The sequence below is a fragment of the Myotis nattereri genome (genome assembly GCF_964212035.1).
Source record: "Myotis nattereri genome assembly, chromosome: X".
In the NCBI taxonomy this organism is placed as follows: Eukaryota; Metazoa; Chordata; class Mammalia; order Chiroptera; family Vespertilionidae; genus Myotis; species Myotis nattereri.
Window position 1 is genome coordinate 128,193,963 of NC_138078.1, and position 144,179 is coordinate 128,338,141.

The window sequence follows — 144,179 nt, forward strand, 5'->3', positions numbered from 1 at the left end:
GCAGACTACCTCAAATACAGGCTACCAGGTGTGAATGACACCTAAGAAAATACTCAAAAATAATACTGAGAGATGACAACAAAGAAAATAATGAAATGTAATGATGGAATGGTTCTGATAAGTGAAATATGTCCTTCTAGAAGTTAAGAAAAATTACACCTAAATATTAATACAAAATATACATAGAAGAATCAAATGTGCCATATGGACTATATAAATAGATTGGTACAGATTGAATCAAATACTTTTCCAGAAAGGTACAATATAACACTAATAATAGTACAGGCATGTCAGAAAAGACATCCAAAAATGGAAACTGGTATGAAAACACTTTTTAAAAGACCATTTTAATCGAGTTGTCAAATGAAGTCATTTATATCCCCCCAAATATGTTTAATTTTACCATGTAATAAAGATATTTCAATTTTACGTTTTAAGTGGATTCATTAGCAGGATAAAATCTCCTTCTAGCCCAGTAAGTTGAGGACTTTACCAATGTGATTTAGTGTTAGACCATTACCCATTCGAGTTTGCTAAGAGAGACAGCATATATGTTCAGTTATGGCTTTGCCAGCTGAAACACCATCCTGGGATGGATCCTTCCCTCCCAAATTGGCAAGTTAAAAAGAAAGTGCTGTATATATGCATATGTGTAGCCTCTTTCAAATAAAAACCATTAAGTTTGAAAGAAGCTATTTTTATTTCCTCTCTACATAGTCATAAAAGACTGATGTTCAGAATGCCCTTTACTTTTATATAACTGTGGTTTGGCCCACCTTACCTCAGATCCTAATAAAATATGAGAAAAATATGTTATATCTGAACTATTTTGAGGGGCTACTAAGTGATTGGAAATGTTTTATTTTCAAATCTAGTAGCCAAACACCCAATACTTGGGGTTTATTCAGAAGAACAAAAATAAAATTAAATAAAAAAATTTTTATTCTCAGGAAAACACCCAGGACTAACACTATTTGCACGTAAGTGTTCATTTCTTGACAAGGATATTCTATCAAGACAAAATTAGCATGTGGGTAAACAGAAAAGATTAACTATTCTATCTGATGCATTGATATCATTTAGTCTTCTTATACTTTCAAGTATTCTTTTCATGTGTTGAAAAAATAATTTAAGGTAGATCATCATCCAGCAGGAACAAGAAGTGTGATCCAAAGAGCTGATTTCTTCCACCAGGCAGAAAAAGAAATATTAGCAAAATCTATTCATTCCCATTGCATGACTTCTATTTTATACTATTCTATTTAAATCCATTCACAAAATTCATGGGTTAAAAGAACACCCACTTGGTAATTATATTATTCTATCTAAAGCCAGTAATTGTAAATATTCTTGCTTTCAACTTTCGTATAATTTGTAACATAGAGCTTTGGCCATAATGGCTACTTACAATAACTGTAAATGCTTACAATAGTCATTTGGTATTTTAATGGACATTTATTCTGAACCCTAGACATAAGAGAGTTGTTTAGTTTGTTGCATATCGAGTATCCTGAGATGATTAACTTTTTGTAGTTGTTTCTTCATGCTTTCTTTTCTAGCTGTAACCACTGTCAATATGCTTGTAGGACAATAACATAGGCAGTTCAAGATTCTGATTCTGAAAGATTTAAAATATACACAGTTAAAAGGTTTATTTTAATAATAACAATGTAAAACCATCTGTATAGTATTTTCAAAAATAAATCAAGTAGTAAATTTTATGAGAGTAAAGCGACTGTCTTAACAAAGTGCCAAGTTTTATTCACATGCAGGGAAAAAGAGTGACACAATAACCAGTTTTCAATGATCATTTGTTAGCTGAGTAAGATTCAGACTTGCTTTTTGCTTTTGGATTTCTCCAGGGTTCTCCTAACAGTTGTTATCACTAGGACTATCCACCACAGCAGAGGCTCACCTCACCAAGATCCCTTCCTGTAGCCCATGAGCTCCTTGAGAACAGGGACATGTTATTTATCTTTCTATCTTCAGCACCTAGCAGAGTATCTGGCACATAGCAGATTCTCAGGACATGCTGAATGAATGGACAAATTACTGTGTTTTGGATGTACAAATTTTGACCGAGTATCTGAAAATATATTGTTTTGAAAGACTGCTGTGGAAGTACTTTTTCTTTATTGAAAGAAACATGTTTCCTCCTTGTAATATTGAAGTTAATTTTCTTTTTTTAATCCACACCCAAGGAGTGAGGATATTTTTTTCCATTGATTTTTAGAGAGAGAATGAAAGGGAGGAGGTGGAGATAGAGAAGGGGAGTAGAGAGACACATCAATTGGTTGCCTCCCACATGTGACCCGGGTACATGCCCTTGACTGGGAATCGAATCTGAGACCCTCTGGTGCACAGGCTGGCACTCTAACCACTGTACTACACCAGCCAGGGTGAAGTTAATTTTCTTTTTGGTAGATGATGTATCTAAGGGTCAAATGACTATTGTTTTTCTTATTCATTATCTTTTTAGGGAAGAAAAAACTATCCCTAAAAATCTATAGATTATTTTCTGTCCTCTAAAGATCATCAAATGCTATGATTGGGATGGGGCATGACAGAACAATGGATAACTGAGTGTAAATCAAGTATGTTGTAAAGTAGAAGCCCTATGTCATGGGAGGGAGACTAACTTTGGTTCTCTACTCTAAAATCCAACCTTTTTAAACCTGAGTAGTGAAAGGCTTTAAAGAGGTGTGCTATTTTCTTGGTGCATCTTCCTCACCATGGTTGGACTAGAAATCCTCCAGAGTACCTTCTATTTCTTTTTATGTTCCATATTTTCATATTAATGTTTCAGATAAGGTAATGGTGACTAACAAAAATAAGATTGCCATTCACATTGAGAACTTGTAAAAGGTGTCACCTTATCAACCATGGGACAAACTCAGTGGGGCTAACTTAATTTGTCAAATATTTTCCTTGGAGAAGAAATAATTCCACATGAACATGAATTCCTGGAATAAATTTACATTAAAATAAAACAATTGCTTAAAAGCTATAATTTCCTCAGCTCTATATTAGGCATTGTAGGAGTTAAGGCCCTGGAGAGTCCAAAAGCAACAGCAGTGTCTGCTACCCAGCCAATCCCCAAATCACAGACCAAGCTAAAGAAAGCAATCCAGGGGGATACACCATTAGCTGGAAACAGTATGGCTAAAATGCACCACACAGCTTAGGACAAGGCTATCTGGGACAAAGGGGCAAAAAACTTTGAAGGCTACTGGGAAGCAGATTCATTACTGAGGGAAAATATAAGCAGGTGAGTTGCTCAAAATGGTGGTTGGGCGAGGGAGATGCTGACAGAGGCAAAATTAGTCAGCTTCCAAAATAACACAGCAGATGCAGAAGAAACAACGTTATCAATCCATTCGTTCAATATTTCTCCTTTGCTGGACTGTGGGGAAGTTGATAGCTAATGAAAGAGTGGGCCTATGAGGTGGATTTATAATTCTTAGCTTCAAAATGAACTGACTTGCAATTTCTTTCATGATGATCATTCATTTTTATGTGTGCATGAAAGACAGCCCTGCCCTAAGCTGTACAGAGTTGTTTCCAAGCTGACAAGCTTGTAAACCTCATTAATGAATTACTCTAAATTTCCATTAATGGATAAAAGACCTATAAAGGTCTGGGGTAACAGCGGCCCCTGCAGTGGGAAACAAAATACACATGGAGGAGTCATTCCGAGTTCAAGGATTCCTCCCATAGCACATAAATTCCTCCCAAATAGTTTTTGGGCAAATGAAAGAATGATATAAAAGGAATTTACTCATTTTTAGAAAAATTAATTATGAAGCATTTTATATAATTAGGGTAGCACCCCCCTGAATGGCTAGGAAAGATTTTACTACCTCTGAAAGTTGAAACATTTAGCTTGAATAAAACTTGGCATTAAAAGTGATTAGACTGGCTCATTAATATATATTTGGGGATCAGACATTTACAAGGACATTAAGTTTAAACCTGCAAACACACAGACACAGCACATGGAGATACAAACACATTGAATTATTATCACATAATTCCCAAAAGAACATGCAATGCTAAACTGACTTGATATTATACAGATGCAATTTTGGAATATTTCTTTTCAATTTTCTAAACACATTTTAAAATCAAGATTATATTTCTTGATTACTATTGAGCATTTTCATATGATGGCAGTGCCATGACTACTTGCCCCTTACAAATTAAATATATTGGATTAACCTTCAGCTCTGGAAAATGCCTAAAATTTTATTGGGGGGGGGGTAGCAAATTTAAAATACATATTTCCACATATTCCAAGTAATGCATCTTTATATTTTAGCAAAGAATAATATAAAGTTCACCACACCAACAGCAGAAAAAATTTAGAGTGATAGTTTCATTTTTTCTTTATAATGCTGTTAATCTTTTTCTTTAAAGCCAGCCCACTTAACACTAGGTACCTGTTACAATATATTAGATTCGTCTGAGAATGTTCGTAAAAGAAGAGGTCTGACTGAAGGTCTGGCGGATAATGAGTCAGATGCCTTTTTACAGCTCAGATTTCTCTGTAATAGTGAGGTAAAAATACTTAAAGGATTTGAAGATTGGTTAACCTACCTGGTGCTACAAATGTAGAAGAAAAAAATCACTTTCTATAGACTACTCTTCTGGCCAAAAGTACAAATGATTACAGTATAACAAATGCATAACATTTAAATGAATACATTTAAAGACCTAAGAAAGTGTCCAACTTGAATTGTTTTCATGGTAGAAGTATACAGACATTAGTAATATGTGCCAAACTTGGGTTTTTGAAATGACACTGGTAGGTTATGTGGTAGATGAGTCAATATATTTTGATTAGTAAACCATACCATCCTTTTGGTGAACACCTCTGAGAGTTGTAGCAGTGCTGTCAGTGTACCGAACAAAGAGAAATTGTGCAAAACAGTCCTGTGTTGATGAACTGATTGGCTCTAACACGCCGTGGCTTCTATTGCACAGTAGGAATCAACGAGACCAGAGACTTACTGTCCAAGTTTTTGAAATAATTTCCTGTCCAGTGTGACAATTTGAGAAGATGAACAAATGATTAAAGGAAAATGACAAATACTCTTTTAAGTATCAGTAGAAGATATAAAAATGAGTCATGAGAAGTAATTTTTCATAGAGAACCAGAAAATGGTGTCAAGCAAATGAGAATGCAAGCAAGTTGGTACATTAAGAAAGGAAATCACCTTATTCACTCCAAGAGAAACTGTGATTGCTGGAAGTTTGAGAAAGCATGAAGATAGTAGATGTTCCTGAGGAAGGGAGGCGTTTCGTTACCTTGTTCACAATTGCACAAAAGGTGGAAAATTGCAGTAGAAAAAAGAGAAATGCAGAAACCAAAAAAAAAAAAAAAGTAAATATTCTCTGAAATGTAAGACATTTAAAAAGAAACCCTGAGAATTAAAAGTCGAAATGGCATGTTAGTATTGAAGACGTTACAAGTAAAAGTAGAATTAGAATTAGGAATAGTCTATTATATGTGCAAACTACTACTTCTCTATATATCAATTTAAGATTATTTAGTTAATGGGAAAATTGATTATTTTGAATAAAATAATTTAAAAACATGCTTCTCATTGAAATAAGGCTTATCTCTAATCATTATTTCACTAAGCTACACTGTTCAAAATCCACTGGTTGGAGAGCTATGTCCAGGCTGCATCACCAACCTACTTTGAAGTGACTAGCTCCCTTATGCAATTACACAGATACAATATGAAGGGACTGACTGCCTTTGGGCAGCTGCAGGTTAAAAACCTAATCAAAACAAGCACTGTGGGGAAAACATTTGATGAAACCACACTTTAGAATCATTTGTCTCTGGGCTAGTGCTTAACTACATTTATTCTAACATAATTTGATGGGTTTCTTCCTTTTTCTTACAGAGCCTTCTTTAAAAGGGTAGGCTAAAGAGCTATAAAATTTTCCTTTAAAACACCTAGAAAAAGCAAGTGTTGATATAGTTTAATCAGAAAACCTAAAAGGTTGTGTTTTTCTTTCTTATTGTATGCCTGAGACTTGGTTTTGGCATTGCCCAAGGCAAACAGAAGATGAGTAGTCAACTACAGGGATAAATTTAACAATGCTGCTAATTACTCATATCATCTACTTAATGACTAATGACAATAGGCTTAAAAAAAGATACCAGTTAAAGTAATACATGTATCCAGCAGAATCTAATAAACAAACTTTAAAGGCAAATAGTTTGACTTATTCATGTTTTAAAATTACTACATCTTTCTTGTTCATATTTTACCTTAAATAAAGTTGGTAACATGCAAATTATAAATGGATAAAGCTAGAGAAATATTAGTTTATAATTTTTTTCCTTAAAAATTGCTTCGTCTTCTATTTTGTGGGCAAAAACCTTACAAGATTAACATGATACCAAGTCCCTCAACCCCATGTTTAATATACAAGCCTATCTACTTAAGACTGTAATGACAAGCATATTTTGGTGCACTCAAAACCTTGTATCCAACCATCGAAGATAAAATTATTTCTATGAATCATAAAATTTAGAAGCTTATAGATTCGGTTACTTTATAACGGGAAAAAGGAAATAAAAAAGTACAGAAGGCAGTAGAGAGCATGGAAAATATCTAAAGCAATCAAATTGATATAGCTAGCAATTGGTAGGGGAGAGAGGTGAGAAGGATGGGAGATAATGAGCTGAAACAGTATGAAATTTCCACATTCCTTTGCAGTCATCTAGAGAGCTTTGACACCGGCTCAGTTAGCAGTATGTCAAAGAGCCAATGCATAAATGTCCATCTCAACAGCCATGACATTAGGATTCAACTTTATTTTTGTCTAACCCAGTTCACAGTGTTATTTTCCTCAGAACCAATGGGTGTACGTGACTGTCAGCATTTCAATAGTAATCATGATTGTCACTGTTGTTATTATAAAGATAAATTACATTTTCCAAAAATTTCAAAGTGCTCTCTCTGGGAATTTTGCTCAGGTAGCTGACATTCTTCCTTTTCCTGTCTTCTACTCTGAAAGAGCTCCCTTGATAATGGAGTATTTCTTTTTGTTTGTGCAGACATCCCATACTAGGCTTCACCTTGTTGTTGGGTCCCTTCCCACTGGATTATAGTGTCCCTATGTCTAGTAGGCAAAGTCAAGCCCCCCTTTTGATTGTTGTGGTTTACATGGGAAAACTTATATGTGGAAATTCCTCCATTGGAAATGGGAAGTGGTATTTATTACTTGGCCAAAAAGTCTAGATGTATTTTACTGACTGAGAGATAGCCCAACAATTGTGTTCAGAGGGGAACACAATTTTTTGAAATACCCCAAATCCTAAACTTTAAATTTTCTTCGAAGTGTTATCCTGCTGCTCCACTGTTAAGGGCTCAATAGTAGTTTCATAATATTCTGGCAGCACTATGGCAGTGCAGCTTTGTTGAGTGATAAGCAACAGAAAAGACCTATGATCCTTAATGATGGAATTTTAGCTAAAAAAAATTAAGCATATTGCTGAAAATATAGCTGAGGAATATATAACTTAACCATATCCTTGATTTAAATTACTTAGGGAACCTATTTCTGAAGGCAGCAGAATTCCTTTTTAGCCTCACCTTTTAAAAAATAATTTATTTTTTATTTTTCAATTACAGTTGGCATCCAACATTATATTAGTTTCAGGTATACAACCCAGTGATTAGACATTTGTATAACTTACAAAGTGATCATCCTGATAAACCTAGTACCTATCTGACACCATACATAGTTATTAGAATATTATTGACTATATTCCCTATGCTGTACTTTACATCCCATAACTATTCTGTACTTTTCAATCCCTTCACCTTTTTGAAGATAGCATAATTCTTTACAATGCTACTGCCAAGGCAGAACTTGGCTATGGTGGCTTCAGGAGGTAGTGATGCAGACACTGAAATACCTCAGTTGTCTTAAATCAAGCCATATCATTTAGTCTACTATTCTGATTCATATCACATGAATCCACTTTATAACTTAATCAGAGTGAGACTCCTTATGACTGGAGCCTCCTTTGATTCATCCCTGAATTACTAACACCTAGTATAGTAGCTAACTTATAGTGGGCCCTCAGGGAATGGAAGCCACCAGAAGGCTGCTTCTGTAATTGTTACATGTAAATGTCTTAGCTGCTTTTTCTAAAGTCATGGAGATATTTTCACTACCCACTGCTAAATTCCCTTCATGTTGGCAAGACCAACATGAGGATAGCACTGTGAGCCTACTTGCCATAGGCATTTCTGGCAGTGTGTACAAAGTACCAAGATGCTTACTGGTTGGTGGTCAAAGAACCTTCTATTTCTAGGCAGGGACACATCCTTTATCCCATTAGGGAGTGTGTCAGTTGTGAGGCCAAACTAGTGTAAAAGAATATTTTCCTTCTCTTTAAAATGAGGCCAATGCCTTAACAAGGGATATTGAACAAAGTAGTAAGTCACCCAGATGGCAGACTGTTGGTCATTAAGATATTCTTTCTCCTTTATCTTAGAAGTGGGCTCTGTCTCTTTGATATAGCCAAATAGGGTCTTATGTAAACATGTGACTTATCAGAATAACCATGGCTGCCATGTTTTAGTTGGCCTTTATGCATTCATATGCACTACTTTGCTCTTGCATTTTCTCACATGAAAAAAAAAAGGAGCAGCACTGCTGAGTGCCCACAACATTCTGTCTCATCTGCAACTCTCAAAATCACATAGTGTCTGAAACCATTTAGTCTTTCAGACATTGCATATAAAGAGAGATGTTCATCATTAGGTGGTTCAACATGTTCATTGGTTCAATGAAAGTAAGAATGAATGAATGAGTGAATGAATGTGATTATGGAAATTCTCCTCATCATTCTAGCACATCAGCATGCCAAGCTACAGCACAGACACTAGAATTCTTCCACTCATGGCAAACAGAGTTCATGCTGAACCCCTGCAACATTCTATGCTTGCTATGTAAATAGGGCTGCAGTCCCAGAATTGCATGCTTTCAACAGAAATTAGGAATGTTTTAGTCTTTATCTGTGACTGCTTTGTAGAATTCCTCCATTTAATTTATATAAAAGTCACCTTCAGCCAGTATCTAATTTTTTTTTATGTCTGTTAGTAGCTCTTATCACCTAAGTAATTTTTTTAAAAAAAGTGCCTAAAGAGGAGGATAAGATAATATGTTTGAAAGTTTGGATTTCTGAAGATTTTTGTAACGTCAATAGAGCATGAAGCTGCTGGGTGTGAGCCATTATTTAGTATGCGCTCCACTACCCCAAACAAGAAAAACATTTAGGAGCACCCCAAAGTATACTTCCAAATAAGGAGAATGGAAGAACAACTCAAGAGATTCTTCCCAGACAAATTCTCTATTATGACAAGTCCCCAAACCATTTATTATTGTGACATTTTTTTATTTGGCTTTATTCAAATTGCCACTTGAGCCATTTTGGGAGGAACCTATTATATCAATTTGTTTTACCCCTGTTCAACTGATATTAAGGTAAAAATCATACAAGTAAATGTCACTTTCCCATCCTAAGACTAAATGCCAGGCTGAAGGAAGTTAGTCAGGGGTCTACTAGAAAGATTAAAGAGCAGACCAAGGCAGTCTTAGCTAGGTTAACATTATTGTGCCCAGTTCTACCCATAAGGCATGCAGAAGCAGGGAATTAAAGCAAGTTCTAACCACTTAACTGTACACTGACTGGCCTTGTATACCAAGAATCAATGTGGCTTTTGCCGCTGGTAGTCTATTTGCTTTTGATTGGGGCCAACACTGAGTTGTAACAATGATGCTTCTCTTTTATATATCTAATCACTGAAGATATTCCCACTATAATTATTTTAGTTCCTTATGTCTGTATGATGACAACCACTGGATTCTATCAATTCAACAGGCCAGAAAAAAAAAATTGAGACAAACCAGCACTGTGGCTAAACTAGTTGGCAAATTTGATCAAATAGGTCAGGAGATATAGCTTAGACTATTACATGAAAATGTTGCCCCGGGGGGAGGGCTACAAGATATAGTTGGTGTCAATATGGTAGAAATGGGGTTTTGTTTGGCAAAATGAGAGTGTTGGCAGTAATGACATATTTAATTAGCGTGTTGGTCAAAATTTGCCAGAAGATTTCCCCCCAGGCTAATCTATCCCTTTCACTGTAAAGGCTTTTATAGAAATGTTCAAAGATATCAGACAACACAGGACCAAGCAATTAGGCTGCCAGAGGGCAATAACTTCTCATTTCCACAAAAGGTTACAATTTAAGCAGTAACAATAAAAACACACTTATAAAACAATCTTGAATTTTTACAAGTGTGTTCAGGAGGGTAAGGATGTAGAAATCACATCCAGAAAATTTTCTTTGGTTCAATTATACTGCTGGACAGACAGGGCTAGAAGCAACTCAGAGATTAAGCAGCACTATAATTAAAGGAACGGGAAAGTTTTGAAAAAGGCAATAGGGATTATCAACTGGAAAAAAAAATCTGCGAACCCACAGTGAAATATCTAAGGTTAAAGCTGGAATGTTGGTGTGGAAATTCCTGGTGTGAAAATTCTAGGCTAAAGAAAAAAATTTATTTTTCCATTTAAAATTCCATATGGAGCATATGTAATACTCCATATGGATTGCTAAAGGTCACAAAGAACACTATTAAGGAAACTACTTACCACCTGTATTGGATAACGAAGTTTTTACTATACTTTTTATGCAGAAGAGGAAATTAAGTGATGAACCTGTAAGGAGGGGTTTAACATGCTGTAACTAATGCAATTTTCTAAATAAGATTTTTATTTCATGGTAGATATTGAAGCCCCTTCCAAAAATCAGTTTGTAATATAAACGTAGTTCTTACCCTGGCACTTCTTCTTCTTACATTCTTTAATACTATCAGGAGAATCTCAGGGAAAAGGCTGATAAATATTAGAAGAACTATGGCCAACCATGTGGATACAGAAGACAGCATTTGAGCAAATACAAAATACATTCTCTGTTGTTTGAGAAAAGGCCTAGAGTGGAAAGAAAATACATAATGGAAAAACAAATCAGTTCCTGTCCTATGAAACAGAAGTGTAATTAAAACTGTCTTTTGTATTTAAAAGGAATTTTCCTTATTCACATTATAAAAGTAAAGTTCTTTATAATATTCTAAAGTAATAAATAGATTTCATTTATCAAACGTTTGAAAAGAAATTATAATAAAAAAGATAATAAAAAGCACTTGACTTTAAAACAACCAAGCAATCAACTTTAAAGCTGCTAACTGGAAAATATTTATTTACATTAGAAAATACTGGAGCCCCAAGGATATGCAAGAAAAACGTTAATTTTTGTGCTAAATAGCATTTTATTTACTTGGCTGTTTTATTAATATGAGAGTGGATTTGTGCTCTATGTTCAAATTTTAAAATACATTCTTATAAGCCCCCCCCCCATCCCTATGTAAATACAAAAATAACAATAGAGCTTATCTCTCTCAAATGGGAGGACTCTACAATTCTCATCCACAAATATATACTGAGTACTACTGTGAGTCAAATAGGTTGACAAGACAGCAGAATATTGCTAAAAGGACATAAGTGTTGCAGCCCAAAAATCCAGGAGGACTCCTCATTCTGATGTTGGATTTCATTCCAAGTCATCCACTGAACTGTTGGGTAACTACTGAGAAGCACAACAAGTTTTATTCTTCTGCCTCAGCTAAAGCACAGAACGGCTAATCAAGGTCGGGATTCACACCAGACTATTCTTGGATTAGTCAGATAACTGGTTGGTCCCATTTATTAGGTCATACATAGTGCTCAATGAAGATAAACTGGATTCTCCTTTAAAAATTGACATTTATGCTCTCTTATGAAACATGATAAAATCAAACTTGTGGCTTTATATATGAGGACCAGACTGAGGAATAAAAAGTGAGAACAGTGAGGTGGAGAAATTTATAAGGCTTGGGTTAACAGGCTTTCTAGGGTCCCTACTATACAGAAAAAACTTCCTCAGAGCTCTACCCCCACTCCAGTTTTGAAAAGCATCCTAATTTTTAGACAGTTAACTGAGCCATAGGTTCCAGCAGACAACTGACAGCTAGCCACAGAGCATTCCTTTGCATAGTACCTACAATGCTCATGATTAATATCTCTAGATTTTTCTTTTTTACCTTGGTATCTATGGAGCTCTGCAGGGGAGCAGTAAAAAAAAAAAAACAGGAGATATTACTGGATTGAGTTTGGGGCTCAGAAATCATCATTCTTACTGCCCACTCCCCCAAAAAGGAGTGCACTACAATGCCTTAAGGTTGAACATGTCCAGAGATATTAACTGCAACTAGCATTCAGCTGAAGTTTCACATGGTTTCTAGTCACAATTTGCTGGTTATTTTATAGTATAAATTTTACATTCATGTAGTAGCTTAGACAGTTCTACTTAAGGACAACACTCTAGGCAAGAAAATAAAAGATCAATATTTCATATTTAGTAAGTACTTCTAATGAATTGAAACAGATATGGTGATGTCTTAATCACATAAAGGATTTATTTAAATCAATAAGGATAAGAGTTAGAAAGTAGTTTTCGAGACATTTTATTCTTATGGAAATTTTGCATAATTAGCTCAGATGCTGATTACACAGATTCATAGATAGAATTATGGTACTGTAAGAATTATAGTTGATATTTGGCTAATCAACTTTGATTAATTTGTTTTGTTTTGTTTTTAAATAGACTTCCTTCAGTTTCACCACTTCAGTAATTACCTATATAGGCACCAAATATATGCTGTATTTACATATTTTGGAGCAGTACTTCCCTAAGTGATTGGGTTTTTTCATATTTTTACTTCTTAAAGCCTTTATTTTGAAAAGCTTTTCAAAACAGGAATAATTTCTTCTAATTAAGTCTCAAGGGACAAAAACATGGTCCTTACATCTCTGTGATAACATGGAATGTTTTGTATATATGATTTTGTTCAAACCAGTGAAAATACATACTCCTAGAATCTTTATGGCTTACTCCAGCCATGTTCTCTGCTGCTGACATCATTATCAGGGGAAGCCACATTAATTATACTTTTAAAAATTTTGATTATATAAGATGGCATGTCCTCAATATTAAATACTAGCCAGTAACACTGCTAATTTCAGGGAGATTTCAAATGCAAAATACTTCACAAGTTACTCAAAAGACCTCCTTTCTGGTAGTCCCCGGCTGAATCTTTCAACTTGAAAGTGTGTAAACACCTTTCTGTGAAATGAAACTAATTTCTAGCATGACCTCCCATGTGATTTATAGTGGAAGTACTCATCCTGTAAAGATTCTACACAAAATAGCTACATTATTATCTATTTGGGCCCTATACTCTCTTTATGGTATATAGCTATCATTCATGTCACTACAGATGTATTCAGAGTATAGAATATATACCACTCAATACTTAGAGGGTTATATCTTAAAATCACCATCTCATTGTGTTGTTTTTTTTTTTTGGAGGGAACATATACTATATATATATATATATATATATATACACACACACACACCTATTTTCCTATTTACATATTACTCACATATATAGAGCTGCTTACCAAATAATTCCTCCCCAGAAGAATGAGAAAAATACATAAAAGGCTAAAGAACCCCATATCACAAAGTGATTTATCCATGTCCAGAAACGAGTATCCAAGGCAAGCTGAAAAGATATAACACAAGAGATTTCATGATGAGTACAGACGGCACCAAGCTATAATACACTATGGTACCTGATAACTTGTATACAATATGATACGTACAGGAGCACCTAGCTTGGACCAGGCTTCCAGGAAAGAATGGAACTAAAATGAGTACAGAGTCTAAGGTTTTCAAAGAGCTAGGGTATGAAAGTGCTCAACTCTGTCCTAAGTCCTCTAGACTCCAGAGTACAGGTGTAGCGATGAGGTCAAGCAAGCAAGTATGGGGCTACAGATGTCTCATTAGTGAAAGAAGGGCAAAGAATGAGGTAATAATAACATCTAGAAGTCTGGAGCCCCAAGTCCTCAGGTAGTGGTGGCCAGGGAGATGATGGCAAAAGGTGAAGGCTAGCTGGTGGAGGCAGGTATACTAAAAACAGGAGAGGGAAGGGGTAGCTAGGAAGGGTAAACAAACTACACAAAGAGTCTTGATAGCTCAAGCACAACAAAGACAGGGGTTGAAGGGGTTTACTAAATACAAAGGAAACTAGCTCTATATGCCTACATCATGTAGCAGTGGATCATGGGTCTGACTATGTAGTGTGCCTTTTAATTGCAAAATCCTTACCTATTCAATTAAATTAATAACATTTTCAGTTGCCCTAGATCTGTGGTCAGCAAACTGCGGCTCGCGAGCCACATGTGGCTCTTTGGCCCCTTGAGTGTGGCTCTTCTTAAGCCTTAGGAGTACACTAATTAAGTTAATAACAATGTACCTACCTATATAAAGTTTAAAAAATCTGGCTCTCAAAAGAAATTTTAATCGTTGTACTGTTGATGTTTGGCTCTGTTGACTAATGAGTTTGCCGACCACTGACCTAGATTAAAATCCTTCATGTTTCTGTCAGGGCTGATTGTTTCTATAGATTGTGGAACTTGGATTTTCAAATGCAATCCTAAAACAAGGGAGTACAGTCTGCTTCACTTGCTTATAATTTCTGGGTTACATGAATTAATATCCAGGGCATTGAATTATTTTATTTATTTATTTTTTTAAAAAATATATTTTATTGATTTTTTACAGAGAGGAAGGGAGAGAGATAGAGAGCTAGAAACACCGATGAGAGAGAAACATCGATCAGCTGCCTCCTGCACATCCCCCACTGGGGATGCGCCCGCAACCCAGGCACATGCCCTTGACCGGAATCGAACCCGGGACCCTTCAGTCCGCAGGCTGATGCTCTATCCACTGAGTCAAACCGGTTAGGGCCAGGGCAGTGGTCGGCAAACTCATTAGTCAAAAGAGCCAAATATCAACAGTACAACAACTGAAATTTCTTTTGAGAGCCAAATTTTTTAAACTTAAACTATATAGGTAGGTACATTGTTATTAACTTAATTAGGGTACTCCTAAACTGGCCTTTGCTAAAAACGTCCTCAATCTGATTGAGGTACGTTCGCTGAGGTCAACCCCTTCCAACTCTCCCATCCACACTCGTCTATCTGAAACAAGTATACAAGACGAGTGTGGATGGGAGAGTTGGAAGGGGCCGACCTCAGCGAACGCACCTCAAAACAATGTACCTCCCCCGCACTTCGTATCCCGCGGCCCCCCTGCGCCACGTCTCCTGTTGCCCAACTGACCAACACCCCCCACTTCTTCTAAAGCCACTTCCTCAAAATAGACTCGCCCAGGCCAAAAACCAGCTTCTGCCCATGGGCCACGAAGTTTCAATCGCACTGTATGTGCTCACCCGCACGTGGTATTTTGTGGAAGAGCCACACTCAAGGGGGTCAAAGAGCCACATGTGGCTCGCGAGCCGCAGTTTGCCGACCACTGGGCCAGGGCATTGAATTATTAAAAAGGAGGTGGTATCTCAGTTTTGATACTTGTTGTGACACCATGGTCCTTAGCTCTCTGTTAGTTTCATACTCATAAACAGGATGTTGATAACATTGTTAATGTAGCCCAGTCCTGAATGCTCACCCTCTGGGCTGTCAGAGATAATGTTACAATAATATCCATCCAAACAAGAGGGAGCGGATGTCTTTTGAAGGATTAGTGAAAGATGTTGCAGTAAGGCCAACTTTAACTATGAAGGGCACTTGAAAGCCCTGGGACCACACACAAGGCCAGGTGGGAAAAAGGGTGGGGAGGCTTCTATTTCAAATCATGACCCTGTAAATCATAGTAATAAATAACAACTAACATTTATTGTACTGAGCACATTCTATGTGCCAGCGTCCATTGCAAGTGCTTTATGTATCATTAGTTGACTTCTCACAAAATATCCTAAGAGAGGTAGATGCTACTTTTATCTACATTTTATAAAAGAGGAAATAGAGATACTGAGAAACCAAATCACTTGTCCAAGGTTATACCCTGCTATTAAGTAGCTAAACTGAGATGAATTGTAACATTTTTGGTAGTCCCAAAATATCACTGAAATAGTAGATGCAAACATATGTTAGTTCTTTTTGGTATAAAAAATTAACCAGGAATTAAATTTTAGAGGGGAAATGATTAGAAGTCTATTACACTTGTTAATTCTAGTTCTGACTACTGGGCATACTGGAATTCATTTAAAGGCACTCATTCTTGGACCACATGTGATGTGTTTATTACTGGAACCATCAAAAGAATTGGATTATTTTTTCAACTATAAGACAGTCCCAATTCATGAGCCTTAAGGGTAGCATTTATCAAGGCTTCAGAGCCATTATTACATGGCTGCCAATGATTTTGCCTAAACAACACTTCTTGTATATTATCTGCTATATATTTTTATGCATTTGATCACTAATATAAATTTCAGTGATAAATACATTATATAAAATTTCACACTACCAAGTTATTTTGCATACCGATCTTGCTGAACTGTCTTAAGTACTCAAATTCATTTAAGGCCTGGCATTCTTAAACAAATATAAAACTTTAAAAAATATTCAAGTACTTAACATGGAAAAACACACACACACAGAGTCTGATTATATACCACTTATAACATCTTGAAAATAGCTGGAAAGAAGGAACAGATTTCTGACATAAGTATGGTGTATGAATTAAAAACAAACAAACAATGAAAATAAAGAGGATAGACAACATACAGTAAAAAATGAATCACAAATAGTATACAAATGCCTAAATCTCGAATATCATACATATTTTAGTAAGCATTCAGACTTGGATAACAACCATAATAAAATTAAAGATTAAAAGACAAAAAAGAAGTATTAGTACAAGACTAGAAAGTATTATAAAAATGGTATTAAACATACTTGAATAAATAAAAATCTAACCTTCAGAGTTACAGTGAATACTAAGATTGTAAAAACAACGGTTCCAAAAGTCCAGTTTCCATACACCTGAAAAAAAATTAATAATTACATGTACCAAGAATACACAAACCTGCATAAAAAAGAAAAGTCAAATATAATCTTGTATATAACTGCAAAAAAGTATTGTATGAATTGTTTGGGGAATATCAAGTTAAAGGATCAGGCCAAATTGCTAGATTTAATTGTGACTGTAAATTTTCTTGATCAGGCAAACCACATTTGTGGTTGGTAGCACTTATTTCAATTATTCCAAGCAGCATGAAACAGGGAAAACATTGCTATGATAAAGGCAGGAAAAAAACACTATTCCACTAACAATGTTCATCAAAACAAGTCATTGCATGACTCATATCTCCAAAGAGACTGATATAGGCTTTTTCTATAATATAAAACAAAAGCTCTGAACTAAGGACAAATATGCAGACAAATGGACTCACACTTTAAAAACAGTCTAATTTTTGGCTGTAAACATTAGAGCTTTTAGCATGTGCACATCAAAGAAAAGCAGATACCATGTATAAATCCAAATGATGGCAATGAATGGCACATATGCTTACCAAATGCTGTCAAGATCTGAATGCATAACATTAAAACAGAAAATGATGTAAAAGGTTTCCAAAAATAAAAACAAAAAATTAAGGTTAATAGAAGCAAAAAAAAAAAAAAAAGGATTTGATCAAATCATACATGGGCATTATGCTTAACTGCTGATAACAGTTCTTACACTTACTGTAACTTTAGCAAACATTTAGGAAGGTGACATATACAGTAAAATCTAATTAATCTGGACATCATGGACTGAACATGGATGATGGATTGGACGTAGGCTGTGTTGAGGCTCCCCATGCACCACCTGAAGAATTTGCTGAGCAAAAGAACCATGTCAATGGGACTGCAGAATATCCACCTCCTCTGCAGCACATTTTTAAAAAAGCAAGAGTCAGCTCTATATAATTTATGTGGCAAATGAAAAGTGAAAGTCACAAAATCATTCATAAAGCTAAAGACTTGAGAAATCATAAAATTAAATTCCTTCTTACTGATGGGCAAAGTTGACTTGGAAAGCTGAAGTGACTTGCCCAAGGACACGCAGAGAGATTAAGTAGGGCAAGTGCTTTTTGGTAAGTGCTACATGAACCTACTCTAAAGTACTAGATTTGTATTTCCTCAAAAGTTAATGGTGATTAATAAGTTTAATGGATTCATACTAAACTTAGAGAGGTTTTGACTATAATACCTAATTTAAAGTATCATTCAAACCCATTGAGCCTATCACTTCCCTAACAGATACTGATTCTAGGTTCTAGACACAGTCACTGTACTCAGTAAATTCTTTTTGAACCTTAGCTTTGCTTCACATTATGATGATAAATAATGAATTACCATAAAAGAGGAAGCCCAGAAATAGCAAACACAGTGAAAGCAGCATACAAGTTGGTTTGATTTTCCACTGTGTGTCTGTAGGAAGATATCATTCCATTCTCTTCCACAGCAGACAGGGCAAAATCATTCCAATGCCAGGGCTACACTATTTGGTGCTTGCTGGGAAGGGAATGGCAGGATCAGTGTAGCCTTTCAGGAAAATAGTATGCTACCATGTGGAAGGGAAGGAGGAAGAGAAGGGAATTCCATATGTCAGTTACCCCCTTGAACTCCAAGCATGGAAGGCCACTATGAATAAGAACTGAGTGGGTCTAGAGACTTTCTTTTTAAAACAGAAAAAGCCTTGCTCAAATCAAAGTGCAGTGGCCCAAAGTCTGAGGTCCCAAGAACTTTGTTCATCCAATAAAAATTACAGCCAAGTTAAGTTAAGCTTCCAAACGTTTTGCACATAAGCTCTCTAGTTAGCCATGCACATAGGAAGTGATTTTATACTTCAACACTCCTACTGTTCTAAAGAAGTTGTGAGAATTAGTCTACCTTTAAAAAAATTGCAAAACGATTACTATTAGAGTATGTGTATACTTGATCCAGTGCTCATGGAAAAAAGATAAGCCATACTTATAATACCAAAAGAACAATGTCATTTTTTTTACCTTTGCATTTTCTTCTAGGGATGAATTCTGAAAAAGAAAATAAGTCCCGAAGAAGAATACTATCCCTTCAAATGCAGCCAGAAATGTCCAATATAAGAAGGGGCCCCACTGCAGCATGGCATTGCCAGAAATTTTCCTATTGAGAAATGGGGGGAAAATGCAGGTTAATTAATCTCTGTAGTCTGTTTATTTAAAGTTATGGTAAATTGCCAAAAGTGCACATGGAGTTTGACCCTGTTATAATGAAAGGAGCTAGCTCTGAGGGACTGAAAGGCTTTCAGTAAAAGGTCAGACTGAACCACAGGTTTATTTTTATGCAATCACCTCCTGATTGAGGTAATGAAGTAAACTGTCCAAGCATTTCTATGTTAAAATTCTGGTCACCTGACAGCAATAATATACTCAATTATATAATTGATATATATTAATATAATCAATTAGCTCCCATTTATTGAGCACTTATTATATGTCAGAAAAGTAGGTTACAAGATATATATATATGTATGTATGGATATATATATATATTCCATTTTTATCCACATAAAAACCACATGAGATAGGTATTTTTATCACTCCTATCTGTAAATGATAAGGAGCCTCAAAAGATATACCAAACTTTGATGCACATTGGAATCACCTGGGGATCTTTGAAAACACTGATGCCTGGCTCCCAACCTCAGTCTGATTTAATTGGTGTAAGACTAAGCTGGGCATCAGGATATTTTTAAAGCTCCTCGGGTGATTTTACCATGCAGTAAAGTATGGGAACCACCAGTGTAGCAGCACATCAGAGTTCACTCATTTAGTAAGGGACAGAGCTAATATACAATTCTAGATTTACCTGACCTAAATCATATGCTCTCAACCAAGATACTTCTGCTTCCCAACTACAATTGTTAAAATGTTTCTTTTAATCAAGATTTCTTCCTGGGAGCTTAACCTTTTTTGGTCTTGGGATGCCCTTTATACTTTTTTAGTTGAGTCAAATAACATGTTTGAAGCTGTACAGTCATGATTTGATAAGTGGGATATGGACAGAGCAAAAGTTTAAAATCTGTCAAAAATAGCACAATCTTCTTAGTACAAGTCAGAATATTACTAACATACTATGATGTCCCTGCCTATCTTCCCACAGTGTGTAACGTAACTCCAGAGAAGGTATGGAAACACAGGGACTACCTTCTGCCTCACTCAGCCCATGACAGTGACTCTCAAAAGCCTCATTGGCTGGCAGTTGCTGGGCAATTCTTGCAAGGATCTTTAGGGAGGTGCCTCCCCTGTAGAGTAATCTACAGTGACAGGCCAAGAGCAGTGTCTCATCAGAGCACACAAAGAAAACGGAATTTTGGGCTGGTCAACAGGTATGTCATGGCTTTCATTTCTGCATCAGATGTGGCAAGTGTACCCTCTATGCCAGTGGTTCTCAACCTTGGCTGCACATTAGGATCACCTGGGAATCTTTTTGAAATCCTGATTTCTGGGCCTCATCCTCCGGAAATTCTGTTTCTTTGTTATGGGGTGGGGCCACAACATTAGTAACAAAGAAACAGAATTTCCGGAGGATGAGGCCCAGAAATCAGGATTTTAAAGATTCCTGGGTGATTCTAATGTGCAGCCAAGGTTGAGAACCATGCTCTATGCAAAATGGTTCATTACCTACACCTGCTGTTCAATAAGTAAAACTTCAGAAAACCCTTACAATAATTTGTGCTCAACAGTTTTCTTTTTTTCAACATTCTTAATGTATGAAAGTGCTCAGCACAGTCCAGAAGTCAAGTGGAAGAGAGTGTTAGAATAAGATCAATAGCTACAATCTATGAACACTTACTATGTTCCAGGCACTGTTTTAAGTTCTTTTATGTGTTGTCACTCATCTAACCCTCATAAAACCACTGCAGATTAGGTGTTCTTGTTGCCCAGATTTTACTGAAGATGAAATTGAGGCTCATTTCCGTTAAGTAACCTGTGCAGGTCACACAATTAGTGAGTGGCAAAGCCAAAACTGGAACTCAGACAATTAGCTTGAGCACTTGCTGGGGCTGCATGGGAAGGATTCTGCGCACTGCTCCCCAAACTCCACTCAAATCAGAGCAATAGCACTATTGGGCTTCACTTTTGTTGTTGTCATAAGACAGAATACACTGTTGGCTCAGTGTTTGAGAATGATCATCCTGCTGGGAAGAGCACAGGGCTGATTATCAGGAGGACTGAATTCTAATCTTAGTTTGGCTTCTAGTTATACCCTGTGTTCTTAGGCAAGTCATTTCTGGGTCCTGGTTCTTCATTTTTTTTTTTTTTAAATGAGAGCATGGGAGATGATACTCTGTAAGATTTCAACCAAGGTTTCTATGATTCCCTCTAGATCTAACTATCCCTTTGTAACGAATACAGGAAAAGAAAAACGTTAAATGATGCCATCAATGCAATCAGCAAACTCTAGATCAGGGGAAATCTATAAGATAAATGATCCCATATCATCAGCAAATATATTGCCAGGTTAACCTACAGATTAAAAGAGACTCAAGAAAAAAAAAAGAGAAACTCAAGAAGCATATTAACCAACGGCAACATATGGACCTTATATCCTCATTAAAACAAGCCTGCAGCCGAAACCGGTTTGGCTCAGTGGATAGAGCGTCGGCCTGCGGACTGAAAGGTCCCAGGTTCGATTCCAGTCAAGGGCATGTACCTGGGTTGCGGGCACATTCACGGTAGATGTGCAGGAGGCGGCTGATCGATGTCTCTCTCTCATCGATGTTTCTAGCTCTCTATCTCTCTCCCTCCCTCTCTGTAAAAAATCAATAAAATATATTTTTAAAAAAACCCAAACAAGCCTGCAATTCAAAGAAATGAGTCAGTTGGAAAAATCTGAACATTGGCCGAATATGTGATATTATGAACTTGTAAAATTTTAAGGTATGATAGGGTACTGTTATTTTTAAGTCCTTATCATTAAGACAAACATACGGAAATAACTATTTTAGACAATGCTTAATATTTGCTCCAAAATAAGTCTCTGGTGGAGCAGAGATGGTTATTAATGAAAGAGAACTGGCTCTGTATTGATAATTGGTGAAGCTGAGTGGTAAGGACAGGGAAGTTCACCGTATTAATAGTATTTTTTTTGCTACTTCTGTGCATGTTTGAAAATTCCCATAGTAAATACCTTTAAAATGATGATGATATATTTTATAAATCTGGTTAGGTCTAATAATTAAGGTGAGTTTTATCAGTCATACTGGTTAAAGAAATCCCTTAATTTGTACACATTCACTTCATACAAATAAGCCACACAAGTCTATGTACTGCACTTGACATCCACTATTTAGCAATGCTTATAATCTGCTGTAAATTAACATCTTTATCCTTAGCTTTAAGGCTTAACTTATAAAAATCCAATTAAGTCATAGGTTAAGCAACTGGGGCTAGTGCTAAGTCCCCATGCATACAGAAACACATGCATTTCCAACTGACACAAAATGGATATAATGGCTTGATGCATTAATTCTTTCAACAAACAGTTTTCGAATGGGCCTAACAAAGGGAGAGAGAAGCTATGCTTCAGGGGCAGTTTACAAGATAAGTCCTAACAATATCATCAGTTCAATCTATTATAGGTAGAAAATCAATGTTCTAAAGGGATCTTTGTGTGAGGGTTTTTTTTTTCTAGTTAAAATATCATGTCTTCCTCTAAGACTCCAGAACTCTACGACAATGTAGATGCAAGTTTTAGGAATTAATGATTTTTAACGAAATGGCTCAAACACATTCAAGTACAGTACCTACAACTAGGAAATATACAATTTTCCTGTTGAATGCCAGAGAATCATGTGATCAAACCAGGTGGGCAGTCTGTGTCCTTCCTTCTCATACAAAGTGAAACCCACAACTTTGTAAGTCTGAGGAAATCTTAACTGTAATGTTTAACTTACATATACAATCGTGGATCTGATGTCAGAGTGTCAATGTTGACGTGCTGTTCCAGTAGACTGTAGGCTAGGATGGGCAAGGATGTGAAGCAGATATTGTACATTGTAAGGTAAGCAGCATCATACAGTGGCTGAAATGACAAACAATGAAAGAAAAAAAAATGTACTGAACAATCATCTTCAAGAGGTTGTGTTGGAAAAAATCACAAGCTAAAACAAGACAGTTTGAAAAAGGAGTTAAAAAAATGTTTTAAACATGTTTTTGTTTTTAAATTACAGTTGACAATATTATATTAGTTTCAGGTGTATAATCCTGTGATTAGATATTTATATAACTTACAAAGTGATCCCCCCTGATAAATCAAGTACCCACCTGGCACCATGCATAATTCCAATATTATTGACTGTATTCCCTAAACTGTACTTTACCTCCCATGACTATTCTTTAACCACCAATTTGTGCTTCTTAATCCCTTCAGCCATCCTGTCCTAACACCCCCAAAATATGGCAACTGTCATAATGTTCTCTGTATCTATGAATTTGTTTCTATTCAGCTTGTTTATTTTGGTTTTTAGATGCCACATATAGTGATCATCTGGCAGCTGTCTTTCTCTGACTTATTTCACTGAGCATAATACCCTCTAGGTCTACTGATGTTGTTGTAGATGGCAAGACTTCATGCTTTTTTATGGATGAATCATATTCCATTGTGTGTGTGTGTGTGTGTGTGTGTGTATTTTTTTGTTGTTGTTGCTTCTATATGTTGGCTATTGCAAATAATGCTACAATGAACATGTGGATGTATATGTCTTTTTCCTTTTCTTTTTTTATTTATTGTACTAGAGGCCCGGTGCACCACATTTGTGCACTGGGTGGGGGGGGGGGAATCCCCTTCAGCTTGGCCTGCACGCGTTAGCAGTCTGGGAGCCCTCAGGGGATGTCTGACTGATGGCTTAGGTCCACTGCACTTGCCAGCCATCAGCCCAGCTTGTGGCTGAGCAGCACTCTGTAGGAGCACACTGACCACCAGGGGGCAGCTCCTGTGTTGAGCGTATGCCCCTTGGTGGTCAGTGCATGTCATAGTGACTGATCATTCCCCCATTCGGTCGATTTGCATATTACCCTTTTATTATATAGGATATGTCTTTTTGATTTAGTGTTTTAGGTTTCTTTAGATAAAGAAGTGGGGTTGCTGGGTCCTTCTTTGTTTCTTGTTACAGTCTTTGTTTTAAAGCCTATTTTGACTGGTATAAGTTATTGTTATCCCAACTTTTTGTTTGTTTGTTTCAATTCACATTAGATTGCTGTAGCTTGAAAAAGAGTAAAGTGGCCCCTGACATCATAGAGTTGACCTGTCACTTATAGCTAGGCATAGGTGTTCTCCCGCCAAACATGCACAATTTTACAGAAATGCAACATCAAACAAGGCCATTCTGTGACTATGATGGATTAAAACAAAAACAAGACCACTCCACAATCACATCTGAACACAGACAGAGCATGAATATTTTTCAAATCATAAATAATAACCAACACCCCCATTCTGGCTAATATGAGTAACTCTTGCTTCTTGACCGATAACAGGGTTAGCCTCCTTCTAGTCTTCATTCCTTCTGGGTAAGATTTACTAAAATGCCCAGTCATAAAATTAACAGCACCCAATCTTCTTAAATCCTTCCCAAATTACCTAACTCAATCCAAATCTTATAAGACCTTTCTAATACTCTCTTCCTGAGAGGCCCCACTGTTCTTCATGGTGTATATTCTTTGTCACTGCATCCGGTAATAAACAAAATTTGATCAACTACAAATGTGTTCCTGGTGGTGTTTGGCTAGAGGGCTTTGACAACCTTCAGCTCTTACGACAGCACTTGGCATATAAAAAGCATTCAATAAATACTGGATGAATGATTGAGTAGATAATGGAAGCCACAGCACATTTGGAAAAGACTGACTTGATATTGTAAATTTTCCTTTATGTAAAAAAATTAAGGTATTATCTGATCCTCATTTTAATGAATATACTTATTGAGTTCAGTATTTTTCTACACAGTGCTAGATGTTTTCATACAACCATTACCTGTGGCCTGAATGAATAATATCCCATATTTATCTGTACTTTCACACATATAAATGTTATTTTAATTAATAAAATGTATTTAAATGTGACATAAATTAATACAATTATGCATTTTCAAACAATAGTTATAAAGATTCACTTACTATCATAATGGGAGTTGCCTCAAAACGTTGAGAACTTGAATAGAACACTGGTTCATTCATTAGTTGACTTCAAAAACATTTACTGAGTGCTTACTAAGTGACAAGCACTGGGGACAAAGATTAGTACCCTGTCAGCTGAGGCACTCAAATTGCAGAGGGAGAGGCAGGGTGGTGAGAGTACAAAGAGTTGGGGGAGCCTAGAGGAAGGGCCAACTCTTACCTATTGTAGAAACAAAGCAAGATAATATGCATGCAAAATTCTCAATGAACATGGAGATACTTCTCATATACAAAGATTTAAACTCAGTAAAAATATTTTACTGAATTCTCAAGGGAGAGTACTAGTCTGTTGATATACAATTACCCATTTTTGCTAATGAGAAAATTGAAAAAAAAATCTTCCGATTGATTGGTGTATAATTTAGTCTTGAATTTCATTCAAACAAAAGAAGCATCAGGGGAGAGGGTGGGGTGGAAAGAGATTAACCAAAGAATTTATATGCATATGCATAACCCAAGGACACAGACAATGGTGCGGTAGGCCTGGCGTTAAGGGGGCCAAAGGGGGTGGGGAATGGAACATCTGTAATACTTTCAACAATAGAGATAAATGAAAATAAAATCTACTTTTGAGCCCTGGATGGTGTGGCTCCTTGGTTGAGCCTCGACCTAAGAACCAGGAGGTCATGGTTCAATTCCCGGTCAGGGCACAGGCCCGGGTTGCGGGCTGGATCCCCAATGTGGGGCATGCAAGAGGCAGCCAATCCATGATTCTCTCTCATCATGGATGTTTCTTTCTCTCTCCCTCTCCCTTCCTCTCTGAAATCAATAAAAATATATATTTTTTAAAAATCTGCTTTTGTTCCATTATGGTAGTTTGAGGTTACATGAAAGAGAATTGTAATTCTTAGATGTATAATTAGAGAAGATAGAATGTCCTCAAAACAACTTTACTTGATAATATTATTTGTTAAACCTGTTGTAAATGTTTTATTTATTTATTTATTCATTCATTTATTTATTTATAAGAAAAGTAGTACATACATCTAATAACACTTTTCTGCTTTACTCTCATGTTTGATATATTTTGCAGAAAAAAGTCTTATCCCCTTTAATATATAAATCTGTAGTGAGAACCAGGTTTTAGAAATAAGACATAAAAAGCATTATCTTAGGAAGGGACTTGAGCTTTGAAAATTTTCTTCAGTGTAAACCTTGAATTTTGGAATTTGATTTAGAAGTTCTGGGTTTCCTCTTGTCCCCTAGTTACTTACTGTTAAACGTTTTATTTTCATGACCAGTACTACTCTAGCTTTGCTAAAGGAAGACCTGCTTTTTGCTAAAGAATCAGAATCCTGGTCCCACTTCTACTTCTCCATAGCACAACCCTCCAAATTTCAGGCTTGCAGAGAACACCTGATGTGGACCTAAATTGAAAAAGGTTCCAAGAATATTTGCAACAAAGGTTGCTACATTCAGCGCAGAGCACTAGGCCAAATTCAAAACTAAAGATATTATACCCCAGGTCACCACCTCAGAAACCTTCTGTTTACTTTAAGACATCCATATAGCTCCTTCCCTTATATCCTTCACATTTCCACCTAAAGGTCACATTATCAGAGAGAACTTTCAAAATCATCTTCTCTAAAATAGTGGCCCTCTTCCCCAGTTACTCTATCCATTTGTTATCCTTTTTCACCCCCTTCAGAGCATTTATCAGCAACTGACAATATGTTTATCTGAATGTAGTCTGTTTTTCCCCCAGCATTACGGGGGTAAGATTTTTTTTTTAAATATATTTTATTGATTTTTTACAGAGAGGAAGGGAGAGAGATAGAGAGTTAGAAACATCGATGAGAGAAAAACATCGATCAGCTGCCTCCTGCACATCTCCTACTGGGGATATGCCCACAACCCAGGTACATGCCCTTGACCGGAATCGAACCTGGGACCTTTCAGTCCACAGGCCGACGCTCTATCCACTGAGCCAAACCGGTTTTGGCCAGGGGTAAGATTTTTGATCATTGTTGTATCCCCAGCACTTAGCCAGGCACATACTAGACACTCAAGATAAATTTGTTAAGTGAATGAGCATACTAGTTGAGCAACTAACGAAGCCAAACATCAACTCCTATGAAAATCTAAGCAGTTAAGGTAACCTAAACAGACCCCAGACAGCCCAGAGTCTGAATCTCAGCTGACCTTATTAGGAGTAAGCCCTTCCTTTCTTCATAAAATTTGTGCTTCGTAAACATGTTTTAAAAAGATAACAAAGCAACAGGCTCCTTCCAAAATAAAAAACAATGTTTTAACCAGATTAAGCCAATTTCCCTTTAGTATTTTGCAACAAAATTTGAAATGTTTTTTAATACTCGCATTCATCTAAGTGAGGAATTAGAAACACTTGGATCAATAGTAATTTCAATGTTCAAGAAAAGCAGACTCATCAGAATCCATAAAACTCTCTGTAGCTAAAACTATAAATTTTGAATACAAGAAAGTTGATAGCACTTCCTACAGCTAGATGATTAATTCATAAAGCAATCTGCTTAACTGGCCCTATGTGGCTGATGACATGGCAGTACCCATGTAAGTAAGAGACAGCATACCAAATGGTAAAGAGGTAAGTTCAAGACAAAGAGATCAGTCATTTCCCTTTGACAGAATACATTCGCTTAAAAATTCTGCCAAGAAATTAGAAAAAAAAAATCACTTCTTACCATGAGGAATTAAACATATCTTGAAATTTAGAAACTCAATCTGTAATACTTGTGGTGACGTTACCAGTAGTTCAGCTTGGCAAAATCACTGAACTGCTCACAAATTACCTATGAAAATTTGAGTCTCTGAGCATTATAGTTCCTATATTTAGCTGTACTTCCACTAGAAACAATGCAAAATCCATTTCAGTTGTTAAAACAAACTGACAAATGTGTCTGCTTATCCTGCCACTTAAGTATCAAGTTAACATATATCATATTCTTTATGCAATAAATGTTCAGAAGACAATAGAGGGTAAAAAATGTAGAGTTACTCAAGTAATCCAAGGTTTTATCCAGGAATCACAGCTTTGTGGCCAGCTTACTAGTAAAGGTCAACGTTTCTCTAGAAAACCAATCTGAGAAACTGCAAAGGTGTGAGATATTATTTGATGAAATATTAAACTATAACATTTTAGGATTATTGGAAAACATTGTATACACTGATACAAAGAAAAAACCCCAGAATATTCTTTTAAAGGTTATCTCAATTCTAATCAGATATATTAAATAATTTTCAAAACAAAGTAATAAGAACACTGTTAAAGCAAAAACGCAAACATTTGCTGTTGTCAAAATGCAAGCCAAGATTAACAGTTGAGTAAAAAACAACCCTCCTTTTACTTCAGGCATACCTCTCCAATACCTATAATCCAATACATAAAAAGGCAAATTATTAATAGCAAATGTAAAGTAGATGACAACAAATAACTAGGGAAACAAACCTGTTGTGAGAATCCGCAGAAGAACTGGTACAAAAATTGTGGCAAAATGAAACAAAGGTTCTGGGGGGGAAATGGAGAAAAGCATTAGTTTTCAATTAATCAAATTTTTAAACTAAAACAGGAAACTATTACATATAGTCAGTCCTAAGCCCTTCTAACATCCAGAAGGATAAGTCTGTATTCTAGAGTTGTAAGTGAATAACCTCAAAATAAATGACTAATTCATATTAATAAGAACTTTTGCCCTACCAAGGCAGAAGAGCGATCTCACTTTATAAAAACCTGTTGCTAGTCTTCTGTGTGAAGAAATTAAATCACACAATACAAGTACCTAATAGTACTGCATCTTAAATGCCAATTAGATTTGCAAAATCATAAAGTAGAATGACATAAAGCTGTAAGTGTATGCAGGGCAGGATAAAAGGTTTACCGTTGTTCGTATGGGAAAAGACATGAAGGTTATGATTATTACAATAGCTTTATTAACTGTTTCATGTACTACAACTATAAACCTACTTTTGCCCACCCTGTATTTTAAATCAATTAATGCCAATAAGAGTCAGGAAATTATTACAGTGTATGTTGACACTAACAGTATCAGCTAATGTTTTACTGCCTGTGGGTGACATACATAAAAAAACCCAAACGAAACTTCTTATTCCTAAGGGACTTATAATTTAATTGGGAGAATATGAAACACAGGTTTAAAAAATTCAAGCAGAGAATTTAAATAAGGCAGGCTGTGACATTATCTGAGTGCTGCTTGTCATCTTCTTGTGTTTTCTCTGGATTTCCCTTTGGGAAGCACCTTCAAGAGCCCATTTTTGAGACATGTCAAAAAACCAGTCTACTTACTTCTGTCACACATTCTCACTTAGGTAATTTTCTATACTGGGAGACCTGAGGCTGTTTTTAAAAATCCAATGCATCCTCAAAGGATGAGCATCTGCCACAGCTGAGGATATTCAGGTGAGTATACTACAGGCTCTGGAGGATGTTCCTAAAGAAAAGTGCTATACATGTTTTGAATAACTCATACAGCATCAGAGTACATGCCATAGCTCCAAAGGGCTCATCACCTGGAAGGGCAACACTCAATTGTATGTATCAATTCTAGTAGAATGCAAAATGTACGTAGCATTTCTAGAGTCATACTTTTTCTTTTTTATTGAAATAAATGGTGTGCTATTGGTTAATACAATTATATAGGTTTTAGGTGCACAATTCTATAATACATCAAATGTACTCTGTATTGTGTGGTCACCACTCCAAGTCTCCTTTCCTCACCATTTATCCCCTCTATACCCTCTAAATTGTGAGGTAGTGATTGATGGGATTTATGGGATAGTTTGTGGGAAGAGGAGGTGTGACTTTCCTACTAGGATGTGATTTCCATGAGAACAGGGACTCAGTCTGTTTTGTTCCATTATGAATTCTCAGGGCCTAAAACAGTGCTTGGCATAGGGTAACACATTCAATCATTTGTTGATTGAATAAATAAAGAATCAGCATCTGAACTAGGTGCTAAACATGAATAGGATATGTTAATAGCAGGAACCAAGTTAAGGCCTTCTGTATTTTAAACAGATAACAAGACAGGGTGAGGCTGTGGGGTGCCTTAAAAGCCAGACTAATCCTTAGACAATGGAGAGTAAAGTTTCTGGAGTACAGTTGAAAAGTGGCATTTTCCAAACATTAATCTGGCTGAATTATGCAAGGTAGATTGCATGGAGAAACATAAATAAGATCTGTCACTGAAGTACTCCAGGGGTGAGGCAATAGCAAATTGAAGATGCAGGAGAAGGGCTTCTTATCTCAGCCAAAGAGGGCCAGAAGTATTAGAAATCATTTTGGGATGAACAAAATAAAGTGACAAATAAAATGGATCGGGAGACATGGAAGCATGGAATAGACTGATGAATCTCAGAAGGAAGGGGAGAGGGGGGACTGGAAAAGATTAACCAAAAACTTATATGCATATATGCTAACCCATAGACACAGACAATAGTGTGGTAGGCCCGGGGGGTGGGGGGGTGAGGGGGTGCAGGGTGGAGAGGGTCAATGGGGGGTAAAATGGGACATCTATAATACTTTTAACAATAAAGATAAATTTAAATTTTTAGAAAAAGGAATACTGCTAAGTCAGTAACTAAGAGATAATGGACATAGAGATCCTATGAACATAGAGGGTACCACCTACATAAATTATTCCCTCAATTTGGGAACCATTAATTACAGATCACTGGTAACCATTAGCCATTCTAATGCTTGTTTTGTTTTCCTTAACAGAGTATTCCTTCCATCTGGTGGCAGTTGAATGAATTGCAGGCCACAATGGTAGGCACACCAAGCCTCTGGAATTAGGGATTAGACTGGTAGGTAGATCTCTCTGGCAAATCTTCATGAGCTCTCCTTCTAGGGAGAGGTAAGAGAGAATAACAACCCATCTCCATGTGGGGCTGTTAAGTTACAGAGCCCAAGGCTTGGTAAACCCAAACTATGATGTACAAGAGTCCTGGAATTAGAGTCAGTAAAGCTATTGTGGAAATCTTGTTCTGTCACCTCCTAGATGGCTCCAAAAGCAAGTTATGTAAATTCTATGAGCCCTACTTTTCATATATTTTAAATGGAAATAATACTAATTGCCTCATAGGAGATTTGTGAGGATTAAATAAGAAAATGAAGTGTGTTTTTTTTGTCAAACTGCAAAGTACTAGTACATTACACATACTGGGTTAATTATCATTATTAATCACTATCAATATTTGGCCTGGATACCAGGTGATACTGGTTAACAGGGTCTTGGAAAATCTGTAAACCTGATGTGACGGTTATATTATTTTTGAAAATACAAAGTTAATAGGACCTGGGCTTGATTACAAGAAAACTGACACACAAAAGCAGTTTCTAAGCTTTCCCTCCTGTGAAATATAGGGTATCAAACACTCTAGCTGCTTGAATCATTTAGAACTGGTACATTAACTTGATAATATACCTATAAACTAGAATCTAATTCAGATCTTTAGTAAATTTCTGTTATAGAAATAAAAAATGAGTATGCAGGATCAGTTTAAAATGTATGCTGATTGGTGCTAAAAGGAAATCAAGATGTTGGGGAAACTACTTCAGTGTCCATGGGGGGGTATTTTGCACAATTATTGTGTTCTAGGTGAATATTTAACTGGGTGAAAAAATGCTCACAATATATTAAATAAAAAAGGGCAAAGTGCAAACAGTATGTTTTGGGGCTGACTGCTAATAGGTTTGGGGTTTCTTACTGGGGTGATGGAAACGTTCTGGAATTAGATAGTGGTGATGGTTGCACTTCATAGTGAATATATTAAAAGCCACTGTATTATACACTACAGTGAATTTTGTTATTTGAATTGTAACTCAATAAAATGGGGAAAACGGTATATATAGTGTATGAAAACGATGTATACACATATGAATTTGTATAGACAAAAGTACAGGTCACATAACAATGTTACCACTGGTTCTGTCTATTGGTATGCATTTACAGATGACTTCAAATATCTTATTTTAGAAAAGAAGCCATGTGTAAGTAAAAGAGGTATTTGAGAAAAGTCACTTGTATAATCTTCCTTTCATTTAGGGCATTAACTCACTATACAACATCATCAGAGAATCTCAACTTGAGGAGAGCCATGCCAGTTTCACATAACCAAAAATTAATCAAAATCAGTCAAGATTAGAGAGGAAGGACCCAATTGGAATGAAAAAAAAATTTAACCTAATTATATTACAAATAAATAACATAACCACACTGAAATGGTTGAAAAGGGGGGAAAAACAAAAACGAACTTTGGAAACAGTATTTTGACTATACTGGTACACTCCAAGGCCAAAGACAAAAAGAAATGCACACAAATATATTGCTCAAGTTAGTTTGTTTTTCCTAAGAGTATAAGTTAACAGTTCTGAAACTATTGTAAGTATATTCTAGGATTGAGCAAATAAGTGAACATATTGAGAATGAGAACTAGGTTTCTCATCACTGGAAAAAGGAGTTATATGTAAGGAAAAGAGATAGGTTAAACTAAACTTTGTGGTGTTGGCTGGCATCAAAATTATCCATATAAACAGTTCACATACTGAGTTCAACTAGCACCCAGATCTTGATTACTAAATACCATTTGCAAATAAAAGAAACCAGTATTTCTTGAAGAAATGTCCGACTCTAGTACTGGAGCAGTAAAAATACAATAAGAGCTTAGAAAATCCTATGGTACTAAAAAATAAAGAAGTCTTCAAAAAGGTTGGGGATGGGGATAGGGAGGAATGGGGAATTGCTACTCAATGGGTATAAAGTTTTAATTATGCAAGACGAGTAAGTTATAGAGATCTGCTGTACAATGTTGTGCCTATAGTTTAACAATACTGTATTGTACAGTTCTAAAGCTATTATGTGGGTACAGCTCAGGTTAACTGTTCTTATCACAAAATAAAAACTTAAAAATGATGGGGATATGTTGAAAGAACAGAGGAGCCAAATCTATGACAATCTGAGTAGTAGAATAAATAAATAATAGGAATGGATTTTAACTCAAAACAAAACACCTGTTTTAGTAGCAAATGCTTTTTTTCCCCTTTTTTATGGCAGGGGATCACAGGGTTTATGGTCCAGTAGAAGGAACACACTTTTCTTTGTAGATATACAAAGAAAGATGTCACATATGTCTCAACAATGGTTTCTATGGGGTACAATGGAAACACATGATGGGAGTGGTCAAATGTACACAAGACACGGAGGGCTTCATAGAGGGTACTGAAGCCACTAACGTGTGTGTGTGTGTGTGTGTGTGTGTGTATTTTATGGAAACCACTTCTAAGGCTACGGCAAGTTAAGTCTCCTTCTGTCACTAACAGCCTGTTTTCAAGACATGGTGATCATAGGTGACTTTGGCTTTTCTTTTTTGTGTATGTTTAAGGTGTATGTGTTGATTTGATACATTTATATATTACAACTGATAACTAAAATAATGTTAGTTAACACCCCTATCATATCACACAATTATTTCTTTTTTTGTGGTGAGAACATTTGTGATCTTGAGTCTTAGCAACTTTGAAGTATATAGAATATGATTAACTATAATTACCATACTGTACATTAGCTCTCCAGAACTTATTTATCTGTAGTTGCAAGTTTTCACCCTTTAATAACATCTACCTATCCCTCCCCTCTTTCCCCAGTCTCTGGCAACCACCAGAATGTACTTTTCAAATAAAATTACACAGAGCAAAGTTGAAGGGTCTTGAGACCCCCAAACATTAATTTGATCAAGTTATCAAAGTTAACATTATCAAGAATGAGACACATTGACAACCTACTGACACAATGCACTGAGCAAGTTACAACATCGCTTTTGTGGTATTTGTGCCAAAAATGTATAATCTGAATCCAATAATAAGCAAACGTTAGGCAAACTCAGATTCAGAGACATTGTACAAACTAACTGGCCAGTATTATGAAAAAATGTTGACAAGAGACAGGAACTACCCCTAGTTAAAGATAACTAAGGAGAAATGACAGCTAAGTGCAAGTGTGAGCCTGAAACCAACCAAAAACAGTATCAGTAAGACCACTGGCAAAATTCCAATTTCACATGGAGACTAGTTAATAATGTATCAGCTAATATCATTTACTAATCTTGATAACTATGTTATGGATTATCTAAGGTGTTAACAGTTGGCAAAGCTGGACAAAGAGTATATGAGGATTATTTCAATAATTTTTCAACTTCTTTAAAATGAAAAGTGAAAAAAAATTTCAAAAAACTGTACTGAACAGTATATAGGACAGAAGATCAACTTCTGGGCTAGGTTGGCTAAAAATGATTTGCATACTTTAGACCAGTTACTTCACCTTCTTGTATGATAGGTTTATTATGCATAAAATGAGTGGATTAATTTATATTCATAGATTCAAAATTGTGCTTTGAGGAACCTCTGGGTAGGACAGCGAGGTTGAGCAAGTACACAACCCTGGCCCTATCACTCTTTAGTCAGTGCAATCCTGCTTCTATCTGCTTTTATCTGTATAACTTCATTGGAAGAGAGAATTCTACTAAAAAGAGTAGTTTAGCATACTGTTCAGGATAAAAAGGGAACCAACTATTGATAGATGATACAAAAGGATGAATCTCAAAAACATGCTAAGTGAATTAGGCCAGACACAAGAGTACCTATGATTCTATTTGGTTCTAAAACAGTTATATCTAATTTGTATATTACATATTATATCTAAATTTATATATTACTAGAGGCCTGGTGCACGAAATTCGTGCAAGGGGCTCGGCCCTCGCAGCTGTGGTGGATTGCCTCGGTCCTCGCAGCTCTGGCTTCGTCCAGAAGGTCGTCTGGAAGGATGTCCAGAAGATTACACACACACACACACACTCACTGAGTGGCCAGATTATTTTGACCACCTGATGTTTGTAGGCAAATTAGCTATAATTTCGTGCTGAAATTGCTAGAGGGACAGACCATTATAAATGTCTGGATAGCACAACATACCTAAGTATCTTTGCTGATCAAGTTCATCCTCTCATGTTGATGGCATATCCCAATGGAGATGTCTTCTTCCAACAAAACAATGCGCCATGCCATGGTGCTCGTATTGTGCAGGAGTGGTTTCAAGAACCTGAGGGAGACTTTACCTTGCTTAGGTGGCCCCCAAAATCACCAGATCTCAATCCAATTGAGCATTTGTGGGACGAAGTTAAAAGAGCCATCAGGCAGCTGGTTCCACAACCATCAAATCTCACAGAACTGGACAGTGCTATTCATCAGGCATGGTGTCAGATTCTTCCCATCACTTTTCAAAATCTCGTGGAGTCAATGCCAAAAAGAATCACCGCAGTACTGAAGGCAAAAGGTGGCCCAACGAAGTACTGATGGGGTGGTCATAATAATCTGGCCGGTCATAATAATCTGGCCACTCAGTGTATATATATAACGCTAATTAGACCGGACAGCCAAATGACCTCCTTCCGGATGAAGCCAGGGCTGTGAGGGCCAAGCCCCTTGCATGAATTTCATGCATCAGGCCTCTAGTGTTAATATAAATCAGATTAGTCATTGTTTGGATCAGGGGTGGAGGAGACTAACTGGGAAGGAGCATAGGGGAACTTTCTGGGATGATGGAAAGGTTCTAGTTTTTTGTGTTTTTTAAAAAATCTTTATTGTTAAAAGTATTACATAGGTCCTCCTTTTTCCTCCATTAACCTCTTCCAGCCTACTCCAGTCCCCCCCCCCCCAGGCCTTCACTGCCCCATTGTCTGTGTCCACGGGGTTATGCATATATGCATACAAGTTCATTGGCTGATCTCTTTCCACTCGCCCTTACCCCTGCCTTCCCTCTAAGGTTTAACAATCTGTCCACGCTTCTATGTCTCTAGGTCTGTTTTTGATCACGTTTATTTGTTTCATTAGATTCCACATATAAGTGAGATCATGTGATACTTATTTTTCTCTGACAAATGTTCTAGTTTTGATTAGGGTACCGGTTACATGCATGTATACATTTGTAAAAATAGAACTGCATACAGTAAAACTTCAATATCTATAATAATAAAAGGATAATATGCTAATTAGATCCGATGTCCTTCTGGATGTCATTTCGGACGTCCTTCCAGACAAAGCCAGGGCTGGAGCAAAGCCCGGGTCCTGGTTGCCTGCTGGCGGCCGGAAGGAAGCCTGGGTCCTGGGTGCCAGAGGGAAGCCAGCGCTAGCAGCTGGGGGAAGGAAGGGCTACTCTTGCACAAATTTCATGCATCGGGCCTCTAGTAATAGACTAATTCAGGCAGGGGAGGGTCCCTTAAAGCTGAAAGTCCGTTATATAATAAAGTAAGTTTTCTGAATGAGTATATTAACACGTTGCGTACTGCATAGAAATCTCTAAGACATACGCCAGGGACTGCATGTTTTGGGGCAAACTGCATGTTATTTAAATCATCATAATGCACTTTAGGTGTTGTTTTTCAATAATTATAACATTTTTATTTACAAAAACTATTAAACAATTAAAGTTCCTAGTACTTTTTTAACGTATGGTACTGCGTAAAACATTTTCCTCTATGAAGAGGGACCAAACAAAATTTACGTAAGTATCTAGATTCGCTCCTTTTACCATGGGCGTGAAAAACGAGAACACTCGTGAGCGGTCCTTAACAGATGGCACGCGAAACAAGAGAAAACTCCTGAGCGGTACAAAATGTGTTAAAAAGATGACAAATTAGTTTATGTTTTTACTTATGTAGACACGTGCAGATAAAAGTATGTATGAAAAGTTTAATTTCAGAAGAGAGAAACCAAGATGGCGGCATAGGTAAACACCTGAAATTGCTGCCTTGCACAACCACTTCAAAACTACAACTAAAAGACAAAACGTACATCATCCAGAACCACAGGAAGGCTGGCTGAGTGGAAATTCTACAACTAGAAGGAAATAGAAAAGCACACTGAGACTCAGAGGAGGTGCGGAAGTAAAGTACAGAGGTATGGAGGTGCATGCGGAAAGGGCTGGCAACTGAGGACGTGGTTGTCTTTTTCAATCGGGAGGGAGTCTCAAGCTCCAAACTGCTCTGAACTCCAGTTCCGGGCGAATCTCTGGGGACCCAGACTCATATGGGGAGAAACTGGACTGTCTGGCATCAGTTGGAACCCCGAGGGCGGCTTTCTCTCAGAGGCGCTTGCAGCGATTACCGCAGGACACTGAGACGCGGGGCCTCTTAGGGTAGGACTGAGGAGCAGCCATAGCTGCTTGCTCTGCCCTGTTGATCCCCTGAGACCCCGCCCCACCCAAGCTGTGTGCAGAGGCTTTTGCATATGAAAGGCCTAGTCCTCTGCAATCTGAAAATTACCTAACAAACTGCAGCTGGGTCAGAGAGACCCAGAACTTCCAGAAGAAGGCCCAAGGACCCACAGCAGCTTGCTTCACAGCTGGGCCTCATCTGGGCACCTCCAAACCCCAAACAAAGAAGAGGAATCTGCAGATCTCTCCATAGCTCCTGCTGGGTAGCCTAAGGAAGAGGCTAAATTAGCACCTCCTTAGAGATCCAAGAGCCAGTGTACCCAGTGGTCAGAGTGGGACCATCCAGATTACAACTCCTCAGATCCATAAGAGACACACTCAGGGGGCAGACTCAGTGAGCACCAAAGCCCCACTGAAGCAAGGCTTGCCCCATACAGGTGTCTCCAGCACAGAAGTTCTCCCAATGCAGACACAGCTGATTCTCAAAGCCAACTGGCCTGGAGGTCAGATCCTCCCAGTGATACCTACAACAATCAAGGCTTAACTACAACTGTGCACAAAGCTCACAAAGGGGTGCACCAAGAGTGTCCACACCAGGTAATTGGGGAGGCTGAGCCACTGGGCCCTATAGGACACTTACACAGAAAGCCACTCTATCAACACAGGGAAGCATAAAAAATGCGGAGACAAAGAAACAGGTCACAAGCAAAAGAAATGGAGGAAAGCAAACTACTGGATATAGAGTTCAAAACCAAACTTATAAGGTTTTTCAAGAATTTTCTAGAAACCGCCGATAAATCTAGTGAGACCCTTGAGGTTATGAAAAAGGACCAACTAGAAATTAAGCATACACGGACTGAAATAAAGAATATTATACAGAGTTCCAACAGCAGACTAGAGGATTGCAACAATCAAGTCAAAGATTTAAAAAACGAAGAAGCAAAAAACACCCAACCGGAAAAACAAACAAAAAAAAAGAATCCAAAAATTTGAAGATAGTGTAAGGAGCCTCTGGGACAACTTCAAGCATACCAACATCTGAATTATGGGGGTGCCAGAAGAAGAGAGAAAGATATTGAAAACCTATTTGAAGAAATAATGACAGAAAACTTCCCCTACCTGGTGAAAGAAATAGACTTACAAGTCCAGGAGGCGCAGAGAACCCCAAACAAAAGGAATCCAAAGGGGACCACACCAAGACACATCATAATTAAAATGCCAAGAGCAAAAGATAAATAGAGAATCTTAAAAGCAGCAAGAGAAAAACAGTCAGTTACTTACAAGGGAGTATCCATACGACTGTCAGCTGATTTCTCAACAGAAACTATGCAGGCCAGAAGGGAGTGGCAAGAAATATTCAAAGTGATGAACACCAAGAACCTACAACCAAGATTACTTTACCCAGCAAAGCTATCATTCTGAATTAAAGGTCAGATAAAGAGCTTCACAGAAAATAAAAAGCTAAAGGAGTTCATCACCACCAAACCAGTATTATATGAAATGCTGAAAGGTATCCTTTAAGAAGAGGAAGAAGAAGAAAAAGGTAAAGATACAAATTATGAACAACAAATACACATCTATCAACAAGTGAATCTAAAAATCAAGTGAATAAATAATCTGATGAACAGAATAAACTGGTGAATATAATAGAATCAGGGGCATAGAAAGGGAGTGGACTATTCTCGGGGGTGGGGGAAAGGGGTGTGGGGGGTGCGGGAAGAGACTGGACAAAAATTGTACAACCTATGGATGAGGACAGTGTGGGGGTAAGGGCAGAGGGTGGGGTGGGAACCATGTGGAGGGGAGCTATGGGAGGAAAAAGAGGAACAACTGTAATAATCTGAACAATAAAGATTTAATTTAAAAATGTTTAATTTCACAGAAACGTTTTCTGTAAGTATTACAGTAATTTCAAATTTATACTGAATAGTTTTAGTAAATGTGTGCATTCACCAGTCACCACGAGTAAAATGCACACAGCTGAGGCGTGGATTAGCACACTTCCGAACATTTCTGGCACACATTAAAAATGCTGCAGAACCCTGAGCCCCGGCTGGTGTGCTAAGTGGTTAGAGCATTGGCCTGGGCAATGGGTTCAATTTCCAGTCAAGGGCACATACCTGGGTTACAGGTTCACTCCCCACCCCCAGGTCAGGGCATCTGCAGGAGGCAACCAGTCCACAATGTCTCTGTCTCTCTCCCCTTCCCTCCCTCCCTCCCACTTTCTATGAAAAACAATGGAAAAAATATCCTCAGGTGGGGATTAAAAAATAAAAAACTGCTGTAGAAAGTCACACCATAACCAAATACCACCTGCAATACAGTGTGATCATGTGCTAATCATTCATCAAACACTGTTTACGAGCAATGACTCTTAGATTTAAATATGTAGACTATAGTTGTAGATATGTAATATTTATGACAGCAAAATGACTACAGTGTTTGTTTCCAGCATATGGCCTATTTGCTAAAATTTGTAAAAAATAAGTTAACTAACAAAAAACACACACACACATCCTGTTAATTTAATATAAGCAACTCTTGGTTAAAAGCATTTTAAAATTAAAAGGGTGTTAATTTTCACATATGACATACAGACTGGAAATTTTGTCTGTTAAATCAGAAGTTGGTTAAATTGAGGTTTGCAAACTTGAGGGTTTATTGCACTATGAATGGGTACATTTTATTGTATTTAAACTATACTCCAAGAAAGTTGACTTAAAATTTCATCTCAAATCTCTTGCATTAAATGAAATTTCTGGTTTCCAATACCATAAATAGATGTTTTGCTATCTACAAATTTCAGTATGAAGACAGCAAAAGAAACATGGAAAGAGGAGGAAAAACACTATGACTAAATTGAGCTGGATTAAGGAGTCTTAAATTAAATTGCAAATACTTGATCACATACCTTATAGAAGAAATACTGTACAAGGTGTGCTATTCTCACATAATATAGATGTCCATGACCCAATAGCAATTTCTTTAAATGTTTAAACTTTGGAACAGAATAATCGCTATTTCTGGATGCTTGGCGACCTTCTTTGCCTTTAATACCTAAAAAAAGAAAATCTCTATAGGGTGAGTATTTTATAGAATAAACAAGCCCTGGACTTAGTATTTTCAACTTCCTTATGTGTTACAGCTTAGTTGTATAGTTTAGCTTAGTGTTATTTAACCAAAAAGTACGTTCTTTAACAATCTCAATGAGAATTACCAATAAGTAGTAAAACTAAGTGTAATTGATAATTACCTATTTATAACACAATATACAACAATTAAATAGATTATTTAATCATTATAAGGCAAAATTAGCCTGAGAAAAAAATTAAATCTGAAAGTTACTTTAAAGCCACTTAGTGCTTAATTGTGCATGGCACTAGACCGGGTACAATATTAAAGCAAATCAGAGACCTGGGGTTTATGGTCTAGGACAACGATGGCGAACCTTTTGAGCTCGGCATGTCAGCATGAAAAACCCTAACTTAACTCTGGTGCCGTGTTACATATAGAAATTTTTTGATATTTGCAACCATAGTAAAACAAAGATTTATATTTTTGATATTTATTTTATATATTTAAATGCCATTTAACAAAGAAAAATCAACTAAAAAAATGAGTTCGCGTGTCACGCGTGTCATAGGTTCGCCATCACTGGTCTAGGAGCTCAAAACTGAAAACTTACAATGAGACAGTGAAGTTCTTTCACTGAATGAAACTCTCAGTAGTAGCCCAAGTTTCTCTGAGCTCAAGCTGCTTTAGGCCATTTCCACACTGGATAACCATTGAGTAGAACTAAGAGTTCCACACAACATATGGCTACTTTCAAATGAAAAGAATTTGGGAATCCAAACTGCAGTACAATAATTCCCAAGATACTAATTCCATTGTTTCTCCCCCTTCAAAAACAACAACAACAACAACTTGCTGGGGTGTTAGGATTGTTGCCTACCAAGAGCCTGACAAGGGGAAAAAAGGTACAGGCTGTAGAAAAGCCATTTTTACATGCTAACATATAAATGAAACACTACAGCACAAACCACCCATAAATAACTCCATATGGAAAACCAGCCAAGCAATGATCATTTCTTAGTACCAAACAGTTAAGTATCTCAAAAGACACAGTGCAGCAACATAAGGAGGCAATCTGGCCAGGAGTGGAAAATCAATAAAATTTCCTTCATGATGTCAAAGTGAGATCAATTGTGCTGCCAGTAAGTTTGGGAAATTCATTTTACTTGGATCATATAAAAAAATTCTCAACTTTGTATTTCTACATTCCCCCCAGAAATAGGACTTTGGGATGGACATATTGCATGGTCAAATGACAACCTTCATTCAATTAACAATTATTATACTAAAATTTGAGTTCAGGATGAGCAACCAAAATAAATCTCTAGAATATAGGACCACTCTACCTAAAAGCAATACTGATACCTTACAGCTGCCATCTCATTAGATGTTTCTTACCTATTCCCACATGGGATTCCAAGATCATACTAACATCATTGGCACCATCACCTATCGACAGTGTTATTGGGCTCCCTTTTAAATTCTTCACCATTCTGACAATCTAAACATTAAATACAAAAGAGGTATAGAAAAGGTCAAAGCCGAAAGTGAGATTAGGGTTAGATGCCTCATTCACACTTGTAAATTTTGGCCTTGCAATTAGAAAGGGAGTGTGTGCATATATGTGCAATAGTCTCGAATCTCAGAGGCAGAAGAACACAGTTTTTCAAAATATAATACTAAGGAGACTTTGACTTTGGGTGGTGAACACACAATACAATATACAGATGATGTATTATACAATTGGATACCTTAATGCTATATAATTTTATTAGCCAATGTTACCCCAATAAAGCCAATAAAGAAGAAAAAAATATAATACCAGTGTGCACTTGTTTCTAGTTCTGTGAAGTATGAATGTCAAAATCCCTGCCTCTTATCTATATTAGAGGATAACTTGTTTCCCTCTTTTGTCATAGCTTCGTGTGTCTTTTCATATCAGTGCTGAACGTGTGACAGTAGAGACCAGAAAGCTAATTTGGGGTATCATGCATAGGGCTACCAGAACAAAAGTGGGAAGTGAGAGGACAATGTTTTGGGGAACTCTCCCTCTCCCTTCCCTGCTAACACTCTCCCTTGTTGCATCCCAACCCTTATCCCGAGGGACTTTTCTGACATTAAATTATTGCACTCATCTAGCTGCCAACTAAATTCATCCCACTGCCCAATATGATTTCATCTTTCCTATAGGTAGCTGCATTTTACTTTATTTTTTTAATATTTTTATTGCTTTCAGAGAGGAAAGGAGAGAGAAAGAGAGATAGAAACATCAATGATGAGAGAGACTCATTGATCAGCTGCATCCTGCACGTCCCCTGCTGGGGATCGAACACTTCCCAGGCAAGTGTCCTTGACTAGAATTGAACCCGGGACCCTTCAGTTTGCAGGCCGATGCTCTATCCACTGAGCCAAACCAGCTAGGGCGGTAGCTTCATTTTAAAGGGAGACATCTTAAAGGTGGTGAAATTTGCAGAAGCTATCTGAGATATGTGTAAAAAGCCTGTCACTGTTCCTTGAGTGTCTCTTCAAGGTGTTGATGACAGAGTGTAGCTCAATGCTGTGTTCATGGTAGGTACTAAATAAAATAAATCTGGTGGAGTTACTTGTGAGAAGTGTGTTCGGTAAACAGCTGTCCTCTCACCCTATGTTTTAGATAATGACTGCTTTATGTGTCAACCCTCAAAATCCCTTGGAATCTAGTAGCTTTTAAAAGTTTAGCCCTGACTGGGTTGGCTCAGTGGATAGAGCATCGGCCTTCAGACTAAAGGGTCCCAGGTTCGATTCCCGTCAAGGGCATGTACCTTGGTTGTGGGCACATCCCCAGTAGGGAGTGTGCAGGAGGCAGCTGATCAATGTTTCTCTCTCATCAATGCTTCTAACTCTCTATCCCGCTCCTTTCCTCTCTGTAAAAAAATCAATAAAACGTATTAAAAACAAATAAAAGTTTATATAATCCAGCAGTCAAATAATGCCTTGCAAAAATTATGTCCTCATAATCGCTTTCAATAGTTAACATAAATAAAATCCATTTTTAAACTATGTTTTTATTGATTTTTAGAAAGGAAGAGGGCTAGAGCGGTAGAAACATCAATGAGAGAGAAACAGCAACATCGATTGGCTGCCTTCTGCATGCCCCCTACTGGGGATCGAGCCATCAACCCAGGTTTGTGCCCTGACCAGTAATCGAACCTCTGGTACCTTCTTGGTTCCTGGGTCGATGCCCAACCACTGAGAGACACTGGTAGGGCAATTCATTTTAAACACAACTGAAGTAATTAAAAATAATTTATATATACTAACCCACAGTATTTTCTTTAAACAAAATTCAGTCAGGTTTTATTCAGTATTAAATAGTATACCCCCAAATCCACATCCAATTCAATTTAACTAAAAAATGGTGGTACTGTGAAATGCCAGCTTTCTGCCAATCCTTCTCATTTGGGTTCATTTAAAAAGCTTTATAAGACTGTCACGCCAGCACCGGTTTGGCTCAGTGGATGGAGCGTCGGCCTGAGGACTGGGGGGTCCCGGGTTCGATTCCGGTCAAGGGCATGTACCTTGGTTGCGGGCACATCCCCAGTGGGGGGCGTGTGGGAGGCAGCTGATCGATGTTTCTCTCTCATCGATGTTTCTAACTCTCTATCCCTGTCCCTTCCTCTCTGTAAAAAATCAATAAAATATATTAAAAAAAAAAAAAGACTGTCAGAAATTATCAGTAAGTCAAAGACAAAATTAAAGAACCCAAACTAAATTGATTTTTTATGGGCTACAATACTCATTAAACTAATTGCACTTGTTATACTAAGTGCAGTAATGATTTGCACCTCAAGGAAGAAAAACTGCAGCCAGGAAAGGTAATGAAATTATCAAAGGTGACAGCTTCCACATAAAAAAATAGATTAAAAACAATAAAGCCTGTCCTTGTGGGAAGTAAAGGATATATGGTCACACACTATGAAATAATGACAGATTTATGGATTAACATTTATTTTCTTTTTCTGGGACCCAGGTCACCTGCTTTAAGAATTTCTCTTCAGTCATAGCTGGTTTGGCTCAGTGGATAAAGCGTTGGCCTGCGGAATGAAGGGTCCCAGGTTCGATTCTGGTCAAGGGCACATTCCCGGGTTGCCAACTCGATCCCCAGTAGGAAGCATGCAGGAGGCAGCTGATCAATGATTCTCATCACTGATATTTCTATCTCTCTCTCCCTCTCCCTTCCTCTCTGAAATCTATAAAACTTAAAAAAGAAACTAAAAAAGAATTTCTCTTCAATCTCTAGGACAGCTTCATGAAAAAGAAATCAATTTATCAAAAGTGATTTATTTCTCAACTATAACTTCATATAATTAAAGTGCAAAGCAATATACAAATACCAAAAAAAAGATACAAGGCTTCGTCACACACCTTAAAAAACATATGATGAAAAAAAAGTATATGATGAAATAGCAGAGATAGGGAATGAATCAAGAATATTAGATAATCCAATTAAGAAACAACACTATGCAATAATCTGTACAAGGGAATATATAACACAAATGTCATCTAAGTCATCCACATAAGAAAACCTATGACCATAGAGAAGGAAGAGGACACTATATGCCACAGTGATCAGGAATAATTTTACATAAGAGTGATTTGATATCAATCATAATAGATTGGTAAGTTTTGCATTGATGGGGAAAAGGGGGTTGGAGTATTCCAGAGAAAGAAAATGTCATGTTCTAAGACATACAGCCAGGTAAGTACAGCATATGCTCAGAAAATAGATCTGGCTTGAGCAAATCAATGAGTTTCCATATAGGGGAGATACCAGGTACACCTGTAGCCAGATCAACAGGAAGTGATATTCTGAGTGGCAGTAGGGTGCAAGAAGAACAGAAAGAAAAAGTAAAACTGCAGCCAAAAAGAAGTTAGGTGGAGTGTTATAGCTGCCGTTCCATTAGTTGTTAAAAGCCTTGACCTGAAAAGTAATGGAAAGAAAGGAATAGATGGAAAAGACAATGAGGTACTAGAAAACAGACAGAATTCAGTGACTGAAACCATATGGTAAAGCATGGGGGAAGTCAACAGAGATTTCAACATTTTAAATCTAGAAAACTGGAAGTATAGTGAGTTCAGTAATCCTATATAATAAAAGAGAAACATGGTAATTGGCATACGGCGATACCTTTTTCATTGGCTAATCAGGGCTATATGCAAATTCACTGCCAACTAAGATTGGCAGTTAACTGCCAACAAGATGGCGGCTAATTTGCATATGTAGGCACAATGCAGGGAGGTGAAAGGGAAAGCAGGAAGAAGCCCCCTGCCACTGACAGTGATCTGAAACCCAGGGGGGAACTAAGAGCCCCCCAGCCATGATCGGAGAATCAGGCGCCTTTGCCGCCCTGGCCAGTGATAGCAGGAAGTAGGGGTGGAGCCAGCGATGGGAGCTGGGCACGGTTGAAGCTGGCAGTCCCAGGAGCTAGGGGTCCCTTGCCTGGGCCTAAAGCGAAGCCCACGATCGCGGCGCCCCCCGCTGCCACTGTGGGTCCCCGCTGCCCGGGCCGGACGCCTAGGCCAGAGGCGTTAGGCCTGGGCAGGGGCGGAGCCTGCAACCGCGGGGAGCTGGGGGTCCCCTGCCCAGGCCTGACACCTCTGCCGGAGGCCTCAGGCCTGGTCAAGGGGCCGATCCAGTGATTGGTGATCGGAGGGTGATGAGGGTCAACTCCTCTGGCTGAGGCATCAGGCCTGGGTGGGGGGTGGAGCCGGGGATTGGGGGGATATGATGGTCCCCTTGCCCAGGCCTGAAGCCTGGGTCAGAGGCGTCAGGCTTGGGCGGGGGGTGGAGCAAGCGATCAGAGGGAGATGGGGGTCCCCTGCCCAGGCATGATTCCTGGGCCAGAGGCCTCAGGCCTGGGCGGGGGCCAGAGCCAGTGATCGGGGGGAGATGGGGGTCCCCTGTCCAAGCCTGACACCTCTGGCGGAGGCGTCAGGCCTGGGCAAGGAGCCGATCAGGCGATCGGAGGGTGATGGGGGTCAACGCCTGAGGGCTCCCAGTATGTGAGACGGGGCAGGCTGGGCTGAGGGACACTCTCCCCCCCCCAACCCAGTGCACGAATTTCGTGCACCGGGCCCCTAGTCTATATATATAAAAAGCCAGTGACTGGAATGCCGTAATGACTGGACCGACCAGTCACTATGATGCCCACTATGGCCAGCAAACCAGGGGGTGAAGCTGGCTGGCCAACCTCCTGCGGGCCCTGCCCCCGGCCACCCGCCCCTGATAGCCACCCCACTACCCCAATAGGGGCCAGGGCTGGCCAGCCAACCTCCTGCATCCCGTCCCGCTGCCCAGCCCCGCCCCAGATGGACCCCCACCACCCCGATCAGAGGCAGGGCTGGCCAGCCAACCACCCATGGGCCCTCCCCCAGGCTGCGCGCCCCCTCATTGCCCCCCCACCCCATCACCCACAGCCCCTCCCCACAGCCAGCCCCACCCCTAATCAGCCCCCACCATCCCGATAGGCCTGTAGCCCCTCCCCATAGCCAGCTCTACCCCCAATCAGCCCCACCACACACCAATCAGGGGTGGGGCTGGCCAGCCAACCTTCCATGGCTCCTCCCCATGGCCGGCCCCACCCCCAATTGCCCACGGGCCCCTCTCCCCAGCCAGCCTGACCCTGATCAGCCCTGGGGTGGGCAGCCTTCTACCATTTCCTCCTCCCGACAGGCCCAGCCCCAATCTGCCAACTGGACCCCACCTATGCACGAATTCATGCACTGGGCCTCTAATAGATATAGAAAAAGACAAGGAAAATGACAGTTGGACTCTAGTGAAGGCTAAGTTGAGGTGATAATGACAAGCCCAAGATGTGTTCAATAAGAAGCTACAGAAATAAAGTTAAACCCAAAGATTGGAGAAGTGACTTGAAAATCACCCACATGGCCATGACAGATAAGTAGGTGATAGCCCAGAAGTGACTATAGAAAGAGAAATAAAACAGAGTGAGGACTGCACCACAGGGAGCTCCATATTCTGGGTGGGAGAATTAGCATGTGGTCAGGAATACAGACACCAGCCTGGGCAATGGAGTCAAAACTCAGGTAAGCAATTTGAGCAACAATGATTGTCGGGGGCGGCGGGGGGCGGGGGGGAGGGTGGGCGCGGGATATTGCTTCTTACTAAATGGACAGATTTTTTTGGATCCTTTTCTGGCAGGATGTGCTTCCCCAGATGGGGCTAACCAGGGCTCTGAGAATTGAGCAAAAAAGACAAGCACCTGACTGTGGTGGGAATTGAGAGTGAGAAGAAAGTAGAGAGAGACAATGTCTTCAATTAAGATGGACATGCGCCGTAACCAGTTTGGCCCAGTGGATAGAGCATCGGCCTGCAGACTTAAGGGTCCCGGGTTTGATTCCGGTCAAGGGCATGTACCTTGGTTGCGGGCACATCCCCAGTACGGGGTGTGCAGGAGGCAGCTGATCAATGTTTCTCTCTCATTCGATGTTTCTAACTCTCTATCCCTCTCCCTTCCTCTCTGTAAAAAATCAATAAAATATTTAAAAAAAGATGGGCATGCGTGTGCATGCATGTGTGAGGCAGAGGGCAGGTTATATGTAAAGGAGAAGCCAAAGACACAGTCCTCCCCTGCATTTAGAGTAAGTAGCTGAAGAATCTGAAGAAGCAAGCCTAACACCTATGAAAGAATGCCGTGTGTATAGCAGTGGAAAAGTATGTCACTGAGACTCTAAAGTTCCTTGGAGCCAGTGAGTACAAGAAAGTAAGGTGAAGCAGATCAATGTGGGATGGAGGAGCTGAAAAAGGCAGCATATGGGAGTGGGCTTGAAATGGGTTTTATTGAGTATACTTTCTGTTAGACAAAGAGCAATTCTGAGAGAATCCCAGATGAGGAAATGATATGAGAAGAGCTTGGAAGTTGGTAAGCGCACAGCATGTTGGAAGCACACAAAAGGGGAATAATTCACACTGGATATGGGAATTATGGTGGACCCAAGGGTCAACAGGGTAAGCCCACAATGAGTCATCTGTCCTTCCTCCTAAGAGACTAGGAAACTACTGAAAGTGTTGGAGCAAGAATATATGATGAGAGAAGTAGTGTTTTAACAAGATTAATTTGGGAGTGTGGGGAAAGAGATTAAAGGGGTAATTGTGAAAGCAAGGAGACCAAATCAAATAGTCTCTGTGTAAAGTCGTTAGGGCTTAGACTGGGCTGGAGGTGAAAGGTTTAAAAAGATGGCACCAAAATGAGACCTATGACAAAAGGTAGAATCAACAGGACATAGTGCCTATATATGGAATGAGGGAGAAGAGCAGGGTCAGAGGTACTTTGGAGACTTAGAAAGCAAAAGAAAAAAATGGCATTGGTAATAGGAATAATAAAGATATAAAATAAACTGGCCTGAAGGAGAAAATTGTAAGATCTGTTTTGAACACTAACATTTAATGTGGGGAATCCATATGGAGCTGTCGAGCAGGCAGCCAGAAATATGAGACTTAATGAAAAGGAAAAATCAAGACCAGAGAAAAGTGATAATTAGGGAAAAGACAGAAGATGAAACAAAATAAAAAGACACTAGATTGCCAAGTAGGGGAGGAAAGTCAGGACTGTGAACCATCATAGAAACCAAGGGAGGAATTTTAAGGAGATATAATTGATAGTATCAACTGCAGCAAAGAACTGAGAAGGAGAATGAAAGATAGCATGATGGATTTGGCCAGGAGGTCATTGCTCTCTTCCAGGCGATCCAACAGAGCAAGATGAGAAGAACACATGGGACCAGGGTAGGCAGCAGGCACCAAACATTCATTAGAGAAGTTCGGAAGGTGAGGGACTGGATAGCCAGCTTGAGGGAACAACAAGGCTGGTATAATTCAAATTGGTGGGAAGACTCCTGACTTTGACCACAAAGAGGATGATGCCAAGGAAGATGTAATAAGGTAATAATGGCCCGTAAAAGAAGAAACAAATTAAAAGTAAAGTGAACATATGCACGTGTAAGTAGAAGTCCCCAGAACAGAACATTAACTAATATCCAGTTACCTGTGCTTTCTGCAATGGTGCCATCCGGCAGCAGAGCACTGCAGTGCACTTCATACAAATCTGTACGAAAATGCTTTTGTAATTGTTAGAATTGGAGTCATGATTAGAATTTAATATGAGTGATAATGTGGAGCCATCAATGATTAATCCATATTCCTGTTGTTCTGTCCATGCTCTGAAAATAAAAAAATAATGCTGTATTTGAATCTATTATACAATTCTATTTAGGAACCTTATTTCTTTTAAACTATAAGAAGGAGGATCTCCCATAAGTCATCATCAATCTGATTCTTAAACCTATACATTCTAAAGAAAAAACTGCCTCTAATAAAGGCACATCAGAGACTTTTCATCACATGTTTGAGACTCAAGCTACCTATATAAATAACATTAAGTTCTAAATGGGATAAAAATAATGGACATTTAGTGGTCAGTCTCTATAAGAAACTGAAGGCGAATTTGGGAAATTACAGATCAAACTCTGATATAAAGACAAATCATTATTCAATCTAAAAACTTCTTAACAATATAAGTAAAAGACAAAATGGCTTTGGGGTATACAGTCACAGAAGACCTTTTCCTAATATTTTTGCCTGAATGACATAAACTATCAGTAGACCAGGCTTCTCAAATATGATGGAGTACCTAAAATATATGGTGTTCATTAAAGAATACCATACAACAATATATGTTCATTAAATAAATATCATTTTATACTTGATTAATGTTCTCAGCCATAGCCTTCCCATTAGAATCATCTGAGCAGTTTTAAAAAATTGCCCATGAGCCCTAACTGGTTTGGCTCAGTGGACAGAGCGCTGGCCTGCAGATTGAAGGGTCCCAGGTTCTTTTCCAGTTAAAGGAATATGCCGGGGTATCAGGCTTGATCCTCAGTAGGGGGCATGCAGGAGGCAGCTGATGAATGATTCTCTCTCATCACTGATGTTTCTATCTCTCTCTCTCTCTCTCCCTTTATCTCTGAAATCAATAAAAATATATTTAGTAAAAATAAAATAAAAAATTGCCCATACGTGAGGACTATCCCCAGATAAATTAAATCAGAGTATCTTGGGCACGGCTCAGTTACATATACTGTATTAATGCTTTAAAAAGCTCTTCAGGTGATTCTCATGCATAGCCAGGAAAGAAAAATGTAACCAGTGCCAAGTATTTAAGAAAAACATATGAGGGTAAAACTTACAACTGAGAAAATTCTACCAATTAACATGTCTTTATTTTTTTTTTACAATGAAGAAAAAACAATGATTAGTCAATGTTAGCTCAGGAAATTTTGGGTGCTATTTGAGAACCACTGCAGTGAATTAGACACAGCTGGATCTCATCATTATAAATTCACTTGTCTAACTTGATGCTTCTCAAAGTTTAATGTTAAAAGAATCTTGTCAAAATTTCTGGGAATCTTGTAGATTCTGACTGAATAGGTTTGGGGTGGGACATGGGATTTTATATTTCTAACAAGCTTCTGGTGGTAATGGAGATGCTGTTCTATGGACCAAATTTTGAGTAGTGAGAGTCTAATATGCCTCATCTACCCTTTATGCCATATTTCTTTGTTATATATTGCTAACGCCATAATATTTTGTACATATCCATATTTTGCTTCATAATTTAATGACCATTTTTTCACTAACTAAAGAGATATCATTCATGTGTTCACCTTCTTTGTTCCCCTACCCACAGAGTAGACTTAATATACAGAAAACAGTGAATCAATAATCAATCAAGCAATATTTGTAAACATCAATTATACACAATGAAAAGAATTATTAATTACTCTTTCCTTGTAGAACAGAAAATCTCATTGGGATGACAAAAGCATACATGATAGGCTATAACCAACCAAACAAGATATTAAATAGTCACTATCCAGTGATTGGGAAAATAAATACACAGGAAGAATAGTGGGTTCTTTGTGAGGTGTGATATCTGAAATGGAACTTGAAAGACAGGGCAGAAAGTGGTGTGTGGAGAGAATGTATCCTGCACTAGGAAAGCAAAATGAAAATGTCACTTGAGGCCTTTGGTGCAAACTGATTCTGTGGGTAATGGAGAACCACTTAAGGTTTCTGAGCAGGGACAAGATATAGGAAGTATTTCACATTTAAGGACCACTTGTCTGGCAGAGGGGCTTAAGGGACTTGAGGCATGGGTTGCTACAAAATTTGCTGTGGAGCACCGGTGGTGAAAATGAGAACATGAATAAGGCTTGGTGGCTGATCTAAAGTCGAAGAGACAAAGAAGCAGAAGCTGGCAGAAGTGATTCTAGGTCTGCCATCTATGTAACCTGGGGAAAGACTGCACCCACACAACTCCAAACAGATGAGCCAGGAAGAGGAAATGTTCTGAGCTGAGAAGTGAAGGGTTCCATAAGCCCTGGCTTTTATAAAAAGTGCTCCAGAGCTGCTGAATGGTGCTATGAACTGAATTGTGTCCCCTACCATGTCCTATTTTGAAACCCTAACCCCCAATGTGGTGGTATTTGGAGATGGAGTCTTTGGGAGATACTTAGGTTTAAATAAATTCATAAGGGTGGGGCCCTTATAAGGAGAGACACCAGAGCTTCCCCCCTCTCTGCAATGTAAGGACACAGTGTAAAGGCAGCTTTCTGCAAGCTAGAAAGAGGGACCATACCAGCTATGAGAAATTAGTTCCCACTGGATAAGCTACCCAGTCTATGGTATTTTGATATGGTAGCCCAAACAGACTAAGACAAATGGAAAAGTAAAATGCTTGTAATTTGGACTGCCTTTAATAAGTATCATTTGGTTAAAGGAAGAAAACTTTAATCATAAAAACCTATTTATTCTCATTGATGCCCAAATACCAGAAGAAAAACTGCTGTTTTAGAATTGACCATAGCCTCATGAATGTGTGGTATTCATTTCTAAAGTTTGTTTAAACAAGGGAGATGAAGATGACAATATAGTATAGCTGTTAAAGATATAGCATGGACTCTGGAATTGGATAGACTTATTCCACCTCAAAGCCTTAGTTTCCCTATCTGTAAGTTGAAGAAAATAAGATTGCCTTACTAGTTTGTAGTGAAGATTAAATGAGAATAACTATATAAAGTGCTTAACACTGTTCCTGGAACAAAGGGGGTGCTCAAGAAATGAAAAACAGTATTATCTAGGGGTCTTTGAATTTAGTATAATAACATCCTAAAGAGGAAATCAATTTCCTTATAGCCAAGGTAAATCCCAATAATTGGTTCAGACAAGGCTAAGCCCTAGTCAATGATAATTCTAGAAAAATATATCATTGAATTATTGTGGATCAGTGGCTTTCCTTGAGATCCGAGGGGTCCACAGTTCTTCATAAGCATCTGGGAATCCAAGTGTAGATGTCAACAAGAATTTGGTTACCTTTGGAATTCTGTGGCATGAAAATCAACACAGAAAATGGCTCCAGGGTCTCAAAATATATGGAAACTATTACAGAGATCAGTTTTATTACATTCAGTTTAATAGACTGTGAAAAGATGTATTTTTTTATTAACATGGACCAGGCCAGAATAGCAATGCTAAATACCCAGGCCCTAAATATCGAGAAACTGAACTAGTTTCATAAATCTTGAGAAGTGCATGGTTTTCTTTTAAATTAGAGGTAGGAAGTACCAAATAATTTCAACTGGGCCATTAGCCACATCCCCAGGGAATGTTGTGTGTGTGTTTTAATTACTCAAAAAAGCTTCATTTTTAAATTTATTTAGCTTTCTGACTCTGTGCTTGTGCCTTCAACACTTTCACAACGATTTTCTGCTCCTCAATAAGGAAAGCACGCTTGATCCTGTCACGGACACATTTAGTACACATGGATTCACTACAGGCCCTGCTGATGTGTTTTTTTTTTGATTTAGACAACCTCATTAGAACTTTAGGCCTCACAGTACAAACTCTGAGAAGTCGGCCTGGGCACATACCACATGCAGATTTTGGTGCTTTCCCAACCTTCTTGGTATAAAGGTAAACAATTCTATTACCAGGGGTTCAGGACAGTCTTGTTTTGTTAGAGGCTGTATTGTAGGACAGCCTCCGACTGTATGTCAAACGCTGGACCATGGTGAATACCTAAACTAAAGTCACCATCTCCAGAAGAGCCCTCAGGGAATGTTTCTAATTTATAAGGATAAAATACCTGCAAACAAAGAATGATAAATAAAAAAACAAAGCCTTCTGCATAAAAAGCTGTGATTTATATCTGTACCAATGCCTAAATATAAGAAACTGATGCACTTTCTTACTTTTTAAGGCTTCTAGTACTTTTAGGAAATTCATGCAGCAACTTCTTACGGTATTCTATCAACAATTCATGTAATCGATCTTCTCTCCTTTCACTTTCTTCAATGGTTTTTGTGGTCAATTCTAAGAGCTCAGTGCTGGTTTGGAAAAGGCGGCAGGCATAGCAGGTGGATTTGGCTGTCTCCATCTTATCCCCAGTAAGCACCCAGACTTTCAGACCTGCTGCATGCAGAGCTTCAATGGTCTCAGCTGCTTGATCTTGTAGCCTGAGAACACAAAGGAAAACTCGTTATCCTCAAAAATTCCCAACAGGGATTCTGCAAGAAGGCTTGTTAAAGAGAATATTTTTACAATACACAGCATTTCTGGAGTCCTGACATGTTATCACAGTTGGTTTTCTTATGTATCCTCTACTCTGAGAGTGTTCTCTCTGGCACAGTTTTACTTATTAAAGTGAATTTCAAAGAATGAGATTTGGACAAATTCATGACATCTCCTGATATAACTGATATCCTGGCAGAATTGAGAATCAGCATTCTTAGCTAAAATATTCAGAAACTCACCAAGCATTCTTATTCATTGTCACTTTAGCATATTAAATTTTATATTATGTCTCACCACACAGATACTTAACATGGTTTAAAACAGAAAGGGCCAAAGACATTCTAATAAGATATTGAGGGAAGTTAGTGAATATCATCCCTGAGGAGCTTTAAGAACAGAAAAGCCAACCATCCTGAAAGAGAATCCTATATACTAAAAGAGAAACATGCAAATTAGCCATCCTTCTGCTACGCTCAAGCCACGCCCACAAGCCAATCAGGAGCAAGTATGCAAATTAACCCAACTAAGATGGCAGTGGCCATGGAGCTGGAGCGAGCAGGAGGCTTGGGTTGCCCACAGCGATGGAGGAACCCAAGCTTCCTGCCTGCCCTGGCTGGCCTGGGCTCTGTTCAAGGCTACAAAGTTTCAATTATAGAAGATAAATAAATCCCAGAAAAAAAGAAAGAAAGAAAAAAAGGAGAGGCTGGAAGCTTGGGTCACCGGGTGGCATGGCCAGCCTATAAACAGCCCTCAGCTCCTCACCCAGGCTGGCCAGGCACCCCAGTGGGATACCCACCTTGATCTGGGACACCCTTCAGGGCAAACCAGCTGGCCCCCACCCATGCACCAGACCTCTATCATATTTAATAAAAGGGCAATATGCAAATTGACCCTAACAGCAGAATGACTGGGAATGACTGGTCACTATGACACACACTGACCACCAGGGGGCAGATGCTCAATGCAGGAGCTGTCCCCTGGTGGTCAGTGTGCTCCCACAGGGAGAGCTCTGCTCAGCCACAAGCCAGGCTGATGGCTGCCAGCACAGCAGTGCTGGCAGGAGCCTCTCCCGCCTCCTCAGCAGTGCTAAGGTTGTCCAACCGCAGCTTAGGCCTGCTCCCTGCTGGCAAGTGGACATCCCCTGAGGGCTCCCGGGCTGCCAGAGGGATGTTTGACTGCCAGCTTAGGCCCGATCCCCTAGCAAGTGGGCTAAGCCAGCAGGAGGATATCCCTCGAGCAGTCCCAGACTGCAAGAGGGCACAGGCCAGGCTGAGGGACCGCCCCCCTCCCCAAGTGCACAAATTTTTATGCACCGGGTCTCTAGTTTAAGCATAATTCTGAAAGGCAGGAATAAAAGGAGAATGATATTTTCTTTGATTCCTTTTGTCAAAAGAATAAAAATGAAATTAAACTAAATGGATTTCATTAGAATTGCAGTACCTTCCAATATGGCTAAATATATGTTTGTAACTTTGTTTGGTTAAGTCTCAACAATTGGCATTTATAATTTCTAAAAATCTCTTCCAATATTAAGTCTAAAACTTGTTGGAGCCCTATAATTATGTCTGTCAGAGCTCAGCCTATGTAATTAAAGTAAATCATTTTAAAGTATGCAAAAACAAGCTCTAGTCTGTTAAACTGGGTTAGAATGAGCTCTCATATTATTTGCTCTACCTTGAAATTTCCTTTCAGCTTATCTCTGTCAAAAGTTTACTTATTCTTGTCCGGCTGGTATGGGTAAATGGTTGAGCATCAACCTATGAACCAGGAGGTCACAGTTCAATTCCTGGTCAGGGCACATGCCCAGGTTGCGGGCTTGATCCCCAGTAAGGGGCATGCAGGTGGCAGACAATTAATGTTTCTTTCTCATCATTGATGTTTCTATCTCTCTCTTCCTCTCCATTCCTCTCTGAAATTAATAAAAATATATTTAAAAAAATTTTACCCATTCTACCAGGCACTAATTCAGCTTAAACGATGTCTTCAGCACAAAGCGCCCTATGCCTAGTAAGACTATTTCATAAATATCTGCATAAATAAATGAATGGCTTAGTAAGTATTCAAAAGACCTTAAAGATGACAGAGTCATCTTCTAACTCACAAATAATTAACTTAATAATCATTCCCATGAATAGTTCACAATCTGGTGTGTAGACAAAGCAAAATCAAAGATTTCAAAATTTGAGATTAAATTACTAATCTGAACAGATACCACCCTAAATGGCTGGTCATTAAAATAACAAGAATATTATATTCTAGTTACTTGTCTTCCACTGCAGTGGCTCCAATTAAATTCATGTTTGTCTCAATATCATCAAAAATTGTTTCCAATTTTTCTTCTCTCTGTTGTAAGGCCATTTTTGCCTCTACGAGCTGTCTGTCAATTCTTTCATAATCATCTGGAGGAATTTCTTTGAAGGCTACACAAAGTGTCCGATACCCATCCTAGAAGCAAAGTAGGAGATCTCTAGTTATCCAAATAATAACAGGGGGGGAAAAACACATTTTCTTTAAGTACTCTTACTTTACCAAACAAAGAGAAATTCTGATATATTTTTAGTTTTAAAAAAAGAACAAATTACAACTAAAAAGGTAACATTCAATTAAGTTCAAAATAACAAAATATCTCTGGGGGCAAAAAAAAAAACCCCACAGAACATAATACATTCTTGAAAAGTCTTTAAGGCTCCAAATTCTGAAGAGAAACTTGCTCTAGAAAAATGTTTTATATTAAAATATGGTAAACACTATTACTAAAGCCCCAATTCTGAAAATAAACCATAAAGAGAAGCTAAAATTCACTTAAACAGATATTTAAATAAGTCATTTCCAGCATTTCTCTATTTCTTGGGGGGCTAGAGTGAAGGCTCACCATTGAAGTTCGTTCCACATGGGCTTTGGTTGACTCAATGTTATGATTATGCACCCTGGGGAAAATTGCTGAGTCGGCACCTTTACAAAAGAGAAGTATGCCTCCTAAAATAAAAAACCAAAGTAGTCGACTTAGAATTTTAAGCCTTGTACTGGGACTTTAATAACATTGAATGATTAGGGTGGATAGTCCCACTCAGCTGTTATGTATTCTGAGCCTGCCTTGAAATGCTCACCCAAATGGAATGAGACAGCTTGACCTTTGCATTGTCAGGACAACATTCACCATCTCTTAAGACCGATATGGACACAAGTAATAACTCAGAGTTTACAACATGCACCTCTGTTAAAATATACTTCCTTCTAGTGAATCATGAAAGTCTATGCTTGTGTCAAGTGCATCTGAATTATCTTTGAAAATGTTGTCAGCCATGGTCTAAAGAGCACCTGTGGCATCTACTGATGTCAAGGACCAAACTTAATCTCAAACAAGGTAAACTCATTTTAAATAAACTATATAAATTAGCTTTTAAAACAGTGGCTTGACGGTTTTTACCAGAAACTTGAGACTAGCTTTGTAAAAGACAGTTGAGAATACACTGTACTTAGTAGCACAAGTACAGCTTTATATCAGTCCATGCACTCAGGAAAGTAGTAATAGTTGAGCATAACGATAGACACTTCATCCTTATAAGGCAAAATGCTAAGTCCAACAAGTTAAAAAATAACAGTATTGCTCTGAGGTTAAGGCCCTTGGCATACCACTTCCCCAGATATCTCACCATTTGCAGTAGAATGCATATGTGCATGGGCACAGGTAAAAACAGCAAGTATTTAAAATGTTTGTTTGTTTTTTCATTTTCTCTCACACATCCAATTTGTGTAAAAGTCACAAAGCAAATTGTACATTAACATAATTAAATCATTTTCATTTGCAGTCACACCTAAAAGTATGAATAAAGTGGGATACATTCCCTCAAGAGTCTGTCTGTATCTTCCTATTCTCACATTCAAAAATTTGCAACAGATTTAATGCTAAAAAGTAAATTACTAGAAAATTAATCAAGGATATTTTGAAAAAATTACCCAGAGACAATTAATCAAGGATATTTTAAAAAAACCACCCAGAGACAGACACATGCACATACACAAATAGATGCAGAGGTTTCTGAGAGCCCCCAAATGAAGCATTCTCATGAGTCTTGCTGAATTCGAGCAGAAGATATCTTGACCACCATGGCTCCTCCCAAAGATACGGGGGAACCCTGGGATGATGGCACTGGTTCCCTTGCAAGCAAAGGGCAAGCTTTTTGACTGTCAAAGAGGCCAGAGTGCTGAAGTAAAATTACAATGCTCTTTCATATTAGGCTGGCCATTAGTTATCTCTAGCTCACCAGCCTCCAGGGAGTGTAAACCCAATGGGGAATGAGGAAGGTCAGGGAGGGATAACCAGCAACTCTACACTCAAGGACTTTACGGCTAGTAATTGCAAACCCCACAATCGTACTGAGCTATTGCATGTAGACATTATTGGTGATTGGTCAGTACCCAGAACAAAAAAGTCACCCTTTCAGTTCCTATTTGGACAACCATGACTGAGTAGAGCTCAGTTTCCAAGAAAAGGCATACACTGTCATACCAAGGGTTCTACCAATGACAATTTGACAAGTGAATACATGTGCTTACTTATATAAATACATGAAGGCCTATATGAAGCTACTGCTTTATATGTTAGATAATCATATACTACTACATTTAATGTTTTCTTTCTTGAAATTGTTGATTAAATATAAATCTAAAATGGAAAAAGAGAAAAAGTTATTTTTTCAAAAATGCATACCTTCTTTAGTCTGCACAATAACACTCATACGACGGCGGACAGAATCAAAGTTTAAGGTGTGAAGAAGTTCATACCTTTATGAGAAGAAAAATGAGAAAAGTAAAATACCTAGACCATACCGGGAAAAATAAATCACAAGAGAAATATCTTAAGATATTTAAACATCTTTAATGAACCAAGCTCTTCTCTTTGGGTAAGGGGTGCTAGTTATGTGTACAACTGGGGATTTTTACTGTGTTTTTGAAATGTCTCTGCATTTAGAGCATGCTGTCAGAGGATACCATTGTTGGAAAGGGGTATCTGTATCTTCCCATTACATTACTTAAAATGTAAGGAGTGAGCAACTACATAGGAATAGGGGACAAAAAGATGTCCCACTGAGCCATATCTGAAGGGATCTAGAAATAGTCTCACCCTGACAATTATTTCAATCATCTATGGAATGTCTAATATGTGTCAGGCACAGTGCTAGGTGCTATAAAATAGACAGGAATCTCCTCAGACCCTTCCCTCAAAGGGCTCCTCATTTGATAAGGCAATCAGAGGGTAAGGTAATAAGATGACTACCTTCCAGTCTGCCAAAAACTGTAATAAATAAAGGAACTCATAGGGGAGATGTGAGTGTGCAGAATGAAGACATCCGAAGGAAGGCTTCCTGGAAATAGTTGTACCTGAGTTGTGTTCTCTAGAAGTGTTATGTTGAAGAAAGAGTAGCATGGCATTCTGAGTAGAGGGAAGAGTATGTGCAAAGGCACAAGAGTATGATTACATATGGACCATGGTTGGAATATACAGTAGTTCACTAAGGCTTGACATCTAATTGATAGGGGAATAGTAAGGACTCTAAGCAGGGGCTGGGAAATGAGAACATTGTGGGCCACAGATTTGGGATTTTATCCTAAGAGCAATAGAAATCCACTGAAAGGTTTAAACAGTGGAATGATATGATCAGATCTGTGTGTGAATGGCCGAGCTATATTAATCAAATGAAATGATGCAAAAGGGTAAAAATATGAGTTAATTATTTTAAAAATATAAGATTTTTTTTTGAAAATAAACAATTTGGATACAAGCATTTGTTCTAAACATATCACAAAGCTTGTTTTTGATGGGAGGGAGGAGGTCATTATTTGAGGATATGTGTGTGTAAAACATAAACATGTAGTATTTCATTTGGTGTTGGCCAAGATGGGGGCACTGGTTGCAAACTGGTTAGAATCTGGACAGATGATGACTCTGGGTTCTTGGCAGTCAGGCCAAAGAGCCTTCCTCTGGTTTCTGAGCATCCCTCCCTAAAGGTGCATCTACATGTATTACATCATGAGATGTTAGGGGCCAGAATGTAAGTCAGGTAATTAAATTTCAACTTCAGATGAAGGACTTCAAATTAATCATAGAGCCTAATTCAAATCTGCCTTTAAGCTAAAGTGGCTTTGTTCCTTGAGGTCTCCGTAGGGGAAGACACTGATGCATTAGAATACTTGCCCCGAGGCTTAACCCTGATCATCTAGAACAGTGGTTGTCAACCTTCCTAATGCCGCGACCCTTTAACACAGTTCCTCATGTTGTGGTGACCCCCAATTTCATTGTTACAAATTGAACATAATTAAAGCATAGTGATTCATCACAAAAACAATATGTAATTATGTATGTGTTTTCCGATGGTCTTAGGCAACCCCTGTGAAAGGGTCATTTGACTCCCCAAGGGGTCGCGACCCACAGGTTGAGAACCGCTGATCTAGACCAAGACAAAGCTTCTAACACCAAAGCTGCCATGTCTGGCTAGGCCTGAAATCCCAGAGTTATTGGTTGGGTTCTGGAAATAAAGTTTTATGCATGTTCACTGATTTTTCTTGCAGCATGTGTTGGAGACCAGAAATGGTATTTTAATTTCTGAAAGGAAATCCAGGCAGACTCTCATTCAGGCTACTGGATCCATATATGAACCAAACTGGAATCATTTCCACATCAAATCTCAGTTTCTGCCATTCTATGAAAAAATAACTTTCTCCTCCTCCAACTACATTTACATAGAACTCTGAACAGGGAGAACAGAGTCCTACACTTGTAGATGCAATCAGTTTCCTTTGCTGCCCTTACTATATTCAGTTAAGGTGGACTGTGGGATTAAGATGAGACAAACAAACACACAGTGCTACTTACTCTTCTATTTCTTGTCTTTGGTTCTCTATTCTGATATGGCCATTCTGAGTTCCTAAAAATGTGAACCCATACCTGTCAAAAACAATAAAAAAGACATTTGTATATCTCTAAAAAATGATTCCTTTCCTTTGCACTGGGATTACTTGTAATCTTTTATTGTTTTCTTCTCTTTCATATGATATCAATCTATAATCTTCCCTTTACTGACTGAAATGATAACACAGCAAATCAATGAACAGTCACAAATTGTAACCAAAAATGAGGCAATTTTTAAATCCAATTCTGTAACTAACACACTGCGTGACCTTTTAGTCACTTAATTATCTTGGCCCTCATGGGTTAAACGGGACTATCTTTACCAAATGATGTCAAAATTGCTGGGAGCACTTCAGAAATAACGTGTGTTGTACAAAAAGTGACCACTGTTATGATCTGAAAAATATAATATGAACATTTAGACTTCTGGCTGGTATGCATAAATAGTAATACAAGTCACCTATGCATTACTATTTTCTTTTTGCTCTTAATTGGTTAGGGTTTGGGAATTTTTCCTAAACTTTCAGATTAATGAGTCTGACTTTTTACTAAAGAATAAGTATATTTACAAGATAAGGTTACTGAAGCAAACAGAGAGAAAAAAATAACTCCTGTCCTGTGATTTCACTTTCTCAGGACAAGTATAGAAAGTGCTTCATTTTTTTTCACTCTTCAAAAATGCTAATGTATTTCTCAACAACGTATCTCAGGGTTTTAAAACAGCTGTATTGAGGTATAACTGATATATGAAGAACTCCACATATTTAATGTATGCAATTTGATGAGTTTGGACACATGCAAACACCTGTGATACTAAAATACCGTATTGTTAACTATAGGTATGACACTCTAGAGCAGACCTCTAGAATGCATTCATGTGCTTACTTTTTAGCTCCTTTCACCAAAGCTATTTCATCTGGTGAAGAGGCCACATAGGTTAATTCAGCTGATTCTGTAGCTCCATCAACAGCATCATTTACTTTAATTTCTACAGTATGGCATAAACACAAGGCACGCAGAAAGAGCTCTTCTCGATTCTGTTAAACAGTAACAATAAAAAAAATGACTATTATTTTCACCTTGATCACTTGGTAACTAGTCCATGAACAGAGTTAGCAGAAATTTATAAATTCTTAATACTCGGCTGAGCTATATATCTTCCTAGTTCCTAATAACATTCCTGGTTCTCAGCTAACATACCGTAGGGGCTGTGTTAACTCATTCAGGTTAGTGTAGCGCTACCTAATACCCAAGGGGGTGACTTTTTCTTGCCTAAAAGAGTTCATTCAGTATCTAATTCACAATCTGGCAATAGCTCAGGTGCAGGGAGACTCTGATTCATTTACTGCTTAGACACTCCAGGGACTAAAATGATTTGAATTAGATATCATTCTTGGAAGAACTCATATCTTAAAGACAAAGCACAAAAAAATTTATGATCACACAGACAGGGAGGTGAAATTTTACCCAATGTAATTTCCCATAATTTTCTCTACTTGTTTACAAATTCCAGAGGTGTTAGTAAAACAAGAAAGGTGAAATGAGAGAAGAAACAAATGGTTATTCAAAAGTCTGTCATAAGCTAAAATTCATTTCTACTATGCAGGGTTAACACATGGATACATAGATTGATTTCTCAAAGTAAAATGGCAATGTAGAAAATGCCACCTTATCTGCTTTATCAATATATGTTAAAGGTCCATCAGTTTGAGAGAGTCCATCAGTTTCCTGAGTTACACCTTTATACTTGTGCCCATCTATGCAGCATTCAATGAATTCCATGCTGTTTTCAGTGAGTGTTCCAGTTTTATCTGTAAATACATAGTCCACCTAAAAACAAGGACATAAACATACATTTTAACTTTGTTCAGTGTGATTAATGTTTAGTTGGGTGTAAGGCAGAGCAATTTTCTCACCCATAGAAAATATCTTTTCTAAGACTTCTTGTCAAATATAAGGTAATTACAGAAGCAATATTATCAAATGAATGAGAAACAAGAGTATTTTCAAGACACTGAAACAGTATCACATTTCTAAAGTAGACCTATTATAATATAGAAGATTAATAGGAAGGAAGAATGTGGCTATTTTATCAAAGCAAGGACCCTTCAATTTAACACCTAGCCTTTTTTATGTAAAGAAGTTACTAGTACATAAGAGCCCTGGCTGGTGTGCTCAGTAGTTAGAGCATTGACCCGTGCACCTCAGGGCTGCGGGTTAAATTCCTGGTCAAGGGCAAGTACCTCAGTTGCAGGTTTGATCCCGGGTCCCAATCAATGTGTCTCTTACATCGATGTTTCTCTCTCTCTCCTTCCCCCTTTATCCCTCCCTTCCATTCTCTCTAAAAAGCAATGGAAAAAATATTATCCAGTGAGGATTAAAAAGAAAAAGAAATTACGTAAGAAGATCAATTTTCCAAGTGGGAAACAAGAATATACTGACCATTTATTTTATGTGCATACAGGCACAAACACATACAAATATATATATATGATAGGAACCTAAACTAACTGGGATATAATAAAATCTTTCCTTAAAAAATAAAATATTCTATAAATATATTGGATTGAAGTGAAATGCATTGTTTCATATAATGCACATAAGAATTACAGAATATAGATGGTACACAGTAAGTCAATAATGATCAAAACCAATTTTAAATATTTTCAGATATGTCTCAAAAAAGGTTCCAAACTTTAAAAAAGCAGTTTTATGATAGGCTAAAGTATAAGCATACTTTCATAAATAATGGAAAAATAATTTATGAAGTAAATTTTCCATGTAAAATAAGCCATTTTGAGCATTTCCATTTTATCTCAGTTTTTATCTTCTATTTATAACATCTGGCTTTTGGAAACCCACAATTTTATCTCCTTTTGGCAATTTATGCTTAAATAGTTAAAATTATGGGCTGACAGGAACAAGCAATAAGCACGAGATTAAGGTTTCTATTATGTAAGGCAGAAAGAGATGAACTCCAGCAACAGTTGCTCTCTAATTATTTTTCAAAGCTTTTCACAGTAGCAGCATGGTACAAATATGTCCTTCTAATTTTCCTTTTTGTCCTCTTAGCTGGCCAAGTTTGAATTCTCTCTTTAAATTAATCCAAGTGGTATTATTCCTGTGTTAGAGTTTTTCTAGTTAAATGAAAATCTATGGGGCTTTATTTTCTGGTCAAAATTATTAACCTTCATTTCCCCTAAAGGTTGTCCTGTGTTGTAGCATCTCCTGGACTAGGGTGGGAATTAATCCATTAAGAAATCTTTTATGAGTACCAAAGATGGTAGTTTTAAAAATATAAAATACAATTGTTTGCCGATATACTAATAGGTTGTGTAGTATGGCTCTGCATACAATTATTCTCACAGGTATAGACAAACAAACTATACCCTAATATAGTAATTATCAAACTGTAGTATGCATCACACTTACTTATAGGGCTCACTGAAACTCAGATCGTGGGCTCTATCCCCAAAGTTTCTAATTCAGTAGCTCTGGGGCAGGGTCAGTTAATGTGAATTTATAGTAATTTATCAAGTGATGTTAATGCTGCTGGTTCCTGGATCCTACTTTGAGAATCACTGATCTAATATATGCCCTATACTCAGGAAAGGGGGAGGAGAGGATTGGCTGTTATTAAAAAGTATGTATTCTCATATTTAAGGGAGAGAGGGCTAAAGAGTGAGAGCCTGCTGCTTGCCTGACTCTCAACAGCCTCTTCCTCTTTAATGGTGGGTTTAAAATAGATAAAAAAGGCCCCTCTCTATCAGTAAGTTCAAACCGATCTCATTATGGATAGAAGATCTAAAGTGAGATAGGTGTTCTAAGGTAGAAAGAACCCTGAACTTAAGGTTGAACACACAAAATTGCCTATTTCATAGTTCAAAATTGGTCAACAATGTTCATATCAATCAATGTAATGGAACACTTGGAATGGAGTCTTGGCTCCAGCACCTACTAACTTTGTGACCTTGGGGAAAATCTCTTAATCTCTCTGAACTTTATATATGAACCTTAAATAACTAAATGTGCTGCACAAGGCTGTAAAAATTACAAAATAAAGCTCAGCAATAAGTATGTTTGTAAACTATGATGTGCTATATAGATGTAGATTGCCACTGCTATTGACTTGAGCATAATTACACAGTACCTGACTTTTTCCATCATCCCACATTCCCTAATATTTCTGAATTATCATGATCATAGTGATATGTGTATTTTCCCAACTAAATGGTGAAAAACTTGAGGGTTTCTTGTTTACTTTATAATAGCAACCTCAGTAGCAAGAATATATCCTACATACAAGGAAGTTCAATACATACCACTGGACTAACCTGTTGGAATCAGAATATACTCAGACACAACATTAAGCATAGCTACAAGACTGGGAGGGGATATAAAGAAGGAGGCTATCCCCACGGGTTTTTTTTTGTTTCTTCAAGAAAGGTAGAAACCATTTGGTTGTCTAGAAGACTGATGTCTTATCAAAAGACCCCATCCATTTCCAACTGAACTGAGAGAGCAGTCTACTTTTCTTTGTTTCTCAAGTCAAACACTGTCCTAAACATATCTTCCCATTTTATTTTTTTATACCTTCCCATTTTAAAAAATACCATGTAGGTCATTTCAAAAGAGTGTAAGCAAGTGTTTGCAATGACATTGATATTTAAGGGAGAGAGAGGGCTAAATGACACTACTTTTAGCAACATAAAAGCCCTATATATCTTAAATTATGACTCATCAAAGAGGAAGCTAGTTATATTTCATTTTGTGTATACCATTCCATTGAAAGCTAAATGACCTAAGAAACTATTTCAAGACTTATTTGCATTTTCATTCGGGTAGTTTCTACATATATAACCTGACAATGATGGCAAGTTTGTTGTTCTCTGTATAAATTGAGGTAGTGGTCTGGCTATATTAATTAAATGAAAATCACACCCAAAAAAGCAGGTTTTGGTTGGATAAAGAAGTAGTGGATGAAATGAAGACTGTAGTTTCTTTACACCGATCAAATTTACCAGATCATTCCCCAAACCCCCACTTAACTTTCTGCAGTGTGAATTCAGTCTAAATGATAGGGATTACATTCCCATAGGTAACATAGGATCTGCTGAAGTGCAGATCTGAAAAGACATAAGAGTCTCATCAAGTGGAACATGGCCTGGATATCTTGCCTGTCTCTGGTGAGCAGTAAGTATCTCATGTGGAAGGTTGTATGCTTTACTTGTATTAGCCTGGGGCTAGCTAGCCAAGTTCATCTTTGGGTAGGTTAATCTACACAGCCAGGCACTGGATCTACTCAAATAAATCACCTGTCAGGAAAATGTTCAGCAGATGTGGCTTAATTTTTGTAACTTAATGTTTGTTTTTCATGCAAAAATGCTGCAAATTTATGCCTTTTATAGGGACTAGAGTAGTTCTACTCATATAGTTCTGGCCCTGAATGAAAAATTCTAGTTTAAAAAGGCCAACGTCAGCTGTCCCAGCTGAACTCACAAAAGAAATCTTCTGAGGAGAGACAAAATGGCGGCAGTATAGACGGACGTGTCCCGTGCCTTGTCCCGGAGCAGATAAGGTGAGCAGCTGAAACGAGTAACAGCCCGAATTGGCAGAGTAGATTCAACTGGGATTCCCAGCCGGGAAAGGCAGAGGACTCCAGGAGAAAGGGGACTGTTAGAGACTGCCTGATCGGGCTCCCCTAACTGGGCAGCCTCCACTGCCGCTAAAATCTCTCCCGGAGCAGCCAGCTCAGCCGCGGAGACCGTGCCATCTTGAGTGGCTGATATTAGAAGCGTATACATCAAGAGACCCTGAAACCATGGCATTCAGGGATCAGCTACTAACCCAGGAACACCTGATCTCAAGCAGCATGAATACATGGACGCAGACAAGCCCTACTCCTCCTCACAGAAAGGTCAGATTTCGCCTAGATAAAGGTGCGATTTGCAATTCAGATTGGAGAGAGGAACGCGCATGGGGGATAGTCTGCGCCCCACAAAGTCCGCGGCCATTGGGGCCAGCGTGATCTGTGAGTGTGGAAGGGGTCCCGCAGGGCTGCTGGCAGAAGGGAACTCTAAAAATAAGCCCATAGCTGGAATGGGTGCAAAAAGGCAGCCTCGGATTTTGCCAGTGTGCCAGCTGCTTAGTGCCAGGGGAGAGAGGATGTGCTGAAGAGACTGCGCACAGAGCTGGACTGTGGAGGGGTGCGAATTTGCGCACCTTCTCAGGCTCTTTTTTTTCCTCCCCCTTAAATCTTTCCGTTTAAGACCCAATACATAGGATTGCCCAATTGGGGTCACTCACAGAGACTGCAGGGGAAAGTTGTTTTTGTGGAACCTGGGAATCAGAGCAGGGAGTAACGACCAAAGAACCAGCTCTGGGGCAGTTGACTCTCCCAAACCAGTATTAAGTGCGATAGGGAAAACAAAACCTAACTACTGGCTAGAGAGGACTTATAGCCTCGGAAGTCAATCCAGAAACACTGCCACCCAGGGGCTGAACCACAAACTGACTCTTCTGTAAACACAAATAAGGGCAGTCTGGGAAACAGATATTGCCTGCTTTAAAATCAGGACTGTGGTTTACAACACGGAGGAACAGTGTATCGCAGAGAACTTCAACACTCTCCTGAATACCTGACAGGACTAAGGCATACCAAACAGAAGAGTAGAAGAAGTGAAGGACCTTCACTACTGCACATTATTATTTTTTTCTTTTTTTTTTTACCTTTTACTTAAGAAACTATTTTTTTTTCTTTTTTCATCACCTGATTTTACCTTTTTAATTACTACATTTTTATTTTTAACCAGTATTAATACTACTACCATTTTACCCTTTTTTAAAGTGTCATTTTATTTTCTCTTTATTTTATTTTGGGATTAGTGTTCTACATTCTATTTTCATCTTTCTTTTAGCATCATTTTACACTACCTCAACTTTACCTTTATGCCAAAACTCTATTCCTCATTTTTCCCCTTTGTTGTCCTGTTTCTCTTACCCTATTCCTGCTTTAGATTTTCCCTATTCCTTCTTTTTACCCCCTGTTAAAATTTCACCCTACTTATATATCTAATTTCCAATCCCCTGCTCTAAATCCATATACACCTTTCTCTTCTCTTTCTTCACTATCCAATTTTTTTTTCTCTCTGCCATTTTGTTGTTGTTTGCTTGATTGTTGAGTACTGGGTTTTTTAATGCTTGTTTGTGAGATTATTTTGCTTTTTCTTTTTATTATTCTGTTGGGGTTTTTTTTCTGGTTATTTTTTTGCTTCTGTTTTCCCTCTCCTCGCTTGATATTAGTTGTTGTTTGTAGTTTGCATTCATCTCTAGGGATCTATTGCTGGAATTTGTTGGGATTAGTGGCTGTTCTACTGGAGTTTTCTCCCCATATAAATAGTTTCTTCCCCTCTTCTATTTCATTCTCTTTCTTTTCTCTCTTACTTTTTTCCCCCTTTTCCCAATTTCTTTTTTGCACTCCTTTTTTTTCTTTTTATCTTTTTCCTTTTTCTCTTCTTTCTTCCTTATCCCCTAATTCTCTTTGCTCTGATGGTCACCTTTATTTGGGGTTATTAGTATCGTGAATACATTTGTGTTTAGTGCCTTGTGCGTTGTGCCTTGTTGTGCTGTATTTTGTGCCTTTAAATCAACGCAGCAGAGAGAGAACTACATAACCAAACACCTGGAGAAGAGAGATCATGGGGAGACAAAGAAACAGCCCGCATATGAAAGAAAAAACAGGCATCACCAGAAAAGGAAGTAAATGAAATGAAGGCAATGGAGGCAAGCAACCTGTAAGAGAAAAAATTCAGGGAAATGGTCATAAGGTGGATGAAAAGAATGGAAGACAAATTCAACAATATGTGTAAGAACCAAGAGGAAATGAAGAAGAACTAAGAAGAAATGAAAAATGACATCACTGCTATAATGAACTCAATAGAAAGCATCAACAGCAGACTAGAAAAAGCAGAGGACCACATCAGTGAGCTAGAAGACAAGGTAGGAAAAAGTACCCAAGCAGAGCAGCTTCTAGAAAAAAAAATTAAAAAGCAGGAGGAGAGCCTAAGAGAACTTTGGGACAACATGGAACGAAACAACATCCGCATAATGGGGGTGCCAGAAGGAGAGGAAACTGAGCAAGGATAAGAAAACCTGTTTGAAAAAATAATGACAGAAAACTTCCCTGATATACGGAAGAAAAAACTCACACAAATCCAAGAAGATCACAGAGTCCCAAACAAAATGAACCCCAAAAGACCAACACCAAGGCACATTATAATTAAACTGGCAAACACCAACGACAAAGCAAGAATCTTAAAAGCGGCCAGAGAGAGACAGAAAGTTACCTACAAAGGATCCCCCATCAGACTAGCGACTGATTTCTCAACAGAAACACATCAGGCAAGAAGGGAATGGAATGAAATATACAAAGTCATGCAAAGGAAGGGTTTGAATCCAAGAATACTGTACCCAGCAAGGCTATCAATCAAAATTGAAGGTGAAATCAGGAGCTTCACAGACAAAAAGGACTACGGGAGTTTATGACCACCAAACAAGCAATGCAAGAAATGCTAAAGGGTCTGCTGTAAAAAGAAAAAATAGGAAACGAAGAAGGAACACAGGGGTAAAGAATAAAAATGGCAACAAACAAGTATCTATCAATAAAAACTTTAAATGTAAATGGATTAAATGCCCCAATCAAAAGACATAGGGTAACTGAGTGGATAAGAAAACATGACCCATATATCTGCTGTCTACAGGAAACCCACGTCAGAAAAAAAGACCCACACAGACTGATGGTGAAAGGATGGAAAAAGGCTTTTCAGGCAAATGGAAATGAAAAAAAAAAAAAAGCTGGAGTAGCAATACTTATATCTGACAAATTAGATCTCAAAGTGAAGGACATAAAAAGAGATAAGGAAGGCCACTTCATAATACTAAAGGGCGCAATCCAACAAGAAGAAATAACCCTGTTAAACATACACACATCCAATATATGAGCACCCAAATACATAAAAAAACTTCTGGAGGAAATCAAGAGAGAGAATGACAGCAATACAATCATAGTAGGGGACTTTAATACCCATTATCACCATTGGACAAATCCTCTAAACAAAAAGTCAGCAAAGAATAATCAATCCTAAATGACTCACTAGATCACATGCAGTTAACTGACATCTTCAGAACATTTCACCCTGAAGCCACAGAACATATATTCTTCTCAAGTGCACATGCGTCATTTTCAAAGGTAGACCATATATTGGGTCACAGGCAAAGTCTCTTCAAATTCAAGAAGATAGAAATCATATCAAGCACCTTCTCAGATCACAATGGCATAAAACTGGAAATCAACTAAAATAAAAACAATCCAAAAAAATCAAACACATGGAGAGTAAATAGCATGCTATTAAATAATGACTGGGTTACCAGAGAGATCAAAGAAGAAATAAAAAACAGCATTGCAACAAACAACAATGAAAACACAACAATCCAAAACCTATGGGACACAGCGAAAGCAGTCTTGAGAGGGAAGTTCATAGCTCTACAAGCCTACTGCAAAAAACAAGAAACAACGATAATAAATTACCTAACCCTACAACTCAAAGAATTAGAAAGAGAGCTACAAGAAAACCCCACAGTGAGCAGAAGGAAGGAGATAATGAAGATTAGAGCAGAAATAAATGACATAGAGACCAAAAAAACAATACAGAAAATCAATGAAACCAAGAGCTGGTTCTCTGAAAGGATAAACAAGATTGACGAACCTCTAGCCAGGCTCACCAAGAAGCAAAGAGAGAGGACCCAAATAAACAAAATCAGAAACGATAGAGGCAAAATAACAACAGACCCCACAGAAATACAAATGATTGTTAAAAAATACTATGGACAACTCTATTGTAGCAAACTACACAACCTGGAGGAAATGGACATATTCCTAGAAAAATACAACATTCCAAAACTTAATCAGGAAGAATCTAAAAATCTCAACAGGCCAATAACTATGGAAGAAATTGAAGCAGTCATCAAAAAGTTTCCAGCAAACAAAAGCCCAGGACCAGACGGCTTCACAGGGGAGTTTTACTAAACATTCAAGGAAGAACTAAAACCTATCCTCCTCACACTGCTACAAAAAATCCAAGAGGAAGGAAGACTTCCAAGCTCATTCTATGAAGCCAGCATCACCCTAATACCAAAACCAGGTAAAGACAACACAATGAAAGAGAAATACAGGCCAATATCCCTCATGAACATAGATGCCAAAATCCTCAACAAAATCTTAGCAAATCGGATCCAGCAGTACATCAGAAAGATCATACACCATGACCAAGTATGATTTATCCCAGGGAGGCAAGGATGGTACAATATCCGCAAATCAATAAACGTAATACATCACATAAACAAATTGAGAGAAAAGAATCCACACAGTCATATCAATTGATGCAGAAAAAGCATTTGACAAAATTCAACACCCATTTTTGATAAAAACTCTCAGCAAGGTGGGAGTAGAAGGATCATACCTCAACATAATAAAAGCCATATATGACAAACCCACAGCCAACATCATACTCAATGGGCAAAACCTAATACCATTTCCCCTAAGAACAGGAACAAGACAGGGATGCCCACTCTCACCACTCCTGTTCGACATAGTACTGGAAGTATTAGCCATTGCGATTAGGCAAGAAGAAGAAATAAAAGGCATCCAAACTGGAAATGAAGAAGTAAAACTGTCCTTATTCGCAGATGACATGATATTGTACATAAAAAACTCTAAAGACTCCATCAAAAAACAATTAGACTTAATAAATGAATTCGGCAATGTATCAGGATACAAAATTAACACCAAGAAATCTATGACATTTCTATATACCAATAGTGAACTTTCAGAAATAGAGACTAAAAAAGCAATCCCATTTACCATCACACCAAAAAAATTAAGATACCTAGGAATAAACTTAACTAAAGAGGTAAAAGACCTCTACTCAGAAAACTATAGGACGTTGAACAAAGAGATAGAGGAAGACATAAACAGATGGAAGAACATACCATGTTCATGGATTGGTAGAATCAACATCATAAAAATGTCCATACTACCCAAAGCAATTTATAAATACTACGCACTTCCCATGAAAAATACCAACGACTTATTTCACAGACCTAGAACGAACTCTCCAAAAATTCATCTGGAATAAAAAAAGACCCCGAATAGCTGCAGTGATCCTGAGAAAGAAGAACAAAGTAGGTGGGACCTCAATACCAGATATCAAGCTGTATTACAAAGCCACTGTTCTCAAAACTGCCTGGTACTGGCACAAGAATGATATACAGACCAATGGAATAGAATAGAGAACCCAGAAATCAACCCAAACCACTATGCTCAATTAATATTTGACAAAGGAGGCAAGAACATACAATGGAGTCAAGACAGTCTCTTCAATAAATGGTGCTGGGAAAATTGGACAGATACATGCAAAAAAATGAGACTAGACCACCAACTTACACCACACACAAAAATAAACTCAAAATGGATAAAGGACTTAAATGTAAGTTGGGAAACCATAAAAATACTAGAGGAATTCAAAGGCAACAAAATCTCAGACATATGCCGAAGCAATTTCTTCACCGATACATCTCCTAGGGCAGTGGTCGGCAAACTCATTAGTCAACAAAGCCAAATATCAACAGTACAATTGAAATTTCTTTTCAGAGCCAAATTTTTTAAACTTAAACTATATAGGTAGGTACATTGCTATTAACTTAATTAGGGTACTCCTAAGGCTTAGGAAGAGCCACACTCAAGGGGCCAAAGAGCCGCATGTGGCTTGCAAGCTGCAGTTTGCCGACCACTGCCCTAGGGCATTGGAAACTAAAGAGAAAATAAACAAATGGGACTACATCAAAATAAAAAGCTTCTGCACAGCAAAAGAAACCATCAACAAAACAACAAGAAAGCCCACTGCATGAAAGAACATATTTGCCAATGTTATCACCGATAAGGGTTTAATCTCCAACATTTATAGGGAACTCATACAACTCAACAAAAGAAAGATAAACAATGCAATCAAAAAATGGGCAAAGCAAAATACTCAAACACCTGGAAGATTAATAGCATGCTATTAAATATTGATTGGGTTACCAATGAAATCAAAGAAGAAATTCAAAACATCCTGGAAACTAATGACAATGAAAACACAACAATCCAAAACCTATGGGACACAATGAAAGCAGTCCTGAGAGGGAAGTTTATAGCTCTACAGGCCTATCTCAAAAAACAAGAAAAAATGGTACTAAATCATCTAACTCTACAACTCAAAGAATTAGAAAGAGAGCAACAAGAAAACCCCACAGTGAGCAGAAGGAAGGAGATAATAAAGATTAGAGCAGAAATAAATGACACAGAGACCAAAAAAACAATACAGAAAATCAATGAAACCAAGAGCTGGTTCTTTGAAAGGATAAACAAGATTGACAAACCTCTAGCCAGACTTACCAAGAAGCAAAGAGAGAGGACCCAAATAAACAAAATCAGAAACGATAGAGGCAAAATAACAACAGACCCCACAGAAATACAAATGATTGTTAAAAAATACTATGGACAGCTCTACTCCAACAAACTAGACAACATGAAGGAAATGGACAAATTCCTAGAAAAATACAACATTCTAAAACTCAATCAGGAAGAATCTAAAAATCTCAACAGGCCAATAACTATGGAAGAAATTGAAGCAGTCATCAAAAAGCTTCCAGCAAACAAAAGCCCAGGACCAGACGGCTTCACAGGGGAGTTTTACCAAACATTCAAGGAAGAACTAAAACCTATCCTCCTCAGACTACTACAAAAAATCCAAAAGGAAGGAAGACTTCCAAGCTCATTCTATGAAGCCAGCATCACCCTAATACCAAAACCAGGTAAAGACAACACAATGAAAGAGAATTACAGGCCAATATCCCTCATGAACATAGATGCCAAAATCCTCAACAAAATCTTAGCAAATCGGATCCAGGAGTACATCAGAAAGATCATACACCATGACCAAGGAGGATTTATCCCAGGGAGGCAAGGATGGTACAATATCCGCAAATCAATAAACGTGATACATCACATAAACAAATTGAAAGAAAAAAACCACATGGTCATATCAATTGCTGCAGAAAAAGCATTTGACAAAATTCAACACCCTTTTTTGATAAAAACTCTCAGCAAGGTGGGAGTAGAAGGATCATACCTCAACATAATAAAAGCCATATATGACAGGCCCACAGCCAACATCATACTCAATGGACAAAAACTAACACCATTTCCCCTAAGAAGAGGAACAAGACAGGGATGCCCCCTCTCACCACTCCTGTTCAACATAGTACTGGAAGTGTTAGCCATTGCAATTCGGCAAGAAGAAGAAATAAAAGGCATCCAAATTGGAAAAGAGGAAGTAAAACTGTCCTTATTTGCAGACGACATGATATTATACATACAAAACCCTAGAGACTCCATCAAAAAGCTACTAGACTTAATACATGAATTTGGCAATGTATCAGGATACAAAATTAACCCCAAGAAATCTGAGGCATTTCTATACACCAATAGTGAACTTTCAGAAAGAGAGATTATAAAAACAACCCCGTTTACCATCACACCAAAAAAATTAAGCTACCTAGGAATAAACTTAACTAAAGAGGTAAAAGACCTCTACTCAGAAAACTACAGGACGTTGAAAAAAGATATAGAGGAAGACATAAACAGATGGAAGAACATACCGTGTTCATGGATTGGTAGAATCAACATCATTAAAATGTCCATACTACCCAAAGCAATCTATAAATTCAACGCACTTCCCATTAAAATACCAACAGCATACTTCAGAGATCTAGAACAAACTCTCCAAAAATTCATCTGGAATAAAAAAAGACCCCGAATAGCTGCAGCAATACTGAAAAAGAACAAAGTAGGTGGGATCTCAATACCAGATATCAAGTTGTATTACAAAGCCACTGTTCTCAAAACTGCCTGGTACTGGCACAAGAATAGGCATATAGATCAATGGAATAGAGTAGAGAGCCCAGAAATCGGCCCGAACCAATATGCTCAATTAATATTTGACAAAGGAGGCAAGAACATACAATGGAGCCAAGATAGTCTCTTCAATAAATGGTGTTGGGAAAATTGGACGGATATATGCAAGAAAATGAAACTAGACCACCAACTTACACCATACACAAAAATAAACTCAAAATGGATAAAGGACTTAAATGTATGACAGGAAACCATAAAAATTCTAGAAGAATCCAAAGGCAACAAAATCTCAGACATACGCCGAAGCAATTTCTTCACTGATACAGCTCCTAGGGCACTTGAAACTAAAGAGAAAATGAACAAATGGGACTACATCAAAATAAAAAGCTTCTGCACAGCAAAAGAAACCATCAACAAAACAACGAGAAAACCCACTGTGTGGGAAAACATATTTGCCAATGTCATATCTGATAAGGGGCTAATCTCCAAAATTTATAGGGAACTCATACAATTTAACAAAAGGAAGATAAACAATCCAATCAAAAAATGGGCAAAGGACCTAAATAGACACCTTTCAAAAGAGGACTTTCAGAAAGCCAAGAGACATATGAAAACATGCTCAAAGTCACTAATCATCCGAGAGATACAAATCAAAACAACAATGAGGTACCATCTCACACCTGTCAGACTGGATATCACCAACAAATCAACAAACGACAAGTGCTGGAGAGGATGTGGAGAAAAAGGAACACTTGTGCACTGCTGGTGGGAATGCAGACTGGTGCAGCCACTATGGAAGACAGTATGGAGTTTCCTTAAAAAACTGAAAATGGAACTCCCATTTGACCCTGTGATCCCACTTCTTGGAATATATCCCAAGAAACCAGAAACACCAATCAGAAAGGATATATGCACCCCTATGTTCATAGCAGCACAATTCACCATAGCTAAGATCTGGAAACAGCCTAAGTGCCCATCAGTAGATGAATGGATTAGAAAACTGTGGTACATCTACACGATGGAATACTATGCTGCTCTAAAAAGGAAGGAACTCTTACCATTTGCAACATCATGGATGGAACTGGAGAGCATTATGCTAAGTGAAATAAGCCAGTCAATGAAGGAAAAATACCACATGATCTCACTCATTCATGGATAATAGAGACCATTATAAACTTTTGAGCAGTAATAGATACAGAGGCAGAGCTGCCTCAAACATTGTCAAACTTCAGCGGGAACGCCGGGGAGGGTTGGGGGGCAGGAGGTAGGGGGGTAAGAGATCAACTAAAGGACTTGTATACATGCATATAAGCATAAGCAATGGACATAAGACACTGGGGGATAGGGGAGGCTAGGGGACTGTCTAGGGCGGGGGGATAAAATGGACACATATGTAATACCCTTTGTAATATTTTAAGCAATAAAAAAATAAAAAAAAATGGGCAAAGGACCTAAATAGACACTTTTCAAAAGAGGACATTCAGAAAGCCAAGAGACATATGAAATCATGTTCCAAGTCACGAATCATCCGAGAGATGCAAATCAAAACAACAATGAGGTACCATCTCACACCTGTCAGAATGGCTATCATCAACAAATCAAAAAATGATAAGTGCTAGAGAGGATGTGGAGAAAAAGGAATACTCGTGCACTGCTGGTGGGAATGGAGACTGGTGCAGCCACTATGGAAGACAGTATGGAGTTTCCTCAAAAAGTTAAAAATGGAGCTCCCGTTTGACCCAGTGATCCCACTTCTAGGAATATATCCCAAGAAACCAGAAACACCAATCAGAAAGGATATATGCATCCCTATGTTCATAGCAGCACAATTTACCATAGCTAAGATTTGTAAACAACGTAAGTGCCCATCATCGGATGAATGGATTAGAAAACTGTGGTTCATATACACAATGGAATATTATGCTGCTGTAAAAAGAAGGAATTCTTACCATTTGCAACAGCATGGATGGAACTGGAGAGCATTATGGTAAGTGAAATAAGCCAGTCAGTGAAAGAAAAATACCGCATAATCTCACTCATTTATGGATAATAAAGACCATTATAAACTGATGAACAAAAATAGATACAGAGGCAGAGCAGCATTAAACAGACTGTCAAACTACAGTAGGAAGGCTGGGGAGGGTTGGGGGGGGTAAGAGATCAACTGAAGGATTTGTATGCATGCATATAAGCATAACCAATGGACGCAAGACACTGGGGGGTAGGGGAGGCTGGGGGAAGGTGGGGGCGGGGGGAAGGAGACAAATGTACTACTCATTGTATATTTTAAGCAATAAAAAAAAGAGAGGCACCTTCTAGGAACCTTCAGTCTGAGCGCATTTTGCCTACCAGAGACGTTTCTATCCCCTTGTCCCCTGCTCCCAGTGGTTTTAACTATATTACTACAAAATGCAACTAGTCCAGAAATTGTGAAAACACAAGACCACAACGGAGCCAGCTGCTAATTCCGCCTGGGGATGCGGGGGGAGCTTTTACAGTGGAGGTAATCTTGTAGGTTTTGCACCTGTTCTAAAGCCTGGGTGCGCATTGTCCAGGCTGAGTAACTAAAAAGATAATGTCAGCAGGTGACTCTGGCTGCGGTCTGTGCAGGAGGTCTCGCTGATGCTCCTCTCCTCTTTGGGAATCACAAATCTCTACACAGGCAGCGCCCTCTGGAGGTGACTTAGTGAGAGGGATTGCTACATGGCCTGGACCTGGCCCAATAAGAATGCCTCTCTCAGGCTGCGTCAGGAAATAAAAGGAAAATATTGAAAAAGAGCCAAAGCCACAGAACGAGGCAGGGGTGGGGGGGAGTGGGGGAGCACCGGATGAATGCCTCTGAGGAAGGTAAGAGTTAGGGTGACTGGGTGACTGTTGAGTCACTCTGAAAGCATGGCTGTGTAGCTAAGAAAGGGTCTTTCTTTGCTTCTGATAAAGTCGATTTGCATATTGGGACCCATATATTGGATGTCACCTCAGGGGCCCAGCCCAGGTCACAAATCTAAACCTAAGTCAGCCTGCATGTAAAGGGAACACCTGGAAGGAAAGCGAACAGAGACCACTGATCATCCTCCAACTCAGCATGAGTGAGCTCACCTCACCTTGGAAAACATGATTTGCTAGCCTTAGAAGGAAATCCCCGCCCTTCTAGCCAATCCTAAAGCTCTAGAAACTCGCCCCAAATCCCTCTGGCAGAGGGCCCCACTGCTTGGGAGGCACTGTACGTGCCCAATCCATGGATTGTTTTCCCTTGAATAAAAAACATTAAACTCAAAAAAAAGAGAGAAATCTTCTGGGAACAATATCGAAGGGAAAAGTATTCATTCATTTATTTCTTGTTGTATCCTTGGTGACTAAGTATCACTGTGGGATGCTGATTCCATGGTTTGGGATCCTGGAGTCCCAAAGTCAGGTTTCAACAAAATCTGGAGAGTTCTTTCACCCTTGTGATTGTAGATGTCAAGAGGGTACTTTGATTTAGGTAAAGGTTGTATAAACAACAGAAATAAGAGATGGGGGATGGGTGGAGGAGTACTAAATTCAGTAAGACAGTTTAGAGGTGTAGATGCAAATTAGCACCATTCAAAACAAGTTTGAGGCCCTGTTTCACCGACACAGTTCCATTGAATTTGTATCTCAGTCACAGAAATGACATTTCCACATCCCTGACATTATAAATATGAGAATTAAATGAAGCCAAAAAATTTCCTCAGCTTGTGAAAATTACACATCACACAGTAAATTCAGACAAAGGGAAAAACTCTCTCAATACTGATTTAAAAAGCACCTAGGAAGTCATCACTTGAAGAATTACAGCTAGATTGCATTGCATTGGAAAACAAATGTTCTTGGGTTAGAAACAAGGTGAAAGCTTGGGCTACATTGGTATATAGAGCAAAAAACATTTTGAGGAGTGCATACCCTCACATTTTCCCTTCATTCAAAATTTTGAACTGGAATAAACAACTGCTTTCTGGTCTATATCCATTTGACCAGAAATATTCTAAGAAAATGCCAACAAGACAATTCTGGTCAATCTAGCTTATGGAACAAAACACATTTACAAAATAGTTTTATTTGCTATCCCATATTCTATCCCCAAATAGTTATAGATGGTGATGAAGACATGTTTCCTGTTCCAAAGCAATAACCCATAATCTAACAACATCAAGTTTTAAAGAGAATTTCTGTAACATTTAAATTCAATACATATTGGGATCTTTCTCCAAAATGCCAGCAAAATAACTGATGCTATAGCTATGGAAACATTGCTTGCCTTCAAGGTATGTCTGTATACATTTTTTGTTTTGATTCACATTCCCAAACACGATATGGTCACATACATTGGTAATCCAGACTACAAGAAAATATATTTTAACTATATTAATTTATTTTAAGTAAAAATAAGTTCTAACCTGACCAAGTTCTTCATTAAGGTCTGATGTGTTAACCAGGGCTCCTTCATTAATTTCTTCATCATAAAAGTCCTTATCCCATGAAATAAAGAAGGAGCCCAAGAATTTCTGCATTTCTACTGTGACATACATGGAGACAGGAATGATAAAGTTGAACAGAACCATAAATGATAGAAAGTCGGTGAACATTTTCAAAACCTAAAACAACAAAAAAAAGTTTACGCTAATTAAATGTACTTCCATTAAACAAGTGTAATATAAAGAACTAGTTAAGTTTCTTTTTATTTTGATGCTGAAAGCCTGTCTTGCTACACTGAAACAACTTCCCAAAGACACTATATCATTGGTCAAACTTATTATCACAGTATGTGAAAACACCCTTAATTTTGTCATTATTCTTCAGTGAATGTACCTTTTGATTACATACTAGTACTTCTTCACTTCCTTATGTTGTGTGCTCCTCCTACCCCAAGCTAGTAATATAGAAGCAAAGTTTCTATGTAGGCATTTATTTTGCTCCTTCCATGATATATCACAAGCTCATACTGTATTTATATGCCAGCTTCTTGCCCAATTGTTCAAAACTCTGAAGTAAAGAGCTAAAACAAGCACAGATACCCAAATCAAAATAAAATAAAATTCTAAAACTTTTAAACCACATAATGGCTTAGGGTTACCATACAACCAAGAGGAAACCCAGAAACCAACAAAACCATTAATTTGAGCAGCATTTGAATCAAGGGTGGTGTGATAACAAGGTGCTAGTTAAAATTTTAAACATAAAACAAAGTACCTTCAAAGTATCCCGCTCTTTCTGGGTCTTTTGGTTATACCAAGGTTCATCATTATATGGGGTATTTTGCCAAATATACTTTAGAATAGTGCATACTGCAGCTTTGGTCAGTAAGATAAATAAATACACAATCAAGAAGAGATTAATGGACCTGAAAAATAAGACATGGATTGAAAAACCATCTAATTACTTAAGATATCAACTTAAATCATCCAGTCTTCTAAAGCTTCTTCTGAGTATGATGTGTTACCACAGCACAAGCCTATATGTATGATTATCACTCTCAAGTGGTAAAATGGAAAAGCCAGTCCTGACCTGTTTGTTTATCACCAATCCTCCCCAAAGTGCAATGGTTGACTAGCTTAACACATATTTAATAAGGATCCTATAACGTGACAGGACACACACACGCAAACACACCATCACCTATTCATTGGTAATGGTGCAAACACACCATTACCTTATAGAAGGAGTAGGTTGTATCTGTTTTCCTTAATCCTACAGACTTGGAGTAGAGGGTAGGAAAGCAAGTGTACAATCCTCAAGCTTAGTGCGACTCTTTTAGTCAGAAAGTACAGCTATGAAGAGGATGCCACTGATGTACTTGATATCCATGCCAACAATAGCTAGGTCCATGCCAGTGGCAGACGGCTTGAAGGTCTACCAGGTACCACTTCAACATTTGCCTGGAGACTATGATCTATGTTGTAGAACCTCCTTACATATAGCAACTATAGGACCCCAAACCATTATCTAGAAGCAAAGGGAATAAATTTATATTTCAACCAAAATCTGCCTTGAATTTCTATGTGAGCTTAGGTAAGTCACCTATCTCTGAGATGATTTCTGCATCTGTAAAGTGAACAGGATAATGGGAATTACTCCATACAGCTGCTTAGAGGATTACACCAAATCAGAAATACAAATCATTAAGCACAGTTTCTGGAACATAAAAAGTACTCAAAATGGTAGCTGCAATTATAACTGATGTTGTTTTTTCACTATGGTTCTTAATGTAATTGCTGAGAAGTAACTACTTCAGTTCAATAACAACTAAAGAAACTACAGTGCATACTAACTTTTCAACAGCAGAACGTTTTTGAGATTTCCCTTGGTAGTTCAAAGCCATTTTGGTTTCCATCCCAGTGTAAACAGCAACTCCTAAGGAATAACAGAATAAAATGAAAACTAAGTTACAACTAACTCCTCATCCAACTGGAACTATCAATTTTTTTCATCCTATAAAAGCAGGAATTTTAAACCCTCTTCTATTCACCAGTTGCTATATCCTTGATAGCACAATTTTAATCATATATAATTTATTTATCATATTTCAAGGTAGTTTACCATCTTATAAATTCCCAACACCTAAAAGTAGGCTTAGACTAAATGGCAGTTATTTGCTGTTAAAATTTAACACGCACTATTTATGCACAGGCTTATAAAGCATATTTCTGGTAGGTATGTCTTAAAAATTGCTCACCATATATCTTCTCGGTATTTTTCAGTGTAGCTCCTTTCAACAAGAGATTTTCAGGTCCCAAAGACCTAAAAAAAAAATGAACACGGCTTATCCAACAGTCCAATAAATAGCACCATCAACTTTGGGAACATATTTCGCCCATACGTCTATGTCCTGGGTTCAGAATATATGTCTAATTATATCACATGCTTACTCCCCAGGACAACCTGAAAGACCCTTCCCTCTAAAGTTACTCCAGGGCACAACACAGTTAAAAGCACAGTACAGGAGTAGCCAGCAACACACAGAGGTAAAGAGATGCACAGAGAGATAAAAGGATTATGAGTCATAGAAAGACGTGAACAGGACAAAGCAGCAGACAGAAAGAGAATGTAACAGATAAAACACCAAGGTGGGAAAGACACACTGACATATTTATAGAGAGGAGAGTAAACCCATCTTTGGGGGGATCATTGGGCAACTGGGCATTTCTTTTACTTCCTTTTGAGTATGGTATAAAGGCCAAATAGAAAAGTTGAGGTACTAAATGATAGAGGGGGAAAAAAACCTTTTGTATATGAATTGCTGCATTAAAAATGATTAGCATTCCAGGTAATTCTCCCAGCTTTTATCCACTGCCCATACCCTCAATGACTCTCCCTTAAACCACTCACTGTTCTCCAGGTATAGTTCCAATACGGTCTGCCACTGAACAACCTATGACAATAAATATAGTGTCTAGAAGAGATTTGGGACTATCAAAGTGTCTGGAGCTCTGCAATTCTGGAAACCTTCAGCATCATTTCCAATACTATCCCTCTGCCCAGGACACACACAACTCAAAGACCCTACAACATAAGAGCTCCTACCAATTACAAGGTTGGTTACTTAAGACCAATTAGTGGGATACTGGGTAGTTACTCCAGATTTATTCACCTTCAACCTCTTTTTATAAAAAAAAAAAAAATTTGGCTATTTTAATACCCCCCTCAAAGGACAGTTTAAAGGAATAGCAAACTAACCTCGCAACAGCCTCGAGAGTATTACGATAGATACTGATTCGCCCAACAAACCTGCAAAAGAAGATAATAGCAAATGAGTTTTCTACATATAGGTAAATCTATATACCACAAAAATTGGAAATGGATCAAAATACAAATAATGCAAAAGAGAAGAGACTTTGAACTATGAATGTCTACTATATTTCTGAAAAAATATGAAATAACAATAAGGTAACATTTTAATCTAATTCTTAAAATAATATTATTATAAGAATGTAAACAAATATACTAAATTGGTTTTCAAGATATTCTTGGCGCTGAAACCGGTTTGGCTCAGTGGATAGAGCGTCGGCCTGCGGACTGAAGGGTCCCAGGTTCGATTCCGGTCAAGGGCATGTACCTGGGTTGCGGGCATATCCCCGTGGGAGATGTGCAGGAGGCAGCTGATCGATGTTTCTCTCTCATCGATGTTTCTAACTCTCTATCTCTCTCCCTTCCTCTCTGTAAAAAATCAATAAAATATATTTAAAAAAAAAAGATATTCTTGGCATTGTACATACACATAACACCAGTCTTATTTATACTTTCTATAAATAATTGGCTTCTATTATAGATTCATGTGAAGAAAGATTTCTGGTGTTAACACAACTTTCAAAACCATTATTTATTTCAGTAGTTCTTTCACTTTAGCATGCATTAGAATCATTGGAGGGCTTATTAAATTACAAATTTTTGGGACCCATCCCCAAGTTTATGATTCAGGTGATAATTTACATTTTCAACTATTTCTCAGGTGATGCTGATACTGCTGGCCTGGTAACCCTTTGAGACAGTAAACACTTGATTACCATCTTGGAAATTTCCAAATTGTTTTGAAGCTGATTTCATTACTGAGCTTGATCCAATCACTTAATATGGCTAGGTACATGTTAATCTGCATTTCTGAAAAAATGGGGTAAAAAGGCCTAACTCCTTCTTAACAAGTGTGAATATTTTATAATTTGCAAATTTTTTTCAGAAAAAATGAAACGTATTATTACTGTGTTCCAAAATATGAATCTCTGATAGTTCATTCATCATATTAATTGTACAAATACTAAGCAAGGTGCTGGAGATATACTAATAAGTAAGAAAAACATTACTTACCTTAAGATAGACAAATAAACAGGCAATTACAATACAAGTAAATTACCACTAGGGTAGTGAAAGTACAAGGTATTCTGGAGTCACATATCAAAGGCACTCAATCTAGTCTAGAGAATTAGCAATAACCTTCCCTGATCTAAAATTCTCCTTCATATTTAAGGTAATTGAAAATTGTAGGAGTTGCCCTATAAATATGCAAGGATGTATATTATTCTTTACCTCAAGCAGAATTAGTCACTCCCTTTTCTCTGATTCCATGGGCCTTTTATTCATCTCTATTATCTCACTGTACTATAAGCCTAGATTTGCTGTTTTATCTCCTTTGCAAACTGTGAGCTAAGGCAGAGAACAGCTATTTTGCTTTGTGGACCTAGTTCTTAATATCAGCATGGATACAGAACAAGGGAAAGAGGAAAGAAGAACTGGTGGGAAGGAGCGAGAGGCATTGCTCTTGTAGTAGGATGGCTACTTTGTTTTTCTACTACCGGGTGTTAGTTTAAGCCACACCCAAACATCTGACCCATTATGACCAACAGAACTCATTAACTAGATGGCTGGAATAGGTAATGGATGCCATCTGTAATAGAATGAAATTAATTGACTGGCTTGGGGATAAAACCTGTTACTCTACCCTCATTGTCACCATGCTCTAATAAGCCAAACTGACCAATCTTAAAAATCAAATTCCAAATTTCTGACATCTCACTGTTAATCAGCAAAACTACTCCAGAAAACCTAAGCATAGTAAAATAGAGGACATTACACCATTTTATTACTTCCTCCACTTATCTGTTTACTGTGGACAAAATACAGCCTGTTCACAATATGCAGTTCTAATGATAGAATGCCTACTAAATGCATGGCTCCATACCCTCTTCTCTCTTTGATACTGGAAAACAAATGAAGTGTTTTATTTTTGTTTTAGTTAATTCTGGTTAATGAGTAAGTTTGGTAGATCGGCCTTACGGGATAACATCATCTTAAAATTTGATGGACTTCCATGTTTACAAATAACAAGAATAAAAGAAAAATCACAAGTGAGATGCCTGGGCCCATATATTTTATCTTAGGCTGGTAGTGAACAAGGCTGATATGATTTATTTCCATGCCAGAAGGAAGGAACAGCTCATAAAAACACAAATGAAAGGAGGCTGGTAAGTGGTGGATGTTTTTTTGCCATACTGGTGGTAAAGATAGGCAGAGCCAACAGACAGTAGTAAAATGAAACCAGGTGATGTTTACTTGTAGAGGTCAGGTTGTGGCTGTTCACATTCAATCGCTGCTCGGAGGGTATCAATGGATTCAGCTGTACATAGTGCAATGGTATCACGTACTGCATAATGTGTCTAGATGAAAGCAGAATAAAAGGCAAAAACAAAAGTGTTTCTTTTTGTAATCATACACCCACCTGATTCCAGAAATGCAATATGTTTTAGTAAGAGGCTTTGGCAGAATAATGCAAATATTGATGCACATTTACAAGTAAAGAAAATTATTCAAGGATATTACAAATAATCACTAAGCTATCCCTACTGCAAGGGGATTCCAAAGTTAATGAAAAAAAAAAAAGCTTTTCTTGATATTGACAGCACAGAGAATTTCATTTGCAGCATGCATATAATTAACTGAAAATCCTATAAAATATAATGCATTTGCTTTTACTGAGACCTATTATTTTGCTCACCATAGTGTATAGTGATGTAAATATACACATATGAATTGAACATAGCCCTTTTGGTCATAAGACTGCTAACATCTTGCCAACAGAAAGAAAAAAATCATTCATAGTTCTATTACACAAATAGTATAATTAATGACCTTGAAAATGCTCAAAGTGGCTACATTTCATATGAGTAGCAGGGAGATGATGTGTCTTGCTTGAGTTAGACAGAATATTCTACTAGTGTATATTATATGCTTGATTTACCCAGAACTCAAGGCAGGCTCCAGCGAACCCATTTATTTTATTTTTGAAAAATATATTTTTATTGATTTCAGAGAGGGAGAGATAGAAACATCAATGATAAGAGAGAACCATTGATTAGCTGCTTCCGGCATGCCCCGTACCGGGGATTGAGCCTGCAACCCTGGCATATGCCCTTGACCAGAATCAAACCCAGGACCCTTCATTTAGCAGGCCAACACTCTATCCACTGAGACAAACCAGCTAGGGCCCATTTATAAATCATCAAATAAAGACTGACACAGACTCAAGACTGTACTACTTACCCAGAAAGAAAACTGTTGCATGGTCTTTGGGAAACAATACGGAATTACCTGAGCTAGATTTAAACTATCTCCTGACTTTGAAAAACCTATGTACTTTTATTTAACTAACTTATTTTTAAATATATTTTTATTGTTTACTTTTATAGAGAGAGGAAAGGGGGGGGGGAGAGAGAGAGAGAGAGAGAGAGAGAGAGAGAGAGAGAGAGAGAAATATTGATTGGCTGCCTCCTGCCTACCCTACTGGGAATCGAGCCTGCAACCTGGGCCAGGAATTGAACCAGTGACCTTTTGGTACATGGAATGATACTGAGCCACAATGGCCAGGGTGAAAACCCATGTTTTGATTGGATCAACTTAACAACTTTTTCCCTTATTAGGGAATCTTTAGGTAGATGTCTTCATTTTTACCTTGACATTCCCTCAAATATAACTTTGTTTTTGAACAGTTTAAATTGGACTAGTTTATCACCATACCCTAAAGGAGCAGTCGCCAACCAGTGGTCCGTGGACCACTGGCGGTCCGTTAGGTCCAAAAGGTTGGTGACTGCTGCCCTAAAGCACAGAACATAGTCATCTAAGGCATTTAAGTTCCTTTTTCACATACTGAGTCCTGGTCCTCAACTCCAGATGGAATAAACAAGCAGAGAAAAGCCCTCAAGGATACACACAGAGGTGAGCACATATCCTTCCTTAAAGGTAGCATAAAGAAGATATATCTTCATGCCTTATAGAATTCTGGACAGTGGCCAAGAACTGGCTGTGTCAGAAAGTACCAGGGAAGTAATTTATCAACAGTTTGAGCAAATTTACTTTAACAGATTTATAATTCTTCCTAGTTGCAATAAAGCAAGTATTTGCCAAATTACACTCTAAGGCAGTGATGGCGAACTTTTTGAGCTCAGCGTGTCAGCATTTTGAAAAACCCTAACTTAACTCTGGTGCCATGTCACATATAGAAATTTTTTGATATTTGCAACCATAGTAAAACAAAGATTTATATTTTTGATATGTATTTTATATATTTAAATACCATTTAACAAAGAAAAATCAACCAAAAAAATGAGTTCGAGTGTCATAGGTTCGCCATCACTGCCCTAAGGCATTGTTTTAAAAGCAATCAAATTATTCCAGATTACATTTTCTATATGCCAGGAATAAACATTTTTAAAGAAAATATTCATCACTTTTTAAATAAAGAGATCAAACTGTAAGGTGAGAGTACTTGATATTATTTTTATAGTTACACTAGAGGCCCGGTGCACAAAAATTTGTGCACTTGGGCTGGGGGGGGGGTCCTCAACCCAGCCTCTGCCCTCTTGCAGTCTGGGACCCCTCAGAGGATGTCCACCTGCTGGCTTAGGCCCGCTCCCTGGAGGATCGGGCCCAAGCTGGCAGTCAGACATCCCTCTGGCAGCCCAGCAGCCCTCGGGGGATGTCCACTTGCCAGCAGGGAGCAAACCTAAGCTGCAGTTGGACATCCTTAGTGCTGCTGAGGAGGCGGGAGAGGCTCCCGCCACCACCGCTGTGCTGGCAGCCATCAGCCTGGCTTGTGGCTGAGCAGAGCTCCCCCTGTGAGAGTGCACTGACCACCAGGGGACAGCTCCTGCATTGAGCATCTGCCCCCTGGTGGTCAGTGTGTGTCATAGTGACCAGTCATTCCCAGTCATTCTGCTGTTAGTGTCAATTTGCATATTACCCTTTTATTATATAGGATAGAGGCCTGGTGCATGGGTTGGGGCCAGCTGGTTTGCCCTGAAGGGTGTCCCGGATCAGGGTGGGGGTCCCGCTGGGGTGCCTGGCCAGCCTGGGTGAGGGGCTGATGGCTGTTTTCAGGCTGGCCACACACCCTTTAGTGTGGGGGGTCCCCACTGGGGTGCCTGGCCAGTCTGGGTGAGGGGCTGATGGCTGTTTTCAGGCTGGCCACACACCCTTTAGTGTGGGGGGTCCCCACTGGGGTGCCTGGCCAGTCTGGGTGAGGGGCTGAGTGCCGTTTTCAGGCTGGCCAAGCCCCCCGGTGACGGAAGCTCCCGGCCTCTCCTTTTTTCTTTTTTTTTATTCTGGGATTTATTTACCTTCTATAATTGAAACTTTGTAGCCTTGAGTGGAGCTCAGAGCCGGCCAGGTCGGGCGGGGAGCTTGGCTTCCTCCATTGCCAGGGGCAACCCAAGCCTCCTGCTCACTCCAGGTCCGTGGCCACAGCCGGCTGAAAGCAGGTATCTGGGGTTTATTTATCTTCTATAATTGAAATTTTGTTGCCTTGAGTGGAGCTTAGAGCCAGCTGCGGCAGGCGGGAAGCTTGGCTTCCTCCATCATTGGGGCAACCAAGTCTCCTGCTTGCTCTAGCTCCGTGGATGTCGGCCGCCATCTTGGATGGGTTAATTTGCATATACTCACTTTGATTGGTTGGTGGGCGTGGCTTAAGGTGTAGTGAGGGAATGGTCAATTTGCATGTTTGTCTTTTATTAGTGCCGATACTTTCAGCCTATGATTACTCTCATTTTAAAAAGCCTCAATAAAATATTAAGTGGGTTATATCAATATTTTTATATACTACTAACTGCTTGTGGTGGCGCCCGGCTGGCATGGCCTAGTGGTTGAGCATCAACGTATGATCCAGGAGGTCATGGTTCAATTCCCAGTCAGGGCACATGCCTGGATGGTGGGTTCGATCCCCAGTGTGGGGCATGTAGGAGGCAGCCGATCAATGATTCTCTCTCATCATTGATGTTTCTATCTCTCTCTGAAATCAATAATATATATATATATAAATATGGTGGCTTTTACTTGGGACATGGATTTTCTTCACCCAATACCATCCCTTTCCCCAAAGTTGAGAATTTTCTTAGAAGTTCAAGGATAACTACATAAAAGCTGTCTTCAAATACAAAATGTACACAAATAAGATAAAATAAGATAAAAGATTAGGGGAGTGGGAAGGAGTATTTATTGATGAACTATTCTGAGCTTAAAATGTATAAGCAAGGTTTACTCTTCATTACCTTGCAATTGGATTCCCCATCAAGACTGGCTGTAGTAACATAACAGGTTCCATCACTACTACAGGATGATAGAAGAATAAGATCACAGGGAAAAGTTTCATCTGCCTGTACTTCTACTACATCACCGACCTAGAATGGAGAAAAAAGCAAATATAAATATTCTTAATTCCAAACAAAGCATTCATTATATTACAAACTAAAGTCAAAACAGTAGCAAGAGACCTCTCCTGTCCTGGGGCTAAGAGAGTATCTCAGCATTCTATACCACGTGAGAGGTGATAAAAGAATATTACTGAACATTCGGAATTCTCTTTAAGGTCATGAGGACTTGTGATGCTTTCAGATTACCCTAGTAGTGAAATTTAATCTCTAATGAATGACTTCAGCACCCAGGGACCTGTTTGCTCTCTGACATTTCTGGCACTGATGTTTGATAAGACATTTCTGGCGCTTCATGAATGAATCAAGAAAATCTACATGTCTCAACTTGAGAACTTCATGAACCCTGGGCAATCACACTTCTACTCTGCATCATACATATTTTAATATGTTTTCCATTCAGTGTGATAATAGCTATTATTGTTGGGTGTTAATTCCTTCTTCAGTGCTCACAAAACCTCAGTTAATTATAGGCACCTATTTTTTCCCCCATAACATTTAAAAAAAATTCAAATAGGTCATTTTCCAACAATTCATCTGCTATTAGAAGAATCAATTAATATGGCAATGAAAAACAACTTCCCCTGTGCAAATGCCCCAAGCTCAAATAGAAGAAAAAGATGAGAGAAGAAATAATGAACCATTTCTACTGCAGATAATTTAATAATGTAGGGAATAAGTCATAATGGTTAAATAGGTAGGATTTTCTAACCTGACTTTATGCCCCAGCTTTGCCACTTTATAACTATATGACCTTGGGTAAGTGCCATAGATGATTGCAACTACCTTGTAGGGCTGGTCTGAGCATGAAACGAGGACAAAGGTAGTGTTTTGCAAACTCCCGGCATACAGTCACCATCTGATAGGTATTAATTATAATTATTACTAATACCCTGCAACTACTTTCTTCCCAACTTTTTTTGGTGTGTGTAAGGAAATCATCAGTCCAGCACTTCCCAACATTTTTCATACCGTGGCACATACAGAAAAGATTTTTATGCAGCACCCTCAGATTAAGAGTGGAGGCTGCTAGTGGCAGAAGATGACCCACTTATGAGATAGTCAATATCTGGAACAACAACCAAGACACAGTGGTTGTGAAACAATGAACCAATAACTAGCACACCTGCCTCTTATTTCCTACACAATTTGGCAGATAAAGATGAGGATGTTAAGACCTACTTGGGAACAATTTTATTTTCTTTGCCAATCTTCATCAGTTCCAAGAGCAACAGCATCAATAATTGAACTAATTTGTAAATAGCATTTTATTTGTTAGATCTATCCTTCTTCAATTACATAAACTTATGTAGCTTACATAAAACCACAGTTGATGCTTAAATAAACAAAAATAATAAATAAATGAAACCCTAAAGCATGTTAGAAGGAGGAAACATTCAAAGGGTTGAAGGTGATTCTCAGGCACTGAAAAATAAAAACCACAAATAGAGAATTTCTTCTACAACATTTCGGGTTTGCTTAGATATTAACTATCACGGTCCCTGTATCTGAAGTGCAAGTTGAGGCTTGGCGAGATGGATATGGGCCAGATCTCAAAGGTCCTAGCAGGCTAGGCTAGTGGGTTAGGGCTCACCTTTAAGGCAAAGGGAAACTGGGAAAAGACATTTAAAGAAAGAGAACAACATGGTCCAGTTAGACAATCAACTCTGGAGTTCTGGTAACATTTAGCAAGTTCAAAGCCAGAAGAGAGCATCACTATCCCTCAACATAAATATTAGAAAACCTTCAAAATCATAATTTTTTTAGTTCATCAGAGAGCTGAGGTTGCAAAGCAACCAAGTGAACTGAATTTCAAAGTATGAAAAGTCCCTCTGAGGAGAGACAACTCTTTCACATTTGTCAAAGCACAGGATGAAGAGATGGCCAACAAAACTTGCATAAGAAGAAAACAACTGGATTTTAAACCAATTCTAAAAGGCTTGGTAGGAGCTAATACATTAGAATCTCTGCAAGCCTGATAGAAAAGAAGAGATCTACAGGCATCTGTTTGGTACTCATGAGAAAGCAAGAGGGTGGGAGACCTAAAAGAGACCTTCCTCACTGGTACAGGCATACAGGTTGTGATTAACCGTATGTCAGAATCGTGGACCCTTTTCTCATTTGAGGTAAAAGCCATCTGTGTCTAGGAGAAAGGAAAGAAACCCTCCTTGGCATATATCAGAAAAATGTCACCATTGCTAGAGGATATAGAAGCAAAAGCCATCTGCTGTTGGGGATGGGATAGAAAACTCACTATACCGAGGACTTAGCATTGATAAAAGGCAAAGTTCAGCTTCCATGGGAGGTGGGGTGGGAGTATTGAGAAAGTTCCACCCTGAGGTAAAGGTACAACAGGCCTGCCTATCACTGAGAGTAGAGCATGAGATACAAGAAATCATTCTGTTCCAAACAGAAGCCTTGTAATGAATAACAAGAAACAGCAATCTACCACTGGGGGAGGAGAAAGGACAGACAGAGAAGCATCCACTGTATCTCAGGGATGTAGCACCTGCAGAGGGTGGAACAGGAGTACTGAGAAAAACACTTTGGAGTCCTAGGCCCCCCACAAAGCACGAGGCAATGGCAATCCAGCACTCCAGGAATTTGAAGTCCAGTGGTGTACTGAAATACCAATAGCTACAAACAAAAACCAAAGCCAGCCCAACTCCTGACTAGATTGACGCAACTCCCAACACTATGGGCTGACAGAAGAAGCCTGCTCTGTTCAGAATATAAATACTGTCGCCGAAACCGGTTTGGCTCAGTGGATAGAGCGTCGGCCTGCAGACTGAAAGGTCCCAGGTTCGATTCCGGTCAAGGGCATGTACCTGGGTTGCGGGTATATCCCCAGTAGGAGATGTGCAGGAGGCAGCTGATCAATGTTTCTAACTCTCTATCGCTCTCCCTTCCTCTCTGTAAAAAATCAATAAAATATATTAAAAAAAAAGAATATAAATACTGTCTACCTAGGACTTTAGCATTTTTTATATACAATGTCCAAAATTCAATTTTAAAAAATGAGACACAAAATACAAGACAAAAATGACCTATCATGAAGAGATAAAAGAATCAACAGGGCCAGCTCCAGAAATGTTCGGATTTTGAAATTATGAAACAGGGATGTAAAAATAGCTATGATTAAGACTTTAAAGTACCTAGTGGAAAAGGTAGACAACATATATGTACAGATGAAGAACTTGGATAGACAGATGGAAACTACAAAAAAAAAAAATACAGCAAACGGGGAAATTAGAAATGAAAAACATGATACTATAAAGATGTCCTTTATGGGGGGGATGGGGGTTAATGTGGGGATAAGGACACATATGTAATAACTTAACCAATAAAAAATTTAAAAAAGATGTCCTTTAATGGGCTTATCAATAGACTAGATACAACAAAGGAAATAATCAGTAAATCTAAAGAAACTCTTCCAATATTTCTAATGCCAAAATCCATATTCTTTCCCTTACAATATTATTTTAATATATTTTGTTGATTTTTTACAGAGAAGAAGGGTGAGGGATAGAGAGTTAGAAACATCAATGAGAGAGAAAGATCGATCAGCTGCCTCCTGCACACTCCCTACTAGGTATGTGCCTGCAACCAAGGTACATACCCTTGACCGGAATCGAACCCGGGACCCTTGAGTCTGCAGGCCAACGCTCTATCCACTGAGCCAAACCGGTTAGGGGTCCCTTACAATATTTTTTTTTTACATTTGAATTCTACAATTTCTGTTTCTGGGATCTCTATGTGCTATGTGATTTCATCCAGTCTCATGGCTTCATATGCCATCTACATGCTGATAAAATCAAAATTTCTATTTCCACTTAAAACATCTCTGAGCTCTAGTCTTGACAATTCCATCCAGATGTCTAACAGGTATCTCAACATTAACATGGCCAAAACGGAATTTTTAATTTCACTTCTTTCTGTCCCTAAACCTGCTCTTCTCCATTTTATTTAATAGCACCACCATTTTGTTCAATAGTATTATTTAATTCATCCAGTTGCTCAGGCCAAAACCAAGAAGGCTATCTTTATTCTTTTTTTATTTTTCTGTCTCACTCCCTACATCCAATATATCACTAGATCCTGATGTCCACTAGTTGTGGAAAAGTTTGTTAACATCCTTCTGCCTCAGTTTCATCACTTTTAAAGAGGAGATAATAATACCAAAAAAACACACATATCCTACCTCATAGGACTGTTGTGAATTAAGGATTAAATAAGTTAATATAAAGTAAAAGGGAATGCCTGGTATATTTATGTAATATATAAATGTTAACTACTATCTTTATTATCATTATCTCTACTACCATCACCCTAATATCAACTCTTACCATGTTTTGCAGTAGCCATCTAACGGGTTTCCCTGATTCCACTTTTGCCAATCTCCAGAGTTGTCTTTTTTTTTTAAAGATCAAGTCACTCCCTTATTTTAAAACCCTTCAAAGAATCCCCATTGCACTGCGGATATGGACCAAGTCACTCTCCTGCTCAACAATTAAACATTTAGACATGTTTGGTTTATAAACATCTCTTTACACATACAAATACTCCAGAAAAAGCTCAATCAAATAATCAAATAGCATTTCACACAACAGCATCAAATTATTTAATTAAGATTATACTGGGATGAAGTAAGCCTTAAGGTAATAAAGTCTAGTCAAGGAAAGATGGAATACGGGGGTCTTTCTAAGGGAATGGGGGTAATAGCAAAATCAGAAAGAGGAAATAGGAGAAAGAAAGATGAATGGGAGACTTTTACTACATGTCCTGTGAGCCACAGATTTAATTTTATGAAACATTTAGGATGCTTTGGTTCTTATGCTGAACAGTACTGCCGAGTTTCTACAAGTGGTTTAGAAAATTCAGATCCTAACTACTCTAGTTCATCCCAGGGTCATCCCCTCTGGGATGCAGAGAATGGAGGGGGAAAAAAGAGTAAAAGAAAGACATTCTATGTCAAACTCAGGTAACCCTCCTATGTGGTAACCTTTGTCCCATCATTACTATAAGATGTAAGACAATTTACCTATCACTAGGGATATGGAGAACTTATGTCCAGACATTCTAGGTATTTAATAAATGATTCATCAGTGATAACTTTTGATAGTCCTAAACCATTCAAAGCAGAATCTTTTGTGAAAAACATTTTTATTTTTTATTTTTCTATTTCAGTTTACTTTCAATATTATTTTATATTGGTTTCAGGTATATAACATAGTGGATAGACACTCATATACTTTACAAAGCATTCCCCCCTAAATTTCCAGTACCCACCTGGCACCATACATTTGTCACTGTTTTATTGACTATATTCCCTATGCTGTACTTTATATCCCCATGACTATTTTGTAACTACCAATTTGTACTTCTTAATCCCTTCACCTCTTTTACCCAGTCCCCCAATCAAACTTCCCTATGGTATCCACCAGTCTGCTCTCTGTGTCTATGAGTCTGTTTTAATATTGTCTATTCATATGGTTAGTTCTTTAGGTTCCATGTACAAGTGAAATCATATGGTATTTGTCTTTTACTGACTGACTTATTTCACTTAGCATAATACCTTCTAGGTCTATCCATGCTGTCGCAAATGTTAAGATTTTGTTCTCTTTATAGCTGAGGAATACTCCATTGTATATAAGTACCACCGTTTCTTTATCTACTCACTTATTAATGGACACTTGGATTGGTTCCATATCTTTACTAATATAAATAACACTGTAATGAACATAGGGGTCCATATATTCTTCTGAATTAGTGTTTTGGGTTTCTTCAGATATGTACCCAAAAGTGGAATTGTTGGGTCACAAGGCAGTTCCATTTTTAAGTTTTTTAATAACCTCCATACTGGTTTCTATAGTGGGTGCACCAACCTGCATTCCTACCAACAGTGCATAAGAGTTCCCTTTTCTCCACATTTTCGCCAACACTTGTTTGTTGATTTATTGTTGATGGCCATTCTGAAGGTGTGAGGTGGTATCTCATTGTGTGCCACAACTTTTTTATACACTCATCAATGGGCATGTGGGTTGCATCCATATCTTGTTAAAACAGGATCTTGAAGAGTTATTTGTACATGTGTGTTCATAATAGTATTATTCTCATAACCAAGAGGTAGAAGCAACCCCAAATGTCCGTCAACAGAGGAACTAATAAACTGTGCTATATGCATACAATCAGATATTATGTAGCCTTAAGAAGGAGAAAATCATGTCATATGCTACCACATGGATGAAGCTTGAAGACATTATGCTTAAGTGAAATAAGCCAGTCACAAGAGGACAAATATTGTATGATCCCACTTATAGGAAGTATCTCCCTAAAGTAGTCAATCATAAAAACAGAAAATAGGTGTTTACCAAAGGATGGAGGAAGGAGGAATTAGTGTTTAGTAGTTACAGAGTTTTAGTGTTACAGGATGAAAAGGTTTTAGAGATTTGTTTCTCTACAATGTGAATGTACTTAATACTATTGAACCGTACACTTAAAATGGTTACAATGGTAAATTTGATGTGTTCTTTATTGTAATAACAAAATTTAAATTTAAAAAATAACACCTTGAAACTAGGATAAAATATTTGTAAAAAGCACATCTGATAAAGGCCTGCTATCCAAAATATACAAAAATTGTTAAAACTCACCAATAAGAAAATGAACAATCTGATTTAAAAATGGACAAAACACCTAAAAACTTACCTCACCAAAGACGATATTAAGATGACAAGTAAGTATATGAAAAGATGTTCAACAACATATGTCATTAGAGAATTGAAAATTAAAACAAAAGTAAGATTCCACTACACACCTTTTAGAATTGTCAAAATCCACAAGACTGACAACAAATGCTGATGTGGAGAAACAGGAATTCTCATTCACTGCTAATGAGAATGCAAAATGGAATAGCCACTTTCAAGATAGTTTGGCAGTTTCTTATAAGATTAAACAAGCTCTTAATATACAATCCAGTAGTCACACTTGATATTTACCCAAATGAACTAAAATCTTATGTACACAAAAACCTGCACATAGATGTTTATAGCAGCTTTATTCATAATTGCCAAAACTTGGAAGCAAACAAGATGTCCTTTAGTAAGTGAATAGATAAATAAACTACTACATATAGACAATGAAGTATTATTTAGCACTAAAGAAAAATGAACTCTCAAGCCATGAAAAGACATGAAGGAAACATAAATGCGTATTACTAAGTGAAAGAAGCCAATATGAAAAGGCTACATACTGTATGATTCTAACTATATGAAATTATGGTAAAGGCAAAACTATGGAGACAGTAAAAAGATTAGTGGTGGTTCCAGGTTGAAGGAAGGGAGGGAGAGATGAATAGGCAGAGCACAGAGGATGTTCAGGACAGTTTAACAATTCAGTATGATAATATAATGGTGGATACATGTATTTATACATTTGTTCAGGTACATAGAATGTAAAACACCAAGAGCGAACCCTAATAATGTAAACTATAAGCTTTGGATAATAATGATATGTCAATGTAGTTTCATTGATCATAACAAATGTACCAATCTCGTGGGGGATATTGGTAACAAGGGAGGCTGTACCTGTGGGGAAACAGGGTATACGTGAACTCTGTAGTTTCTGCTCAGTTTTGCTGTGAACCTAAGACTGCTCTAAAAAGTAAAGTTAATTATTAATTAAAATAAAATCTGTTGGCAACAAAATATCTTATATATTGCTGGTAGAATGTAAAATGGTAAAAACTGCTGTGGAAAACAGTTTGTAATTCATGAAAAATTTAAACATAGAATTAATGTATCACCTAGCAATTCTACTCCTACGTATATACCCAAAAGAATTGAAAACAGGTGTTCAAACAAAATCTTGTACATGAACTGTTTGTAACAACAATACTCATAATAGCCAAAAGATGGGAAAAAAAACTAACTTCCATCAATTAATTAATGAATAAACAAACTGGTATAATCATAAAATAAAATGTTATTCAGCTATAAAAACTAATAAAGTATTAATACATACTACAACATGAATGAACCTCGGGAATATTACATTAAGAGAAGTCAGACACAAAAGGCCACACAGTGTATGATTCCTTTCATATGAAATATCTAGAATAGGTAAATTCATAGAAATAGAAAGATTAGTGGTTGCCAGAGACTGGGGGAGAGAGGAATGAAGCATGATTGTTTAATGGCTTATGGGGGTTTCCTTTTGGGGTGATGAAAATGTTCTGGAATTAGACAGGGTCAATGGTTGCACAACACTGTGAATGCACTAAATGCCACTGAATCAATTGTCCATTTAAAAATGGTGTGCAGCCCTGGCCAGTGTGACTGAGCTGGCTGGAGTGTTGTCCCATGCACTGAAGGGCCGTGGTTCAGTTCCTGGTCAGAGTACATACCTAGGTTGCACGGTCAGACTCCAGTTGGGGTGAGTGCAGGAGGAAACCAGTGGATGTTTCTCTCTCTCTCTCTCTAAAACCAATGAAACCTTGTCCTTGGGTAAGAATTTTTAAAAAGTATATTTTTTATCATAATAAAGAAGCATAAAGAAAAAAGGTGTATTTTTTACCATAATAAAGAATAAACAAAAATTAATACCTTGATCTTTTCACTCTCTTTTCTAACTCGCTTTGCATTTTCAATAATGTAAACATTTCTCTTGTTGACTTCATTGTCAGCTCTGTGTCTCAGCCAATCCTCATATCCCTAGAAGGATAAAAAAACAACAAAACTATACAATCAAGCTCATATAATGAATTAAATTTCTATAACCCCCTCCATGAGTTACCAGCATAAATTTATACTTACAGTATTATATATATATACTAGAGGCGCGGTGCACAAAAATTTGTGCACTCGGGGAGGAGGGGGGGTCCCTCAGCCTGGCCTGTGCCCTCTCGCAGTCTGGGACCCCTCGGGAGATAATGACCTGCTGGCTTAGGCCTGCTCCTGGGTGGCAGAGGGCAGGCCCAATCCCTAGGTGCAGCCCCTGGTCGGGCTCAGAGCAGGGCCGATTGGGGAGTTGGGGCGCCGTCCCTGTCATGCACAGAGCAGGGCAGATCGGGAGGTTGCAATGCCACCCTCAGTCACGCTCAGGGTAGGGCCAATTGGGGGGTTGGGGCACCGTCCCCTGTCACACTCAAGGCAGGGTCGATGGGGAGGTTTCGGTGCCACCCCGTCACGCACAGAGCAGGGCCAATCAGGGGGTTGGGGAGCTACCCCCTGTCACTCACAGAGCAGGGCCCATCAGGGAGGTTGGGGCTCCGTACCCTGTCACGCACAGAGCAGGGTCGATCAGAGGGTTGGGGAGCTCCCCCCTGTCACGCACAGAGCAGGGTCGATCAGGGGGTTGGGGAGCTCCCCCCTGTCACTCACAGAGTAGGGCCTATAGGGGAGTTGGGGCACCGCCCCCTGTCACACACAGAGCAGGGCAGATCAGGGGGTTGGGGCGCTGCCCTCTATCACCCACAGAGCAGGGCTGATCAGGGGGTTGGGACGCCACCACTCTCACACTCAGGGCAGGGCCGATGGGGAGGTTATGGCTCTACCCTTTCACACACAGAGCAGGGCCTATCAGGGGGTTGGGGCACCGCACCCTGTCACACACAGAGCCGCAGGGCGATCAGAGGTTGGGGAGCTCCCCTGTATCAGGCACACAGCAGGGCAGATCGGGAGGTTGCAATGCCACCCTCAGTCACGCTCAGGGTAGGGCCAATTGGGGGGTTGGGGCACCGTCCCCTGTCACACTCAAGGCAGGGTCGATGGGGAGGTTTCGGTGCCACCCCGTCACGCACAGAGCAGGGCCAATCAGGGGGTTGGGGAGCTACCCCCTGTCACTCACAGAGCAGGGCCCATCAGGGAGGTTGGGGCTCCGTACCCTGTCACGCACAGAGCAGGGTCGATCAGAGGGTTGGGGAGCTCCCCCCTGTCACGCACAGAGCAGGGTCGATCAGGGGGTTGGGGAGCTACCCCCTGTCACTCACAGAGTAGGGCCTATAGGGGAGTTGGGGCACCGCCCCCTGTCACAAACAGAGCAGGGCAGATCAGGGGGTTGGGGCGCCGCCCTCTATCACCCACAGAGCAGGGCTGATCAGGGGGTTGGGACGCCACCACTCTCACACTCAGGGCAGGGCCGATGGGGAGGTTATGGCTCTACCCTTTCACACACAGAGCAGGGCCTATCAGGGGGTTGGGGCACCGCACCCTGTCACACACAGAGCCGCAGGGCGATCAGAGGTTGGGGAGCTCCCCTGTATCAGGCACAGAGCAGGGCTGATCAGGAGGTTGGGGCGCCTTCCCCTGTCACGAACAGAGCAGGGCAGATAGGGAGGTTGTGGCCCCGCCCCCTGTCACACACAGAGCCGCAGGGCGATCAGGGGGTTTGGGCGCTGCCCCCTGTCACGCTGATCCTGGTGCCGGGAGGCCTCTCAGCTCCGCTGATCCCGGTGCTGGGAGGCATATTACCCTTTTACTATATAGGATAGAGGCCTGGTGCATGGTTGGGGGCCGGCTGGTTTGTCCTGAAGGGTGTCCCGGATCAGGGTGGGGGTCCCCACTGGGGTGCCTGGCCAGCCTGAGTGAGGGGCTGATGGCTGTTTGCAGCTGGTCACACACCCTTCAGGGTGGGGGTCCCCACTGGGGTGCCTGGCCAGCCTGGATGAGGGGATGATGGCTGTTTGCAGCTGGTCACACACCCCTCAGGTTGGGGGTCCCCACTGGGTTGCCTGGCCAGTCTGGGTGAGAGGTTGAGGGCTGTTTTTAGGCTGGGGCTGACTGAAGCTCCCAACCGCTCCTTTTTTTCTTTTCTTTCTTTTTTTTTTTTTTATTCTGGGCCAGCTTTAGCTTTGAGGCTTGGTTCCAGCTCTTAGGCCTCCTCTGCTTAAAGCAGGTTTCTGGCCTTTGTTTACCTTCTGTATTTGAAACAATGTTGCGATCCTGCTGGCTGAAGCCCGGCGACTAAAGCAGGTTTCTGGGGTTTTGTTTAGCTTCTATATTTGTAACATAGTTGCTTAGAGTTGCAGCTCAGAGGCCTGCAGCGGCAGGCGGGGAACGTTGGAGTCCTCCATCACTGAAGCAAGCAAGCCTCATGTTAGTTTCAAGCTGCCTGGCTGCCGGCCGCCATCTTGGCTGGCAGTTAATTTGCATATTGCCCTGATTAGCCAATGGGAAGGGTAGCGGTCGTACGCTAATTACCATGTTTCTCTTTTATTACATAGGAGATATATATATCTATATATCTATATATGCCTAAGCGATTGTTTGACTGGAAGCTATGATGCACACTGACCACCAGGGGGCAGACACTCAATGCACAGGCATGGAAACATGGAACAGACTGATGAATCTCAGAAGGAAGGGGGGAGGGAGTAGGGTGGGAAGAAATTAACCAAAGATCTTATATGATTTGAGGAAGGTTGAAGAGCTTTTTATATATTTACTAGAGGCCCAGTACACAGATCTATGCACCGGTGGGGTCCCTGGGCCTGGCCTGCAGGGATCAGGCCAAAACCAGCTCTCTGACCTCCCCTGTGAGGGGTCATGGATTGCGAGAGGGCTCAGGCCAGGCTGAGGGACCCCACCGGTGCATGAATCCATGCACCATACCTCTAGTTTCAAAATATATTGCTAAAGAGACATTACATTTTTATAGAAAAACTAAGATACACTTTCAAAATATCCCTTAGGTAAATAGCTTTATTGTATTAAAAGGTTCTATCATTCAACATTTAAGTATTAATGAAAACACAAGCATTATAGCCTTAATATTCTTGAACTGAAGGACTATGATCTGTTCTTTTTAATTCTACTCTTATTCAAGTTAATATTGATCTTTCTACTTTTGAATTTGAAAAAAAAATTTCTGGGTATTATTTTCTTACAGACTTAACCACTTAAATATATTCTTCTGTAGTAGACCATTGGAGTGATCATCTCTGAGGAAACTGAAATCCTCCCAGGGACAGAATAGAAAAGGCAAGCTAGGGTTATTTTGGCAGAATCTATAATAAGTTTTAGAGATCAATAGTTAAACTTCTACACTGACTTGGTGGTAAAAGAAAATATAAATTGGTGTTCATCTTTTAGAATTAGAAGTAATCAGGGAAAGGTCTAATGGCCCATTTTTCTTTGGGCTTTTTGTCTGGAATATATTTAAGGCAAAAGAAACAAGGCGAGAGGATGTTCATTTGTTTGAGTACAACCTCCTCTCCTGTTTTTTACAATACTTTCCTTTTTTTCTTTATAATTATATCTGTACCTTTTCAAATATAACTGTTTGAAAAATACCTTGACTGCTTCCCCCTTTTTTTTCTCAGTTGCTATATTCATTCTAATTCTGTCTCTCTTTATGACTATGTTAGGCTATCATTTCAGTGAGGAGAGAAAGGTCCTAATATGAACTAGTATTGGAAATAAAATGAATCAGTAAGAGCTTTTGAAACAATACAGGATATTTTGGGAAGCAGCAATTATAGGATGTTAAAGAAAATAATCCTAACAGCTTAAGGGAAAGAACATTTCAAAAGTCTTGATTTAGTAACCAAGAACTTGATAAAATATTCTTGTAGTTCCTGTTAGGCAAGATAGAAGACCAGATAACCCCAGGAGGAAACATAACCTTGTTCCCAATACTGTTAAGCAGACTTTTAATTTGGAAGTTCTTTTGAGACACTGTTAAAAGAACTTGATAAGTACTATGTAAAAGTATGTTTGTAATTAGCCTGGTTTTGTGGTTAATTAAGTGATAAAAATTGCTAACCTATCCCTGTTCCTCCACTTTCTGTCCATTTTCAATTTCATCCGGAATGCTCAAAATACTTCAAAGACATTGTAACTGTGCAGAAACTTCATTTCTTTAGTATAATCTTTTCTCTTTTCTTTCCTTTTGATTCAAACTGGCCTTGCCCAGAACCCTGACTCACCTGCTTCCTTCTCCCTTGCATGTCTACTTCCTGAATCATTAAGCCCTCAGGACAATGAGGTTCAAATAATCTTAGGAACAAAGCCTCTGGTCTGTTGACCACAGAAACAGAGTTTTGATCAGGTCAAAGTAGAGATAATATCTAATCTTCAGTTATGTTTCAGCTCCAGGCCCAGTAAAGCAGCAAAACCAGATGCACTGATCAACCACCCCCTACTCTAGTGCTGACCAATCAGTACAGACCACGACCCTAACTCCCTTAGTCACCATAATTAATGATTTTCCCCCCTATACAACCATTCCCTGGAAGCCATTGGGGAGTTAGGTCTCTGAGTATTACCTCACCTATGACTTCAGGCCTGGGTCACCATCTAAAAATAAATTCTTATTTTCTTTGCTGCAAACTCCTGTTAATGTCTTACTGGGCTTTGATGCACACAGGCAAATGGACCCATTTAGTCCAGTGACAACATCATAGAAACACTACATCTACCCTGGAATGACCACCTCCAGATTTCTTTCATATGACAGAAATATATTTAAGATATTGTTTTTGAGAAGTTTCTGTTATTGGAGGTGAATAACTTTTATGATACATACTAGTGTAAGTTCTCAGTTCAAATATTTTTTTGTTTCTTTCATAGCATTTCTTGACATTTTAAAATTATGTCTTTGTGGTTTTGTTATTGTTTGTGTCCCTACTATAATGTCAACTCTATGACTACAGAGACTGTGTCTGATTAGTATATTACAACACTAACTTCCTTTGTCTTGATTAATGATTTTGTCCCTATAAAAAACTGATCCTCTGGAAGCCATTGGGGAGCCAGGTCTTTGAGCATTAGCTCATCTATGATTCCCCCTGGCAGGCCACTTACTAAAAATAAACCCTTACTTTTTTTGGCTGCAAGCTCCTGTTCCTGTTTTATTGGGCTTTGACACATACAGGCAAACGGACTCCTTTAGCCCCTTTAGTCCAGTATCAACATTAGCATTACAAACCATGGCAGCTGTCAGCTTTGACAAGACAATAAAAGTCTCCTCCACCTACCACCCTCTTCAGCACCATCAGGAAAGACAACAAAATTAAAGTATTTATGCTCTTGTGTTATCTACCATAGGCAAACAAGCAAAAAAGTCCACTAGATTGGAAATGTTTCAAATAGACATACCACAATGAAAAAAATTAATGCACGTTAACATTTTGCCTCCCACTTCCTGCCTTGGATAATATTCTCACACAAAAATATTGAGAAAGAAAGGAGCATGAATATTAACGATGTATTTTATAATCATTTTAAGAGATTTTCAATAAGAACCAAATATAAATTAAACCCCTCACAGTGTCCACTCTATATAAATATGAAAGAGAATCCTTGACAATGAAATTCGAACTAGACAGAAATAAAATGCAGACATAAATGTAAATAATAAATTTACCTGCTTGATGGCTGTAACAGTTATAACAAAGAAAAGTGGAAGTCCACTGGTAACTGGGCTAGTTGGTGTATCTACTGTGACCTAGGTAAAGAAATTAAATTGAAAGTAAAATAAAAATAGTCAATAACTTATATGCAGTCTGTACATGCTGAAAAAATTTCAGAAAGAATGCAGACAAAACTTATTCTGGTAGCAGGGTGAATGTTAACTTTCATTAAAACAAAAGCAATCCACACAGCAGTTAGTTTAAAAAAATACTTCTAAATCAGGTTTAGTTTTCATCACAGGTTGAATTAACCCCTTTATTGAAATACATCCATTCATTTACCATCTATTTGTTGAGCACCATTCTGTCAGTCCCTGAACTATTATCAGCCAGGCTCTAGAGATGCTGCTTTACACAGATGGAGAAAAGTCCCTGACCACATACAGCTGGCAGCTTACAGGGAAAACCAGGTATTAAAAAAATACCTGCAGACCTAAAGAGTAAACAGAAGTTAACTAGATGAAAGAAGGGTGCTTTCCAGGAACAGTAAACAGTGTATACAAAGCCTCTATGGTAGGAGGGAGTGTTATACAGGTAATGAAATAAAGGGATCCAGTAACAAAAGCATGTGGTGTGAGACAGGGCTGGAGAGGGAGACAGGCCAGACCAAGCAGGGGCCTCTATGCTAGAATTAATTCTTTATCCCACAAACAGTGGGAAATAATTGAAGCTTTTAACCAGGGAGAGTTCACATAAAGAGAACAACATTTTGAAAAGATTTTCACTGCATTGTGGGAAATAAAATGGAAGGGAACAAGAATGGAGGCAGGGATTCCATTTAGGAAGCTACTGTTCTAATCCAGATAAAAGATCATGGCTTGGATGAGGGGAGTAGCAGCAGCAATGGAAAGATGTTCCAGAGATATTTAGAAGGCAAAAATGGCATGACTAATAAGGAATTTCTTGTAAGGGGTAATTAAAGATGTCTTCCAAGTATTTGGTTAACATGGCTGGTTGATGTTGTCATTCACTGAAATAGGACACATTGAAAGAGAATGAGAACTAGATTTGAGTGACAGAGGACCATGAGTTCCATATGCCCTCACAATTCATTGACTCTCATCTCTAACCCCCACACAGACCTGCCCCTGCCACACACACTGTGTTGCAGACGCAGGCTTTTACGTGGCTCTGTGCCTTCACACAGACTGATACCAGTCTCTAATCCTTCAAGGCTCAGTTCAGATATCACCTACTCTTTGAAGCCTTTTCAAGCTCCTCTTGGTAGAAAAAAAAAATCTTAACTTCTACCATATCCCCATAACATTTTGTTAATGCTACTGTTATGACTTTTACTATATTAAATTAAGTGAATACATGACTAATTTTGGCTATACATAAATTCCTTCAGGATAGAAAAGCTGTATCTTCATTGCACCTGCTAAAATCTTTGTTGTCTGGCACATAAGAGGTGCTTGCTATATGTTCACTAAATTGAACTGAGATGCGCTGTAAGCCAAGTGGAATGATTCATGTTCATAATCCTCTATGTAGTTTATTTTATGCTAGTCTGTAAGACATCTTACCATGGATGTAGGGGAGCCTCTTTTAAAGTGCCCCATCATTCAAAATTGAAATTGACTCTTTCCCATATCATAAACCAGATTGGTTTTAAGTAGCAGGGCCAAATTAAATTACAGTACCATTTACTTAAAAACTTAAAGTGGATAAACGGAAGCACTTAATACCAATAAGGCATTTCAGCAATTTCATCGAAATGTTTCTGCTTTGTTTTAGAAAAATAAAGTGAGGGAGAAAAGTACCTTTAATGTAGTAAAATTTTCAGTGGTTGATTTTGGCAAGGGAAAGATTTTAATAACTTACAGACTTAAAATGGAAGGTGCAATTTAAAATGTCTAAATACTAGGCTTTCACCCTTAAAGTAAATGAATGAAGAGCATAACTAATAATCAGGAAGATAAGTGATACACTTTCCATTAAGCTGAAATTAGTGTTTAATAAAGTAAACTATTAACCTAAACTATTTCCAATTTTGATATATACCAATGTGTTTAATGGTATATAATACATGTGCTTCAAGTGAGAACAAAAATATGAAATCCATAAAAGTTTTTAAAAAAATAACAGCTGCAACAAGTTTTCCAGTGAAAGTGCTACTTTAGAAATATAAAAAATAATATAAACCTTAATATGTAATATCGGTACTTTTAAAAGTATTATTATAATAAGCCCTGAAACATCTTTTTAATCACAGGTCATTTTAAGATTAGAAGTAGAGTGAAATTTTTTTTGAAGTAATTAAGTTTCTAAAAGTGGAGTGGCAGTTTATGGAGCTCTTACCTGTACAAGGAAAATTATGAGAAAATAAAAATTTGCAATTCTTCTAAACTGTTCAAACAGATTCTTTGGGAGAAAATTCCAAAGTGTATACTGTAAAGAAGAAAGAAAAAACATATGATCAAAAAGCAAACTAAAAATCTTAGCAATGACTCATATGGGTCCAAGTTATCACTACACTTTGAAAACATGTTAAAACCCAATGCATGGCCAGTGTGGCTCACTGTTTGAGCATCCGCCCATGATCTAAGAGGTCACCAATTTGACTGCTGGTCAGGGCACATGTCCAGGCTGTGGGCTTGATCCCCAGTAGGGGGCGTGCAGGAGGCAGTCAATTAACGTTTCTATCTATCCCTCTCCCTTCTTCTCTCTAAAATCAATAAAAACATATTTTAAAAAAACACACCCAAACCTCATACATACGAATAAGCATATACTTAGAGATATAGTAAATAAACACTTTTGAGTAATAAAGTTTCACACTGACTATTACAATTGGGCCATCTAGTCCCAGACCTCTGCCTTCCCTGTCTTAATTTAAATTAGGTTCCTTGTTATGTGCTCTCATATCATCCAACACTTCCTTGATAACACTTGTTGCAGTGAATAATATATGCATGCACTTTTATTAAAATTTCTCCTTTAATAGGCAATGACACAAAGTAGACACTCAATAAATTAGTTGGATGAATGAATGAACAAATTAATTCCTCCGGCTCAGCTAACCTCTGGAGTCTTGATCACAATCACAGATATAACTCTGTCCCAACCAGTACCTCCCAGATCCATGACACCTGAGGAGTACACATAACCCTGGGTCACAGAGAACTTTCACTATAATCAACAACATACCACCCTGGGCTTTTGTAATTGGTAATATATAAAGGTTTTAATGCTAAACTGTACATGGGCAGGAGGAGGGACCTCTTGGGCCAACTGTCAAATCACATAGACTTTCTCACTGATACCTTAAGCACAAGAACTGAGTCAGTTAAAAATCACCAGAGGAAGTTGAATTTTCTAGATACTTGAATAAAAAAGACCAGGAACCAGTAAGAAAAAAAAAGTCTCTTAAGCTAAATATCTAAATTTATACTAATGTGAGAAAATATCCATTAAATTAAGTGAGGTGGATGAAAAGCCAAAGTAACAGAACATGGGAATTTACTACTAACCCCTCTTTAAAAGGCATATGGGTTCAATTTCCCAAAGGAATATCAAGAAAATGAAGATGAATGGAGGGAAACATATTCAGTGATGCAGCTCCATTATAGCCAACAAACAACCTACAAAGTTCTTCCCCCAAGTTTTAGAAGTGCCTCAAGGAAGTCCATTCAAAATTAAGTGCATAATTGTGTGTGCATGGACATCAGTTGGGAGAAGAGAGTCCACATTTTCATCGGATACCCAAGGCAGCTTGTGACCAAAAATAAAAGGGATCAAAACCATTGATCAACTTTTTTGTGTGTAATTAAAGTTTATTTGAGCACAAAATACTTTCTCTGTCTATAAAATTTGTTTCCTGGCCTGGGGGGGGGGGGGAGATCTCTCTGGACAACTAAAGCCAGCATAGCTCTGTGGATATATACATGAGTGGCTAAAGCCACTTCACCAAAGTGTCTCTCTCTCATTATGTTTTCTTCAGGGAGATGAAGAAGGCATCTGGGAAGATTTTGAGTGGGCCAGGCAATTAGGCTATACCTTGAGGAAGCCCACCATTTCCATGGATATATCTATTGCAGGTATCCACTGAGGCTAAGAATCACATGATTTCACTCATATGTAGGATATAAAACTGAAAATCATGGACACAAACAACAGTGTGGGGGTTGCCACAGGGAAGGGGGTGGGGGTGAAAGGGGCCTAATATATGGTGACAGAAGATGATTTGCCTTTGGGTGGTGGGTACACAGTGCAATATACAGATCTTTTGACGTAGAAATCTACACCTGAAACCTAGGTGACCCTATTAACCCATGTCACCCCAATAAATTTAATTTAAAAATCAAAACCAACAAACAAAACACTTATCCAGTCATTTTGAAGCTGATGTAGTCCGAATCAGCACTTAACTGTTTCAACAATAGGTTAACAGCTGAATTTTTGGCTTGCTGACATTTTGTTCCCTAACTAAAGGTTTTTTAATTGAACAAACATTAGGAACTGTGAGAGTCCTCTGATGGGTCTTGACACATAAAAGGAAACATTTTTGTTCCTAGGGTGACACGGTTCTTTTACCCTTTTCTGCCTTCCTAAAGAACAGGTTCCTTGAGAAACTCAGGCTATTCCCTTTATAGGAAACTACTACTATATGCCCCCTTCTTTCCTATTTCAGTTCATGAGCTATTATGGGCTATAACTACACAGATGGAATTAGAGGATATTATGCTAACTATGTATGGTGCTAGGTGGATACTGAAAATATCAGGGGGAACACTTTGAAAAGTATATGATTGTCTAACCACTATGCTGTATACCTGAAACTAATACAAAATAATATTGAATGTAAAGTAGAATTTTAAAAATTGTAAAAAGTACAGCAGAGGGAAAGTCAATTATATATATACTAGGGGCCCAGTGCACAAATTCGTGCGCCTTGAAAGGAACTGTGGGCTGTGAGGCACAGGGGCACAGGGGCAGGTCTCGGCCCATCCTCTGCGCTCCTGCCCATTTCCTCCCACCACAGCCCTGCTCCCACCACTGCTGCTCATACCCGCTGATGGTGCTGAGCGATTGGGACCGGCGCCAAGCACCGGCAGTGGGTGCAAGTGGCGGCTCTGGTGCCACCAGCAGGTGTGAGCTGGGCCATCACCGGCAGTGGGTGTGAGTGGTGGCTGCCGGCCCCGATCTCCCTTCAGGAGCAGGGGGAGGTGGAGAAGTCCTGAGGGGCAATCGGGGCCAGCAGCCACCAGTCACACCCACTGATGGCACCAAGCAATCCGGGCCGGCACTGGGCGCCAGCAGTGGGTGTGAGCGGCTGCTCCAGTGCCAGCAGCGGGTGCAAGCGAGACCAGCGCTGGCAGCAGATGCGAGCGCCAGGTGGGACTGCAGCTTGCAGGAGCAAAGAATTTTCAGTAACCACCAGAGGCTCACCCCAATGATAGCGACCAGCATCCCGCCTTGGTCGAGCACCCCCACTCACCTACTCCACCATCCCGCCACGGCCGACGCATGCCATGTTCCGCACACATCTCCTGATGGTCAGCACATGTCATAGTGACCGGTTGTTCGGTTGTTCCGCTGTTCAGTCTATTTGCATATTAGCCTTTTATTATATAGGATATATATATATATATATAGAGAGAGAGAGAGAGTAGCCTGGTGCATGAAATTCGTGCACTGGGGTGGGGTGGGGCCCTCAGTCTGCCCTTCACCGTCTCCAATCTGAGACCCCTCAGGGAATGTCCAACTACCTGTTTGTGCCCAAACTTTTAACAGATAACAGCTCCATTGTTTTTTCTTTCTTATGCTTAAAACCATTGGAATTAGTAGGTATTCAAAGTGTGTATACATTTTGGGGGGACACCCTGTATATCTCTAGTCAGCGGTGAAAGAAACCAACAGCAGATTTGGAACCCCCAGACTGGGAAACTCGCTCACTCCTCACGTCTCCCCACTTCACTTAACACCTTCGTGGGCAGCAAGAGAATCAACGTTTTCTCTCATTAATTCGGAAAAGCACGTCCTGTCACCCGCTGCCCGGCAGGAGTGAGCTAGGCCCCAAGCAAGCGAGGCTCAGTCAGGGCAGCCTTCGCTCATGGGTGCTGGCACCCAAAGTGCACATTCCTCCTCTACAGTCGCCCTGACTATCCCACTGTTTCACTGAGAGGACGGAATTCCTCTCCGCCTCTGGGTTCTTGATCTTGAATGTTGACTGAAGGCACCTCAGTGAGGGCCGCCCGCGCCCACCAGGTGTGTCTGTCTGCATCTGCTCCTGCCTCACCTCCTGCATTAACCTCCCAGAGGTGATCTCGTAGCTGCACTGGCCTCCGTGGGAACAGGGCATCACCACTCCGCCCTCTCACTGTCATCTCACAGGCACCCACCCTCAGCACCCAGAACACCCAGACACTCTCCAAAGGACGTGAGCGCATCAGAGGGGATGTGTGCACATCCTGTGGGGGTGTTAGGCATGCTGGGTTGATGGAAGTGCGGTGGAGAGGCGGGGGGAACTTGTGCACGCCTTGGTTTGCAACTGTTGCAGGCGTGGGAGGGTGACAGTGTGCTGGGGGATGTTCACATGCCGGGGGTGGGGGGGGTATTTGCACACCGGAGGCCTCTGGCTTTGCAGATCCGCAAACCCCCGTGGTGCGGCCAGGAGGACATCAGTCTGGCCAGCCACGGTGGCTGTCCCTGCGATCTTGCACCTTCTGGACCAGGAGGCGGATCTTGCGCAGCCACTCCTGGGCGCTGATGGCCTGCAGGCACTACTTCAGTTCAGCCTGCAGGCTCCGCTTGGCGCACTCACAGCTGTCACCACCGCCATGTGGGGCGTACAGGCCGCCCTCCACCGGGCTGCCTCCCCTGTCCAGAGGCTCTCTGTGCTGCTCACCTGCCCAGAGTGACTAGGGCTGGGTGGAAGCCAGGCGTCCTGCCCTGCCCAACCCTGGTCGATCTGCCGCTGTGCGAGCTGCCGCCCCGCCGGGAAGGGTCACAGATCCAGGTCCCAGGACCGCGGACAGCCTCAAGCGCTGCCCCCTGCCTGCCAGGACATGGATCCGGGTCCCAGACCGCGGACAGCCTCAAGCACTGCCCCCTGCCCAGCAGGGTCACAGATCCGGGTCCGAGACCGCGGACAGCCTCAAGCACTGCCCCCCGCCCAGCAGGGTCACAGATCCGGGTCCTGGACCGCGGACAGCCTTGCCCACTGCCCCCCACCTTCAGTATGCAAATTAGCTGCCATCTTGTTGCTTCAGGGTGGGGGTCACCACTGGGGTGCCTGGCCAGCCTGGATGAGGGGATGATGGCTGTTTGCAGCTGGTCACACCCCCTTCAGGGTGGGGGTCCCCACTGGGGTGCCTGGCCAGTCTGGGTGAGGGGCTGAGGGCCGTTTTCTGACTGGCGGGTGACTGAAGCTCCCAACCTCTCCTTTTTTTCTTTTTTTTTCTTTTTATTCTGGGATTTATTTACCTTCTATGGCTGTCACTGGAGCTGAGAGCCAGCTTTAGCTCTGAGGCTCAGCTCCAGCTCTGAGACCTCGGCTGCTGAAAGCAGGTACTGGGTTTGTTTGGGTTCTATAATTGAAACACTGTTGCGGTCCTGCTGGCTGAAGCCCAGCTGGCTGAAAGCAAGTTTCTGGAGCTTGTTTAGCTTCTATAATTGCAACATTGTTTCTTAGACTGCAGCTCAGAGGCCGGCACCAGCAGGCGGGGAACCGTGGCTTCCTCTATCACTGGAGCAAGCAAGCCTCCTGTTCGCTTCAGCTGCCTGGCCGCCATCTTGGTTGGCAGTTAATTTGCATATCCTGCTGATTAGCCAATGGGAAGGGTGTCGGGGTTATGGTCAATTTGCATGTTTCTCTCTCTCTCTCTCTCTCTCTCTCTCTCTCTCTCTCTCTATATATATATATATATATATATATACACATATATATATATTTATATATTCCTAATATGCAAACAGACTGAACGGCGGAACAACCGAACAGCGCTATGATGTGCACTGACCAGCAGGGGGCACGCGCAGAACATGGCGAGTGTTGGCAACAGGCAGCAGAGCGCAGAACATGGTGGGCGTTGGCCATGGTGGGATAGTAGAGCAGGTGAGCGGGGGTGCCAGACCAAGGCGGGGGGGGGGCGGTTGCTGCTTCTGGTGTTACTGAAAATTCTTTGCTCCCGTGCACTGTGGTCCTGCCCAGCGCTCGCACCTGCTGCTGGCACTGGAGCCGCCACTCACACCCGCTGCCGACGCCCAGTGCCAGCCCCGATCACTCGGCACCATAAGTAGGTACAAGTGGCGGCTGCTGGCCCCGATCACTCCTGAGGGCTTCTCCACCTCCCCCTGTTCCTGAGGGTCGATTGGGGCCAGCAGCCTCCTCTCACACCCACTGCTGGTGCAAGCCCCACTTGCACCCACTGCCGGTGCCAGAGATGGTGCCCGCACCTGCTGCCAGACCCAATCACTCGGTACCATCAGCAGGTACAAGCAATGCTGGCACCATCAGCGTGTGGGAGTAGCGGTGGTGGGAGCAGGGCTATCAGCAGAGAGGGGATCAGGGGCCGCGGCGGGAGGGGCCGGGGAGGATGGGCCAAGACCCACCCCTATGCCCACTGCAGCCTCGTGGCCCACAGTTCCTTTCAAGGTGCATGAATTTGTGCACTGGACCCCTAGTATTTTAATAACTATGTATGGTTACAGGTGGGTACTAAACTTATTGGGGTGATCACTTAGTAATCTATATGAATGTCTAATCACTATGATGTACACCTGAAACTAATATAATATTGTATGCAAACTGTACTTGAAAAAATAAAAATATTAAAAAAATAAACTCAAAATTCCAAACAAACAAAAAAGGTCAGAGAGCATATCATAGCCCCTTAACACAGGTATCTAACAAGAAATCTTGATTAAAACTTGTGTGTTGGTCATTTAACTCTTTTGCTCTAACTCAAAAGCAAAATTAAACTTCTCATCTCTTTATTATAATACAAATGTCATACAGCATACCTTATTTTAAGGAAGATCAAGAAAAGCCTACTTTTTAGAAAAATCTGATTTAAATTTAAATTTAATTAAAGCCATATATAACAAGTTATTCAAATTGACTTGTTTACCTAAATAGCAGTCTCAGACTTAATTACTAAAACCAATTACAATGTTAATTCACAGGAAGAAAATGTTTGTAGCATTTCTTTCATTAACAATGAGAATAAAGTTTTTTTGGGGGCCATAAGTAAGTTCTTACTCAAAGAAGTGGATCTTAACATGCAATTATAAAATTGAATAGCAACACCGACATAGAATATGTTTAAAAATGGGTTCTACAGAAAACTGCCAGGTTTGCAAGTATATACAATGTACTTCACAATTACTCTGTAGTGAATATAATTGGTACATAAATGTGGCCTCTAAAGATGCAATTATGGGGGGAGGTGTTAAGATGGTGGCAGAGTAGATGGATCTTTCTAGCACCTAATTCCAGAACCAAACTGGAATTAAAACTAAACTGGGGAGTTTCACCCTGAATTACCACCTGAAGGCTGGCAGAAAGGGCAGGGTCATGAAAGGGGCTAGCCCAGCTCCTAGGAGTGTTGGCCCAAGGTTGAGGAGGGTTTCCCTAGAAAGAAGAGAGGTCAGGACCCCAGGCAGGGCATCCCAGAGCCACGTCTGTCAGGGAGCAGAGACACCCAGAGACAAAGCAACTTTTTTTTAAGGGCTGCTACACAGGATTTTCTTTCCCAGTCACTCACCCTAGGTTTCACAGAGGAAAAGCAATACAGACTGGAGTAGCCTGAGGAGAGACAGGGGTGGAAGGAGTTGGGGAGAGTCGCTGGGGAGTTGCTGTCGAGATACGTGTGCTGGGTCATCCCCCCACCATATAGGAGCAACCATTTTTCCAAAGAGGCAGAAGTCTGTGAAAAGGCAAGTACCCTGGCCACCTTGGGATACAGTTTGCCCCACCCTAAGCAATCCCACTCACTCCACCCTCTAAAATCCAGCACACCCCATCCTGCATCTCAACAGGAGGCAGCAGTCTCAGGGAGCGCTTTGGAGTGGGGTCATCTCCCCCGCCCGCCCCCCCCTCGCCAGTCTATTATCAGGAACGTGGTTGGCACTTCCCTGTCACCAAAGAGCTGGTAGAAACTCCTGGCTTCTGGCAGACCCACCAGACTGCCTAAGAGGGGTTCCACCCTGCCGAGGTCAGGGAAATATTTCAGAAGAGACTCAGTGGACTGGCTCTGGGACAGGCAACACACCCACCATCTTCCCTTAATTCTGAATTTTTGCTGACCGGCCTCAGGGCCCCATGGTGCTAAAAAAGCCAGTCTACAAGCTCAGCTGGGCCCTTCCCATGGGCAGCAAAGCCCAGTAGAGGCAGCCACAAGATGTGGATTGCTTGAAGTTTTGAAGAAGTTCCCGAGAGCCAAACATGGCCAGCTTCTGACATTGGTTAACACAAAAGTATCTCCTGGGAGGCCTGAAATCAGTATGCAAAACAGCCTCACAACATAAAAGCAGAATCCAACGGGAAAACCTAGTAATCACTAAAATCTGCTGAGGCGAACTTCACTCCCCCAGTTATTCTTTTTTTCATTTTTATTGCTTTGGTATTATTATTAATATTATTGTTACTATTGTTCTCTGTTCTCTTTTATTTCTTTCATATCTCTTGTCTCCTTTTCTTACTGTTATTTTCTTGTGCTATCTTTCCTTTTTTTCATTTTTTCACACTCTTTTTTTTAGCGTTTCCTTTGCATATTCTTTATTATTATTTTTTCTTTCCATTCTTTCCTTTCAGAATCTTTTCTCTTCTAGCATTCTTTTTATTTTATTATTGCTGTTCTTTCACTTTCTTTTATTATTCTTGTCTTTTCTCTTTCCTAATTCTCTTTTCTTTTATGGTTGTTTTTGCTATTATTGTTGGATCCTTTTCTATGTTTTTCTTTGATTTCCTCTTTCGCTTGTCTTGTTCCATTAGCACCTGTACAACAACTCATATGACGTGGTTGGGGCTGAGCCTCACAGTTAGCCACCTTGAGGGGAGAACACACCTATGAATGATACAACAATAATCAAGACCCAGTTCTAACAGGAAAGCCCAAACAACACACAAAAGGGTCACTCCTGGAGCAGACAGCTCAGGAGTTTAAGGAGATTGCACCACTGGGTCTTATAGGAGTATTATAATAAAAGGCAAATATTAAAGACAAAGAGAGAATCTTAAGGGCAGAAAGAGAGAGATGGTCAGTTACCTACAAGGGAGCTTCCATAAGGCTGTCAGCTGATTTCTCAACAGAAACACTAAAGGCCAGAAAGAAATGGCATGAAATATTCCAAGTAATGAAAAGCAAGGATCTGAAACCAAGAGTACTCTATACATCAAGACTATTATTCAAAATTTAAGATTAAAGGCCATACATGGACACAAGACAATAGTGAGATGAAGGCCTGGAGTGGGCTGGGGGCCGGGTTAAGGGGGATGGGGAGGAAATGCGGGGCATCTGTAATTCTGTCAACAAAAATAAATTTTAAAAATGATACAATTATGTGAAAAATTGTGCATCAGCCCCTCAGACATTTACCAGTTAATTTAATTTGAAACCAAAAATCTTATAAACTTTCCTAATTCAAAAGAGGGGCAGTTGAAGTGAACTGAATCACAGCTTGAGAATCTGTTATTTCAATTTTAGCAAAGGAAGGCTTTAGACCAGCGGTTCTCAACCTGTGGGTCGCGACCCCTTTGGGGGTCGAACGACCCTTTCACAGGGGTCGCCTAAGACCATCAGAAAACACATACATAATTACATATTGTTTTTGTGATTAATCACTATGCTTTAATTATGTTCAATTTGTAACAATAAAATTGGGGGTCACCACAACATGAGGCAACTATTAAAGGGTCATGGCATTAGGAGGGTTGAGAACCACTGCTTTAGACCATTACTTGTTTTTACTTAAAGTCCAAAAATTTTTCTGATTTAGCATTAAAAATGCTGATGGTGTAGCTAAGGCTCCAAATAACTTGTTCTATTGTGTTAGTATATCACAGGTAAAAAATGAAGCAGTAACTATTTAAAGCAGCCCTGGGCAAACTACGGCCCGCGGGCAGATCCGGCCCATTTGAAATGAATAAAACTAAAAAAAAAACAAAGACCGTACCCTTTTATGTAATGATGTTTAGTTTGAATTTATATTAGTTCACACAAACACTCCATCCATGCTTTTGTTCCGGCCCTCCGGTCCAGTTTAAGAACCCATTGTGGCCCTTGAGTCAAAAAGTTTGCCCACCCCTGATTTAAAGTAACTACTAAAGTTAGCAGCCAATTGTGAATGAGCTATCAGAAGGAGCACTGACTTTTCTAAGTACTAGGATTTGGATGTGGTAGAACAAAATATCCATGTTATCAACTCTCCACATTATAGGCATTAAATACAATTTTGAGCATCAGAGCAGTCTATTTACATTACCATTAATAATGTCAAGCAGAACTTTCTTTTAAAGTATCACTCTTTCCGCCATAAATTCAGGAGAGCAAAAGGAGTTAACAGGATATTACTGCATTAGGATTTAGTAACTTCAGTTAAAATGGCAGCTTCAGGGAATAAGACTCAGACAAAGATCAGCACTACTCATCAGAGAAATGCAAATTAAAACCATAATGAGATATTACCTCACACCTGCCAGAATGGTTATCATCAATAAATCAACAAACAAGTGCAGGCGAAGATGTGGAGAAAAGGAAACCTGCCTGCACTGTTGGTGAGAATGCGGATTGGTGCAGCCACTGTGGAATGCAGTATGGTGCTTCCTCAAAAACTTAAAAATGGAACTGCCTTATGACCCAGTGATGCCACTTCTGGGAATATATCTGAAGAAACCTGAAACACTAATTTGAAAGAATTTATGAACCCCTATGTTCATTGCAGTGTTGATTTACAAGAGCCAAGATTCAGAAACAGCCCAAGTGCCCATCAGTAGATGAATGGATAAAAACGCTGTGGTGCATTTACACAATGGAATACTACCCAGCCATAAAAAGAAGGAAATCTTACCTTTTGCAACAGCATTGATGGATCTGGAGAGTATTATGCTAAGTGAGATAAGCAAGTCGATAAGTACCATATGGTTTCATTTATATGTGGAATCTAATGAACAAAATAATCTAACAAAATAGATAGACTCACAGATACAGACTGACAGCTGTCAGAGGGGAGAGGTTTGAGGGCTGAGTGAGAAAGACAAAGGAATTAAGCAAAGAAAAAAACAAAACAAAACAAAACAGTCTCATGGACACTGGCAACAGTTATTGCCAGAAGGAAAGGGTTAGGGAAAGGTAGAAGAAGGTAAATTAGGGATAAATGGTAACAGAAGGAGACTTGGATTGGGGTAGTAAACACATAATATGCAGATGATGTATTACAGAATCATATACCTGAAACCTGTATAATTTTATTAACCAACTAAATTCATGCACAGGGGGTACGTGTGTGTGTCCCCCAGCCCAGCCTACACCCTCTCCAATCTGGGACCCCTCGAAGGATGTCTGACTGCCTGTTTAGGCCCGATCCCACCAGTTGGACATCCCTCTCACAATCCAGGACTGCTGGCTCCCAACCGCTCACCTACATGCCTGTCTGATCACCCCCTAAGCACTCCCCTACCAGCCTGATCAACACCTAACTGCTCCCCTGCCAGCGTGATTGCCCCCAACTGCCCTCCCCTGCCAGCCTGATCACCCCTAATTGCCCTCCCCTGCCAGCCTGATCACCCCTAACTGCCCTCCCCTGCCGGCTTGATCACCCCTAACCGCCCTCCCCTGCAGGCCTGGTCGCCCCCAACTGCCCTCCCCTGCTGGCCCGGTCCCCCCAACTGCCCTCCTCTGTAGGCCTGATCCCCCCAACTGCCCTCCCCTGCTGGCCTGGTCCCCCCAACTGCCCTCCTCTGTAGGCCTGATCCCCCCAACTGCCCTCCCCTGCAGGCCGGGTCCCCCCAACTGCCCTCCCCTGCAGGCCTTGTCCCTTCCAACTGCACTCTCCTCTGGCCTGGTTGCTCCCAACTGCCATCCCCTGCAGGCCTGGTCCCCCCAACTGCCCTCCCCTGCAGGCCTGGTTCCCCCAACTGCCCTCCCCTGCAGGCCTGGTCCCCCCAAACTGCCCTCCCCTGCAGGCCTGGTCCCCCCCAACTGCCCTCCCCTGCAGGCCTGGTCCCCCCCAACTTCCCTCCCCTGCAGGCCTGGTCCCCCCCAACTCCCCTCCCCTGCAGGCTTGGTCCCCCCAACTGCCCTCTCCTGCCGGCCATCTTGTGACCACATGGGAGCGGCCATCTTGTGTGCTGGAGTGATGGTCAATTTGCACATTACCTGTTTATTATATAGGATGTCATCCCAATAAACTCAATTAAAAAGAGACTCAGACAAAACGGTGTTTAATAAATTCTATGGCCAATGCTTATTTTTAAACTGAAGGTAAACACTAGTGTAATTTTAGGCTTGAAACTTTAATCCTAGACAGCCTTTTTACATAAGAATACTAAGCTTAACCTTAAGCCTACCTTCAAAGAGTTAGGTGAAGTTCACTGATTCTTATCCCACTGAAGGGCCTTTAAGTTGAGGCTCAGCATTTTTAAAGGAAAAAATGTGGAAAAGAGAAATATGATGAAATCTAATGATCCTAGCAGAAGTAACCAATTCTTCTTTTGCTAGAGGTAGTGATTTCCAAGTTTCGTACCAACCACAAATTTCTGTTGTTCCCAAAGGTCCCTGCAGAGTACATTAAAGGAGGCAGGCTGCAGAGGACAAATTTCTCTAAAGAAAATGTCTGTGTTCCCAAAAGAAGAGAAGAACACTAATTTTATAAATAACATTTTAAGTAGGTCAAAGTTTTTAAATTTAGTGTTCCTTACATTAACAACACTTCAGTGTTACACTAACATTACTGATGGCAGTTGTAAACAAACAAAAAGCACCCAATTAAGAGAAAATTATTTTTATTACTAAAGGGTTGAGAAAGAAAATCAACACTTACTACAAAGTTTTAAAGCAGCTAACACATTCTATAAATTGTACATTTCTTCAATTAAAAGATTCTGGTGTAAATACAAACACAGTCAAAACACAATATGAGATGCCCTAGCTCCGTGGTCGGCAAACTACGGCTCACGAGCCACATGTGGCTCTTTGGCCTCTTGAGTGTGGCTCTTCCTAAGCCTTAGGAGTGCCCTAATTAAGTTAATAACAATGTACCTACCTATATAGTTTAAGTTTAAAACATTTGGCTCTCAAAAGAAATTTCAATCGTTGTACTGTTGATATTTGGCTCTGTTGACTAATGAGTTTGCCGACCACTGCCCTAGCTGGTTTGGTTCAGTGGATAGAATGTTGGCCTACAGACTGAAAGGTCCCATGTTCGATTCCGGCCAAGGGCACATGCCTGGGTTGCAGGCTCGATCCCCAGTAGGGGGCATGCAGGAGGCAGCCAATTAATGTTTCTCTCTTATCATTGATGCTTCTCTCTCTCTCCCTCTCCCTTCCTTCTCTGAAATCAGTAAAGACATATATTAAAAAAAACACAATATGAGAAAGAAAAAGTCAAATTATGAAGCTGTTGTTATCTTCAGAATGAACCCAAAGGCCTCCTTTTCAGAGAAATAATTCCATACATTCAAAACACATGAGATTGAGGAAATCAATAGTACTGTTCAGGACCATAATAACAATAACCACAGAAATATAAGTAACAATAGCAGCTACCATTTATTGAGTTGTTACTACAAGCCAAGCACAGTGCTTAAATGCTTTGTATGGATTATTTTATTTCATCCTCAGCATAATCCTTTGAGGTAATTCCTATTAATATCCCCATTTTTTTTTTAAATATTTTATTGATTTTTTACAGAGAGGAAGGGAGAGAGATAGAGAGTCAGAAACATCGATGAGAGAGAAACATCGATCAGCTGCCTCCTGCACATCCCCCACCGGGGACGTGCCCGCAACCCAGGTACATGCCCTTGACCGGAATCGAACCTGGGACCCTTCAGTCCGCAGGCCGACGCTCCATCCACTGAGCCAAACCGGTTTCGGCATTATCCCCATTTTTAAGATAAGAAAATTTAGACATAGAGAGATTAAATGACTTATTTTAATGTTAAACCCAGGTCTTCTTCTACAAGGATGCAGCTCTTTACCAATATACACTGTATAGTATACTCTTATAATTATTAAATTTATTAAGATTTCATTCTTTTTCTGAGGTTAGTATACTGTCATTTCCTCTTTTTCTGCTCTAGAGCTTTTATGAAAAAGATCAGTTAATATGCAGTTAACTAGAAAAACTGTAAACATAATATTTACAGAATATAAAGAGATCTGTTAGTCTATCAGTATTCAATTCTTTTTTTAAAAATTTCTTTTTTTTTTTTTTTTTTTTTTTAAAACATTTTATTGATTTCTTACAGAGAGGAAGGGAGAGGGATAGAGAGCCAGAAACATCCATGAGAGAGAAACATGGATCAGCTGCTTCCTGCACACCCCCCACTGGGGATGTGCCCGCAACCAAGGTACATGCCCTTGACCGGAATCAAACCCGGGACCCTTGAGTCCGCAGGCCGAAGCTTTATCCACTGAGCTAAACCGGTACTGGCTAAAAATTTCTTTATTAAATTATTATATATGTGTCCTTAAGTATTCAATTCTTTATTCTAGTTTCTAAAATATATATATAATATAGAAACAAATCTGTTTAGACTCAATCTTTATTTGTCCTGTGAGCTCTTGAATATTTAAAAAATATCCTATTGCATTATTTTCCCTGCTGGCAAAACTGAAGCTAGATAAAATATGAAAAATATCCTATTAAATACAACAAGAGTTGAGAATTAAGCTGAGTTTTATAAGTTCTTTTAAAATGCAAAAATGCAAAGTATATTGCAATAAAATGATTATCACTAGTTCAATGAAAAGTCACTTAACCATCTTCCACATAAAACACTATGGAAAACAATAATTCCCTAGAAAATATTTTATATTTCACTTGATGCAAAAGGAGAGATAAAACTGAGAAAAGAACTCAAACAGCACAATGATATGAAAAGGGCTTTATCACTAACTCTGCTTGGTGACCATGTCATTAGCTCAGTTTCTCTGGGTTTGATTTCTCCATCTGTAAAGTCAGTGAATTGAACAAGATGACCTCTTAGGCTCTTTCAGTTAGTTCTACAGGTCTATCATTGTGACTCAAAGGATTATTATTGATTGTTTTCTTGGCTACTGCAGGGTAAGTCACAATTTTCAGTGAAAGGACTTTTCACTATTTCAGTCACACGTATGGAAATTACTGGCTAAAAATAAAAATTAACAAGAAAGATCTTTTATGCAAATATACTCAAAGTGTTCTAAGGCCAATTGATCATATGACAACACAGTTTCACTCATTCTGTCTATATTTTACATGTTAATCTCCTAGCTACCCAAGGATAAATCACATGTACATCTGAAAACTAAAATGTTAAATTTTTCAAGGGCATAATTTTGTGTTTCAGGTCCTAGGTGTTTGCAAACATGCAGTGAACCAATTGTCACCAACATTTTAGTTATGTCTTGTCAGGTTGCATGAGGCAGTAAAGAAAATTATCAAAATCTGTGCCATAAGAGATGGCCAAGGGCTGACCATCTAGCACCTAGCATCTAATCTGGTCAGCCAAAGGTAAAGATTAGTAAACTAATACTTGTAGAAAGATGACTATGGGTATAAGGAACTATAAAAAGTGCTTTCACATACTGAATGTCAGGTCTATTTCACTGATGAAAACATTCAGACTTAAGAGATAAAATTGGCCAAGGTCACACAGCTAGAAAATAGTCAAGCCAGGATTTAAATTCAGGTCTTCAGACTTTCAGGCCTCTACCCTTAGCATTACATTATGCTGAAGTAATATGATTATTTAAATGGTGACACAGCTACAGTGATCAAACTTTTAACTGTTCAAGCATTGTACTGAGCAGGGGAAACTCCTCAGTGAAATAGAAAGAAATAAGGATGTCATTCTAGGATAGCACCCACCAAAAGAATGTAAATTATTTACAAACTAGTCCATACAATTAAGGGCAATTCAGGAAGCTTTGGGCAAGTAAATACTTCCTACTTTTAGAACACTTTAAGGCTTAAAGTAATATGTATAATCAACAGGCACTATGAATCATAAGGCAAGTGAAGGATGTTTCAGCTATAACAAGACAAAGTGATGCTTTAAAAATAATGCCTTTTGGTGAAATAATCATCACAGTTGATATATGATTTGTATAAGTGCACATCAATGTGTATGTATAGAAGCATGAATAAAAATAAGTGCATTATCTGGCTCACTATATGAATATGTAGAGTTTTAAAAACTTACCTTAGATGAGACTATCCTATTATCACAAAACCTTTGTGCAATGTAATCTTCTGCTACTGAAATTGGATGATTGCCAACAAACACCGTGCGTGTACCAACTCGTTTCTCTTCTCCAGCACACTGACCAAGAGAAAGAGGGGGAAAAAATGAGTTTTCTTTATCACATTTCTCCATGCTTCTACAGAGCTCAAAATACTCATCTAAGCATGTCTGACTATGGTCTAGAGCAGGGGTGGGCAAACTTTTTGACTGGAGGGCCACAATGGGTTCTTAAACTGGACCGGAGGGCCGGAACAAAAGCATGGATGGAGTGTTTGTGTGAACTAATATAAATTCAAAGTAAACATCATTACATAAAAGAGTACGGTCTTTTTTTTTTTTTTTTAGTTTTATTCATTTCAAACAGGCCGGATCCGACCCGCGGGCCATAGTTTGCACATGGCTGGTCTAGAGAGAAAGAAACAGTAATAGAGAGAGGAGAAACCCGTGTTAGGAACGTCAAACTCCACTAAGCTCTTAGTTGTTGATTTAGTAAAAATGTTGCTTGAGCCAACTGTTCTCAGGCCAACACTGTAATTCTAAAATTAAATAAAGTATCCTAGGGAAATAATAATTTTTATTGTCATTCATTTTTCTTTCATCCACAGACGCTCAACCATCACCATCAGAGCAACACACTAACTTAGGAAAGGTCAAACTGAAATATATAATTTTTACACAACTACTGATGACAACCTTGACATTACCCGTACCAGACGGCAGAAAAGAGAATACAAATTACTTCTAAACACAAAATAATTAGTTATAAGAATAGAGAAATACTAATGGAATGATCAACTCTTTTAAGTTCTTTGGCTTTACAGCAAAGATATTCCTTTGTCATTTCTCAGGGACTACTGTCAAAAAGTCACATTTCACAAATTATATCTCTAATGTACCTTTTACATTTTTAAAAATCAGATCTGCCGAATCTTTAAGTTCTAAGGTTGAAATCCATTTTACCTCAACCCTGTATTTCACTGAGGCTTCACTGTTTTCTTAATTTGGGATAACACATTTTCTTATATAAATTTGGGACAGTTTCCTTTGATGATACTTATATTATCACTAGAGGCCCGATGCACAAAGATTTGTGCAAGAATGGGCCTTCCTTCTCCTGGCTGCCGGCACCACCTTTGTTCCAGTTGGAGGCGCCTTTTAGCCTTAACTATGCCCCAGAGCTGCCTTTCCACCTTCCCACGTTGCCCAGAGGCCCAGAGAGGCCCAGGGATGGTGCGGAATGCCTGCGTTGTCGCCATGGCGAAGACACAAGAGTCCTGCCCCGCCGCCGGCAGCTCGGTGCCTGCATACGCAAATTAACCTGCCATCTTTGTTGGGTTAATTTACATACTCACCCCTGATTGGCTGGTGGGCGTCGTGAATGTACTGTCAATTTGCATCTTTATCTTTTATTAGTGTAGATGTTTGAGACAACAATATATTTAAGTCACAGGAAGGATGACAGAAACCAATATCCACTTATATATTTCCAATATTTCTTAAAACAATAATCCGAGAGAGAACCAAGATGGCGGCATAGGTTAACGCTGGAGTTTGCTGCCTTGAACAACTACTTCAAAAGTGAAACTAAAAAACGGAACGGACATCACCCAGAACCACAGGAACGCTGGCTGAGTGGAAGTCCTACAACTAGGAGGAAAGAGAAACGCATACGGACACTCAGAGGAGGCGCAGTGCTGAAGTCAAATTCTGAGGTGCGGAGTGCGTGGAGCGGGCTGGCGGTGGAGGGCCCGGTTGGCGTTTTCAATCGGGAGGGAGTCGCAGACTCTGAGCTCCAGATACAGGCGAGTCTTTAGGGACCCAGACTCAAACGGGAGAAGCAGGACTGTCTGGCTTCGGTCAGAGCGAGTGCAGCTTTCTCTCCGAGGTTTGCAGCGGGTGCTGGGACTCAGAGAGGCAGAGCCCCTGGGGGCAGGACTGAGAGCCACCATAACTGCTCTCTCCGGCCCACCCTGTTGATCCTGTGAGACCCGCCCTGCCCAAGCCCTGCACAGAGGCATTTGCCGGATAGCCTCAGGCAAACGCCAGATTAGCACCTCCCTAGAGGACAGAAGTTCCCTCACTGCAGACACAGCTGATTCTCATAGCCACTTGGCCTGGAGGTCAAACCCTCCCTGGTATTAGCTACAACAATCAAGGTTTAACTATAAGACTGCGCACAAAGACCACTAGGTGGTGCACCAAGGAAGCATAACAAAATGCAGAGACAAAGAAACAGGACAAAATTGTCAATGGAAGATATAGAGTTCAGAACCACACTTTTAAGGTCTCTCAAGAAATGTTTAGAAGCCGCCGATAAACTTAATGAGATCTACAAGAAAACTAATGAGACCCTCGATGTTATATTGGGGAACCAACTAGAAATTAAGCATACACGGACTGAAATAACGAATATTATACAGACTCCCGACAGCAGACCAGAGGAGCGCAAGAATCAAGTCAATGATTTGAAATGCGAGGAAGCAAAAAACACCCAACCGGAAAACCAAAATGAAAAAAGAATCCAAAAATGCGAGGATAGTGTAAGGAGCCTCTGGGACAGCTTCAAGCGTACCAACATCAGAATTATAGGGGTGCCAGAAGATGAGAGAGACCAAGATATTGAAAACCTATTTGAAGAAATAATGACAGAAAACTTCCCCCACCTGGTGAAAGAAATGGACTTACAGGTCCAAGAAGCACGGAGAACCCCAAACAAAAGGAATCCAAAGAGGACCACACCAAGACACATCATAATTAAAATGCCAAGAGCAAAAGATAAAGAGAGAATCTTAAAAACAGCAAGAGAAAGAAACTCAGTTACCTACAAGGGAATGCCCATACGACTGTCAGCTGATTTCTCAACAGAAACTTTGCAGGCCAGAAGGGAGTGGCAAGAAATATTCAAAGTGATGAATACCAAGAACCCACAACCAAGATTACTTTATCCAGCAAAGCTATCATTCAGAATTGAAGGTCAGATAAAGAACTTCACAGATAAGGAAAAGCTAAAGGAGTTCATCACCACCAAACCAGGATTATATGAAATGCTGAAAGGTATCCTTTAAGAAGAGGAAGAGGAAGAAAAAGGTAAAGATACAAATTATGAACAACAAATATGCATCTATCAACAAGTGAATCTAAGAATCAAGTGAATAAATAATCTGATGAACAGAATGAACTGGTGATTATAATAGAATCAGGGACTTAGAAAGGGAATGGACTGACTATTCTTGGGCGGGAAAGGGGTGTGGGAGATGCGGGAAGAGACTGGACAAAAATCGTGCACCTATGGATGAGGACAGTGGGTGGGGAGTGAGGGCGGAGGGTGGGGCGGGAACTAGGAGGAGGGGAGTGATGGGGGGGGAAAAAGAGGAACAAATGTAATAATCTGAACAATAAAGATTTAATTAAAAAAAACAAAAAAACAAAAAAAAACGATGATCCCTCAACCTAAAATGTTTTAAAAGTATACAGCCACAAAGACTTTGCTCCCTTTCAATAATCCATTTAAAGGTCAAAGATGTAAATCTCTACCCCAAAACAATCATTTTACACAAAATACTTAGAGTCTGCAAAGTTCTCCAAATGTCTATTTGGATGTATGCTAGTCAGAATTTTTGCACCTTATATAGATAATACAGGGAACATGATATTTTAGTTTGAAAAAATAAGAGTCACCCCCAAAATATAGATAGATAAGACCTCTTGCCTTACCATTTTTATTTAAGCTTATTTTTTTTAAAATATATTTTATTGATTTTTTACAGAGAAGAAGGGAGAGGGACAGAGAGTTAGAAACATCGATGAGAGAGATCGATCAGCTGCCTCCTGCACGCCCCCCACTGGGGATGTGCCCGCAACCAGGGTACATGCCCTTGACCGGAATCGAAACCGGGACCCTTGAGTCCGCAGGTCGACGCTCTATCCACTGAGCCAAACCGGTTCGGCTTTATTTATGCTTATTAAATAACTAGAGGCCCGATACATGAAATTCATGATGGGGGAGTGTCCCTCAGCCCAGCCTGTGCCCTCCTGCTATCTGGGACCCCTCACTCCTAACAGCCTGCCTGCTCACTCCTTACCGCTTGGCTTGACACTCCTTAGCGCTGCCATGGAGGCGCGAGAGTTTCCTGCCACCACTGCTGCGCTCACCAGCTGTGAGCCCAGCTTCTGGCTGAGCGGCGCTCCAGCTGTGGGAGCATAATGACCACCAGGGGGCAGCCCCTGCATTGAGCGTCTGCCCCCTGCTGGTCAGTGCATGTCATAGTGACCGGTCATTCCACTGTTTGGTCGATTTGCATATTAGGGTTTTATTATATAGGATTATTTAGTGGAGTATTTCCTTCAAAATCTGTAGGGAATCAACTGAAGAGTAACTGGGATAAACTGAAGTAGGAGACACTGAGGCTATATATAACGGGTAACTTTTAGAAATTTACCCTGGCATGGGGCTAACAGAGGTTGTGGGAATCTCTATCCATGGCAAGCTGGAAAAATTCGCTAAGTATCAGTGCTGAATAGCTTAGCTTTTTACCCATCTGCCCAAAGAAAGAGCATTAGAACAATTGATTGTGCAGGTCTGTCACATGCCAAGAATCAGTGATTATAGCAGATAAATTTTCAAATGGTTCCTGGAAACCAATAAAGATTGCTTTTACTAGAATGGTAGCTATATACATTTTGCCTCAGGAATTGACTTTGTTTGTAACTGTAATACATAGGGTCTGACACAGATTACTGATAAGAGCACTAAATCAATTTTGCAAAATGTAAACTGAAGTTGAATACACCTTCTAAAAGTATAGTTTATTCTGCTTCATACTTACTCTCACCTTCTGTTGTAATTACAGGCTCATTGTAGTCTCTACAATACTTGAACCTTATAATGTACCAATTTGAATTACAGAAACTGTCAAATTCATATACACACTGCAATGTACAGCCTTTATTTTAATATTCATAAAGTTGGTTCACTTTTCACACAAGCAAGAAATGGCATAGAGTAAATAAAAAAGAGCTACTTTTTATGCCAGATCTCAGATCATTCCGCAAAAGGAAAGGGGGAAGAGTAAAAGGAAAAGAGGTAGAGGGTCAGCGAGTTTTCTGCAGGATGTTTCATGTACTGCCAATGTAAACTGTTCCCCTCAATTAACAATAGTCACTGATTAACTTAAAAACAAAAATGATCTAATGCTTCCTCAATTCTGAATTGTTTTCAACTTTCTTCTCTGGCAGGTCACAGAATTCCAGGGAACAAAAGGAAGGAATGAGCATAATCCAAATGTTCAGGCATGATATTTTTTTAAAAAAAATAAAGGCATGATATTTTCATGAATTCCCTATATCTGAATGGCATTTACAGTTTCCCTAAGTGCTTTCCCCATACATTATCTCTGGGATTTCTTTCAAATAGACCTAAGTGACCTCTATATCTCCATTTAATTGGAGAATATGGATAAAAATTAATGTGTAGGTAGCACGGATAGAACATTATAAGATGATGAAATAGGGGCCTGGGAACTGCATCATGTCCACTCCCGAGGATTTTCCCAAAGGGCAAAGTCTCCTCAGCCCCAGCAGGGTGGGATTTGGAGCTTCCTGAGAAGTGGGGGTGAGGTGGGATGAAAGAGATAACTTTTCCACGCTTGTTTTTATTCTCAACTCTGATGAACCTGCAATTTCTGGTGGAATCTGCTCTGTTTAATGTTATTTGGTCTGCATATAAATGGCAATGCTGAACTTGTGTGATTTTCCACTTGCTGTAAATGTAGCGTTAAAACAGTGGTTTTAGTTCCTGTGATTTTGAATAATGTAGGTGCCTTAGCCATGGCAGAGAAACTCCAAGTAGGAATCATAAAACAATTTCCCATTTGGATGGCATACAATGTAGTCTGGAGTGAAAATGTATGAGTCCTGCCATCTTATAATGAATTTTAATCTATTAAGAGTCCCTCCTGTGTTGAACTGCTTCCCATTCAAATGTCCTCAGAAACAACATTTTTAAGAATTGAAATATGCTGGCACCAATTCTATTTCAATGACACATCATACACTATAATTCTATATAATGAAAGCCTAGGTGGCGTCACGCCCTCGCGCAACGCCCTCGCACAACGTCGCCACAAGATGGCTGCGCCTACAGCGGAGTCGGGGCCTGGTGGCCACTCCGTGTGGTGAGGCCTGAGAGTCCTGTGGCTTTGCACGGTGCAGAGGAGGCCGGTCCCGGCGTCTCCACCACCTGGAGGTAGGTCCCAGTGGAGGAGGCGGGTCACAGTGGAGGAGGGCAGTTGTGGGCAATCAGGCTGGCAGGGGAAGGCAGTTGTGGGTGATCAGGCTGGCAGGAGAGGGCAGTTGGGAGAGATAGGGTCGGCAGGGGAGCAGTTAGGGGGCAATCAGGCTGGCAGGCAGAAGCAGTTAGGGGAAATCAGGCAGGCAGGCAGGTGAGCAGTTAGGAGCCAGCAGTCCTGGATTGTGAGAGGGATGTCCGACTGCCAGTTTAGGCCTGATCCCGCAGGGATCCCAGATTGGAGAGGGTGCATGCTGGGTTGAGGGACAGCCCCCTCCGTGCACGAATTTCATGCACCAGGCCTCTAGTGAAAAATATAAAGAGTATTAAACAGTATATTTATAAAATATGAATTAACAGAGAAAGCAATTTAATTTTCTTCCTCAAGATAAAAATCATTCTTTTGTACTTGTTTCATACCTCCATAGTATAAACTGAATATTGTTTTAGTAAAGCAAATAACTTTCTCCAGAACAAAGTCTCTCAATAAAAATCATAGTAAAGTGATACTGTAATTCAACTAGCACCATCTTAAAATCCTGTGCCATTAGTAATCATAAAACACAGAAAGCTGTTGGAAGTATAATTTGTTTCTTGATTTCCTTTAGACCAGGGGTGGGGGAACTTTTTTCTGCCAAGGGCCATTTGAATATTTATAACATTATTCTTGAGCCATACAAAATTATCAACTTAAAAATTAGTCTGCTATATTTGGTCAAACATTTAATTAACTCACCCCTAATGCCTTGGCAGGGCCAAACCAAATGATTTCACAGGCCTCATACAGTCTGCGGGCCGGATGTTCCCCACCCCTGCTCTATACCAATGACTCAATAAGAACTAAGGAAGAATAAAAATCTCAATATAAGACTATCACTATAAAAGCTGACACAGGATCTGAAACAGAGCTCACCCACTCCATCCTTTCCAGGTGTTGGCCAATTTAAATTTATCACTTAGTCATAGATCAGTGGTTCTTAATTCTGGCCATAATACAAATGTCTGTGTCTTTTATTTAATACTTGATTTAATTTTTCTGGAGCTCCCCAGATGACAATTCTAATCTGAAGCCAGGACTGAGAAAACTGCTACAGAATCTCTCTCACTGAATTAGTGATTGTCCTTAACTAACATCCTAAAAGTTTTTAGCCATAATCCTACACTTTTCTCTAAGTAATTAAAATAATTTAAACAATATGCTTTTCAAAGGACAAAATACAAATAGCCCTCACATAGTGCCCACCTCCAATCATTTTAAGTTGTTCACTAGATGAGATTCTCCTTCTATAGTTAATTTACATGTGATTAATCTACCATCAATTATTCAGACCACTGATAAAAATTACAGGCCGTGATATAATGCAAAGAAACTCGCTTTAGCAATAAAGCATCACTGATGTCATCCTAGGCAATCACTGCATTATTTTTATTTTTCACCAGACTGTACTTTGTGAATTTTTAAAGCAACTATAAGTATTTGCTTTTAAAAATGAACAAAAATCCTTATTAAAAATCCAAAAAATTGGCAATAATTTGAAACTGTTCTCTGCACTCCAGCCCCCAAACTAGTTTCTTTTCTTAAGCACTAGTATATTCTAACAGCATCATCAGTCTTTTTTTTTTTTTTTTCATCATCAGTCTTAAAAAGTCCAAATGAATTCAAGAGAGAGAGAGAGCATTCCATCAAACTTTCAGCCGTCTATTAAATGCTCCCAAAAGTCATCATTTTTGTACTAGGGTTGGAGAGGTGGGGTGAGGTAGGAGCACACTACAGTGCCATGGAACATTTCCACTGTGTGTTAAACTTCTTGATTAAAATTACTACAATTTCATTTATTCAGTGGTCAAATTGCTGAGGTTTCTAAGCCCACTCCATTATAACAAGCCAGAAAAGAGTAATCTTGATGCGTAATTTAGTCAAAGCTTTAAAACGAGCCTTAAAATCATACTTTTCAAATTTTGCTTTTACTGCACCTTTTATTTTTTGCACCTTTTTAAGTGATTAAGCTGTCTCACCCTCCTTTGCCAGAGGCAGTGAAGCAAGACCCAGACATTTTGTAACTTCGTGCCTTTAAAGTTTAGAATGGTCATATTAACCAAAACTCTGAAACACCTCATCAAAAGACAACTGAATATTCTAAGTACATCCAGAGACACAAAGATTGTCTCTAATCAGGCATTACACTATGGTAGCACATTTCATTGAATAGAAATTGCTACAAAATAATTAAGTCCCACAAAAACAAACACCTACACCAGCAAGCACATTGTTTAGGAACTAACAGTGACTCTAAGGACTTGGATAAGAACACCTTGTTTGGAAGCTCAGAGTTAGACTTTCATTATCTACATGTGATCCCCTCAGCAGTTTAATTTCAACAAGCACAATCAATTCGGAGTGTTTCCAATCTGATTCCACTCCCCGCTATGCTCTCACCCCAGGGACCTCAGGGCTATAGAAATATGGCTATAAAGATGAAATACAATTCTCTTACAGGATGGCTAATAGAGAGTCAAGTCCATAGACCAAAATGCTGTAAGCATTTAATAATTCAAGATTCTTACAGGAATATTTTTGAATGATTCAGATTCTTCCATTTATAGAAAGTAACCCGAGAATCTTTTTTTATTAATCTTTATTGTTGAGATTATTATAGATGTCCATCTTTTTTCCCCCATAGATTCTCTCCACCCGACTCCAACCCCACCCCAGGCCCTCGCCACCCTATTGTCTGTGTCCATAGGTAATGCATACATGCATATACGATCTTTGTCTAATCTCTTGCCCCACTGCCCCCACACCTCCTTCCCCCTGAGAATCGTCAGTCTGTTCCATTTCCATGCCCCCGATTCTATCCCATTCACCAGTTTATTCTGTTTATCAATTTTTTTATTCATTTGATTTTTAGATTCAATTTTGATAGATATGTATTTGTTGTCACTTTGTTGATCATATTTATTATCTTTACCCTTTTGTTCTTCTTCTTCATCTTAAAGAATACCCTTCAGCATTTCACATAATACTGGTTTGGTGGTAATGAACTCCTTTAGCGTTTTCTTGTCTGTGAAGCTCTTTATCTGACCTTCAATTCTAAGTGATAGCTTTGCTGGGTAGAATAAACTTGGTTGTAGGTTCATGCTATTCATCACTTCAAATATTTCTTGCCATTCCCTTCTGGCCTGCATAGTTTCTGTTAAGAAATCAGCTGACAGTCATATGGGCACTCCCTTGTAGGTAACTAACTGCTTTTCTCTTGTTGCTTTTAAGATTCTCTCTTTGTCTTTTGCCTTTGGCATTTTAATTATGATGTGTCTTGGTGTGGTCCTCCTTGGATTCCTCTTATTTGGGGTTATCTGTGCTCCCTGGACTTGTAAGTCTCTTTCTTTCACCAGGTGGGGGAAGTTTTCTGTCATTATTTCTTCAAATAGGTTTTCAATATCTTGCTCTCTCTCTTCTGACACCTCCATAATTCGGATGTTGGTACGCTTGAAGTTGTCCCAGAGGCTCCTTACACTATCTTCATATTTTTGGATTCTTTTTTCTTTTTGCTCTTCTGGTTGGGTGATTTTTGCTTCCTCATATTTCAAATAATTGATTTTATTCTGGGGATCCTCTAGTCTACTGTTGAATCCCTATATATTATTCTCTTTTTTTCCTTTTAATATATTTTATTGATTTTTTAATTGTTTTATTGCTTAAAGTATTACAAAGAGTATTATATATGTCTCCTTTTTTTTCTCCCCTTGACCCTCCCCTAGCCTCCCATGCCCCCCAGTGTCTTGTGTCCATTGGTTATGCTTATATGCATGCATACAAGTCCTTCGGTTGATCTCTTACCCCCCTCCAATCCTCCCCAGCCTTCCCGCTGTAGTTTGACAGTCTGTTTGATGTTGCTCTGCCGCTGTATCTATTTTTGCTCATCAGTTTATAATGGTCTTAATTATCCATAAATGAGTGATATCATGTGGTATTTTTCTTTCATTGACTGGCTTATTTCAGTTAGCATAATGTATATTATTCTTTATTTCAGTCAGTGCATGCTTAATTTCTGACTGGTCCTTTTCCATTTTTTGGCATTCTCACTAAGGTCCTTGAAAGTCTCACAAAGTTCCTCAGAGGTTTCTAGAAGATTCTTGAGGAACCTTATAACTGTGGGTTTGAACTCTATATCCAGTAGCTTGCTTCCTTCCATTTGTGACACGTTTCTTTGTCTCCGCATTTTGGCTGCTTCCCTGTGTTTGTTTCTATGTATTGGGTAGCTGCTAAGTCTCCTTGAGTTGATAGAGTGGCCTTGTGTAGTAGCTGTCCTATAGGTCCCAGTGAATCAGCTTTGCCAATCACATGAGGTGGACACTCTAGGTCACTGGTCCTCAACCTTCCTAATGCCGCAACCCTTTAATACAGTTCCTCATGTTGTGGTGACCCCCAACCATAAAATTATATTTGTTGCTACTTCATAACTGTAATTTTGCTACTGTTATGAATCATAATGTAAATATCTGATATGCAGGATGTATTTTCATTGTTACAAATTGAACATAATTAAAGCATAGTAATTAATCACAAAAACAATATGCTACATATGAAATGAGGGAGAACCAAGATGGCGGCATAGGTTAACGCCGGAGTTTGCTGCCTTGAACAACTACTTCAAAAGTGAAACTAAAAAACGGAACAGACATCACCCAGAACCACAGGAACGCTGGCTGAGTGGAAGTCCTACAACTAGGAGGAAAGAGAAACGCATACGGACACTCAGAGGAGGCGCAGTGCTGAAGTCAAATTCTGAGGTGCGGAGTGCGTGGAGCGGGCTGGCGGTGGAGGGCCCGGTTGGCGTTTTCAATCGGGAGGGAGTCGCAGACTCTGAGCTCCAGATACAGGCGAGTCTTTAGGGACCCAGACTCAAACGGGAGAAGCAGGACTGTCTGGCTTCGGTCAGAGCGAGTGCAGCTTTCTCTCCGAGGTTTGCAGCGGGTGCTGGGACTCAGAGAGGCAGAGCCCCTGGGGGCAGGACTGAGAGCCACCATAACTGCTCTCTCCGGCCCACCCTGTTGATCCTGTGAGACCCGCCCTGCCCAAGCCCTGCACAGAGGCATTTGCCGGATAGCCTCAGGCAAACGCCAGATTAGCACCTCCCTAGAGGACAGAAGTTCCCTCACTGCAGACACAGCTGATTCTCATAGCCACTTGGCCTGGAGGTCAAACCCTCCCTGGTATTAGCTACAACAATCAAGGTTTAACTATAAGACTGCGCACAAAGACCACTAGGTGGTGCACCAAGGAAGCATAACAAAATGCAGAGACAAAGAAACAGGACAAAATTGTCAATGGAAGATATAGAGTTCAGAACCACACTTTTAAGGTCTCTCAAGAAATGTTTAGAAGCCGCCGATAAACTTAATGAGATCTACAAGAAAACTAATGAGACCCTCGATGTTATATTGGGGAACCAACTAGAAATTAAGCATACACGGACTGAAATAACGAATATTATACAGACTCCCGACAGCAGACCAGAGGAGCGCAAGAATCAAGTCAATGATTTGAAATGCGAGGAAGCAAAAAACACCCAACCGGAAAACCAAAATGAAAAAAGAATCCAAAAATGCGAGGATAGTGTAAGGAGCCTCTGGGACAGCTTCAAGCGTACCAACATCAGAATTATAGGGGTGCCAGAAGATGAGAGAGACCAAGATATTGAAAACCTATTTGAAGAAATAATGACAGAAAACTTCCCCCACCTGGTGAAAGAAATGGACTTACAGGTCCAAGAAGCACAGAGAACCCCAAACAAAAGGAATCCAAAGAGGACCACACCAAGACACATCATAATTAAAATGCCAAGAGCAAAAGATAAAGAGAGAATCTTAAAAACAGCAAGAGAAAGAAACTCAGTTACCTACAAGGGAATGCCCATACGACTGTCAGCTGATTTCTCAACAGAAACTTTGCAGGCCAGAAGGGAGTGGCAAGAAATATTCAAAATGATGAACACCAAGAACCTACAACCAAGATTACTTTATCCAGCAAAGCTATCATTCAGAATTGAAGGTCAGATAAAGAGCTTCACAGATAAGGAAAAGCTAAAGGAGTTCATCACCACCAAACCAGGATTATATGAAATGCTGAAAGGTATCCTTTAAGAAGAGGAAGAGGAAGAAAAAGGTAAAGATACAAATTATGAACAACAAATATGCATCTATCAACAAGTGAATCTAAGAATCAAGTGAATAAATAATCTGATGAACAGAATGAACTGGTGATTATAATAGAATCAGGGACATAGAAAGGGAATGGACTGACTATTCTTGGGGGGGAAAGGGGTGTGGGAGATGTGGGAAGAGACTGGACAAAAATGGTGCACCTATGGATGAGGACAGTGGGTGGGGAGTGAGGGCGGAGGGTGGGGCGGGAACTGGGAGGAGGGGAGTTATGGGGGGGGAAAAAGAGGAACAAATGTAATAATCTGAATAAAGATTTAATTAAAAAAAATTAAAAAAAACACAAAAAAACAAACAAACAAAAACAATATGTAATTATATATGTGTTTTCCAATGGTCTTAGGCGACCCCTGTGAAAGGGTCGTTCGACCCCCAAAGGGGTCGTGACCCACAGGTTGAGAACCACTGATATATGTGTTTTCTGATGGTCTTAGGTAACCCCTGTGAAAGGGTTGTTCGACCCCCAAAGGGGTCGCGACCCACAGGTTGGTGACCCACAGGTTGAGAACTGCTACTCTAGGTGCATCCTTTTCTGGGCTGTGAGCACAGTCTTACTGTAGTTGAGCCTTAATTGTTGTTAGTGTCACTGGGAGGAATTGACCTCCAGGCCAATTGGCTGTGAGGACCAGCTGTTACTACAGTGGGAGAGCTGCTGTGTAGGAGACACCCCTATGAAGCAAGACTTGCTTCAGTGGGGCTTTGGTGCTCACTGAGTCTGCCCCTTGAGTGTGTTGCTTATGGATCTGAGGAGTTGTAATCTGAAAGGTCTCACTCTGACCACTGGGTACACTGACTCTTGGGTCTCCAGGGAGATGCAAAGTCAGCCACTGCCTGGGGCCACCCAGCAGGAGCTACAGAGAGATCTGCAGATTCCTCATCTTTGTATTAGGTTTGAAAGTGCCCAGACGAGGCCCAGCTGTGAAGCAAGGCAGGCTGGTGCTGGTGCCTAGCCTTGGGCCTTTTATTGATAGGTTTAGGGCTCCCTGACCCAGCTGCAGCTTATTTGACAGAGTTTTAGCCAGAGAAAGGACCGACCATTCATATGCAAACGCCACTGGGCACAGCTTGGGTGGGGCTGTAAATTGGGTGGGGCAGGGCCTCAGGGAATCACCAGGGTGGAGCAAACAGAAATGGCTCTCAGTCACTCCTGCACAGGGGAGGTCCCAGCATGGGAACAATGACTGCTGTGAGCACCTTCTTCTGGAAGAAAGCCACCCTCCGAGTTCCTGCCCCAATGCCAGACAGTCCAGTTTCTCCCTGTATGTGTCTGGGTCCCCAAGAGCCTTGCCCTGGCACTGGAGCTCAGAGGAAGTGGGGGCTTGTAAATTCAGTTTGTGGTGCTGGCCTTTTAAGAGGAGCAGCTGTGTCTCCAGCAGCCTCTGTATCACTTAGCCCCAATCTGCACTGGTTTTTACAGTCCGTAGTTCTTACTGCCCATAGAGACTTCTTTCCCCACCTCTGGGACCCTGGGCTGGGCAGCTGGTGTGGGGCTGGGACTCCTTGTTCCTCCAGGCGGCCTCTGCAGAGATGATCTCCCTCCTGATTAAAAACGCTGCATACCCAGGTGCTGGACCAGCCCATTCGGTGCCTCTGCACCTCCTACCAGTTTCAGTGTGCTTTCTTCTTTACTTCTTTCGTTGTAGTATTTCCACTCAGCCAGCTTTCTGGTGGTTCTGGATGATGGTTGTTCTGTATTTTAGTTGTAATTTTGATGTAGTTGTGGAAGGCAACAAGTACCGGCGTTTAACTATATGAGCATCTTGGTTCTCTAACCTGAGAAGTTCATCCTGGGGCTTCACTTTCTTTGTTAACAGTTTTTCTCCAGAGAGCCTGACAATATGCACACAAAGTTAACTAGAGATGAACTGAACACACATGTCTACGAGGCCTCAGAAGTTACTTTTCACTTTCACTACTCATATCTACACACCACCTTGCATTCCAAACACTTAACAAAGTTTATAAATCTAAATTAGGAGATACATAACTTGTATGGATAGGAACGGTGAGGCTGACTCACAATCTAGCTAAACATTTCTCATGCAAATATTCAAAACACACATGCACATAGAAAGCAAGTATAAAAAGCCCCCAGGACCTCAAAGCCCAACCTGGCTGAAAAGAGAACAGAATAAAATACTGATTGCCAACATCAGAGGCCTGAGGGAAAGATGAAACCGTCTGCATACCAACATGGAAAAATTTGCTAACACATTGCATACTAAATTGCTACAGATTAACAAGCAATTTGTACTAACCCCTGTGATATATGTAAAGTTTGCCAGAATATGGAAAGATAGCCAATTGTGGCTTGCAAGTTTGTGTAGGGAAGTGGCAAAGGATGCACTAGAAGACTAGATTCCTTAAGACTTCAAAGCAGCACTCTGGTGGCCTGACGTCCATTATGGCATTTTACATCTTTTTTGTTACTCTTCCTAAAAGACCTGATTTGCCTTGGTAACTTGTGATTTTAAAGTATTATTACTTTAAAATATTAGTATCTTGCACACACAGCATTTTCCCGTTTTGTCACATTCTTTTCTAATCCACGCTTATAATAAATAGACTATGATAAGAAGTGGGGCTAAAAAATCAAACTTCTGGGGAAAGTTCAAATGAACTTTTTGTTCTAGACAGGTAAATACTAATAAGAGGAAAAGATATAATCTAGGTATTCACTATGACGCACAATGCTCCCCTGACCCCCACTGTGAGAGTATGACCGTAATATTGTACATTGAAGCTTCAAAAATGTGTGCCTATATATAGCGCCTAAGCAAGATTTCTTTGTGGAGACATCCCTTAGGGCTGGAAGATATTCCTCACTTTCGAGATATCTCATAGGTAAGATTTATCTCAGCAGCCAACAGTAATATATAACAATGCAAGGAAAAGAATAAGTGGATATTATGGCCGAAAGATGCCTTTACCAATATCATTACCTTGAAGAATCAAATTTTCATCCCAAAATCACTTTCTAGGTCATCAGATAATTTTTATTACAGAGATAAACCCTGGCTAGAGCTAAAAATATATACGTATATTGCAAAACAGGTGTCTGATGTCCTCAACAGGGTTTTATCTGCCATTTCAGTGATAGCATCATTATAAAAATGACAATAAGTTTCCTAGAAAGGTCTAACAGTTCAAATACATGCTGGAGCAGGTTAGTGAAATCCATGAATACATTTTTCCTGGTACTGTGTTAAATATCATACAGAAAGAAACTTCCTAGAAAAAAATGTCAAAGCCGTAAATGTGCCCTAACTGGTTTGGCTCAGTGGCCAGAGCGTCGGCCTGCGGACTGAATGGTCCCAGGTTTGATTCCGGCCAAGGCCATGTGTACCTTGGGTGCGGGTACATCCCCAGCAGGGGGTGTGCAGGAGGCAGCTAATCGATGTTTCTCTCTCATCAATGTTTCTAACTCTCTATCCCTCTTCCTTCCTCTCTGTAAAAAAATCAATAATATATATATATATATTTTAAAAGCCATAAATGTAATTAATTTAAATAGTAAATCCAGGATATCTTTATTTATTTTTAGCACCCCAACCCCAATGGAAAAAGTAGGTAAAAAAAAAAAAAGTTTCCACTGTGAAGCATGGCTGAGTTGAATAAGCAAAGAAAACAAAGGGGAGGGGCTCTGAGCTGTGACTAGCCCTCATAATTCTAGCCACTTCAGTGAAGCATTTCTAGCTTTCCATTCAACAACAATATCATGGCCAACTTCCTGTCTCTCAAATGACAATGTCTTAAAGAATTGTCTGTTCTTGAAAAAAAGGTATCCCTTTTAGGCTTTTTTAGGGCAAGGTTTGGAGAGAACAGGAAAAGCGTTATTATTGGGAATCATTGTCACACATGACTTAGTTAAGCCTCTATTTCCTTAACAGTAAAATAAGGTGGTGTAACAAACTACTTACAGTAAGATGAACAACATCTAGAAATCACTTTAAAGGGCTCTAAAGGCTATTCATGTGAGAAGATGAGGTTTTAACTATACGATTATTAAAACTTTAGGAACGCCCAACCAGCATGGCTCAGCAGTTGAGTGTAGACCTATGAACCAGGAGGTCACGATTCGATTCCCCGTCAGGGTACATGCCCAGGTTGCGGACTCAATCCCCAGTGGAGGGCATGCAGAAGGCAGCCAATCAATGAGTCTCTCATCATTAATGTTTCTATCTCTCCCTTACTCTCTGAAATCAATAAAAATATATTTTAAAAAAATCAACTTCAGGAACTAGGTTGGCACAGAACTAGGAAATAGCCTCAATATAATTCAGATGTAAATGTTTTATTTAAAACAATAACGTTTCTGACTCTACAGAAGAGCTAAAATAGGAAATTCTGCAGTCATCCCTATACAAAGGGGGCAGGGTGAGTTATGGCCCAATGGCAGAGTACTTGGTGTTTAAAACAGCATTCCTTAGTGTGCACAAAGAGGACTAGAGCTGGTCAGGAAGGTGGCATGTTTGACCTCCTGTGAGGGCCATTCAAGGACTCCCTTGGAGCCTTTAAGCCATATTATAAGCCATTAGTTCATTGGAACTTTTGATCTGACACCATGGGAGTAAAATGAGAAATACATTTCTTCCTTTGTGGCAGAGCACACGGTCACTTGGGAACTGCACTGGAACTACTGACATTGTCTCTAAATCTTCCTTCTCGATGCCCAAAACTTTGGATTCAAAGCTCCTGTGCATTATAAAGATTGGGTACTACTATAAATTTAACCGGTTATCTATCTGTAATTATTCCTAAAACATGCCTACAAGAGACATTGAAAATTAGCAGTATGCTTGAAGTATAACTTTCAGTATATTGAAGCATAGAAGGAAGAGCAACTTCAAATATTTGATTTATATATATGACTTCATGGCATTATTATGGCATGTGTATAAAAAATGTTTGGTTTTTGAAATTTTTAAAAATATATTTTATTGATTTTTTACAGAGAGGAAGGGAAAGAGATAGTTAGAAACACCGATGAGAGAGAAACATTGATCAGCTGCCTCCTGCACACTCCCCACTGGGGATGTGCCCGCAACCAAGGTACATGCCCTTGACTGGAATCGAACCTGGGACCTTTCAGTCCACAGGCTGACGCTCTAGCCACTGAGCCAAACTGGTTTCAGCTGGTTTTTGAAATTTTAATATCTTTGAGTACTGCTAACTTGGAATTCCAAAGTAAGATGGACTGGCAAGAATATAACAATGCTTCCTAAACTGCATTACATGCAACAAGTTGATAATGATATTCCTTAGCAAAGTGAGAAGGCTCTTCCTATAATCCCTCTTCCTGGTTATTCACAATGCATATTCATATAATAAAAGATGTAAAAAGTCTTTATCTTTGGTCAGCATTTGCCATAGAAATCCCCCTCCCTGAAGATCCAATGACATCATGTTCTGTATGACACAATTTGGGCACTGCTACTCTAACATATTTTTTACTTTTTCACAGTCAGCTATACTGGCAAAGCATTCAAGGTATGAGATGAGATAACTGTTAAATTTGTGACAATGTCTCTCCCTGTATGCCAAAAATAGATAAGAAAAATTAAGTGTCTGGCCATGATCCCATGTGAGTGTGCTCTTGCTTCTAAGTTTAATTACGAGAGGCAAACCAGGAGATCTTGGTTCTAATTCCCTTTACTACTAAATGGACTGTGTGTATCTTGGGAGAAGTCCCACATTCATTTCCTTGCAGGTAACTGAAGGAAAGCTTAACTGAATAATCTGATCAAGAGGATGCAGAGGAATTGGGTTCAGATCTTCTAGCAATAAAACTTGAAATGTGATTTTGGATAAGTGCCATTTGCCACTTTTTTCTGCCTGGATCAAAAAACAACAACACACAAACAAACAAAAAACTTTCCAAGCGGAGGGGAGAGATACTTAAGGATAAAGAATAACTAACAAACCAGTATACAATGAGAAGATAGTACTGTATATTCAGGATGAAATTTATTCATAGACTTCAAAGTAGAGGAATAAGCAATAAAGGAAACACAAGTCACAAAGACCAGGGAAAGGCTCATGTGCCTTCAGGGTACTAATTTGGATACACTAGAAGGTATATTGGCTCTTTCAGGCTTTAAAGATGCCCATTTAAAGCACCACAGTCAAATTTATTTAATGGTAACCTTTAGATGTGAAAAAAAATAATGCCTTCTGAAATGTGGCTACTATCCAAGGTCAATAGTTTATTGCTCTGATAAAACAGAATTAAATTTATGTCCCGGCACACAAGATACAAACAACTTGAAGTTAAAACAGGTTAAGATTAACTATCATAAGGGCAATTAAAAAATAATGAACCACATAAAAACACAAGTTTTACTTGAACAAAAGATTTTTGCTATAAAATGAAACACAGGAAAAAAAAACCTTAACTTTTATTACAGCACACACATTCAAAATGTATGACTTTTCTTCTTTAAAAAATATATTTTTATTGATTTCAGAGAGGAAGGGAGAGGGCAGATAGAAACATCAATGATGAGAGAGAATCATTGATGGGTTGCCTCCTGACAGTCCCCTACTGGGGATGGAGCCCGCAACCCGGGCATGTGCCCCCGACCGGAATCGAACCTGGGACCCTTCAGTCCGAAGGCCCGATGCTCTATCCACTGAGCCAAACCAGCTAGGCCAAAATGTATGACTTTTCAAAAACAAACCTTATTCACACTAAAGGTCATAACACCTGCAAGCCAAATGATTTTTTTAACCAAATAGAACAAACAGAAGTTTGAGGCTCTGTTCAAGTATATAATTAAAAATAGCAATGGGATATTTCCAAAGCACAGATAGGGGTTATCTAGAACAATTGTAAGAATTTACAGATGACATTAAAAATATCTGGCAAGCTTTGAACGGGAAAAAATTTTCAGCTAAATCATAAAACAGCATAGTGGTTGTAGCATTAAGTAACTGTTGCTCCATGGAACACAAGCAGATTAGTTATGACCAGTACTTGATAATTAAATGTTCATAAAGACTCAATTCTTCTGACTGCAATGCATTTATTCTCCTTCACATTATTATAAAAGGCATGTGTCTTCAAATGTGTTAACACATTTCTAAGTCCATTATTACTCTACTTTGTAAACTCAGATATGATATAAAACCTTCTAAACATTGAGAAACAGAAAATAATGAATGATAGCATTAGTTAAGGGTGGAAAAATGGCAGAACCCAGCATATACAGATGGTTTTCAAAGGCTGGAAATTTAGGTGTTAGATTAGTCCTTCAGACCTCATCTTTGATCGTAAAAATGGTAGAAAAGAGGAAATAATGGGATTATCCTAATAGTGCAAGCCTTTCTTAGAAGGCAATGTACTAGAATGATGGTGAATATAGATCTAAATGGATTTAGAATCCAATTCAGTCCAGTGTGCATTTCAGCTTCACTACAATTTTTCATAATGTTGAACAACAATGCGATGAGGTATCAAAGAATGAAATATCCACTGCAAATAAAGGGAGGTTCATTCATGCATTTTATTTATTTTTCGTAATTTATTTTTTATTAAAATTCTTTAATGTTGACATTATTGCAGGTGTCCACCTCCCCCACTACCACTCTGACCCACCTCCACTCACCTGTGCCTCCCCCTCCCTTGGTCTTCACCAGACTATTGTCCATGTCCATGGGGTATGCATATATGTTCTTTAGTTAATCCCTTCACCTTCTTCATCCAGTCAACCCATCAGTTTGTCCCATGTATCCATGTTTCTAGTTCCTCTGTGTTTGTCAATTTATTTTGTTCATTGGATTCCACATGTTAGTGAAATCATATGATATTTGTCATTCTCTGACTGGTTTATTTCGCAAGCATAATACTCTTCAGGTCCATCCATGTTGTTACAAAGGATAAGAGATCCTCCTGTTTTACTGCTGCATAGTATTCCGTTGTGTAAATGTACCACAGCTTTTTCATCCACTCATCTGCTGATGTGCACTGGGTGGTTTCCAGACCTTGGCTACTGTGTAAATAATACTGCTATGAACATAGGGGTGCATATATTCTTTCTGACTGGCATTTTAAAGGTAACAGCCTTCTAGGATGGCTAGAATCTTTAAAAAGATATAGGAAATAAGAAGTGTTGGTGGGGACATCTTGGGAAGTAACTGGAACACTCGTTCATTGATGGTAGACATATAAAATATTTCAGCTTCTGTGGAAAAGTTTAGCGGGTCATCAAAAAGCAAAACAAGGAATTACTATATGAATTAGGAATTTTACTCCTACATATACACCTCAAAGAACTTGTAACAGATGCTCAAACAAAACCTTGTTCATTAATTGTTCATAACAACACTATTTAGATAAGTCAAAAGGTGGAGACAACCCTAATATCCACCAACAGATGAATAAACAAAATATGGTGTTTCCATACAATGGAATATTATTGAGGCATACAAAAAATGAAGTACTGATAATGTTTTCGACATGAATAAACCTCAAAAACATAACATTAAGAGAGAAGCCAGCCCTGTCTACATATCTCAGTTGGTTGGAGCATTGCCCCATACACCAAAAAGATTGTGGTTCAATTCCCCGTCAGGGCACATACCTAGGTTGCACATTTGACCCCAGGTTGGGGAGCATACGTGAGGCAACCAATCAATGTCTCTGTCTCTCTGTCTCTGTCTCTCTCTGTCTCTCTCTCCTCTTTCTCTCCCTTCCTTTCTCTCAAATCAATAAAACATATCCTCAGGTAAAGATTAAAACAGAGAGAAAGATAGAGAGGCCATACACAAAAGGTCACATACTGTTTGACTCCATTTGTATGAAATATTCAAAATAGCTAATTTCATAAAAACAGAAAGCAGATTGGTGATTGCCAAAAGATGGGGGAGGGGAAATAAGTATGGTGTTTTATTTTGGGTTGATAAAAATGTTATGGAATGGGATAGAGTTGGTAGTTTCACAACCAACTGAATTCAGCTTTACAAAAAGCCATAACTCCAAGTCTCCCAAAATGCTCCTCAAACATTCTTGCCAACATTTACCCAAAGAAATCTTTTGTGAATTCCTTGACTTTGCAGAAAGTGGTTTTTTTTAACCTTCTGATTTATTTCAGTAAAAACAAGGTAGTGATTATGACAATAACTCTTCATAGTCCACTGACACTTTAGCTCATTAAACATAATTTAATATGACTAGCTATTGTGATGCCTCGTTAATTGATTTATACACACTTCAGACAATTTTTTTTCCTGAGTAGCATTCAGATTCATCATTTCCAGTTGATTAAAGAGTTGATTTAAAAGGGTGGTTATTGTCATTTCTATTAAAAAAAAAAAAAGTCAGGCATTAGGCCAGGAATATAATCCTCAATGTACTATTATTCTGTGAAGGAAATCAAATTAGAGTTATATTTCTTTAACTTCCATGAACATAACCTGCCATTATACACAAGGACAAGTTATAAAAGATTTTCAGGAGGGCCTATCACATAGCCAGTGTACACTACGGAACAGAAGCTAGGACAAAGACCAACATAATTCAAATCAGCCAGTCATGCACTGTTCCCTTTTCAAGTCCACCTCATTTAAT

The 144,179-nt window shown here is 39.4% G+C and overlaps 1 protein-coding gene and 1 pseudogene across 2 annotated transcripts; both read right to left on the minus strand.

The window, feature by feature from the left end:
- Positions 1–1,438: 1,438 nt before the first annotated feature.
- ATP11C (ATPase phospholipid transporting 11C (ATP11C blood group)) lies at positions 1,439–106,793 on the minus strand. The gene is made up of 27 exons (XM_081115044.1): positions 106,011–106,793; positions 103,664–103,744; positions 97,903–98,010; positions 89,141–89,269; positions 85,155–85,258; positions 82,788–82,838; positions 81,787–81,851; positions 81,383–81,464; positions 80,304–80,454; positions 79,511–79,708; positions 62,753–62,914; positions 61,970–62,121; positions 61,049–61,120; positions 58,886–58,959; positions 57,047–57,150; positions 56,438–56,619; positions 53,853–54,116; positions 49,589–49,763; positions 41,943–42,045; positions 40,384–40,529; positions 28,697–28,756; positions 22,992–23,119; positions 19,060–19,195; positions 16,985–17,050; positions 13,604–13,707; positions 10,879–11,032; positions 1,439–1,618 (listed from the first exon to the last, which is right to left on the minus strand). Exons 1-27 carry the CDS (start codon positions 106,122–106,124, stop codon positions 1,556–1,558), a joined length of 3,228 nt encoding a protein of 1,075 aa, XP_080971170.1. The 5' UTR covers positions 106,125–106,793; the 3' UTR covers positions 1,439–1,555.
- Positions 53,313–53,670, minus strand: LOC308536034 (large ribosomal subunit protein eL34-like; annotated as a pseudogene). Its single transcript has one exon. The product of its transcript is annotated as a large ribosomal subunit protein eL34-like (transcript).
- Positions 106,794–144,179: the final 37,386 nt, after the last annotated feature.

Excerpts from the sequence above, each read along its gene's own strand:
- ATP11C (XM_081115044.1), bottom strand. The coding sequence starts at position 106,124 with ATGTTTTTTCTTTCTTCTTTACAGTATACACTTTGGAATTTTCTCCCA. Across the intron at positions 98,011-103,663 it reads CTGTTACAGCCATCAAGCAG|GGATATGAGGATTGGCTGAG; the intron begins GTAAATTTATTA and ends TTATCCTTCTAG. Across the intron at positions 1,619-10,878 it reads TAAGAAGAAGAAGTGCCAGG|AATCAGAATCTTGAACTGCC; the intron begins GTAAGAACTACG and ends TAAATCTTTCAG.